Source organism: Paramormyrops kingsleyae, chromosome 5 (genome assembly GCF_048594095.1).
Source record: "Paramormyrops kingsleyae isolate MSU_618 chromosome 5, PKINGS_0.4, whole genome shotgun sequence".
Taxonomy (NCBI): domain Eukaryota; kingdom Metazoa; phylum Chordata; class Actinopteri; order Osteoglossiformes; family Mormyridae; genus Paramormyrops; species Paramormyrops kingsleyae.
This window is the reverse complement of record NC_132801.1, coordinates 25,007,221-25,143,790: the sequence shown is the minus strand read 5'-3', so window position 1 is coordinate 25,143,790 and position 136,570 is coordinate 25,007,221. Positions and strand designations below refer to the sequence as shown.

The 136,570-nt window shown below is 37.8% G+C and overlaps 9 protein-coding genes and 3 long non-coding RNA genes across 32 annotated transcripts; 3 read left to right on the top strand and 9 right to left on the bottom strand.

The window, feature by feature from the left end:
• Positions 1-18,515: 18,515 nt before the first annotated feature.
• On the bottom strand, positions 18,516-106,030 carry hoxb3a (homeobox B3a). 20 transcript variants are annotated; one of them, XR_011991791.1, is made up of 7 exons: positions 105,153-105,843; positions 79,040-79,239; positions 67,305-67,371; positions 61,976-62,549; positions 60,563-61,329; positions 22,168-22,288; positions 18,516-18,608 (listed from the first exon to the last, which is right to left on the bottom strand). XR_011991791.1 is itself a non-coding variant. In XM_072712459.1 (6 exons), exons 4-5 carry the CDS (start codon positions 62,439-62,441, stop codon positions 60,566-60,568), a joined length of 1,230 nt encoding a protein of 409 aa, XP_072568560.1. In that variant the 5' UTR covers positions 62,442-62,549; positions 67,305-67,371; positions 79,040-79,239; positions 105,153-105,843; the 3' UTR covers positions 56,781-56,911; positions 60,563-60,565. The 20 variants fall into 20 exon arrangements, 19 of the variants coding, with proteins under 19 accessions (XP_072568560.1, XP_023670098.1, XP_023670095.1 ...); XM_072712459.1 differs by lacking the exons at positions 18,516-18,608; positions 22,168-22,288 and adding an exon at positions 56,781-56,911; XM_023814330.2 differs by lacking the exons at positions 18,516-18,608; positions 22,168-22,288; positions 105,153-105,843 and adding an exon at positions 106,015-106,030 and having other exon boundaries at positions 59,083-61,329.
• On the bottom strand, positions 35,071-41,227 carry hoxb1a (homeobox B1a). Its single transcript, XM_023814300.2, has 2 exons — positions 37,172-41,227; positions 35,071-36,538 (listed from the first exon to the last, which is right to left on the bottom strand). Exons 1-2 carry the CDS (start codon positions 37,791-37,793, stop codon positions 36,222-36,224), a joined length of 939 nt encoding a protein of 312 aa, XP_023670068.1. The 5' UTR covers positions 37,794-41,227; the 3' UTR covers positions 35,071-36,221.
• hoxb2a (homeobox B2a) lies at positions 54,348-56,696 on the bottom strand. The gene is made up of 2 exons (XM_023814347.2): positions 56,285-56,696; positions 54,348-55,545 (listed from the first exon to the last, which is right to left on the bottom strand). The coding sequence occupies exons 1-2, from the start codon at positions 56,694-56,696 to the stop codon at positions 54,833-54,835; spliced, it is 1,125 nt and encodes a 374-aa protein (XP_023670115.1). The 3' UTR covers positions 54,348-54,832.
• LOC140590895 (uncharacterized) lies at positions 65,841-67,393 on the top strand. Its single transcript, XR_011991792.1, has 3 exons — positions 65,841-65,946; positions 66,144-66,295; positions 66,415-67,393. It is a non-coding gene; the product is annotated as an uncharacterized lncRNA (long non-coding RNA).
• On the bottom strand, positions 80,296-85,064 carry hoxb4a (homeobox B4a). Its single transcript, XM_023814349.2, has 2 exons — positions 82,872-85,064; positions 80,296-82,078 (listed from the first exon to the last, which is right to left on the bottom strand). Exons 1-2 carry the CDS (start codon positions 83,293-83,295, stop codon positions 81,759-81,761), a joined length of 744 nt encoding a protein of 247 aa, XP_023670117.1. The 5' UTR covers positions 83,296-85,064; the 3' UTR covers positions 80,296-81,758.
• LOC111845158 (uncharacterized) lies at positions 93,590-102,289 on the top strand. Its single transcript, XR_002838560.2, has 2 exons — positions 93,590-93,708; positions 101,744-102,289. It is a non-coding gene; the product is annotated as an uncharacterized lncRNA (long non-coding RNA).
• On the bottom strand, positions 94,324-96,840 carry hoxb5a (homeobox B5a). Its single transcript, XM_023814348.2, has 2 exons — positions 96,014-96,840; positions 94,324-95,384 (listed from the first exon to the last, which is right to left on the bottom strand). The coding sequence occupies exons 1-2, from the start codon at positions 96,585-96,587 to the stop codon at positions 95,137-95,139; spliced, it is 822 nt and encodes a 273-aa protein (XP_023670116.1). The 5' UTR covers positions 96,588-96,840; the 3' UTR covers positions 94,324-95,136.
• On the bottom strand, positions 98,587-100,845 carry hoxb6a (homeobox B6a). Its single transcript, XM_023814350.2, has 2 exons — positions 99,970-100,845; positions 98,587-99,134 (listed from the first exon to the last, which is right to left on the bottom strand). The coding sequence occupies exons 1-2, from the start codon at positions 100,394-100,396 to the stop codon at positions 98,878-98,880; spliced, it is 684 nt and encodes a 227-aa protein (XP_023670118.1). The 5' UTR covers positions 100,397-100,845; the 3' UTR covers positions 98,587-98,877.
• An 874-nt stretch (positions 106,031-106,904) lies between the features above and the next one.
• On the bottom strand, positions 106,905-110,798 carry hoxb7a (homeobox B7a). The gene is made up of 2 exons (XM_023814280.2): positions 110,268-110,798; positions 106,905-107,709 (listed from the first exon to the last, which is right to left on the bottom strand). The coding sequence occupies exons 1-2, from the start codon at positions 110,671-110,673 to the stop codon at positions 107,447-107,449; spliced, it is 669 nt and encodes a 222-aa protein (XP_023670048.1). The 5' UTR covers positions 110,674-110,798; the 3' UTR covers positions 106,905-107,446.
• Positions 110,799-111,663: 865 nt separating this feature from the next.
• Positions 111,664-114,036, bottom strand: hoxb8a (homeobox B8a). 2 transcript variants are annotated; one of them, XM_023814284.2, is made up of 2 exons: positions 113,160-114,036; positions 111,664-112,670 (listed from the first exon to the last, which is right to left on the bottom strand). In XM_023814284.2, exons 1-2 carry the CDS (start codon positions 113,584-113,586, stop codon positions 112,351-112,353), a joined length of 747 nt encoding a protein of 248 aa, XP_023670052.1. In that variant the 5' UTR covers positions 113,587-114,036; the 3' UTR covers positions 111,664-112,350. The 2 variants fall into 2 exon arrangements, with proteins under 2 accessions (XP_023670052.1, XP_023670053.1); XM_023814285.2 differs by having other exon boundaries at positions 111,664-112,667; positions 113,160-114,033.
• A 4,618-nt stretch (positions 114,037-118,654) lies between these two features.
• Positions 118,655-122,095, bottom strand: hoxb9a (homeobox B9a). The gene is made up of 2 exons (XM_023814279.2): positions 121,436-122,095; positions 118,655-119,586 (listed from the first exon to the last, which is right to left on the bottom strand). Exons 1-2 carry the CDS (start codon positions 121,947-121,949, stop codon positions 119,351-119,353), a joined length of 750 nt encoding a protein of 249 aa, XP_023670047.1. The 5' UTR covers positions 121,950-122,095; the 3' UTR covers positions 118,655-119,350.
• Positions 120,479-129,518, top strand: LOC111845132 (uncharacterized). The gene is made up of 4 exons (XR_002838557.2): positions 120,479-120,524; positions 121,499-121,664; positions 124,246-124,372; positions 128,242-129,518. It is a non-coding gene; the product is annotated as an uncharacterized lncRNA (long non-coding RNA).
• Positions 129,519-136,570: the final 7,052 nt, after the last annotated feature.

Below are 136,570 nucleotides of genomic sequence, written 5' to 3'. Positions count from 1 at the left end.
AGTCAGTGGGGTGCTACACAACTACGGGTGTAGTCAGGAATTAGGGCCTGAGCATATTTATTGATGGGGGGGGAGGGGACAATGAAATATACAGCTTCCTATCACTGTCCAAAAATATTCGGGTTAGGCCAACTGCACCTGTAAGTTGGTCAGAGTTGGTAAGCGTATGTGGTTTGTGCACCAGTTTCACTGAGTTCCTGTGCTGATTAGGTGGTTAGTCATTAGTGGATATAAAATACATACACGCTGGGCCAACAAACATCAGGGTAGAAAAGTAAAGGAGAGAAAATATGCAGATACATGCCCCCCCCCCCCCCCAGGCTGCTCTGATAGTGCCCCCACCCCCACCACTCGCAGTCACCGCTTTTAGTTTTTGTGGTCCTTAACTACAAAGTGCAATATAGCTTTGCTGGATTTTGGGTGTTTTTTTTAAATTTTTTATTAACCAGTCAATTGATTAATTCATGCATCTTTCTATCAGTCTGTTTGTTTGCTTGTTTTAACTCTATTTTGTGGTATGAAATCTGCCATGGAAAAATATTAAAATTCACTAGGGAGAAAGATATGTCTTAAATGGAGACAAACTTTTTTCTTTAATCTTAAAAATAATCCAGGGGATAAACAAGAGAGACATTCCTGCATTTAACTCTTCATGCTTTGCACTAAATCTCACAGTCGTAACATTTTGGAAGCAGCAATACTGTCTCGCCCAATAATATGGAAAAAAATCATGTCTCTGTTTCTGATGTTATTTTCCCTCAGTCCCATTTTGATCTTCTGTTCTCTTGAAAAGAAACACTGTAATTAAGTGTCACCCGACAGAGGGAGGTTGCGATGGTACTTAGTGTGTGCATGCATGAGTGCGTGCATATATGCGTGTGTGCATGCATGAGTGCGTGCATGTACGCGTGTGTGCATGCATGAGTGTGTGCATGCATGAGTGCGTGCATGTATGCGTGTGTGCATGCATGAGTGTGTGCATGTATGCGTGTGTGCATGCATATGCGGCTTGCAGGTCTGCTTCAAGGGTGGACTGATAGCCTTTGACTTTCATCTGCTGCAAAGAGACTAGATCTACACCTTGGACTCAGAGGGCTTGGGCCCTTCAAAACAGAAGGCGGCGATGGGAAGCCTGTGAAAAGGAGCTGCTGATACAGGCCAGATATCATATCTTCATTATAAGAAGGCAGAGGAGCCCCGGGAGTGATAAAACCTGAGCTGCAGAGGCTGTAAACAGGCTGATAAGGCAGGAATGGCAAAGCCTATCGTAACCATAACCGCCTTTCTGACAGGAAGAACAAAGATATAGAGTTATTTAAGCCAGAAGTGGGCTCAATGCAGAATTAATATCTAACAAATGTTCAAATTATTATTGGTTGTTTTTATTATATTTTGTTCACATTTATGATGAATTTTACATTTTACTGCGTCTAACTTGAATTGACCTCTTAGTATAGCGGATATGGGATACAGGCAAAACTTAGAAGTTTTTACTTTTCAATCTCAATAGTTTTCAGTCCTAATTTCTAAATTCAACTGCAATAAAACTGCAATGGCGTCAAAGTTACCTCGCTCTATAACAATGCATCCATGTCCTTGTTCTTCCATTCGCTTGGGGTTAAAATCGCTTTCGGTCCCGAAAATTTGCAAGGTTGGAACTTTGCTTTCAAAATATGAATAAATCTACCACTAGGGGGCAATCGTCGCTGTCCGCGATCTGCGGCTTTTAATTTTACATAGACTGAATGAAATACGTTCTCAGAAAGTGCCGCTGCCTTTAACGGATTTAAAGGGAACACGACGTTAAAGCTATTGATTCTGTGTTTAATGCGGAATGGTTTATTATTATATTTAGTTCAGAACCTATAAAGTATACATACACGATTGTACAATATAATTAATGTCCCATGTAAAGCAGTTTAAAAACATTTATTTCAGCCCTGGAAATCCTGTGAAATCCGGCTAATATTAATATTGACAGCATAATGGGCACGCTCATATTGAGCCTAGTTCGTCTACTTACTCGTATTCGCGTCATTCAATGAAATAAACATCTATGTTATGATAGCCCCATGCGTTAATTAGGAAGGTATCGGTCATTTTTAACTTAATATGTCTTGATTTTGGAATCACCAATGCCTTTCCATATTCTCCTAAAGCAAAACCGTATCCAAAATATTTAGAAAGAGAAGTAGTCTTAAAATCCCAGATATACAAATAATCTATTTGGTATTATTACAGACAGTAAGACTATATAATAAAATAACATTTTATCAGTCCCTCAGTGCAATGGAAATAAAAGCCATAATGTGCTAGCATGTACTCAAAATAATGATCCCGCTGAGACAGTCAGGTAAGTCATTGTTAACCCATTACAGCAGTAATAGCCTATTCCTGGTAAGGCGCTGCGATTTTTTTTTGTTTTTGATTTTTTTTTTTCAGCAGGGCAATAACTTGTATTAAAGTACAAATTGTTGCGTTGTTCATTCGTGTAACTGATTCAATGGTGACTAAAATAGTTCAAATGTTTTTCATTGTAATTTTTCTTTTTTTTCCCCAGCCAAATAAGTATAAGAAGTTAGTATACATAAAGTCTCATTTGTTGAGATTTTTTAACATTCCTTATTTGTGAATGCTGATATTCAAATCATCATTTAAATGTTCTATTTGTAAAAGTCAAAATAAGGAGTTTGACAGTTATAATTACAACGAGAAATATCTCAGAATCAAGGGTGTCAACAGTATGAGGTCACTGCAGGGTCACTGCAGGTCAGGATTTATTCATTTCATTTTTTAATTTGGTGGGTAACACTTTATTTGGATAATCCGCCTACAGAGTATCTGTAGCATTTGAAGAACAAAGTTGATATTCAACAATTCAGCTGTTTTGCTGTTTCTGTAGATGTTTAACAGAATATAGAGTATATAGAGTATATGTAACGATTCATGAACATGCCTACATATTCTTTGAATAATTGAATTGAATTTGACTACTCACTCAACTGATGTTATATTACTTGTTGAATCTCAACTAGTAAGTTGTTGAAATGTTACAAATACTCTGTATATCCACTGTAGACAGACTATATAAATAAACTGTTACACTTGTAACACTTGTATGCTCATAACCTTGTGTATTATAATGATTCTTGTCGGAATTGCGGGGTAACTCAGCTTGGTGTTCGAAAATGAATTTTTACAGAATACCAATAAGTTCCAACACATTTCTGATTTTTCACCGTCATTTTTATTCAGACTTCCTAGCAGAGTATGGCATGATAGTTATCACCCTGGTGGGCCTCCTTACCTTTTCTTAACCTCCACAGCAAAAGAAAAAAGCAGGTATTTCTACTGTTCACTGCAGCAGTTAAATATTGGTTGATGCTAATGATATATGTGCATTTTCAAAATATTGGGGAATTGTGCCGAGCCGATAAATCAACTATGAAATATTCCAGTCTGTCAGCAATGCAGAGTTTAGTTTAGGGAAGTCCCCCCCAGAGGGGGAAGGGGCACAAGGGCAGGGAATGCAAAGCGAGTGGCCAGTCAGGAATCCACTGTGTTTGTGACGTGTCTGATCTATGCATGGCAATACAGTCAGGAGCAACATTCTCTTGATCTCCCCTCTCTCAACTGTTTCATCTCCACTGGAGCCTGATTGTCATCACAATCCCAGGGACAAGATTCAACACAGGACCTGTGGTGGGGGGGGGGAAGACCCCAGTTCTGTTTTCACAACAGCCCCCCTTTCTCCCACAGGCACTGAAACAGGAGGTGAAGGGTGGAGCTCTAATTTTCCTATATATATCTCCGCCGAAGCTATTTGGGGGGGGGGGCAAATCATACCAATGACCAGCAAAGGCCTACTGCCTACTGCTGAGGGAGACAGAAGGGGGATAGCAAGGGGGGGTCCAGGAGCGTCAGCAGTCCAGCTTGGCACATTCCTCGTGTGTTTGCCAAGCCAGACAGGAAATGCAAGGTTTGTTTCTTGCATTTCAAGGACGTGCAAGGTGGAGGTCCTGCACCTGCACGGCAACACAGGGAAAACAATAACTTTGTAGATGGAGTACCTAGGAAGCGAGGGAAACAATGCGGATTTGTTTGTGGGCAGGAGGGATGAGCGAGAAGTAAATATTTACGTTTGGAAGGAAAAGGCAGAGCAGGAAGGAATGCTCGTAATCGGTTAAAAGTCACCAAAAAACAATCCAATTGATAAAATAGAGAAAAAGTGGATAAAACTCACTTGCTGACATTTCTCTGATGTAGGGGACAAGATTGAAGTTTGCTTGGTTGTCTTGGCTGGCGTTGTAGAGACTCGCACTGTGGGACTCACATTCACCATGCGGCATCGTAAATCCCGTGCCCATCAGCTGACAGAAACATGTCTCTGCCCTTCATGGACCTTGGGCTGACGTGCAAAGTGAAAAGGAAACCCATCTAGCTGTAGTATAAATGGAAGAGATGTAAACACAACAAATATAATTTTAATAAGAAGCATCTTCCAAATGGGTGGCATAGAGACTCAGTAGGTAGCACTGTGGGCTTGGATCTCTATGGTGGTGGCTTTGGTCCCACCCACAGCTCTGGGTCTGCATGCTCTTTACTGTGTTTATGCAGGTGTCCTCCTGCAGTCCAAAAAATGTGGCTGGATTAATTTGTTTCTCTAAAGTGCCTTTCTGCTTGGGCATCCGGAGACCATCCCAGGATCCCCAGCTTAGTGCAACCCTGCACTGTATAAGCAGTTATGGGAGTTGGTGGATGATTATGTGTTACTTATTACTTATTGTCTAATTAATGACTCGAAGTAAAACAAGTTTTGTGTCTTGTTTAGCTTGACTGTGTATCATTTACTAAATGGAAGGCAAAGCCGTGTCTGGCTAAATGCCTTCCTCAAAAGAGTGGTGAAGATCTGAAGTAAGAAAGAAGTTGGCTCTCTGACCTTTGTCTCACCTGTGCCTCTGGCAATGTCCAGGTGAGGATCTACAGAATAGGGGGCCGAGGGCCTCAGCCCACCCGCTAGGGCACCCATATGAAAGACAGCAGCCTTGTGTAATCCGCTGGGGATTACACCACCCAACAATGCACACACCAAAGAGCAACAAAGGCCCAGTATCAAACACAGCCTTGGCCACTCAGTGGAACCTGCTAAGCCCCTCCAGCCCCGCAGCCTCTCATCTCCCCCAGAGAGCACTTTACAATTCACTCCCTCCATCTTTTCTTCTCTGGCGGTGCAGTTTCTCTTATCTCTGCATTTCTTTTGATTTGCATTATCTGCTGGGGAGGGGCACTGTTTAACTCTGATTTGATGTAGATTACGCCCCCCACCCCACGCACACACACACACATAACACACATACCCCTGTTCCCTGACTGGGAACTAAGGTCATTCAGAAACGGCTGGGCTAGAATGAACTGTATAGCAGGATGGGTAGAGGTTACGAGGAGGCCAGAGGAGGACTGTGACTGTAGTCATTTTCTGATGTTTTATTATACTTTAGCCTTCACCTCTACGGCCCATTTTCACATAACATAATGCAATTCGACTCAGTCACTCTCCTGCTCTTAGTCCAAAGCCTGGATTTTGCTCCACTGGCTATAATTTCTTTAAATTCTCCATTTATTACTGGACTGAACATCTAGTGGAACCTCCAAGCACAGGATGACAGAATGCCTGTGATTGCATGGTTAACGTTAAGGAGAATAAAAGAAATAACATTTGTGTTGGATTATCCAAGTGTCTCCACCCCAACTTCAAACAGAGAGCATATCTTTGTACTGGGGTTTGTGTGCTAGAGAGAGAGAGAGAGAGCGAGTGAGAAAAAGCAAGATATCAAAAGTTAGAATTATGCCACTCAAAAGTAGATAAAAGATGACAAAAGAAAGACAGAAGACAAAGACTGGAAACAAAGAAGTAATTTCTGTAAGAACACAGTACAAAAACAAGACCAATCCAGCAGTTTGGCTGCAGCTTCAGTGGGCTTCAGAGTATAGGCAGATTAGTTTTAAAGATCAAGTCAAAAATCTATTCGCAGTCCATTTGCAATTCCACTCCATTGTTTTTACATTCAGGTTTAGAAAAAGACAACTGCCTGTAAAATGGCATCTTCTGTACGTTGAAGCCTTACTATTTAACTTTAGCCATATTTTACTGCCCCCCCCCCCCCCCCCCCCCAAAAAAAGCAAATCAGCCCTAATGGCTGGGAGACACTTGGCAGGCAGATGGGTGGTTGTCGCCTAGCATGTAAACTCATTACAGCCCCTATAGGGATATGTGTATATTTTTATGTCTTTGGTTAGGATTGACCTCATTTCTATGAACTCTGGGAGAGTGTCCCAAAGAATGCTGGGATGGCACCAAGGATAAAATCCAAATCAAATAGCAAAACTGTCAATGTTGTGTTAAAATCTATTACCATCTGTTAAAATCCATTACTATCCCCGTCGCCACAAATGTGTTATTTCAGTATTGCAGTATACATTCAGCTCCAAAAACAGAACTGACTGAATAATGTATATGTAATCCTTAAACTCTGTGAGAAAAGCAAATCACTGCCCATGTATACCGGTCTCAGGACACTTACATTAAACATGTACCCATAAATAATTAATATCCATAAACTACCCAAATGTTCACAAACAGATCAACGGAGCTTGCTACTTTGAATGAAATTCTCACATAGGACACGTTTTGCTTATTCACTCTGCATGACGGAATCAAAAGATATGGACAAATCGCTCTGTCCGATCAACATCATGGTCACAGGGATGGTAATAGGTTGTTCTTTTCACTGCTGCCTGATACAGATTGATAACCTTTCTGGTCAGGATTGGCAGTAGCAGTTAAGGGATTCGGCGATCACAGAGACCACAAACATTACTGAGTCAAGAGATAACTGGGACACAGCAATGTGCCCCAATCCGTGGATCCCTGAGTCTTATCAGAATCTCAGTAAAAGGGCCAATGCTTGATATTCAGCTCTTTGACCCACATTCCAGCAATTTCACAGGGTAGGAAGGCGAAAGACAAGCACACGGTTTTCAGTTTACCACTTTAGTTGAAAAATGACGTGTGAAATGAAGGGGATTGCTCTCAAGAATAGAGAGAAAAATAGTAAAAGAAGCGAGGAGAGAGGATAGAAAATCAAATTTTCCCGTGGATGAGAACAAAATCACCAGGAAGAGATGGGGGAGAGAGGCTGGAATTGTACTCCTTAAACATTACAGGGGTTGTCATGGCAACCCCCATAGCAGTTCTAGCCCTGGCAGATGCTGCTTGCCAATTGGAAGGGGCCGTCCTCTCGAATGTTGTCATCTCTTGACAGGGACAGCAGTCACAAATAGGAATAAGAAGTGCTCTTCAGATGGCTGCTCCAGAGAAGGCCTAAAAGGGTGACTGTCACACAGCACAGAAGCCCACATCACAATCGCTGCTAATGGGATGCATGGATGTCAGATTCATGTAGGTAATGTGCACTGCGATGTTCTTCAAACAAAAATACACATATTAAGTCCCCAGTTCCCAGTGTTTCCTCTGCAGATGTCAGTTCTTTTTTTCTTTACCATACCAAACTGTTTAAATATACAGGGAGAGGTAGAAATGCATTGACACACCCATGCAACGAGGGAGATTATTTTCTTTGGCTGTAAATCAGCGATTCTCAACCCATGGGTCACGACCCAAATGTTCCCTTTACTTAAAGTAATGTTTACTAGCAGTCCTTTATGATTGGGCAGTGTGTGGCTCAGCAGGCTATGCCTCTGTGTCTGTGATTGGGCCTGGGCAGAACAGTCACATCTGTGGGCCCTTGAGCGAGGCCCTTAACCCCCAGCTCCATGGGCGCCACTGCAGGTGGCTGCCCTTCGCTGCCAAGCTTACGAGCTCCTACATATGTGTCTGTGTGTCATGGAGAGCAAGATGGGGTCGGCGAAGAGAGTGAAATGAGACTTGTGAACAGATTGGGATTGTGCCCAGAAACAGAGAGAGAAATAGTAAAAGAAGTAAAGAGAAAGAATCAAATATTTTTGTTGGAACAATGCAAAAATACCAGGAAGAGATGGGGGACAGAGACAATAAAGTGTTTTTATTATACACAGAGTCAGTCATGGAGGAGAATAGCAGAATTAGGCTTTAGCCAAACCAACGCAAAGGCTCACAGTCAGAGAACCGGCGACTTATGCTGTTAATAATAAAGTGAGGCAGCAGAGATATATATGTGAGAGATGGAGTTTCCCCTAGCAAATGTTTTTATATACTGCCATGAACCGTAGGAAAGATGAGGAAAAACTTTCTTTTTTGAATGTAGCATGTAATGATAACTGGCAGAGCTAAATGTGAGCTGAGATTCGAGCAGAAGGGTTAGGGTTAGGGGTGGTTAGGGTTAGGGTTAGGGGTGGTCAGGCATCTGAGTGATGGACAGCTCTGTTGGTAAAATTAAACTGATGTCATCTTTCTGATTACCGTGGGGGACCATCCTGGTGAATGGGGGGGGGGGGGGGGAGCAGGTCCAAATAACTGGCAAAAATAATAACAGCACAGATGGCACAGACGGGGCGGCATGACAGCTAAGCTGGCAGCCAGCACTGCCTTTTATTTTATACGCCATGCCATGTAGATCTCAGGCACCAAACACGTACCTGCAGTTACGTGTCCAACCTGGTAAAGGCACAATGCAGCAATCTCACTACATGGAGTATTTAGCACAATTAACAAAAATCCAGTGTGATTTCAGATATTGAGAAGAATGGCGTATTTTGCTAATGACTATATCTCAGTAGCAGAGCAGGATTGTACGTGTCATGTAAGTGCTCCAATCTATTTCTTTAACAGATGGTATCTGAAAATTCACCAGGCTGCTAGACTTATGCCTGGAACACTGCAAAACGGTTACTGCTGGAATGTTGACAGCATCACTGCGCTGCCTGCCTAAGGTGAATGTCCTTAAAATGTACCCAGAATGCAGCAGGGATAGCTTACTGCATATGTCTGTATGGAATTAGAAACGGCAATGAATGTAATGAATATGTGGCAGATATCAGCTCATTATAATGCATCTCCTTATAATACATGCCTAACCTTCTAAAAGTATGCTGAGTTTTATGGAAGCTATCAAACATTTACCAAGTATCAGTTTTGCTATGTTGTCTGGTCTCATAACTGTCCTACACGTCATTTGAAAACTGAGTGTGATATTTTATTTGTAAATGTCTTGCACTGCTAGATACTGGGTCTGAGTCTCTGCCCCGGCTCTATATGTGCGGCATTTCCCCTACATGTCCTTCTGGGGTCTCCAGTTTCTCTCCACATGCTGAGGTGAATTGCAGTTGCCACATAGGTGTGCATGTGCCCAGCCTGGGCCCATAGGCTCCGGACCTCCATGACCCCGCATAGGACAAGTGGGAGTGAGAAAGGGATGAATAGATAGAAGACACAAAGAAAATCAGATAAAAATATAGGTGCCTTTGCATAATATATCCCAATCTTTCTGTTTTCTTTCCACAGTATAAGCTTTTCTCTCTGTCTGAGGATGTAAACTAAATAACAGGTCCCCAGTATGCAGCTCCTTATGTCACATACATGCTGGGGAACCACCAGAGAAGCTAATTCATATCATCGTGCTTGATGATGTAATGTGATATGCTTCTAAAAGGACTACAGCTGTCTGCATGTGTTTGAGTACAAAGCTGCACACTTGAGTAAGTAATTGTAAGAGAGCTAGAACATTTTTTCTTGGCTGGTAACAAAAAAACAGAACTTTCTCCGGGTTGCAGGCATCGTTCGCCCTGTCTGAGCATCTCAGCACACATCCACTTCACATAATGTTTCATTCCGAGAGAACCTGAAATCTTTCCTTCCTAATGAATGTCTTGAGGATTCGATCACTTGTAGGGTCAGTATTTTTCATGGAATCATCATACTAAGACCTAATGAGTTCTCGGTAAAAGAAGACAGAAAGGTGATATAAAAGTTCTGAGTAAGGGGTTTGCATGTGTCTCGCAGTTATCTGGGGATGCCGTATGGGACACAAGCAAATATGAGTTTTGTGTTGTGTTGGTTTAAGACAAATGGATTTTCTGCAGTGATCTATACAAGCTGTATGGCAGGATCTATGAAGAGTACAACTATCAACATGCCACTGCAATTCCAGTGTAACACAACAGAAACCAATAAAGCCTAACCTTTTTGCTGCTACACAGCTCAACATATGTTAAATTCACGAGACATTCTATTTATCAACAAATGCAATGCAAGAATGTCTGTACCATTGTATTTGCCACAGCATATCCACACTGATGCCACTAGAGACTGGCTCATTTGAACATGAAGTTTAGCCGTGGCATTGTGCCTCCCCCCCCCCCCTCTCATTGTTGACAGAATGTCCTCCTGCATGACATCTTCCCAGGCACAGCTGATTCCTTCTGTGAGCACCAGGAAACCAGACACTAGAGACCAACCCTAGAGATTGCAAAAGAGGCGCATATGAATAGACAGTGGTATTAATTAGTATAGAAAGGTGGTACCGGTAAAAGAGAAGGGGATTGTTGACTGCTTTGGCTCCCCTTCAGGCGTTTGTTGCTGCCTCAATCTGAAACAGCACATTGCTGTCTCCCCATCCCGCTGTTTGGAATACAAAGTGGGGAAGAGGAGGGGGGACTCAACCTTCACCGCGTCGGTGGAATTGACTGGGAAGCCAGTGAGCGAGACCGACAAACTGTCACCGGCAAAATGAACTGTCACCTCGCATTTTTCATCGCTCTGGCGGTGCTGAATTGCCGCTTTGAACCATGTGACCCAGCACTGATTGAGTTCTGCCGTCTCCAAGCCCTGGTGAACAAGCCAGTTCATTTCAAACTGATGTACCACTGCTTATCAATTTAGGTAGAGGAGTTTGGGGGTGGGGCTTGTTGGAGGTGGGGGCCATTCTGGAGTTAACCCGTTCGGGTTCCATCATCCATCTTCTTCTCTTATGCCCAACTGCGGCATGCGGATCTGCCATCATGCCTGTCTGACAGATAGGCCATAGCAAACAAGATCGTCTTTGACCAGATATGGTGACTCTCCGGGCTATGTGACTTCTGTGCTAACGCAAATTTGTGATAGCTCTTACTCAGTGTCACTGCAATGCATTCGGAAGCTCCCCCCCCCCAAGCCGCTCAGCGAGCTCCCAGTGAGCGGCTGGATGAGGCCCAAATCATCCCTCCGTGCTGCTGTGTGCTGGGCCCTCATTTGCATGTTGATTGCACGTAGCATGGAAGTAGTACATCGCAGCAGATGAAGGAGTCGCTGTCATGCGTGCAGGAGGAAATCGCATTACTTGTTGTGAGGCTTGTAATATGAGGGTTGTTTGTTAATGATACAGCTCAGTTAATATGCATTTTCCATATCCATAAAGATACTTAGCAAAAGATTTGATTGAAGTCATCAAATGCACATCTTTTCTCACCTGGACGTAATGTGTTCTTAACTTACCTTAACACTGCAGCTTCTGCTATCATATGTGGAAAATTAGTATTTTTTTGTGTCTTGTTTTGTTTTTGCAGTGCTGCTTTTTTAATTGCCTTGGTCCTTTGCGACAGCAGTATGGCTGCTGCATACAGAGTTCTTTTGGCTTCCTGTCCCTCCATGAGGAAAAAGCCTGAAAGTTATGACACGGTATACCTGTTCACTCTGGCCAGCACAGTTTTTAAGGTTTTTATTAAATCTATTATCAGGGAAAGTTGAGATATAAATACAGGTAAAGTTTCTCTGTGTATATTTTTATAATTGACTTGAGGCAGCACAAATGTGCTGACGTTAACAAAATAAAAGTCATCGTAGGATTGTTTTGAATGCATGTGAAAAGCCAAATAGAATACTGAGTCATCACAATTCTCATTCTCTTACAACTGGTCTGACCATTACAATCAAAACATCTCTGGATTCACAAAGGTGATCACAAATATATGCAGTGCTTTTCAGTATCAGTGCAGGAATAGAGAAAAAGAGCCCCGTGGATTTTCAGACACAAAATACACTTTAAGTCCTGCCTTCGTGTAAAGCAGAGACCCAATCGCAGTGCTTCCTGTCCGATTTCATAAACACTCTACACTCCCTCAACTGGGCTTCACCATCCTTTCTTGGAAGCAATCCCAGGGATTGAATTAAGTTGTTAACCCTGGCCATTCCCTTGTCCCTCTTCGTTACCCTGCTAATGGAAATGGGGATCAATGCAGATGGTAGAGCTGTCAACTGGGCAAGAAGCCTTGTGGGATGACAGAGCCATACAGGAAAGCAGAAAGTTCTGGTGGGGGCCAGTGCTGGTCAGGTACATACCTGGGCAGCCGAGCAGAAACCAGCAGTCATGTGACAGGAAGGCATCAAAAACTGAATAAATTTAAGTTTACATTGTAAAATCACCACCCTGACTGTATGTGTGAGGGATCGGCGTGTTCTCCCTGTGTCGTCGTGTGGTTTCCTTTGGCTTCTCTGGTTTCTCCCCACGGTCCGAAAACATGCTGGTGAATACAAGTTGTCAAATTGTCCATAGGTGTAAATGTGTGTGTGAATGATGTCTATGCCCTGCGATGGGTTGGCACCCCACCCGGGTTTATTCCCTGCCTTGTGCCTCTAGCTTCCGGGATCGGCTCCCTGTGAACCTCCACAGGACAAGCGGGTATAAAAAATTGATGAATGGGCTGTGAAATCGCTTTCACTAACCACAGGTGGTTTAATGGGTCTTTACCATTAAACATAAAACAAAATATTTCAACTGGTCCATTTGCTTTTTGAGGTCTTCTCAGTTGCATACTTGCTAAACATGTGCCAGAGGGCTGACAGTTTGGGGACAGGGATGGAAAATTGGATAAGTTTTGGATTAATAAGCCAACAGGAAAAAAAAAACACTCCATGGCAAATTTTCGCCACCTGCCCTCCGAACAATTTTCCAAAGAATAGGGGGAGGGATAATGGCAAGTTTGTGTTAGTAGGGATGAATACAGAACTATTTTATTTTCAAGGACAGTACAGCTGAAAAAGTGCAGGTATTGGTGCAGCAGCAAAGTATGCAGCATGTTCCTAAGCAGACATGCAAAAACTGACGGTGTTTATGTTTTGTCAAAAGAGAGGTTATATTCAGTTAATCACCTACTAGTGGGAAGGGATCCAGAAATGTGGTTACAGAGGTGTGGGCCCCATGTTTAATGAAGGCATTTTTTTTTCAAGACGGCTGAAGAATGTAACCTGACACTGTGTATTGAGTGTGTATTACTGTGCCTAACCTGATGGGCTAATTGTAGGTGAGAAGCAGCCCAAGCTGGAGAGCTACGGCATAGGAATCTGGGAAGAAGGAGACTAACAGCTGCGTCATGGAGAGCGAGCTGCAGAAGTTGGCATGAGCTCATTTGGGAGTGGCCTGCATGTACAATGACCCAGACCATGTGAGTGCGAGTGAAATCACCACTGAACTCAAAGGGAACCTGTGGGAATAAAGAGGCCTTCTCTGGATTGCACCACTTCTGGGCTAAAGTTTCTCACAAGGAACAAGGTAGACTTGGTGCAGTTGGAGAATCTGGTATGTTCTGATGTGTTGGTTATAAGATAGAATGACATACAGCTGCACCCACTGGAGGTGCATGGACCCATGTCCAGTATGCAGAAGCTAACCATATATCTACAGTACATCTATATCTATCTAAAATGTAATTTAAGCACCACATTACATGCCACATATTGCAATAATTGTGCATTTTTTATATTGTACTGATGGATGTCTTGGTAGTCAACTAGCTTGGTGATGATATGTTCTTCCTGTAGAAGGGCTCTCCATAAAACAGATCTTGTAGGGACAGTAAAAAATGCACTCTTCTGGCAAATTAGTGACTCTCTCCGCTAGTGAATGCTTCCTGGTGTAAAGAAGAATGTCCAATATCAGCCCTGGGTTAAAACTTCGGCCTTACCATAGAATGAATATTTGAATGTGGAATTTTTTTCGATGTATATCTATTTTTATTATTTTTGTCATCTTGTGGCCTGTAAACACAGCTCTGTGTGTTAATGGAGGTGCTGTAGCCACAGGGAGACCCACATGCCGCGTGATAATATCGAATCTCACGTTATTGTTGGGGAGGTGGGCGGGCATGGTGGCTCATTGCATTGCAGTGTAGCCTCACACCCCCAGGGTGAGGAGGTCGGTTCCTTCTGTAGTCTGGAAACATGTGGTTAAGTGAAGTGGTGAGTATGAATTGGCCATAGTGGGTGTGTGTCCCTGGTAATGGACTAGCGTTCCATCCAGGATGCCCCCTGCCTGGTGACCTCTGATTCCAGGGATAGACTCCAGATCTGTAGTGATGCTGTATTGGGTACGTGGGTATGGATAGATGCTGGGAAGGTCATGTTTACCACCAGCAATCGTCACACTGCACTTAGTCAAAAGTTACTAACTAAATTGCCAAATTTACCTGAACAGTTTGTTTTTGCATTTGTCTGGATGGACCATATCAAAGAGCATGAGTAAGGAGCTACCGTAGCACTTAAATGTGTGCCTGGATTTGAATCCTTATCTCTAGAGTTGTGGAAAAATTGTTAACCTCTGCCCTGGAGTTCTTAAGCAAAAGTTGAATGAATTTAGGATTCTGAAAAATACAACGCAGAAAACCAATGGATGCCTTCAATGCCTGACAGGGGGGATCCGTATGATGTTCCATATCCTGAGATGCCAACGCCGCTACATGCTGCTAACCAAATTTAAGGGAGGTTTTATGAACATTACAATGAAGCTAAATGCCTTCTAGGGCCTCCCCAGTCACCAAATCTAAACATCATTCAACTTATTTTTGGAAGTTCTGGAGCACAGAATGAAAAACACATTTTTTTCTGCTTGACGACTGGTCCAATATCCCTCAGCATTCCAAGAAAGATGTTCTGAAGCTTTCCTTAAGGCGAAGGGTTGGCTCATATTATTATAGGGTCTGTGAAATGAATGTATTGTTAGAAAATTCCATTATATCGCCCTATAATGCTATGTATGACTTATGTTCAAAAAAACATAGACTAGTTGCCTTTTATAAACTACAACTTGTGTATTTGATGATCATTCAATAAAGGAAAGTTTAAATTTTAAATTAAACTTTAAACTTTGAAACAATTTGAAACTTTAAATTAAGTTTCCAATATGCATCCGACTGTTACATATTCAAAAGAATGTCTCATAAAGTGCAATCGTAAGCTGTATGGAGAGTGAGCCTTTAGGGCACATGTTTAATGCTAGAAAAAAATCCAGGACCCATGTTTTTTAAAATGTTATTGGCTCTTTCAAGACATGACAAGTTTTGCATTGTTGGGGATTTGTTGATGGAAAGCACTTTTACAATTTCCACTCAATTCAGCAACATGTGTGTTTCTATATGTGTATCTTGGACAGAATTCCGCTGCATAAAGGAATGTCTGAGGAGAGTCCCCAGTTCTCCCCCATTCTATAAATACTGTATCTGAAGGCCCTTTGAAGCTTAGTCTTCCTGTGGAGTAACAATCTGCTGTAGTGGAACCTGTTAAAGGCCCAGGAAGTGAAGCCTGGGACTTGATTTGTAAAAAAAGCCCAGGACAACGGGGCTCAGCAGGGGGTACACTGTGTCTGCAGGGTTTCTCAGATCTTTCTGTTTTTTAAACCTGCTTGTTGGAAAGATAAAATGTCGTGTTTTTAACATGTTGTTAAGCTAACAAAATACAGAAGCAACGGATCACGGAACACTGCGTTTTTTGTAAACAACTGTCTTATTTTATTTAAGAAAAAAACAAATTATTAAGCAATCAATGAGTAATAGACTAAAAACAAAGGTCATCCTAACTAATGCTAATTAAATATCATTAGACACACAGTTGCTAAAACTTGTGATGACTTAAAATTCAATGTAAGGAAGCCTGTTTTCTCTCTTCTATGGAAAAATGAAACATTTCCAAATCCTTTCAAAAAACAGAAAGAAACGATGCTGGCTTGTTTTATTAAATATTAAATAAATCTGGTTTTATTAACCCGTCTCAAGTGGAATTTAAGCTTTTCAAGCCAAAGATTGCGAAATTATTTATTGCAGCCAATAGCTAGGTCATAAATAACAGACAATTACAATTCTCCTGTACTGCACTACTTTTACAGTCATGTCTGCTTTCCTCTTCACCTCTCCTAAATTATTACCACACATTTGTCTTAATCCTGCATCGTTTTACTTCGGAGCGGTAATAAATGATCTCCTGAAAGATTAATTGCAGAGAAACATAAAACACATTGATTGAGAAGACAAAACGTACACAGAAAATTCATGTAGGGCAACACACTCGCAAATATGTGCACAGAAATGTCAGCGACTAGCTTTAATTCTGTTATTTGCAAGTATAGATTTTTCTATGAGGAGGGCGGCATAAGGATTAAATAATCCTTTTTTCCATTTCAGTCTGTTTCCTATTTCATTTGTGGCCTTTGTGAGAAGCGTTCCAATTAGATCCATGATAATTATAAAAATACTGCTTATTGATCCCAGGAATTTATATGCACCTCTGAACTCCACATGTTGCCATACGGTCAAGGGTGACAGCCTTTGCATCTCTGATAGCTGCACAAATGCCTGTAGCATCTCCTGACAGCTGCAACTGAAGCCCACGTCAATGCAGAAATAACCCTACAGTTACACACTCTGTCACATTTATTTCTATGTGTTTTACATTGAGATGTAAAGGGAAAACGTCTTTTAATGCACACATGCCCATTGCAATGACGCATTGAATAAAAAGATGACACCCATATTAACCCCATTTTGGGAACCGATTTCCAGCTTAATGTCGCCCCATTTATATACCATAAATGCACTGATGAAGGCTTGCATCTCAGTTGTCATGTAATGGTTTTGGAACACCTGCCATTCTGCTGTGAAAGTAAATAATGTTAATTACGCATTTTCTTATAGGATAATAAAAATATTTTGGTTGTGATTTAAAATTTTTAGACTGTACTAGAATAAGCTAGTACATAGTACTAGAATGCGTACATGTTAATTCCAGTGTCTGTTTAAAGTACCTCCAAACTAAAAAGAATACAATTTCCTCCCGTGAAGCTCCTATGAATTAAGGATGAGTAATGCAAAGAAAAGTACTTGTAAATTCATCATATAAATTCAAACATAATATATTTCAGTTTTTAGATTGTGAATGCAGAGAATTAGTGTATTTGTTCCTTTATATTGCACAGGAAATTCTAAACCTTTATATTTTCTCTCATTTATTCAGGAAAGATTCGAACAGGAGTTGTACAGAAAGTCAAGCCAGAAAAATCTGAAGACTGGGCCAAGTAATATGGTGACTATCAATGAAACCAGATGTTCAACAGCTCACTTTGCACACACTGAAGTTGACTAATAATTTTTCATTGTCAGCCACAATGATAAGGTGAAACGGGGAAAATAAAGGCACATGCAGAGACTTTGATCAAGAAAATGCTGGCCTGGTTTTCAGGCCAGAAGGAGTGAGCTCAAAGTAGAAGTTTTTAAAGATCTGCATCATTCAGACGCCTAACACCTGTGCTACATCAGCTTCATCACGCAACTATCCAGTGGGGGCTGGAAGGAGGACACAGGTCAGAGCGCCTGATTCTGGAGACAGTGATGATCATACAGCAAATACAAGTGAAAGGTACAAATTATAGCAGCATATGGAAAAACCTGCTTATCCAGCTTGAAAGTAAAATGTCACCAGCGTTTCACTGAAATGTGGTGGGTCCACTGTGTAATAATTTTGGGGTTGTTTATTGATGATGAAAAATTAAATCAAATGCAAATATAAAATGAAAGAAACATGAATTCGTTCATCGTTTTATTCATAACATATATGATTAATATTTCCTTTGTCTTTACATTTGAAGCATCTGTTACTATTCTTGGTTTTGTTGTCTTTCTTTAGTACTAACACCCTGTCTTACGACAATCAGTCTGTTGCATTTAAATATAGCAGAAAGGACCATCTCTACCACCCATCTCCCCTGCAAACCCGACCCATGCTCTTTCTTATGCAATTGGGAAGGTTCACGAACTGTTCTCTGACTGTTGCCTTGAAGGAGGGAGGGGTGTGGAAACGGGGAAGGGCAGTCATGCTGTCCAGGCTACTATTGCCTACCTCTCCCATCAATAACGCGCACGGTGACAGCGCTGAAGGGTGCACAAAATGGCCCTAGCCTCATGCCTGTCATCAGGATCAGGCAACAATGCCCACAGCTTGCATCCCACATAGCTGAGGGACAGGCGTCCCGAACACCAGCCTCCTTTATCCGCCAGCTACTAAACCCCCTTTGCTTGGACACCAAAGCACTCTGCTTTCAGGGTGTGCAGCTGTTTTTAGACCAAAACATAATTACGTCGTCTTCTTTCTCTCTCTTCCCCTCTATGCCTTCATGCTGGCCTGTGTTCCTCTGCCCTTATGAAGAAAAGAAAAGGAGGGAGGGTGAAGCATCTGTCCTGGGCTCTGCAGGCTTCCCCCACCTGGAAGAGCTCACTCTGTACCATGTGCAGCTCCTGCTCTGCTGCTCCTCTTAGCCCTTCCAAAGCATTTGCTGCACACGGCCAGCAAAACATCTTCAATCTCCTATTAGGTAACACTAAAGCAAACAAAAAGCAGAATGTGTATTAATATGATGGAATTAAGAGAGTCACCACCGAAGAATGCCAAGTAGGCCAAGGAGACATGCATGAGCATCACGGTTATTTATATGGCCTGCAAAGTGACAGGAACACACCACCTTCCCTGTTTTTGCTGAGTAACGGGTTGAGCACTGCTAAGAAGAGACTGGTCAAAGAGGCTTTGTGGATTTGTTTAGTTTTCCTAGTATATGCATTTAAGTATATTTCATTCAGAGATATGCACTTTATATGCCACCCTCTCCAAAACATATTAGTGATGCTATGCATCACATGCAGCCAAGTCATGATCATCACGCAAGGTCTCTAGTAGTAGCACTGATTTTATGTGGTTGTGAATGTCAGGCACTGTTTAAATAGGATAAAAAGATACATAAATCTAAGGGCAGTTGGGTGGTATTTTAAATAGCCTGGGGAAGGTAAAGTAAGGCATCTGATGGTAATTAAGCTGGAAAACTACACTCTCTTTCTATTACAAGGTGATTATGTAGCTGTCTTTAATTCATTAATCGAGATATTTGAAATATAATAATATACTACAAAACATGCCCTGCATAGGACTGCCATCCTGTCAGGATGTACCACGCCTCCTGCTCTATGCTGCCTACTTCACGTTCCAGTATGATCCTATACTGAATAAGCATCATAGATAAGTATATGGATGATAGGAGAAACTAAAGATCTGCTTCATTGTGTACAATATAAGTCATTGAAATGTGTTGCTGAGACAATAGCAAACCTTCATGCATGTCCCTCAATAATCACTGAAGACCTTGGACAGGCAAAGTTTTACACCCTTGTGAAAATTAAGTGAAACAACTTGTCACGATACGCAGACGAACTGACGACAGTTAAATGGCCATCACAGTCATATTAATTCATACTTATCACCTTGGGTAATAAGTGTTTATATTTAGGACCTGGATTGATAATGAAATTGTATGGGAATAACCTAGGATGGGGCACCAATCCATCACTGGACACACACACCATTCATGCCTATGGGGAATGTGGCAACTCCAATTGACCTTAGCATGTTTTTGGACTGTGGGGGAAAAGCAGAGAACCTGGAGGAAACACGGGGAGTCTTCCGACCCTTAAAGCATTTACTTGAAATATACATGGATGGCTGAAGCATGGTTATACCACTCAGCTGTAACCCCACCCGAGTAGGCCTGCCAGTCTATGAGCACAGTGCCTCCTCTCTCCATCCATTTAGCTCTAACCCCACCCGAGCAGGCCTGCCAGTCTGTGGGCACAGTGCCTCCTCTCTCCATCCATTCAGCTCTAACCCCACCCGAGCAGGCCTGCCAGTGTGTGGGCACAGTGCCTCCTCTGTCCATCCACCCAGCCCTAACCCCACCTGAGTAGGCCTGCCAATCTGTGGGCACAGTGCTTCCTCTATCCATCCACTCAGCTCTAACCCCACCCGAGCAGGCCTGCCAGTCTGTGGGCACAGTGCCTCCTCTGTCCATCCACCCAGCCCTAACCCCACCTGAGCAGGCCTGCCAATCTGTGGGCACAGTGCCTCCTCTCTCCATCCACTCAGCTCTAACCCCACCCGAGTAGGCCTGACAGTCTGTGGCCACAGTGCCTCTTCTGTCTATCCACTCAGCTGTAACCCCACCCGAGTAGGCCTGCCAGTGTGTGGGCACAGTGCCTCCTCTGTCCATCCACTCATCTCTAATCCCACCTGAGCAGGCCTGCCAGTCTGTGGGCACAGTTCCTACTCTCTCCATCAACTCAGCTCTAACCCTACCGGACCAGGCCTGTCAGTCTGTGAGCACAGTCCTCTTCTGTCCATCCACTCAGCTGTAACCCCACCCGAGTAGGCCTGACAGTCTGTGGCCACAGTGCCTCTTCTGTCCATCCACTCAGCTCTAACCCCACCCGAGTAGGCCTGCCAGTGTGTGGGCACAGTGCCTCCTCTGTCCATCCACTCAGCTCTAACCCCACCCGAGCAGGCCTGCCAGTGTGTGGGCACAGTGCCTCCTCTGTCCATCCACCCAGCCCTAACCCCACCTGAGTAGGCCTGCCAATCTGTGGGCACAGTGCTTCATCTATCCATCCACTCAGCTCTATCCCCACCTGAGCAGGCCTGCCAGTGTGTGGGCACAGTGCCTCCTCTGTCCATCCACTCAGCTCTAACCCCACCCGAGCAGGCCTGCCAGTCTGTGGGCACAGTGCCTCCTCTGTCCATCCACCCAGCCCTAACCCCACCTGAGCAGGCCTGCCAATCTGTGGGCACAGTGCCTCCTCTCTCCATCCACTCAGCTCTAACCCCACCCGAGCAGGCTTGCCAGTCTGTGGGCACAGTCCTCTTCTGTCCATCCACTCAGCTGTAACCCCACCTGAGCAGGCCTGCCAGTGTGTGAGCACAGTCCTCTTCTGTCCATCCACTCAGCTGTAACCCCACCCGAGTAAGCCTGCCAGTGTGTGGGCACAGTGCCTCCTCTGTCCATCCACTCATCTCTAATCCCACCTGAGCAGGCCTGCCAGTCTGTGGGCACAGTGCCTACTCTCTCCATCAACTCAGCTCTAACCCTACCGGACCAGGCCTGTCAGTCTGTGAGCACAGTCCTCTTCTGTCCATCCACTCAGCTGTAACCCCACCCGAGTAGGCCTGACAGTCTGTGGCCACAGTGCCTCTTCTGTCTATCCACTCAGCTGTAACCCCACCCGAGTAAGCCTGCCAGTGTGTGGGCACAGTGCCTCCTCTGTCCATCCACTCATCTCTAATCCCACCTGAGCAGGCCTGCCAGTCTGTGGGCACAGTGCCTACTCTCTCCATCAACTCAGCTCTAACCCTACCGGACCAGGCCTGTCAGTCTGTGAGCACAGTCCTCTTCTGTCCATCCACTCAGCTGTAACCCCACCCGAGTAGGCCTGACAGTCTGTGGCCACATTGCCTCTTCTGTCCATCCACTCAGCTCTAACCCCACCCGAGTAGGCCTGCCAGTGTGTGGGCACAGTGCCTCCTCTGTCCATCCACTCAGCTCTAACCCCACCCGAGCAGGCCTGCCAGTCTGTGGGCACAGTGCCTCCTCTCTCCATCCACTCAGCTCTATCCCCACCTGAGCAGGCCTGCCAGTCTGTGGACACAGTGACTCCTCTCTCCATCCACTCAGCGTACTCTCTGCCCTGTTGGCTGTGCAAACCAGCAAGTCCCAGGCCACTGCATGCATGTCTGTGTGGCAACTTGTTTCAAATCATTTGGACAAGGGTGTAGTACAAATGCCTTGCAAATATTTTAGCACAATCACTGCGAAGTAAAACTTGTTCTTTGGTGTTTTTAAAATAGAATTTGTGTCGGGAAAGTCATATATTCTTGATTGTACATTTTTATTTAAAATATGTTGGTTTAATTGTGAATTTAGTTTCTCAGTAAGTCTGAAGTCTGCCTTCATTCAAGTGGCTCAAATTGTCCCTCACAGGCAAATGAGTGGAATGTGTCACGCCGGTGATTAATGGTAAGAAACCTGCTAACAGGACGTTAGCAGGGGGCTCCACAAAGCTCACCTGGTCAGCTTGCGTGGGTTGCATACAGCTAGGATAGAAACTGCAGGGCAGCCCCAAGGGTATTCTGGGGTGAGGTTACAGTCTGGTCAAGATGTGGAGATCTGCAGAGGCTTCTGAACTCCTGGGGGGAAGGGCTATCAAGAGGTGAGTTTGTCTGTAGCAGAGCTGTCAAGTATTAAAGAACATCAGGATACACTCCGGAGCATGAGTCATTGCTTGGCTTCATTAGGGGCCTTGTGAGACTGGGAAATCTCTACATACAACCACTGTTTGTTTAGCACCTACCTCAGATAGCAGCTATTTGCCAATGCGACAGTAATAGAAAAATTATTTTCTGACCAATGTGCTTTTTTTACTATCCAACTTTCAAACGCCTAACAATGCATGTGGGACTGAGAGAGATCTTTGAAGCAGAATGCATAAAATGCTAAAAACATCCACTTTATGAAGGATAAAAGAAATTGAGCATGGAAGGCTATAGTAAAGTCGTAAGCACAGTTGTGGTCACGCCTAGGCTACCGTGATTTTCATTCAGCGACCATTTCGCTTGACAACCGTGTCGCTGGAACAGAACTCGGTCGCTAAATGAGGAGTGGTAGTAAATTCTTTATTGTGCACTTTTCAAAACCATAAATATAAATGCCAGCCATAAATTATTATAATTATTTGGATTTATTTTAGATTTATTGCATTCTATGCTTTACAAAATAACCACAAACGAAACAACAAAACCAATACCTTCATATATCATTGCCCAGTCTGTTCTCTTACTAGGTTATAAAGAAAAATGACTGAATTGTTGTGAATTAGAATTTTTTTTAAGTATATCATTGTCATCCTGACCAACAAGAGCAGCTTTCGAGACATCCAGCAGGAATTAATTTTCCATTGGCGGGAACCAGTGGTGAGTCTTCTTCAATACTGTTAAAATATGCTAAATATAGACATGCTGCTTATGTGACATTCAGGACATTCCAAGCTTTTAGGGCTAAAGTGACGAGCTCAGTGTGCTACGGTCAGAGGCTATCTAAGACGCTGTAATAGCAGAAAAGAATAAAGTATCTATTTATAGTCACATATAGTTCACATATACAGACGCTCCTCTACTTACAAACTTTCAACTTACGAAGTTTCAGGCATACGAACTAAAAGGACTGTAAGTCCAAATTGTGTTCCTCTGGGCTCCCGTTTTCTGTCTGCAACACCAATTTTTTTTTCTGCATGCCAATTCCGCCTAGTACGACTCCTGGCCGCTACTCCCGCCGCGCCGCAGCGTAGTGTGCGTACTCCCAGCATCCTAGTTCTTTGTACTTGCGTATACCCTTAAAACGATGTTGAATATCGATTTACGAACATTTCAAGTTACAAACGGCCGTTCGGAATGTATCTTGTTCGCAAGTAGAGGAGCGTCTGTAGCTTGAAACTGAACAGGATTGCAGATGCAGTGGTCTGTTGTATTGCAGTGCCTAATGTATTCTGGAGTACTGCAGTGTGAATGGCTAGGAGAGAGCAAAATAATGGGGATTATATAAAGAACTAAAAATGCAACTGGTAGAATTCTGTATAGGGGTAAGACAAAACAACCTTTTCAGTAAAACTGCACTTTCAGCAAAGTAGAATTATCAGTTGAAGAATTCGCTCTTTCTCCTCTTCAGTTTTGCTTTTTTCATCTATGACTACTGTCTTCTCTTCTTTCTCAATCTGACTCACTTCCTCTGTCATTCTGTCACAGTCACCCAAACCCCACTGTTTCCAGCTGCTGGCTGGCCCCTGAGGCTCTCACGACCCCCGCTGGACCGCCTCCCATAGAGAGAGGGCCAGACCTAGTGTGGGGTCGGCCGACTTTGGGAACAGTGACGGTTTGGGGCGGATATGCTGGCTTGATTCTGCATGCCCGCCATCCTCAGTAATTTATTACCCTAGTTGTGCTGTCGTTGTGCTCCTGCCCTGCTATTGTTAATAAACAAGCAGAGAGGGTTGCATGGACTGTATTAATCAATTTGATGAGCAATCCTAAGATCATCTTTACACCTAATTATTCCCTTGATTTATAGAAACTGGCCATTGCTCTCTATATACACCTTGCTCACATTTGTGAGATTTACTCTGTCCCAGGAATAGATTCCACCACCTTCTGCTTCCTCAGGCACCCACCACTTTTACTTTCTCCTTCCTTTTCATCTTTATCTTTCACTACTTCTTTTCATATCTCCCTTTCATGTAAGTTGTTTATTTGTCTTTCCTCTGTGTGCAATCTTCATTTTTCCCGTAAGAGCTATAACACACTGGCAGGCTGATGAAACATCCTCCCCCTTCCGCAGTGCAACATCTGTCTCCACAGTAAGGGTTCTGTCACCAACGCTGACACGTCCAGAAGGAGCGGCCTGCATGGGATCTGCTACCCTGCTACCACGGGCACCAGGAATACTGCACTGAGACAAATCAAGTGTCTCTACATATATTGCTCTCCTGGTTTGGCTTAGGTTTTTTTTTTCCATACTGGCACAGATTTCCCTGGGTAATAAGTGGGGGAGCATTCTGATTGATTCAATTACATCTGCTCCACCCAGTCATTTTGATGGTATCTGAATGCTGTTGTTGTTCACATTCCAATTATATTTAAGCAATTTATCATAATTAGAGCAAAGCTCCTCCGTTACTGTTATTTTGCATGACGGAAGTGTTGAAGGCACTTCCCAAGAAACCGCATAATGTGCTATTTTTGTTCCAGTACTCCGTAATTGGGCTGGTGTTTTGGTACCTCTCCTAAAAACTAATTCAAAACTCTTCTGCTGCACCCCAGTCTTGTGTCCTACACTACCTTGGCTAGGCTCCAGCCCCGCCCCCCTAATCACCCTCACTACAACAAGAAGTTACATGATAAATAGTTGTAAAACTTGCCTACACTCTTCTACATTACTTTTTACAATTAACTTTCTATATTAAGTTGCTGGAAAACAGTGATCCTCGTTCAGTTATGAAAACTCTCATCCTCAGCATGTTTCTTCTGCCTGTTATTGCTTTTTAAACGACAGACTTTATAAATCATTCAAAAATAAAGAACAAGGCTAATTTACATGAGCACTTTACAATCTGCTAATCATGAGTTCAGTTTGCTTCACTACCTTATACAAGTAGTCTTAGAGTCCCGAGAGCAACTGTGGGTTAAGGGCCTTGCTCATGGGCCCAATACTTAGGCTATTATTCCAGATTTGGGACAGCATCCTACCCTGCTGAGCCACACAGCACAAAAAGCATTTTAGGTCCCAGTTTTAGTTAAAGAGTCTTAGCCGTCATTCTTGAGCAAGAACCTTTACTCATCCTGTAACAGGATGTATCACCACAAATTGCAGCTTCTGTTGTTGCCTGGAGGACACATGGTTAAATACATGCACTGCTGATATTTTAATTAAACTGCATGTGTGTTCATTTGCATAATTACTCTTAGGGAATAGCATTAAAAACCTGAAACAGTTGCGACTACAAATGATTACGAGCCTGTCTTACGGTGTTTGTTCGGAAGTATCTCACGTTCCCTAATGCCGACTCTGTCTGTGCTGCCACATTGCTGATCTCCCTGTCATGCACAACGGTTCCTTTTCCAAAAGGACACTCCCAAGTTTTTCATGTTCCGTGCCTAGAGAGAAAGGGAGGGGAACTTGAAGGGAGAGATGATCTGCTAGTAATGCAGATCTGCCCAGTAGCATCCAAGGGAAGCAGATGTGTGCTGATTAAACTGGTGGCAGTGATGAAAAGAAGAAAAGATTGGGCTGACACGTGGCCAGATCCAGTGGTCGAGTAACAGCTGGTGCACAGTTTCAGCAGAGACGCCGACTCCCCCTCCTAGGAAAATACCTTCCAAACTCACATCACAGAGGCATCACCTGTGCATGCGCCACAGAACTATCAGCTGCATAAGTAATCACTGAAACCAGGGTGTTAATTGGGCTGAGGTCAATAACACACAACAAATTCTGAAACCAGCATGGAGCACAGGCCTTGCCGAGACAATGTATTATAGGGGAGACAAAACTGTAGCAGTGTGGAGCCGCAAAATTACTGACAAAGTGTTGCTATTAAAATATGAGCACATGGAATATGTCATTCATTCATATTATTGGCAGTTATAACAATGACAGGTTCTATTCTCAATTCTTTGTAAAAGGCTTTCTTTATTTATATAATGACACAAGAAAACTATAAAACATCTCTTTATCATAGCAATTTATAAAATATCCATACTTGACTATTTGTGTATATTTCTATATTCATATACATGATTTATAATTACTGGTCCAGGATCACATAACTCATACTGTAAGTCCAAACTGTACCAATCCAAAATTTAGTCTAGCACAAACCCACTGTCAAAGAATTTTTGTTCATCTTGCAGTTGAATAGTGTGGTCATTCGGAAACATAATGGCTAACTGGTAATGAAAATTGTTCATATATACTATCATAAATAGACATTAACTGATTTTTAATTTCATTCATTAAATGTTTAACTTCTGCCGTGTTGTTTTGCAAGCGTGCTATGATTTACCAATCAGGATATAACGTTATAGATGCAGGAACAGCAGATTTTAAGCCAAACCAAAAATATTTTGAAATTTTGGTTAGTGTATATGTGCATGCCGCACTGGGGGTGTCAAGCTGAGGTTGAAAGGTAATAGTTCAAATGTTAAAAAAGCTGGCATTCTCCTTTTTAAAGTTCGTTACCTTCTGTTTCCAATAAGCCCCCTGCATTCTAGGGCTTGGTTTTACAGTACGGGGCATTAGTGTTGAAGCAGCCATGACAGATGCCACGATCAAACAGAGGGCAGCTTTTCATCATGCTTCAGCAAGGCTTTGCCACCTCACAGCACGACAAGGGAATTGACACCCTGCACAAACACAGGAGAAGAGGGAGAGGGGGGCAGGCGGAAGGATGACCTGATGGTGAACCCTGAAAAGCACCAGGTGCTGGGAGCCCAAGCAGACAGAGTGAAAAGATCACCTCTCTGGGGCAAATCATGTAACACATCATCATTGCTAATGTGTTCTCCTACACTCACCGAAAAAGCACCGTTGAGGGCCTCTATCTAAATCAAAACAAAACAGCTCACTAGAGGAAAGCACTGACAATGAACGAGAGGCTGGTTTGAGTCCAGTTTCCTGCCTTAGGTCAAAAACCACAAGCCAAAAATAAAGAAGCTTGCCCATTACATCCAACAGAATCACCAGCCGGTTCTACTAGGATAAGTTCGGTCTCCCTGTCTGTCTACAGCTGTGCAGGGTTAGGAAGGACACCGTATCTTTCTCATCCCAGCTTCTGGGCTGGCTGCCTTCTATAGTCTGCTCTTCGGTCCTCCCACGCTGGGCTCCTGACAAGCCCGATTTGTTACAGAAATCCCGAGCCGGGGGGCTGGGGAGTGGGGGGTCAGGGAGGTACGATCTTCCAGGGCTATTTGCAGAATTCTAAGATGTATGCCCTGTCATGGCAGGGGAAGAAACTGGGCCAGGAGGGACTGCCAGAGGATTAGAAGCTTGGTATTGCCTGACACTACTGGGGGGAGGGTGGAACTCTGCCTTGGCCGCCTCTTACACTCCTCAAGTGCACACTTGTACCGCTGCACAGTCCTTTAACCACTCCAGAGCTGTTTAAAGATGCACGGTTCATACATATACATGCTATGTGTTAATGCTGCTTCCTCTGGGCATTGTCTGGACACTTTGTATGGTATTAGAAAAACAAATTGAGGGAGGAAATTAAGCCAGACCATCGACGGCATTATTATCTGGAAAATAATACCTATCAAAGGAAGTGAGGAGGTGGGTGGCTGGTTGTGCCCATGCTGATCTGTGGCATGTGGCCGCTGACTGCAATCTGTCACTGTGACCTTTTATTATCTAATGCTGCAACCATGTCAGGCAGTGACAATTAAAGAAAAGGAGGACCTGCAAAGTCAGAGCTGCACATTCTCCAGAATGTTCCTGTAACACGACCCCTGTCCAGTCTTGTGAACCCTGGGTTTTACAGCAGGGAAATGGCCTGCAGAGTCTGACCTCCCTCCTTGTCTCTCTCCACTTCTGTCCAAGCTTTTAGCTCTGGCTGGTATCGAGTTTCAGCTGTAAGTATAATTGGGGAAGGTCATTGTTTATTGATACTGATAGCTATGAGAAATCTGACAGCTCATGCAGATAGATTTCAACACTCCATGCATCACTGGAGGCTGGCTGTGCCAGACAGGGTCTCTTGTTTATATATTCAGTACATTACAGATAGAGAATGAAGAGCAGGGACCGAATGGTACAGGGGGGCAAGAAAGTGGGTGTGGCTTCGAAATTTCAGGTAGCCCTATTTTTGGGAGAACAATTATGCCACACTGAAAAAGAATACCTGTATAGTCCAGTACAAACCAGATACTGCAATATTGTATTAGATATTATTGGATAATCATTGAATTGAATTGGAAGAATGCGGAAGTGTGTAATAAATATTTTTAAAATATCAGAACACTTATACCTTCCAAGTCATAGTTGTGCAGTGTTTAATATATTCTAACCATAAAATCCATAAATCTTTTAACTATTTATCCCGGTCAGTGTTGCAGGGTCATAAAGTCATAAAATATGAACTATATTTTAATGTTAAAGAAATATCTATGGTATAATTCTACACCTATCTCTCTATCCACTGAATGTATAAAGCATGGCTTTCATACATCTTTAGCTTATCTGTCAGTTTAATATCCTGACCCAAACCGCTGTAACTTTATTCATTAGTTTACCTTCCATCAAGATGGGCTACAGTGACGATGCTCTCAAATGCATATTGATGACCTCCCATCCATAATACTGCAAACTTGTCTGCAGGTTTTGTTAAGGGACCCGTTAGAAACTTTTTGCATTTGAACCCTTTCGATTGCAAAACCCTGTCTTTGCAGAGGTGGAGCCATTTATTGCAAGCAAGGTTATGAATAGAGAGTTATCCTTCACAAAATGAGGCCATTGTGGAATGTTTAATACTAAACAGGAATGTTACTTAATTTATTTATGCTTATTCGATATTTGAATATACTCCCTATTTCTGTGTGACAGACTAACAATCACTCACCTTATGTCTAAGTCTTCAAAAACAGAATCTTAGAAAATACAGGCTAAATAATTTTCTGGCTTTTTATTTTCTGATTTTATTCTGTGTTGTACTTGAATTTGCCCTATGATTACACTGCCATAACATGTTCAATTTTGCATAAGAGGGGGAGACGCTTTAAGGGTCTTGTACCAACTTGCTGTTTATGATTACTTAATAACATATGATTTATGATGACTTTATGTTTTATTAAAGGAACACAAACTATATAACCATAATGAAACTGAGAGCCAACTCAATAACACCTGTTGAATCAGCTAAGATCCTGCTGCTCCACACTGGATGGCATTTGTAACAAACGGCAGTGAAAATGATCGTCAGCTGACTGAACCTGAACCTGGCATGTCAGGACAAAATCTAGAGACTCTGACATTCGTTAAATAAAGGGTAATTGAGGACTTGCTTCTATTGAAGGTATTAGAAACAGCTTTTTGGTCTTGGCGCTTCAAGTCTATCCCTGATATCAGAAGAGCTGTCCAAAGATCCTTGTCATTCTTTTTTAACTGGCAATGGGAGACCTGCAGCCGACTGCACTGATATTCTCATTCAGAGACTCAGTGAATCATGTATCACTTGAGTACTGTAACAGAGAGAAAGGCAGGGATTTCTGACTTATTCTTCTTACATAAGCAGCTAAATCAGTATAAAATTATCTGTTGACGAGGAGTAAATGCAGCCTTTGTCCCTTGTACATTCCTAGGGGGTTAGAGAAGATGGGCTCACCTTACGCAGGTAAACATTAGCAATGGGCTCAGAGACAGAGCAACTGCAGGGCACTGATGATAATTACTGGTGATGCCACATCCAGACCCTGCCCCACCAATTTCATGTTTATACAGACCCCATGGTAATGAAACACATCCTATAGGCGTATGAGTAAAACACTATGCAAGGTGATGGCAGTTGCATAATTGAGGACCACATGCCCATAAAATACATTGTAAGGCACAGAATTAAAACAATGTGATGTGTTGCATCAAAAAGTCATACATAAAGCAATATTCCTGAGGCTTCACTGTTACATTTTTTAAATCTTGCACTGTTGTGTGTACTTCAACATCGCACAGTACCACACAGTAAGTTTTTCACTTTAGTGTGAACTGGCAGGACTGGTTAATATCATATTCAAATCTGTTGATTTTACACATAGAATAGTAATTTAATCTTAACTGAAAATGCATCCATCAGTATAAATGTTGAGAATATGTGTTCTATAAAATCAAGGCATAATTTAAATAGATAATGCAGGAGTCAAGGTATATAAGAGTTTTACCACATTCCATCAGAGATTTGATGTTGAATTAACTCATGCTATTCAAGTTCTTCTTATATATTAAATGCAAAAAAAATGCCTTTTACAGCTCTTCTTGATAGCCCTTTGGTGCGATTTAAACCAAAAATGTAATATAAGTTGGAGTTATGGAGTTATTATGTATTCTGATAATAATGAAAATTCTATTCATAACCAAACACATTATTAATGTTTGTTAAAATGTATGTTTTCAATAACAATTTCAAGTAAATTAAAACATTTCTGTTGCAATGTTAAAGTCTAAGGTTACAAGTTTTCAAAATATGTTGTAAAGTATATGTACTGTTGGAATAAAGTCGGGATTTTGCTTATTAATTATGTTTCAAAAACTTATTACATTGTTTTTTTAATATAGTTGCAATTTATTTCCACCCCAGGACCCACTGAAAGCTATCGGATTAGCTCTTCAATATGAAGTATTATTAGAAAGAATTATTATTGAATAATAGCTATAGTTATATATGCATGTATGTATACGTATGTGTGTGTGTGTGTGTGTGTGTATGTGTGTGTGTGTGTGTGTGTGTGTACAGACACAGGCACACACACAGGCACACACACACACAGCCTGTAATACTTTTTAGGCTCAAAAATTAAATAACTTGTCAAAATGCAGACAAATGACCTTTAAGGGGAAAATAATTAAATAAAAATTATCAAAGAAACTACTGTATAAACGAAATAATGAATGTATTTTTGAATATACCAGTACGAACAACGCTATAACAAATAAAGCGTGATAAACATTGTTTCACCATGTATATCTAACTCATATTTAAAAGTTTCTCTAATTATATTTTACATATAAATAGTTTAAAATATAATTTTTAAGTTGTCAATGTATTTGAGATATTTAAAAATATCTTGTAGTATCTTACACGATAATAAAATATTTCTGAAAGTATAATTTAAATTTAAAACAGCACGATGTGTAGAGTTCTGATTTTTAAATTGATGAATAGATATTTATAACGAAATGTAAGCATTCATTATCCAATACACCCCAAACTGCTATGTATCAGGGTTCGATCAATAAGTCCTGCTTGAAGTCGTACATTCTTAAAGATAACACATAAGTTCCGTTATTGAGGACAACTTTCCCACCACACTTTCCGAATGTCCGATTTCAAAATACGTATTACAACACAGTAAAAGAAAGATTATTTAAAAATTTACGTCACAACATTAAACAAAATACACCTTTATGTGACCACTCCGGTTTCGATGGAAATTCGATGCAATTCGATTCAGTAAAATTGAAGCACATTACACTTTACAAATTCTGATACTGTATCCGTCTTAAGCCTATTCAAATACATATATATGCAAATAAATCCATATATATAATGCATTTCGCAAGACGCAATAACGTAAATGTTACCGCAAATATAACAATTGCTTTAAATATCATCGTATATATAATTCTTTAATATATTTCAGCATTTACTCGTGTTTTTGACATCAGTATGAAACTGGAGATAAATGGGAAAATGTATTTGGCTACAGAAGTTAACCTAGAAATTTCAGCAAGAATCCTCGCACTTTTCATTGGGCTGCTAAAATGCGTAACAAGACTGTAAAAATCCTTGAAGTCAGTCTGATATAGCAGTATGTTAAATAATGTTTTATGATTCCTCGGGTAAACGAATTTGATTCGTGTAGTGTGACATTTTGATATATCTATCTATCTATCTATCTATCTATCTATCTATCTATCTATCTATCTATCTGTCTGTCTGTCTATCTGTCTGTCTGTCTGCATGTCTGTCTGTTTGTGAAAACCTTTTTCCTATTTTCTTATTCAATGCGTATTGAAGACGTTTACAATTTACACTGTATTTGCAAAAAAACAAAAAAAAATCCGGGTAATGCGGAAAACACCTATAGTTTAAGTTGTAAATGACGACCTAAAAGGAGAACATCGGGGAGACTTTGAAATTTAACACGACAAAGCAAACTGGAGGGTGAGAAGGACGGAGACCCGCGGTTGACCCCTGTGAGATGGAAGCATACCCCGGCTCCTGACAGCCTGACCCATGCTTTTCGTGAATTAATTTGGGCCTGAACTCTGCATGAACCTGGGGTTTCGGGAGTGTGGGCTGGTAGTGCAGAGCTGTTTGAGGCAAGCCCTGGGCAAACCTATCAGCCTGTGTAAATATTGAAGCAGTCCATCTGAGGACCAGGGGATGAAATGGGGCTGTCAGGTCCACGTAAACTTTTAAGAAGAGGTGAGGCCCCGAGAGAATGCATGTTTCCTCAAATGAGACCACCTCGTTTCGCCATCCCCCTGGTTCTTAAAACTAACCGCCTGTTAAACTTGTGCAACTTCACCTTCCAATTCAGCGACATTTAACAAACATTCATATAAAAATTTGGCACACTCAGCATAATACCGGAGCAAAAAAGCAAGCCAGAAAAACGCAGAACTATTCTCCAAAGTGGCATTTTCTTATTGCGAAAGGGTCTGAAATTTTGTAATCGGATTTGGAATTAGAATGACACCCTAAATTTTTACAAACCATCGGTTTTAATCTGTAATATTGTCTTAATTTTTTTTTTTACAATTATTTTCTTTAGAATTAATGCCATTGTAGTATAAATGTAGCTAACTTTGTTTTATTGTACCTGTTAAATTTTAATTTTAAGTTAAATGCAATAAGTATTTTGTGTTCTATGCTATGGTATGTTATGTATGTAAATCATCATTAGTAATGAGATACATATTTACAAATATTTAATGTCACTGAAGACTTCAAATACTATGTTAACATTAAAGTGCATTAAAATTGACTTTAAATAAAGGAATTTTATCGAAACGTTTATCATCTGAATTCAAAATCCTAGGAATGTGAGGAGTGAAATAGTTCCTTTGTTATAATTACCGATAACAAAATTTCAGAAGGATCTGTTCTGAAATTAAGAATGAATAGCTACCAAATTTAAATCTATTACTTGGATTATATTTGTTCATTACGTTTCGGGTTGTTCAACAAAAAGCGCGATTTACTCTAAATTAGGAATTTAAGACGGACAGTTTATGTTTTAGATCATAAGACTAAATATGCAGATGCTATTTTCCAGTAATTCAATAACAATTGCGTTTGTATTGTATCTCAATACTGTATAATGCATTCTTATTACCCGTAGGCAGTTTTTTGAAATGCAGAAGACACGTGATTAACGACTGAGAGAATCTGAAAAAAATGGCACGCATACAAAAGGCTTCTGCGTGTAGATCAAAGTGAAGCACGGGGAGAGGACAAACGTTACATCGGCGGGATTGTCACCCACTGCTGTGGCAGATGGCAACAGAAGTTCATACTCACTACAACAGTCGGCATTCCACTTCAACCACTGATTTTCTCAATGTGTTATACGATATGTGTATTAGTTTTTAGGTTTTTCCCTATTATTTTTATTGTTATTATTATTATTATTATTAGTATTATTATTGTTGTTGTTGTTGTTATTAATGATGATGATGATGTTGCTGCTGCTGCTGTTGTTGTTGCTGCAGTTAACCTATAGGTGACACACCCAAAGAAAAAATGTATTGCTCTATTCAGGAAAAATACATATAGTGCGGTAATTTCTGTACTTCTGACCCTGATTAGGATAAGCGGTTAGAAGATTATCAAATGTATTCTAAACTATTTCATCAGCATTGCATCTAATATTAGAATACGGCTATGGCAATAACCCATCAACATAATAAAGCTTCAACTCAGCATCGTCACTCTGACCATTTGAGTCTTCGAAAAGCCTTTGGGTACTATATTTATTGTCGCAATAGCATATAGGCACTATATGGTGCTTTTTCAACACTTGCTATTGTGATACGGATAATATCTTTTTCAGTGTTGTTCAAATATCCTACGCAGACAGAAAGTCATTTATGTAACTTTGTAATCGGGTCCTCATAAATGAAACATCACCGTGTTGACACCCGTTTACAGAAATTATCATATAAATACTAAACTGTAGATACGGTATTGTACATTTGCAAGGGGTTAAACCAACTTCTAAAGGTACAACTATAGAATATTTTGCCATTCTTGAAAGATGAGTTCTGAATAAACCCAAACTGTTTTACTTCTCTCTCTCTCTCTCTCTCTCTCTCTCTCTCACTCTCTCTCTCTGTCTGTCTATCGTATCGGCATACTTTTCTCTCGGTAGATGTTGCACTCAGCACCTAGCAGTCCATCTTATTCTCTCGACGTTCCAAATTAATGGGGGGGGGGGTGTAAGAGACTAGCAGAGTCAGTAATTCAGTGTAAAAAAGAAAAAATCGTAATATATGATTGTGCTGGATTAATTTGTTCAAATTTAGACATTTCATGAACCAACCCTGGCTGACCAGTTTTAGGTCAACTTAATCAACCTTCAGTTAAGAACTAAATGAGAAATGGCGAATATATGAAACATAGAAAATAAAACGCTTTTCATGAAACAAGTCAGGATAATGTTCGGTTTATTTTTAGATATTTACAGACATGTAATTGGGAATCACAGACCCTTGGGGAAGCAAAAGTTCAGACATAAACTAATAAAACTCAGTCTGCCTGTAAACCCATCATCACGTATTCCAACATCATTCAGTCTTTGTAAATGTATGTCATAAAACACGCTTGACATAAAAACTGTTGCTCTACAACAATTTCCAGGTTGCTGTCATATGGCGCTGTTCAGACACGCTAGATCCATTTATTTTACTGATTGATGTGAACAACAACGTAACGTTTGGCGCAGTATTTTTATTCACATGACACCTTCACATTAAATAAAATAAATACTCATTCAAGCTGTCATTTGTCAGTCAAATTATGTCTGTAATCACATATCACTTCTATTTCAAAAATTAATCGATAACTTTATATCGCATTTACTGATTCATTCTACCGGAAAGTCAGCTTACAGGTTGTTAACTAACTCTATAAAGTTTACTAAACAAAAAAAATGAAAATATTGAATTTGTTCTGAGATACATTCGCTCCTTGTATGGTAAGAAATACCCTGTTAACCATATAGTGCAAAAAGTCAATATCCCAGTACCATTCTGTCCTACTGGACATTTAAGGCGCTATATCCTGTAGAATACACGCAGCAACGATTTCTTTAAAAAAATATAGTTATAGAGGGAAAAATCACTTAAAATGAGACATTATATTTCAAGGTATTGAATAAAAGTTTTGTAACCAGTGTACTAGAAATGTTTAAATCAGTAACAGTAATACCAAATATTATTACTGTTATCAGGTTTGTAAACATGCGAAAGTGCGTCCCAATATGGGTGTGAAAAGCAGTTCTCCTGAGGTAATCCTGAGAGTGTCATAAAATACAACCAGTATCTTCGGCTTCAGATCATTCAAAAGGCAAAAAAGCCAAGGAACTGGCTGAACTTTAGAAAACAGTGGGTGTGCTTCCTATCTTTTTTCATTTAGAGTCTCTTTGATTTTCTTAAGAATAATCTGAATTTAATTACAGACGTTAAATTCGCAGTTTTTTAAGTCCTGCCTTGCACCGTTTATGGAACACTGCAACTACCTTAACGGAATGTTTAAAAGCTTAGTTTATAATCAGCAGTGCAGTGATGGTAATGAAATATTTAGTTCTCGGAGCTGGGAGATCCATCCGGAGAAGAGGAGATGGAGTGGTCCGAGTTGTCTGCGAGATCTTTTGACGAACTAACGGCTGGGATCAGTCTTTCTTTCTCTCGTTTCTTCTGTTTCATTCTACGGTTCTGAAACCAAATTTTCACTTGGGTTTCGTTCAACTCGAGAGTTGCAGCGATCTCCACACGTCGGGCCCTGGTCAGGTACTTGCTGAAGTGAAACTCCTTCTCCAGCTCGGTGAGCTGCTTGGTGGTAAAATTGGTTCGGATCGAATTCTGGGGACCGTGGATGCCAAAATCTGTGAGTTTAGCTGTAATGACAAAATGCGAAAAATCAATGCACGTCATTGGATGTCCGATTCATAAACACAGCACAAATACTAAAACATTTACAAATATTTAAAACATTGTGTGGGCAGCAGTATTTGAGATAATATATTCAAAATTAATGGGAAAGCAATGAATACAGCTAAACACTTCTAGGTATGCAGTGCGGTTTTAGCAGTAGTGTAAGATCGAAGGAATACCAAGGAATAGTTCGCCGATGGGATTTCTTTGACGGAAAATGACAGATATGGCCAATAGTTTCCTGGTGTGGAAAATAACACGTCCGATAAACGTAATAGCACAGTAAAGCGTTAAATAAAGAGGTAAAAGTAAGACCTTGGACTGGCAAGATCGATTAACTACTGGGACAAATCCGGGATAGAGAAGTACTATTAAAATGAAACCGATTTAGGTTGAGAATCTCAGAGTACAGACAATATAAATAACCTTCCACTACGACGAGAACAGACTGGGACAAACAATTTCAGCAAAAAGAGCGTATTTTTCTATAAACACGACTTTAAAACGTTCGTATGTGTTTTATACGTCTTATACGAAACTTATTGGTTTCTGAATTTTTCGATTACTTGTTTTAAAACGGCCAAATTATAACTAACCTGTTTTAGGGGGGTTCCTCTTAACTTTCATCCAGTCGAACGTCTTTCCAGATGGAAGTGACTCTGGGTGGCAACTTAGATCTTTCTCTCCACTCTGAGAAGACGACACGTTTGGGTAGGTGCCCTGCAAGTAACTTTGTTGGTGTTCCTGGCTACCACATCCGTGTTGATAGCCACTGGAAGGCATAGACCCAGGCTGTCCGCAGTACCCAAGGGGAGCAAGGTTGGGTGCAACGTTCGGAGCAGAAAAGCCAGAGCTTTGGAAATACATTCCCTCCTGCTCTTGGTTGATGAAATATTGATGATGTCCATAGTCCGAATTCGAGCACATCTGCGACCCATACGTGCCCCCTCCTGAACCAGCATACGATAGGCCCGCGCTGCTAAGATGCAGCTGTTGGTGATGAGTATAGGCCGTGTTCTGGTGCTGATGTTGAGTAGCAGCAGCCGGCGGACTACTGCCCACAAAAAAACGCCCATCAGCATTATAGTTGTCACTTGTTGTACCTGCACTGTGAGAGAACGTTGCTCCATTTCCTTGCTCCAAATGATGGTATCCTGGTTTGGGTGAGTAGGCGTTCGTCCCACGGTTACAAATTGTATACTCTAGGAAAGAGTTCATTTTGGTATTGTCCAGACGCAAGTGATGAAGGAGGATCAGACTACGTTTTACGGTATATGCCCTGCCCTACAACCTTTAGATAGTATGTCAAAGCTGTAAAACTCCTTCCACCATGAGTTGGCCTGGGCTTCCTAAAACACATATCTTCTCGGTGGCAAATCATGTGACTCGGAATGCGCCAATGGGAAGGAACGAGAAACAGTTTGTCAGCGCGCGGCGATCATCCATCAAACGCTTGACATTTGCATGACAAAGACACTTCAATCAAACCCAGCCCATCAATCTGATAACAACACGCACACGTCAAACCTTCCTTCAAAGGCTTCTATTACCGCGAGTGTGAGAAAGAAAGTACCTAATGTCTATTTTTTCCCTTTTCCCCACATTTGAAAACTTTTCCTTGTTATTTTGGGACATTTATATAAAAATGATATTTGAGATACAGTTTTCAGTATCAGTATATGCTTTTTAGAGCACGTGTAGTCACACTTAGCGGACTCTCGCATGATCAGTGAACTATATCACTGAATCATGGTTACTTTTTATTAAGCAGAGTAATGCTGTATATGGGGTTGAGGTTTATAACAAAAATTATATGTTGTTGGAAATTGCACACAATTGCCGTCTGGCTTTTCTGAGTCGGGTCTGGATTATTCTAATTAAATCAATAAACTGATCTGTTACAGAAATGAAGTTAGGCGGACAGCTTGCCTTCTGGTATCCACCGCGAAAAAAATGCATACGTAAATAATGGCCTTGCATAAGACAATGATTCTAGTTTTTAGCATCGAAACTAAGTTTTAAAAAAAATGGAACAAAAACACAACTCTTTAGCGAAACGAATATGCATGTTTCTGTGCAATAGCATTCACATGGATAACTCTATAATAGTTCGTTTCGTTATACTGTTACAGAAAAGTTACTGCATTTCGCTTAGCAAATTCTAAAAGGGTAATTATTAGATGTCAGCACAAGACTAGGAAGGCGTGCTTTCAATGGAAGGCCACAAGTATCTAGCATTTATTTACTTGTTGGTACATGGAGGACAAGAGACGCTAACAATATGACGCCCACAGTAATTTGTTACTTGTCAGGATATTTACTGCTGGCTCCCATCCCTGGGAAAATAATGGCTGTTGGGCCAAAAGTTCACAGTAAGACAGAGAAGGCCTGCTTCATGTTTTTCCCCTAGTTTATTCTTGTCTTCCTTCGGAGGTACTTAAATTATATTAAGTACTTTTGCCCAAATGGCATTATTATGGGTTGTAAACGCAGAGGAGCATTGGCAACATTAATATACGTTTGAAATCCTCTTAGATCATTCTTATTTCCCAGTTAGAATGAATTAAATTATTTTCATTAATAAAGGTAAACAATAAATTATGATACCTTATTAAGGTTTATTGGGAAATTACGCTACCAGCATTGTGAATACAGATATTCATGCTACTGGCAATCAATAAGCTCAATGGAGCTGTTAAAACACAACCGACTCTGGACTTTTGAATTTTTTTTGAAGTTTTTTAAAATTATTGACCTTAATAGTTCTACGTTATTTTTGGCAACGGGCCTTATTTTGTAAACATTCTGAAAAGCTTAACTTAATGACTTAGGCTTTGTTTGGTGTTTGAAACGTTTACCTACTGAAATTTAGCCACAACAAAGTTACATTTTCTTTAGCAAATTGTTTCATTTTATGATTCATCTGTTACAGCCTGCAAAAGCAGTGAACCATTCAAAGACTTGCTTTATTTGTAATTTTTACATGAATCCTTTGTAATAGTTTCATAATTACATGCCCAAAAATGTTGAAGTGTTCATTTATTGTTGTTTGTTAATTATTTAGAGATTTAGGAAAACTATATTTGAGTTATCCTGTGATTGCTACATATCATATAATTACAATTTAGAGCCAAAAGGCCAAAAAGTGCAGATAAAATTTTAACGTAGCCTCGTTTAGAATAACAATCGATATGTTATGAATGAATAGTATCATCAGTTTTTCTTTCAAGGAACTTTGCAAATGGTAGTTAAGGATGTCATTGCAGATTCCTCTACAACACTGCCAAGATAACAGTAGGCTATACATATCATTGGTACGTCAGAAATAATTTGGAAACATGGCTAACAAAAAAAAAATAAACTGGCTACAATGGGCCTCACCATTTATGACAAAAGATCCTATTTCCTTTTAATTACTTCTTTGTTTTCTACTGTTATTGTACTTACTAGCAGTCTTCATGTATAAGAGCCATTAATTATATTGTAGATTAAGAGTTCAAAACTAATAAATTGCTGTAAATGTTGATAAAATAAAACATTATTGAAGCAAGTTGGAATTCAAGCAAGTAAAACATTATTGAAACCAATTGAAACTCAAGCAAGTATGGAATCTTCAGCTAAACTTCCTGAAGTTCTTAATGATCGGGTAAAAATGTTCACTTATACTGAAGACACCCATGCAGCCACGGCGCACTGGATGTTGATTAAAATTCACTGGGAACAGGGGCTTTGGAGCCAGGTGGGACGGGGGGGTTCATCAACCCCCCCCCCCCCCAAAAAAATGGTGTGCTTAAAATGTGTACTAGTGTGACAAATGATACAGGTTTTTGTTTTGCTGCAGTTCTGCTTGTGCTACATTAACAGCATGAGCTGCGGTGAGTGACTCATCCTATAAAAAATTCCTGTCATAATTTTGTGATTTAAAAATGACTCATATTCTTACCATGCTTTTTTTTTTTTTTTGCAAAAAATGATTATATAATTTAACAACAATGAAAATAAAGAGAAACCAGAAGATTATATCATTTGGTTTTTTAATGATACTACATCCATTATACTGTGCTTTATTCATTTTATTATGTCAAGCACATTGAAATTTTGTTTATGTTACAGCCTTATAATTTAAAGACTTGTGCTTTAAATACGGCCCCTAGTACCTACTAGACCTTATCCTAAGAGCATTAATGTAATTTAATGGTTTTCATAAACCATCATTTTTATGTTATGATGAATAAATTCAAAATGTTAAAACCTACCAATCCCATAAAACAATCTTTTAGTTCCAAAAACTCATTATTTTATCGCGAGTTGATCATTTTATTAATAACTGTACTGCCCTTTTGTGCCTGATTAATACTCCCTGTCCATGCTCCAAAAAGCATAGTGGAAATTGCCATTTAAATCCAAATTATGTGGTGCACCAGTGTTTTGGGATAACTCCTCCCAAGGCAGGCCTACGGATAACTCCTCCCAAGGCAGGCCTACGGATAACTCCTCCCAAGGCAGGCCTACGGAAATGTGACGTGCATGTATAAGTTGGCTGTCTGGATGAAGGCTATAGACCCTCCGAACATGTGCATTTAAGTTGTATTTATCATGCTTATGGATGAAGGAGTATGTTTTTTCAAATAAGATTATATTATAAAAAATGAAGCATATTTGCAGACACTAAGCTTAATTTTCAAAAGCAAAATTTACTTGAAACAGTCAGAAAACAGCTACATCCATATTTTCTGAAATGTACTTGAACAATTTTAGTATTTTTGCTTATGCTGTATTTAATCACATACACACTTAAATTTTCTCCTTGTAACTGAGGATGTACCATAAAGAAACTAACACAATTGTGTGAGTCACAATTTTACCTTGATTTAAGTTTGATTATTTATTCTTTGATGACTGTTGATGAGAGAAAAAACACCAACCAAGCCTTTTGGTGGTAAAAACTGTCATTGTCATGGTAATTACTGTCATTTTTCTGCATTGCAAACCAAGATCTAAGCGAGATCAAGGGAATTTAGAAAACGATGTTCAACATTAACCCGGCATAGTTTCAGAATTTGTATATGCATGATGCTGATCAAAGGTGTGATTATTGTTATCTAAATGAAAATTTAGTTTTTCCATTTATTTAGCCAAGGCTTTTGTTAAGCGTGACATACAAGGCAGGATCACCCAGCCCCTAACAACTGAGTATATGGGCCTTGCCCAAGGAAGCATCGGTAACATCATTCCACCAGTCACAGGATTTGAACTGGCAATCTTCCGAGCACAAACACAGAGTGCTAACCCACAGCGTCACAACGCCACCTAACCAGTGCGTGACTGACCCTGAAATCAAAGCCAAGAAGTTTGCAAAGCAGGATACATTCTGCCAGCGATTTGTAGTCCTCAGTCCCTATAGTCATTTACCATCGGACTGCTAATTAGGTCTAAGCTCTGAGAATAATGCCATTAATACAACCAGGACATTTTTAATTTAAAACATTGAATGCATTTCATTATGAAAGAATCAATGACACTTCAATACTGCATTTAACAATTGTTTAATTGCAATAACCAATGGGCCATTAATCATTTGGTTACCAGTTAATAATCAGGTTTTGGTTGGTTGGTACTTATTACACTAAACATAGACACTACAACGAATTCAGCGTCTACATAAGCATGAGCCATCTTTCAGTTTCTAACCACTTACCCTGGTCAAGGTCACGGGGATGGGGGGGAGGGGGGTGCTATCCAAGGTAGCCCAGGACGCATGGCTGGGGACAAGATGCAAGTCAGAGCACATATACACTACATGGTCAATTTTGGGGCACCTATTAGCCTGACTATATGTCTTCACGCAAATGCTACTCACAGAGACAGGACAGGGGACCATCAAGCATGCTTGGAGCCACATAGTAAAAAAAAGGGTTTGACCACACCCCCCGCATTTTCTTTACTACCGATGAAGCACGTAGCCAGGTAATAAAATTAATATTATATATTTGAACCCCCCCGCAGAATGTGCGCACCCCTACCACGGTCCTATCGGTAGACTTGCCGGACGTCCAGAAATATATTTCTGGCTATGGGCCAGGGACTTAGCATACCCAAGTGAAATGGAATAAACGAAATTATATCTGAAACTCTGCGAGCTTTCTGTTACGTTGGGGTTTTCGTGTACAACATCGCATTGTATGGAAAGGATATACTGGAGTGCTACATAGCGAACCCAAGTGGGCATGCTCCGAACAGCGGGAAAGCTGACTGACCTCAGACAAAGTCCATTGCTCTAGTTGTTAGCTGGTCTCGTTGCTACCTGATGTCGTACACAACGTGAACGTAAACTATCCCAAGACAGAGAACGAGAAGAGGAGAGCAGCTAAGAAAGGCTTTTTATTGGTTCACGATTTTCATTTTTTTTTTTTTTTGCCTGTGGGGACAATACCTCTGCCGACCACACGTGGCGCAGTGCAGCAGTGAAGACATGTAGCCTTTATTATCGGAAATCCTTTTCTCACTAAATCAGATTGATGCAGAAATAATGACAGCAGTATAGCTGAATAAACTTTTGAAGCCGTCTTGTTACTTAATTAATGCGGAAAATATTAATTATAAGTTAGTATGCTATTCATCAGTGATACGTTTAACTGTTTATTAGACATACACAATGTAAACAGTGAATACACAATGTAGTATATAAACAGTACAAAATACTGTTTGTTTTTTTAAAATGATACATTTTAATTATTCAAAGTTATATTTTACATTTGCCTGTAAGTATGAATAATCCAAGCGTACAATAATAATGAAAGTGTTCCTATGCCTAAATATGCAAGTGGAAAAACAAAAATTAAAGCAAAAACGAACCAACCAAAAACCTGAGAGAGTTGGATTCTGATATTGGGGGTCTTAATGGTCTATTTTTTATTTTTTTGGGGGGGGGGAGTGAATGAAGCCAAATTAAATATTGAGAGGTACCCATCTCCCTGCCCCCCTGGTTCCTATGCCCCTGCTAGTCATTACAAGTTTTATAATGTTTTTTAATCTATATTGTGCCAAACAAGAACAAAAACTAAACTAGACCAAACCAGCCTGTGAACCAAAGACTCCCATATAGAACTTCTACTTCCAGAACATACATTTGGATGTGGTCCAGAGCTTAAACAAGCCCAACCAGCTCCTCCGTCAGCCATCCTCTTCCAAGACAGAGGGTTTATGATGTGCATGAATGGCATGTGAGTGTCCCCTGCGATGGGTTGGCAGCCCATCCTGGGATATGTCCTTCCTTGTGCCGGTAGCTTCCTGGATAGACTCCTGTGTAGGACAGCTGCCTCCGTGTAGCTTCTCATTTGAGGGATCTAATCAGACCAAAGACTGGAGTTTGCATGTTCTCTGTGTGTCACGTGGGTTTCTTCCCTTAGATAGGCCAGTCATTGTCTCTGACTTGCCCTGTGATGGACTGGCATCCTGTCCAAGGTGTCTTGGGATATCTATGCTGCTTGGGATTGGCTCCCTGTCACCCTGTTACCCTGACTGAGATAAGCCAATGGGAGGAGGCTTATGTAGACTATTAAGGACTGAAAGCTGAAAAACAAATACTACGTTCTCCTGACAAAATATAGGAGGTATACATTTATAAACATCTACAATGCTCCATTCAACTGTTCTGTATACAAAAAAGGGAAAAAAAGATTACAGAGCAATGTGAAAAATATTCTTCTGTAAGGCTCCCGAGAAATATGATGACACAACAGTTAATCAGCAGTACAGAAAGAAGTCTTCTTGGTTTCCATTATAATGACAAAAACTTTAATTGATTGTGATGTTTTTCAATTCAAAAGAGAATTGAAAAACAAACACTAATGGAATATATTGGAACACCGCAGTCATCTAAAAACAAGATACTTTGTACATAAACCTTTTCTTTAGTTGGCTAGGTCAAGTACAGACATACTACATCTTCATTTAAGTTTGCTGGTCAAATCCTGTACTAGTTGTTTTAAAAAATATCATTACTGGTGTAGCATGATTGCAATACAGTCTCTCAATGTTGCATTCAGGTCAATTTGAAATAGGTTACTTGGGCTGTTTTAAAGGGAGTTTTGGATAGTAGGGGCTATACATATCCTGAGGGCGGAATATATATATATATAGACACACACACACACACACACACACACACACACATATAATGTTAATGTCAAAATATCAACATTTCACACAGAACTGACCTTACTAAGAGTTCCATTTAAGGTCAAATCTAAAAGTCTAACACTCACTATGCATTCAGAGGGGCTTAAATGCCTAACCCCCATCTCATACCTCCCATGTGTGTAATATAGCTCTTCCTGAAAAGCTCCTTGTAAGGCTGCCCAGTGCTGATGATAATGAAGAACAGCTCCAGTGTCAGTCACAAAACTCATGTTTATAGTAACAATACTCATACGCGTATTACCCTCACTGGCCCCAGGTAACAGACAATTCATCCATTCCCTTTTCCATCTATCTATCCTGGTTGTGGACTTGGGGGAGAGGCAGGGGAGGAGGGGATGTACAAGCCAGAATTCCAGCCCACTGCAGGGTACACACACATACCACCCCCCCTCCCATAAACTGAAACTTTTTATAAGGCATCATCTTATAAGGTATAACAATCAGTGTATCTTCACACTGAACTAATTTTTCTTCATCTGAAATCCAGGTTTAATTAAGTATTCTTGGTGGAAGCAGGATTCTATCTTTTAAACATGACAGGGCCATGACATTACATACAATACTGAAGCCCTCCCCTCAATAACGCCAATTAAACATATAACCGGGGACCAATAAATTAAAGTTTGGTGAGGGGTTGTGCTCTTTGATTTCAATGCAAACAAAAAAATTATTTACTTTGTTTGTTAAGCTGTAGCTAGTAATAAACTGTTACATCCCCGGCGATTCCTTTTTTAAAATAAACAGGCTAAATAATTGTTCGACAAACCATTCATGTTTGACTCTATATTTTATTTATATTTAGAACCTACTGTCTTTAACATTTAAGTAAAATATTGTTCCAGGAGAAATAAGTAATTTATAAAACATCAAACCGAAAATCTTTCGTATTGCAACTTTCAAAACATGAAAACCATCAGTTAAATAGTATTCTTTGACCAGTATTTCTGACTTAAATATTTTCCTATGAGACTACGTTGCAACTAGTGACAAAATAACAAAGTATAGTCACAATTCATCATGTTAAGAAAATTACAACTGGGATACTTGCACATACTTGCAATTAACAAAGCAATGTATACCTTGGTTTCCGCCCATTACATAGCCCCCCCCCCCCCCCCCATTATACAGCTCAGATTATTATTCATTCCCTAGTAGTTTGACAAAACATTCCAGTAAAATATCCTTGGCATTAAATTCCATTAGCGACATAATGTTTCACTGAGCTGTTGTTGGCTCATTGGCTTACTCTGACATCTGCACGAAGACCTAAAAGTGATTTCTGAAAAAGGTTTTAGAAAGGTTAGAGAGCCTTACATTTCTGAAGCAATAATTCATTGCTTATTTTATAATAATCAAAATTAAATTAACATTGTAGCAGACACTAAAGCTTTTAAAGTCACATGACATGGTTTTCCCATTACTGAAATAGTATGCTGGACACCAGTGGAACTTTTTAACCCTTAAAACCATTCTGTCTACATTGTAAAATATTGCTAAATACACTGGTATTTAACATTGTTGTTGTTATCCTCATGATCCTATGCTATATTCATAAATATAGTAATGAAAAATTGAATAATTTTCTACCATTATCAACCTGCTGAATGGGATCTGTATATACATATACATATACATATACATACACACACACACACACACACACACACACATAAACACAGAGCAATCCTTGACTGCATATACTGTATACTGTTTCATTCATAAGTCATTGGTCTGAATGGTGGTTTCCTGCTTCCACTATAGCTGTCTGTGCTTTGAATTTCTCATTAAATCAACGATTTAACAGTCAACTTAGAACTAGTTAAAGAGTTAATAACAAAATAAAACTAGAACATTACTGTGACAAATATTAGTTCTAGCTGTTGTACCAAAAGCTTTAATAATAATGGAGGAAGCAAGCTATCCAGGTGTTGACATATCCAGTAAGTACTTTAACTGTTGATAATTTATTCCCTAGTAATATCCAACAGGCTAAAATATTGTTGTACCCAAATTGTATCTCTTATGTGTGTTTCGTATGTGTATATCTTAAGTGCTATTTACAATCAGGGCTGGTTAATTCTATGGATGACACCAGCTTTTGAGGGAGTGGCGACTTGCCAGCCAATTTCACTTTCCCTCGGACTGGAGGCGCCGGTGGTGATGCTCACATCAGCTAGGACCAGGACTGCTTACAGTGATGTTATTTGTTGCCTCGGACTGGAATCGCCGGTGGTCATGCTCACATCAGCTATGACCAGGACTGTCTACAGTGATGGTTTTTGTTGCCTTGGGCTGGAGGCGCCGGTGGTGATGCTCACATCAGCTAGGACCAGGACTGCTTACAGTGATGTTATTTGTTGCCTCGGACTGAAGGCGCTGGTGATGATGCTCACATCAACTAGGACCAGGACTGTCTACAGTGATGTTATTTGTTGCCTCAGAATGGAGGCACTGGTGGTGATGCTCACATCGGTTAGGACCATGATTGTTTACAGTGATGTTATTTGTTGCCTTGGACTGGAATCGCTGGTGGTGATGCTCACATCAACTATGACCAGGACTGTTTACAGTGATGTTATTTGTTGCCTCAGAATGGAGGCGCCGGTGGTGATGCTCATATCAGCTAAAACCATGATTGTTTACAGTGTTGTTATTTGATGCCTCGGACTGGAGGTGCCGGTGGTGATGCTCACAGTAGCTAGGGCCAGGACTGTTTACAGTGATGATATTTGTTGCCTCGGACTGGAGGTGCTGGTGGTGATGCTCACAGTAGCTAGGACCAGGACTGTTTACAGTGATGTTATTTGTTGCTATTTGTTAATTACTTACTGATATTTATTATTGCTTTTATTGTCTGGTATTTATTGCCAGCATAGTCTGATGGATGCACACAAATAAGAATTTCACTGTTCTATGTACACAAGACTTTCGAGTCTAATATGCAATGAGCTCTTTTAATTATTTGCTTCTCTTACATTCTACATTACAGCTTTGATCTACTTAAAATTCAAAATCATTATATTTCTTTATCATGGTGAATCTTTTCTATAATATATTGCAGATCTAGTCAGGTTGGGGAGCATGCATTGGTACATTGCCGCACCCACCATACAACAAAACAGCTCTAGACCCTGGCGGGTGACCCCCTCCGACCGGCATGTATTCTAGTACTACCCTCCGGGAATGGCCATGTTTCTGGTGCAGCCAGGCGTCCCCTTGGCCTGGTCCAGCCACTCAGGTTCTCGGCAATGAGGATCCTGCGAGCCGGATCACCCTCAGGGAATCGCACCACATGGACGCAATGCCATACGAACTCCCACACAATGCAGGCAATGTGGCTGTATTGGACCTCCCTGAGCAACTACTCGTCCAGCACAAAGTCAAACCAGCAGTACCCAAGGATTCTCCAAAGAGACACAGTACCAAAGCAATTCAGTCTTCGTCTTAGGACACTGGATAGCATCCAGGTCTTGCAGCCATACAGCAATACAGGGAGCACAAGGACGCTAAAGGTTTTCACCTTCATCCTCTTGCAAAGATATCAGGAGTGCCGCACACTCCTTTCCAGCGACCTCATGACCCCCCATGCTCTCCCAATCCATCTGCTGACTTCATAGGAAGAGTCACCAGAGACATGGATGTAGCTGCCGAGGTACGTGAACCTCTCAACGCGGTCGACATTCTCTCCACAGACAGACACACTGCTGATAGTTGTGCCCAAGAGGTCATTAAAGGCCTGGATCTTGTTTTTCATCCAGGACACTCACAAGCATAGACACTCCTCATTCAGTCTCTCGGGAGCCCCGATCACAGTATCATCAGCAAAGTCAAGATCAGCGAATCTTTCTTCACCAACAGATGCCCCACTGCCTCTGGACCCCACAACCCTGCCCAGGACCCAGTCCATGCAAGCACTGAACAGAGTAGGAACAAGAACACACCCCTGATGAACCCCAGAATCAACTGGGAAGAACTCAGAGGTTCAGTCTCCCCTCTGCACAGCACCCACAGTACCAGCGTACAGATGGATCATGATATCCAGCAACTTTGGGGGATCCCACAATCTCAGAATGTCTCATAAGGTGACTCGATCAACTGAGTCAAACACTTTACATAAATCGACAAAAACTGCAAAGAAACTCTGTTGATATTCATGTTTTCACCTGATGAGAACCGTCAGTGTCAGGACGATGATAGACTTCTTAGGCATAATACCAGACTGCTCTGGTTGCTGGTAAGTAAGCAAGTGGTCACAGATACTGTTGAGTATGACCCTAGCAAGGACCATACCTGGCTCTGAGAGTAGTGTTATCCCCTTGTAGTTGTTGCAATCGAGATGGTCACCCTTCCCTTTCCAGATAGATACAACAAGTTCCGTTTACACAGCCTCAAGAACTGTAGACCCAGAGATGTCCAACATTCTAGCCAGAGGATCAGCTTTAAACAACTGCTCAAAGTAGCCAGCCCAGTGGGTCACAACTGCAGTATCATCCGTAAGGACCGTTCCATCACCCACCCTGATTGCGATTCTCCCAGGAAAAGATTTGGATGTGTGTAATGCTTCGATTCCTCTGAAAACAGGACATGGGTTGCTAGACCATAGATGATCTGTCACTTTCTCGCAGATTCCCCTAACAAATACCTCCTTATCTGCCCTCAGAGCCCTCACAGCCGTCCTTCTCAATTCCCGGTAAAGACTGGAGTTGCCATCAAGCAGTGCACTATGACTCCTCTCCATAATATCCAGGGTGCAAAATGAAGCACCTCCTTCTGAAAACACTGGCCACACCAACACAACCCTCAGCAACCTTCAGGGTCTTGTCACAGAAGGTCTCCCACATCACATTTGAATCAGCAGTAGCCCCAAGTCTGCAAGTTCCTCATACAAACTGTGTGGAAACTCATTATAAACAGCCTGATCTTGGAATCTGATCTTGAAAGTCCAGCCTCATCCTCCTAGTAGGTGGTAGCCCACTGGACCTCAGCTGAATCTTCAGAGTAGCAACAACTCTATGATCAGAAAGTACTGCAAGTGACAGAAATTACTGCAAGTGACAGAAAGTACTGCAAGTGACAGAAAGTACTGCCATGACATTATATACATTACAGTAGCCCTCAGTGCAATAACTCCAACTGCACCTATAACTAGAAAAAAGTTTTTAAAATGTTTTGCAGGGATCAACCATGTTAATAATATATTGCAAAAATGGAAAAACCACTATAAAGCATCAATGATATGATATTAATCAATTTCTTATAGGGAGAGACTGATTTGTTTGATTTTTCATTATAAGAAAGACTGTAGAAAATAGATTTTTGCAACACTTTCACAAAGCAGAAATATGTCAATAAGAAGATAGGATGACCACTGATAACTTGACATAAAATTAACCTTCTGAGGGCTGATGACAGAGTTTCAGCAGAACTAGGGTAGCACTGTCCTACTATTAGTAAAAGGCAACGGGACCATGACCTCAGCTATCTCAAATGCAATAATACTCCACACATATAACAGGAATAGCACTGGCAACATTACAATGTTATATTCTAACACAGTAGGTATATAACAGAATGTTTAACTGTCATTTACTGCCATTTTATGTACCACTCTGGACATATTTCATGTAGGATCGGAGCACAAACTGCAGGTTTAGGGCCATGATATTATATACAATACAGAAGCACTCTATTCAATAACTCCAACTGCACCTATAAGTAGGGGCTGGTAGGGGGTTGTGTTCTTTAATTTCAATGCAAAAAAAACACATTCAGTTTACATTCTTTGTTCTTTGTTAAGTTGTATCTAGAAATGAACTGTTACATCCCCAACAATTACATTTTTTTAAATAGTTTGAAAAGGCTAAATAATTATTTCTGCAAACCTTTCATGTTTGCCTCTAAGAACATTTAATGTCATCTACGGATTCTTCACAGCCCACTGCTTGTTTCAGTGATCAACTATTGTTGTAAAAATATTGTATTTGCTTTATGGAATTTTATTATTATGAAAATTGAAATGTTTACAGATGTACTATTCTGAAATTCCTTCTTTCTGCATCTTGCCTTTCTTTCACAATTATTCTTCAGTAATATTGAACATTTTCTGAATTTGTTATTCTAAAAGGGCTATATATGAGAGTATTTTATTAAAAATAAATGTTTGTTCCAAATATCAAATCACATTTAAATGTCCTGTCACTGTACTGCTTCATTAGACATATTTCAAGAGTTTGCCTGCAGTCCCAAAGCCCTCTTCTGGTTCCAGTGCTTAGTAAGCTTTCTATTCTGGATTGCTGCTCACACATCTCATCTTTTTCACCAGAGGCTCTTTACTCTGACACCTTCTCATTTCTCATGACACAGTAGCATCCACAGAAATAAAGTGCAGGTGAGTGCCCTGAAGCCCAAACACAACCATAGCCACCTGACCAAAATACAGTGACTAAAGTGACAGGATTATTTCAGTCCTATCACTAATTTCCAGGTATAGATGATGTTCAGGACTGAATCTAGGAGAGTGGGGGCCCCTGAGTTAAAGTCATTGTTGGGCCCCTACCTGCAGCATAAAATGCTACTGTAACAACCAGAAAAACATGAGGCCACCTACAATCTGGGGTACTGGGCTACAGCCCAGCTCAATAGCCCAGCTACAGCCCAGCTACAGTCCAGCTGAATAGCCTAGCTACAGCCCAGCTCAATAGCCCAGCTACAGCTCAGCTCAATAGCCCAGCTCAATAGCCCAGCTCAATAGCCCAGCTCAATAGCCCAGCTACAGTCCAGCTCAATAGCCCAGCTACAGCCCAGCTCAATAGCCCAGCTACAGTCCAGCTCAATAGCCCAGCTACAGCCCAGCTCAATAGCCCAGCTACAGCCCAGCTCAATAGTTCAGCTACAGTCCAGCTCAATAGCCCAGCTACAGCCTAGCTCAATAGCCCAACTACAGCCCACATCAATAGCACAGTTACAGTGCAGATTAGCCTATGCATAAGCCCAACTTTGATGATGATTTCCTTAATAGGAAGCTGATACCCTTGTATTTCTTGCCTTCTGGGCACAGAGGCAGGTAAGGTTTCCAGTGAACAAAAATGTCTGCCCTACATCTATGCCACCTGTGTCACCAACATAAAACAGACACAGAGCAATTGTCAAAAACAAACATATATTCATGAATTGACCATTCATATTTACAGAGCCACTAAACTGAATCAACATTTCTCAAATTAGTTTTTTTCTGTATCCTGATACTTAAGATATATAATTTAATTGTTCACACAGATACCATGAGATTTTGTTGGTACTATTTTGCATATTGGTACATTTTTTTGTAAATGCTATTATGCCCTAATGAGAAAACACTTAAACTCCTCATATTGTATGTTAAGAATTGTTATTGAGCTGTCATTTTTAACTGTAAAATTACTTCCCAGAATATCTGTGTTCTGTGGAAGTAATGTTGTTTTTGTTCAAATGGCTGTTTTACTTTAGTGTTTACGGTTTCAAATATCTTCATTCCCAGTGGATGAACAAGTCTTTAGCTTTAGCCAGAGTAACATGGCATTTCATATGTTTACAGTAAAATATTTTGTGAAAATGATATGAATGTCTCAAGCATAATATTACTTACATACATACATATATACATACAGCGAATGTAGAAATTTAAACAAATATGTTAATTTGTCCAAAATCTTAAAATCATTTCATGGAAAAAGCATTTCACATGTACAGTGGATGCTTGTGTATGTGACATACAAAACAGAGCATAGTTCCATACATACTTTTAACATAATCTTGCAAATATAGAAAAATAATCATGGATCTTGTGCTTTTTCTACTTTTTGCATCAGTTCAAAGAAAAGATAAGCAATGTTGTATATAAGAAGTCTACATTTTTAATCTGAAATCTCTGGCAGATGTGGGTGGTCTATGTCATAAAAATAAACTTAATTTTTAGACTTCTTTTACACTATGATGTTGAACAATCTAACAGAAATTGAGTTAATCAAATTCTTTGGTCACTTCATTTGGGTTCATTGGACTTGTATTGATTTGTATCTGTCACTGACAATAGGAAAGGCCTAGAATGTTTCTATTGATAACATGTCAGTGGTTTTGTGGGACTGAACTTAGCCGATTCACCCATCATTAATTAGTCTTCCTCCAATGTTTGAAGGCATCTGCTCCCAAATGCACATCACTTCTCCATTCTTTTACTTTCTCTCGATTTCTTTCACTAATGCAAAACACCTAAACTGTATCTTGTGTTTGGTAAGACAAGAATATCCAGAATCAATTAATTTGCCCAGCACATTCCTTTGAAGAATAATATATTTATGCAGCACAGCAATTGTCTTATGCTGTATCATTGTACCTCATTAATATCATCTTCCTATAGCACAAGTCATAATGTTAATCAATGCTTCCTATTCAATAGCTGTGTATTATTGTTGTTGTCTTACATAAAAATATATATATATAAATTACTGTTAATTATGTTATTTTCAAACATCATATGGTAGAGACTAGTTATTCAGTAATCAAAATATGATTATGCAACTGTATAAATATGATCTATGGACAAAATCGTATTAAGACATTGCATTAATCTACCACCATATTTAATTAATCGACTGTATTGTCATTCAGCATTGCAACATATATTGCACCATAAAGAGTTTCAAATTCTGGTCATTCTGGGCCCAACAAGGTCTACTACTTAAATTATATTGCTTCGAAACCCCTTTCTCTACACATTGTAGCATAATGGCTGCCCACTTTTTGTTCATATCGCCCATCGTGGTCCCAGCGCCATTTTAAATAAAGACGACAGCAACCATAACATCTGTTAGACAACACGCTTTCCGTGACCGCTTTAATATTAACTCAGCTGAACGTCGTCTGAATTTGTTTCATTCCAAATAGACACTAGTAACAAAGACGCTCCGTGATTTATTTCTGTGTTACGGCAGTTGCGTCCTCGACTGACCCTTTCCATTTGTAAAGGAATTTGATATATGAATTGTGCACTCCTGACGAAAACGCTTTTGTTATGACACTTAAAACTTCGCACGTAAGAACATATTCGCAAGGCATCGCGCAACATAATTATTTTATATAGAACGGGCAACCTGTATTTTATACTATTAATACTGAATCCGGAATTGAACATGGTATTCAAATTACTTCAAAATATGTATTTAGAAATATGGACAGTATTAGTATTTAAAATTAAACTTTAAATGAAAGATTTTAAAACCGATATACTCAAATTCAAAGGTGCGTTTTATGATTTGAAAATAATAACAGCAAATATCATAATGTAACGAATACAAATCCCACTACATTGTGTACATTTTTGAATAACGTTATTGCATTAATATTCTAAGGAATTCATATACACCATTTCATCGATCAGTTTACTTTAACCAATAAGTTGTATAACCATTCTTAAGTAGACCCTTCGGGTTTTTATTACAAATCAATAGCGGTGGCTGAGTTTAAAAATAATTGCAATGAAACGACGGAAAATCTACTGTTCATTTAAATATTTTTGAGAATTAAAACACACACTTAATCTTATAAATTCTTTATTTCACCTATGAAAATAATGTACAATAAATAATTTCCATTTACTATTAAAGAATCTCAATAAATAAACTAATTCTAAAACTTAAGAGGGAGGAAACCCTCCTCGTAAGAATTTCTAAGAATAATCTATCCAGCAATTCCTGAGATTTAGACGATTGAGTTTAGGCTATACTGACCATTTTCCGCACATTGTCTATCATAATCCTAAATTACCTTTAACTTGACGATAAAATTAAATCAATTAAATACCTCATATTTGGACAGGTAGGTCCTGGCTGGAATACAATAAAATGGTACATGTGGATGAACAATCGCTTCGATCATCGAATGCGAGTAAGTTGTTAAAATATTTAAACAGTCTGGCTATTCTTTCCAGAAATACATGTACAAAACAACTCCAAAGAAATAACGTGATATAATTATCAATTCTGGGAAATGACTATCCTCTTTTGCACCTTACATTTACGTTAGAACTGTAGATGCTGCAAATCTATTGTACAGAGAGTGCTCGTGAACAAGTCAAAGTCCTCTTCAGAAAAATCTACCGGGCTGTCGAGTGAGCTCTGCAAGCTAGGCGATAGCGCATCCGAAATTTGAAGACAGGAATCGGAAGAATAGAAATTCAAATCGGAGAGCTGGGCGGCATCACGAGACTCTGAAAATGAATTATCTGGCCCAGATGGAGATCTATCACCCATTGTTGGAAGGCTAACTGCAGTGGGCGTCGGGTAGAGTGGAGATCTTGCGGTTTTGTCGGGGGAAGATGGAGCCTTCCGGCTGGTTGACTCTGTCTTCTCGGGAGTGGGCTGGTTATTGTCATTGCTGTTAGGGTACGAAGAAGGCTCTTTTTCCAAGCTTGCAGACACTGATGCATCTATAAACTGATTTGAGAAGGGGGACGCGGCATCCGCACCCTCCAAAGATTCGAAACCACCGTTTTCGCTTTCTTGGCCGTCCTTGTAATGTGTTGTTTGCCGCTTGTGCTTCATCCTCCGGTTCTGGAACCAAACTTTAACTTGTCTTTCAGTAAGATCCAGTAAAGCGGCAATCTCCACCCTTCGAGGACGGCATAGATATTTGTTGAAGTGAAATTCCTTCTCCAGCTCCAAAAGCTGCGTGTTTGTGTAGGCTGTCCTTAGTCGTCTTGAGTTATTTCCGTTGTCCTGTCCGCTTGCAGACTCTGCAATTGAAGCAATACCAAAGAGAATATAATGCGTAAGAAATAAATACAATAATAAATGTTCACAGTAAATGTCCTTGGGAAAAAATGCTGGAATTGTGGCTGTGCTAATTTACACACATTTCTTTTTTCTTTTATGCGACCAGATTATCATTCCAGCAATGTTTATTGCGTTTTTCAAGGCTTACTGAGTAAGACACTGTGAAATTTAATACCTCTAATATGACCACTTCATGCCTTAGAGTGGTAATAATAATAAATACCTCATAAAGACCGAACCCGCATTTTAGAAGCCTATGTACATTACGCGTTTGCTTGTCAGTTATACGACGTGGCTATGTTTGCCATTTATAGAAATGTCTGGATTCACAGAATAATGTTCACGTTCTTAAACTAGTCGTTTTGTAGAGTACAAGCACATAGGCTACTGTGCGAAAATGACATTAATAAAATACACTTTACTCTAAAACGAAGCCGAATTTAATAGACATCTGCCTTGATGGGTAAACAATTAGACTGTAATCCATTTTCGGCTATGATTTATAACCGGATAATATTTAAAATACTACTGCTTTATAAATTAAAACGCAAACAATTATTATTGCTTACGAATTCAATGCACAGTCTGTGTTAGATTCAGAATAGGAAAAGACGGGAAGCGTGCAACGTTGCCGCGAAATGTCATAAAACACAAAAATCCACAGGCAAACCATGTCTGCAACAAAACTCATGTACTAACCTGTCGGAGATTCCAGCCCCGAGACTACAAAGCCGGAGGAGGCTGAAGGTGGGGAGGAGGCGGCAATGGCTTGTCCCTGTTGCTGGCTCTTTTTCGAGGATTTCTTCTCCTTCATCCATGGAAACTCGGGTGCCAGCGAGCCGTTGCTCGCCGGCGGTGCCTGGCCTTGCGGTGGCGGTGTCCGGAGGAGGAGGCCATTTGAAATTCTTTTTTGGCTTCTCGGTCGTGCCTGGCTGCTAGAGCAAGGATTCAGGCTCGGGATGGTGTGCTCAAAAGGAGGAGGAATTAATGTCGAGTCCTTGATTGATGAAGTTTGAAATGACTCCAGTACAGCGGGAAAAGACGTCAGGCACTCTGCTAGGGAAGGCTGGCTGTTTATGAACCCAATTTCCCTCTCAAATTCAAAATTCATAGCTTCTTCTGATGAAAACACTAGTGAGGTATTCAAATAAACCTATTTTAAAGCTGCAATTGTCCCGATTACGGTTTATTAGTAGGCTTCAATAATTGTGTTTAATAGTGATATTACAGGCGTATGGGGACCTTGGTCTTCTAAACTGGAGACAAGGGCGAAATTACAGCCAATTCCTGGTCACATGGTCAAAACAACCAATGGTAATTCAGGGCCTGGTGGAAAAAGAAAGCATTATTTTCTCAAATTCTCAAAAACACAGAATATTAAATGTGTACCTATGGGGAAGAAAGGAGGTAAACGTCAGTAAAATATTTGGTTTTGTCTGTCTCTAAACGTAATGTGAAAATTTACTGATGCTCAATTAAAAATGGATAGATCTCTCTCTTCTTCTGTAATTCATTACCAAAAATGATCGCAGAAATTACAGACACTGCACAGCAAAAGCTGCTGGTGTTTTTGTCGTCTTAAATTCTTGAAAGATCAACAGCCATTTATCTGAAAACAGTATATAGCATTATAATATTGTAACATTTTGCAAAGAGCCCTTGTGGCAGGGGTTTTTAATTAATTATCTTCAAACGATTATCAGAGGCACATGACGTTGTCTTCTAGTTTGCAGTATATTGATGTTGGTTAAATGTGTCCGATTGTATAATTCATTAGGTTGCTCAAATAAATAGTACAGTTATTCGGAAAATTATTTTAATTGAAAACAATTTATTTACATTCGGTACGAATAGTGGTCTATGCACTGATCTAATTTCGAATGTTTGCCACCCAGAAATAAGCAGGTATCTTTATTTAGATCAACTATTGGAAAGGAAAACAGTGAATTTTATGTAAATACGGAATATGAGAGTAGCTGTTAGAAATTTTCAGAAGTAGTTAGAGAGATATTTTTAGAAACGAAATGGTATAATGGCAGTGATCAATCTTTTCCTCGGCAAAGCGCTTGACAGCTAACGCGGCAACCACCCTCAAGAATTTATCTCTGTACCTCCTGTTCAAAACAAAGAAAACCCTCTCTCCTGCCTCACGGAGCGAGATCTTTGTTTCTGCAAAGTAAATGTTACCCAAGAGGTGTAACAACGCATATTTATACATCACGAGGTATGTATGTGGCGTATTTGTAGGAAACTGGAATTGGCTGATCCGTGTATTTAATCGCCTTTAGAAACTGTGCAATTGCGCAATTTCTCGTAAAGGAGATCAGAAAATGTGTGTGGGTGTTAGAAGCATTCAAAAGGAGCACAAAGCAAGTGCCGGCTACATTCAAGGGAACCGTGAAACAAGATGAAGCAAACGAATATGATTCTGGGAGTCTTCTCCTGACATGTTTGGCAATTATTATTATTATTATTATTATTATTATTAGTAGTAGTAGTAGTAGTAGTAGTAGTAGTAGTAGTAGCAGTAGTAGAAGTAGTAGTAGTGGGAGCTGTAGCAGTAGTGTGTTAAAATCAGCATAACTTGGAAATTAGTTTTGTCTGTCCAGTTGCACTGATGTTTAGGTGTATAACGGTATAAAAGATCTTGATTTTACATAATGATATAAACGTACTTGTATAAGTGAGCTGAACACTTAAATGAAACGACTTCGACAGAATATGTGGCAAAATATACAGATCCGTTGTCATTGTTATAATTTGTTAATTTGGCTTTAATTGTGCCACCACTCCAAATCATCATTTTTGGCGGTTCCCTTATTATTGTTTTCCTAGAGATACACGTTGGCACAACTGTAAAGGACATAAAAGCAACACTTAAAGGGTTCATCTTAAAACCAAGGAAATATACTACTGTGTATCTACAATATGAGATGCAACGTGCATAAACCATTAGTATAAAATGTCCAATGAACACAGAGATGCAAATACCCAGTTTGATTTTAACTAAAACAGCCAAAATGTTCTATTGATGCATTAATTATATATAATGTAACCACCATTAGCATACTTCGTTGTATAGCTGTTTTTCATTTATAATACAAACTTAGTTTAGAACATAACCACCCTTGAATTAATAAAATATAGGAATTCCCAGAATTGAACTTTAAGATTCATAAACGGGGAGGTCTGAATGTATATTCTTTGTATATATTCCAGATAAACCCGTGAGCCTACAATGGCATGATACCACGTGACCTGCAGACGACAGCGAAGAGGCACTCGATGCTTACTGGGACTGGCCTCACTGAAAGCACTAGCAAGAGGATTTAAAGAGCGCATGCTCCGATGGAAGACTTAGATTGAGAAACAACGAGTATATGCCCTTTATAGTACTTTGTGCGTAATTCAGTGGGTCTCCGTGTACAAAGAGGACAGTGGTGTTGTGGAAAATGATTACGTATTCTCACTTGTGGCGCTTAAAAGACCAACGGAACTGCATAACAGAAATTTTTATTTAAGAATTGTTCCACAGACAACTCTTAGCAAGGAAATAAATGTATCTACCAAGAACAAAGGCTCTCAAACAGAGTTTTAGCTAATTCTCGACTATGCAGTAACAGTCAGTCTGATCCCGTCCTCATGCCTCCAGCAAACCCCAATACATTATTTTTTATGTACAAGAATAACATAAACTACTAATTTCTAAAATACAATAACTAAAATAAATGTGCTTACAATGACAATAACACATCTTTTATAACAGGTAAATACTAAAAAAGTACATTTTCTTGTTATAAATACATAATATTGAGGGGATAAATAATAAAAAAGAAATATTGGCTATAACAAATAAATATATATTTATGAATGCTCACTCTAACACATAAGAAGACACCCACGATTGAGCTGCTTGGGCTCTTCCATTTCAAAATATTTTTATCTACCCTTTAAAATGTAAACTCTAAGTGCAACAATGATGCCCAGACAAGAAAGCTTCAGTGAACGTTTGGAAGCCGTCACAAGCTTAATATCTCGGTCATACATTTTGTTCAAATATACCCTGTTTTCACGTTAGGTCAAGAAAGGAAAGGAGATGGCCTTTTATAAGTGAACTTTAGAGAAGAATGGCCTAATGTATGAAAACTTGAGAGAATATGCTTCAGATAAAGGGAGAAATGAAGGTAGTACATATTTGGAGTCTAACGCAAATACTGTGCTTAAGACAAGGCAAATATTTCCAGAATTTATCGACATTTTCTGGATGCTAACATTTACAGATAGCAACCCCACAGTATGAACAAGAAGTGATGGGCATTCAGTAATGTTAGAGAACACATGACCTTTCCCCCCTTGTATTGGCACAGAAGAGTTAATGCGTTTACTGTAGGTTGGTCAGTTAAGGTGATAGGTTTAGGTAAAGAGGTAATATGAAAGGGAAAGTAAACTAAAACAATCCAGTGGTTTTCTGCAATAAGCAGAATAGCTTTGTGTGTGTGTGTGTGTGTGTGTGCGTGTGTGTGTGTGTGTATATATATATGCATATATGTATATAAACATATATACACATATATACATACATATATGTGTATATATATATATATAAAACATTTTTAAATCAAATTTAAAAAACTCTAGACTATTACACATTTTCATACGTGCTTGTAAGTTGTGCAGAGTAATAAACCAGATTCATTTATCAAAATGGCCCAATGCAAGTAAGTTATGTCAAAAGAAAAAGAAAAAAAAACTGTGGGATACTTCACCACTTTCGACTTTTGTCATAATTCTAAGAGGGGCCTTAATAGGTGTTGGCAGCAAAAATTTTAAATGCAATTAAATTTACGATTAATATCATTTAGAACAAAAACATGGCAACATCAACAGGGACATATTTAGACACTATACGAAACCACTGGATCATTTGATAAATCCCGTTGCAGCGCCCCATGTATTAATATAATTTCTTTTCCAAACCTGCTACAGATGCGTTAGCTTGGGAGCCTCCTGGATTCTACCCTGAGAAGGATGGTGCGCTGAAAGGTCTGTGTATGTTGGGTGGGAGTCACATGGTCCATGATGCTGGTTACTTGGCATCTGTGCTGCACCATTGTAGTCAATATTATTAGACTGGTGATGTGGCAGGTGATTGAGACCATATAGAGATGGCCCTGATGTGGGAATTGAATCCATATAGTTTCCTCCAACATACACAGGGCTACCCTGAATATTCGGAGTCCCATAATTACCACCGTTACCCTGTAGACCATGAGGGTCATATTCTGGTGCTGTATTGCCATACTTCTGTTGAGAAGGACATGGTTTCATAGGGGTTTGGTAGGCTGTTGACATGGCATAAGAATTCTGATGAGGCTTATTGAATGATGGTGGAGAGGTGTCCTCAAAGGTACCACTCATTGAATGCATGGGGTTCATAAAACCAGCAGATGATTGCATGGGGAGGGGGGGGCTTCCAGTCGGAGACGCACCACCAGAGGAGGAGCCCATTCCCTTCAATTTTTGATCCTTTTTGTACTTCATTCTTCGGTTTTGGAACCATATTTTTATCTGTCGCTCACTGAGATTGAGTAAGTTGGCCATCTCCACGCGCCGCGGCCGGCACAGGTACCGATTGAAGTGGAACTCCTTCTCCAGCTCCACCAGCTGCGCGCTCGTGTAGGCTGTGCGCGCTCTTTTGGAAGCCGCCGAACCCGGAGGGCTTTTCTCACCACTGCAGCTCTCCACTGGGTGGAAATGAAATGAAACATAATTACTAACTTCAAAAATTGAATGCACCATTTACTAATAAACCATGGAAACTTAACCCCTTTATATTAGTCCTTTCTGTTTCCTAACTGGCATTTATTAAGAGCACTGAGCTCAACACTGACCTGGTATATTTAAATTGCATCAGCCGCCGTAGTACTGAGAATAGACACACTTAGGATCAGCAGCTTAATTAGTTTTAATAGGTAAAGCCTATTAAAACTGTCCGAACATTTTTAAATCATAATGCGACAGTTACGTTTAAGAATTTTACCGGCTTTGACACATTTCAGCGAAAACTACAAAATGTTAAAACAGATAACAGCAGCTCTTTAGTAGAACGTACTAGTTCTGACGATTTACAAATATTGACCCAGCACTACAACCAAAATGTAACGGCTATTTAAAAAAAAAAAATTCGGTGAATTTATATCTTTAATGACTTCATCTAATTGTTCCTTACGCCTTTTCGGGAGCAAGGCATTCTGTGCAATGTGCAAAATCTCCTTGCATTGTTCTGTGTCTAAAATAAGTATGGTCAATATCAGTGTTTCTGTTTGAAAATGACATTCTGTGGTGTACACCTATAAACACAGCACATGAACGAAGCAGTCGGAGACACACCGTTGGCTGTACTTGCGCATGGGGAGCTGTTTTTCTGTTTAGAGTTCTGCCTTGACTCTTTCATCCAAGGAAAGATCTGTTTGGCGAGGGTGGCGTTGGGAGGGAGCGTGGGGGACTTGGTGGGGGCTGCTTTTGCGTTGCTGCTGCTGCTGCTAGCCGGCTGTTGCGTTGTACTGCTGTTGGTACTGTTGGATGGATTCTGGGGAGGGGAGACTGGGGGTGCTTGATGATGTTCAGGTGGTAGACTGTGGCGCATGCAGCTCCCATTGATTTCTTTCGTCTTCGTGTGCTGCTGTGGGGTGCTGTTGCCAAGGGACTGGAGGGAACAGGCGGATCTCTGGTAGTCGCTCTCCAAGTGCCCTGAGGACTGGTATACTGGTTGCGCGGCATCATAACCAAACCCGTTGGCTTGGTACGAGTAGCCTCCGAAAAGTGTAGAGTTGTCGTAATAAGACGTTTTCTGCATTTCCGAAAATATTTTCACCAGCTACCAAGGTCTTGACGACCTTCTGGAAGAACATTGGCACCAGAGGTCACGTGACAGTCTCTTTCCAATTGCCTCTTGGAAGCTGACCTGAAGGGTTATAAGAATCAAATAAGAGAAGCTCAGGCATAAATCCATCTTCACCACTGAAAAGCGTCATGACATGAATAGCGAGTCTCCAAATGCGGCTTACATTGTTAGATGGAGCTAGATTTATTTTCTGCTCCTTCCCCAAAACCGCTTACAAAATTGAAGAGCAAAGTGTACTAACCATCACGAACAAATAAACGTGATTTATCTGAAAGTGCAATTTCCACATATTTAATTTGTATAATTTGATTTGATTATTTCGTTACCTATTTACATGCATTCTGGTTTTACTTTCTTTTTTCATTCGTATATTTTTTTCATATAAAGTATAAATTATTGCGCTGTAATTTTAGTATGAGAATACGTTGTTTCCCAGAATTAAATCGCATTACATGTAATGGCAAAATTAAGTAATTTTGGTATTGTACCATATATTGATTCAAGTTTTGTTCATTTTATGTAATATTTTCTAAACAAAAAAATCATTAACTCGAGAAATAATCATCATTGGTGTGTAATGTCCTTATAAAATAGTATAAAATACTAATAGATTTTATAATAGTAATTCATGCAAATGCTACACACAATGACACAGCATTAAGAACGATATATATAAACATATAAAATGTTACTTGCCAAAATGTTATGGTAGTTAATCGTTTTACTGTGAGTGAATCTTTGTGTTTATTCGACTGTTTAGTCACAAAAATAATTTTCGGTTATATTAAACACCAGGAAACTGCAGTTGTGCCTCTTCTCATTTATATTTAAGGATTTTTAATCGCCAGTGAAAATTGAATACTGGGAGACGTATCATCCATGGATTCTGACGCACGAGGGTCATTTGGCCAAAACAGAAAGCACTGAAAAACTAGGTGTGGTTCCGATAGCTTACTGATCAGGTGTGATGCGTCTTCCCTGCACCTACATTTCATTTTGGACCACAGAGAGGTCACATTTCATGGTTTTATTTGAAACTCTCTGCCTTTGAAAGTTAAATCTCAAGATTTATAATGACATTCACTTTGTCTGACAATACAATCGATTTGTACAGAAAATGTAAAGTTATGGTTGTATTTAACAAAATCTTTCTTCTTTAAGTTACCATAATGTCTCAAAAATCTAAATGTTCTGGCAAACTTCACGGTCTACATTAAATCATTATTAATTAAACAGACAAAACACAACTGCATTGATTTCATTTAATGTTTTTGGAAATAATGCCATTTAACATAAAATCCATATTACATTTATTCGAGTTTCGCTTAGGTTCTGTTTAAAATATCAGATAGGTAATCAAGACAGCATACAAATAAATTATAAAGCAAATTTGTTTTCAATAAATCAACAAAATGTCAACATGGCTACGTAAATTCCAAAATAAGCTGTTCAAAACAAGAAAACTCCAAATTAAATAAATTTCAGAACAAAAGAAACTCTTAAACAGCATTGTGTCCGACTGGCGTGATGTAGCTAAGATTAATTTTACAGTGCACATGACATTGAAACATAATGTACGTCATAGTTGATTTTTGTTAATAAAATAAAAAAGTAGAGCAAAAAATCATTGTATCAATGTAAATGAAATAAAGCGAGTCATATCTCTGCTTGTCGGGGAACCTAGAGCTTTTGTATATCAACTCCCATCACGTCACAAATGTCGGTCATTTATCTTTCCTGTAGACGGCTGGAATCCTAATTATTTACTCCAAGGATTTGTAGAAAAATCACAGCAGGAATAATAAATGTTAAATTATATCGTGTTGCAATTAACCTGAAAACAGACCCCTTCGGCCTGCTTGTTACCGTAACGCTATCAAAGTTTCCAGTACATTTCTTTAACACAATTACGACGTGAAACACAATCCGTATACCGTACAACTACACCGTCAGCAGCGATGAAGACATGAAAACGGAATTTAGCTATGGCATTGTCAAAACTACACACACGCACACTCATACGTGTGTGTGTGGAATTAACATACTGTTTTCAAAGGTTTCAATACGATGCGAAATCATAGCAATCCTATTCGTATTTCTGACCCAAAATCATGAGGTCTTCAGCAAATCGAACGTCATAAAGCCCAGAGTCATCTGTAAATTATTTAAATTCAAATTTAACCACATTCCAGAATGATACACAAACAGGCACAAACTGAAAGAAGATCGTAGTTGTAAAATGATCTAATTTATAATGAAACCTATGTCCGGGACCTCAGCACACGGTTAGCGATTTAAAAAATCTGCTAAAAACATTTGTCCTCGTTCTTTGCAGCTAAAAGCTAGGATTCAAATAAGTTCGTTTTATAGAGATGAGAAGAAAAAGAAAAGGAGTAGCTGTGAGGAAGGAAGCTTAAAGCATTGTGAACTCTTCTTGAACCGCGATTGGAGTCATATGGTCATAAATCACTGGGACATACACTCCGCCATTCACAAACTGATAGCCTATTTCAGTCCAGCTTACCTTAGCCTCTGACGAGGAAAGCACGGGTAGGCATAATATATTTTCACATCCAGCTTCACAGCAATCAATAAGCAGGAGTTATGTTCTTTGAAATCGTGACGAATATTAAAAAAAATGTATCTGTGTAGCGGCTGCCCACTCCCAAACTCGCAGTTATTCTCGTACAGATTACCTCCGTTAGGAAAGGCGAGACGGTTTAGCATCAAAGATCTGAGGAAAGCTCGGGGCTGCAAATGGACAGGCTGTGAGATCCTGGCTGCCCCGTCGACTGGTACGCCCTGCTCGCTGATAACAATGGCCTCAGATTTCCCCCCTTCTTTCACAGCACAAAGCTTAACAACATAATCCAAATAGAGTCTCGTTTCGTAGTGAAAATTTCCTCTTACAGATAATTTTATGGAGATGGCTAACGGTCGTATTGTCAACACAAGGCCTTTGTGCAATTTTAAAATACCGGGGCTGTATGGAGTACCGGGCAGGAGTGTTAATCCCCATCAAACACAGCGTCACTAGTGAAAAATTATGCTAATTGCAGACGTGGTGGACAGAGGCCTCCGATGGCAAGCCAGTGATTTTTGATTCACGTGTTTCACAGTTCAGTGTCAATCTATGCTAATGTTATTTAGTATGGAGGCAAAGCTTCAGGTTTCCCCTCTCAAGTGCATATCACGTTACTTGCTCTGGCCCGCTATTGACTAGCGGTAGAAACATTGTACTATCTGTGTTGTTTATGTTTCAAGACCCCCCCCCCCACACACACACACAGGGCTCCTATCATAATTAATGCGTGGCATAGCATGAAAAAAAAAGTTTTGGTGAACAGACAACAGGCGGACCACAGAGGCGAGGGAGGGGTGTATAAACAAGAGACAGAAGTATTCTGTGATATTTAACAGATATGGATATGTGAACCACAAAGACGTTTATAAAACGGTATAAAAAAAACTTCGAAAAATTGGTTTTTACCTGTAGGGCAAAGACAGTAAATCTTCATTTCAAAGACAGAAAAGGAAATGAAGGAGCGAAAGCTGAAACGAATGGAAATGCGGGGAATAGCATGAAGGTGTTTCTCGTCCTCCCATTAACTTTGCTTATCTCTCTCACCCGTCTTTCTCCATTTTGTTATTCAGGACACTACCCCTGTCGTTCATAGCCGCACAAGATTTATGACTTCGACCACACGTAGCAGCTGTAAACTGCAACTTTAAAAAGATGCATTTCGTGTAGGTACTCCAATAGAAAGGCTCTTACCCGACGTAGGAGGAGAACAGGGGAGAAAAATGTAGGTGTTTGCAACTTTTTTCTTTAGTATTGTTAGTGACTTTGCAGCTAAAACTAAAGATCGGAAAAGGAAAGGAAAACCTACTACTGACAACATCAAAATTGTGTTTTGCTTTTCAGAGTCAAAGAAACTGGACTACTCGGCATGAACTGCGAAAAATCTGCCTACTAATTTTACGGAAACAGTCGTTAGCCCACATTCTGGATTACTATCTTACTACCGTTTCTTGATGATAGACTGAGTATTTCAATCCATTATTCAAATAATAAAAGCTTCATTCGAAATGTTTTGGAACCGGATATTTCAAGATATTCATTTTTAAAGCTGAAAAAGCGTTAACAGATTTAAGGATGGGTCATCGCAATCCATTGTGGGGATGTAAGATCTATATAAAAGTGCAGCATGTTCGTTTTGATGTAGTTTAACGTGAAATTTTGAAGTTTTTTTTTCGTATCGTTAAAAAAGTGGAATTATAGTTACGTTTAAATAGCATAATGCTGGTAGACGTTTTAATTGCCGGTGAGTGCTTGCGTTACACTTAAGTTCAGATTTATGAGGAATTGATACTTATAATGGTCTGTGCTCCAGGTATAATCTATGTATTGCATAAGTAATGTATGTAATATAGCAGTTCTGTAATATTTAGATAGACGATAATCTATTGACATTGATAAAATGTCAAATCTACTACTTATTCAATATGTTATGAAATTTTATGGGAATGGATGCTGCAAAGATAGAATTCTTAGTCAAGGAAATAAAATGATTAGGTGCCATTTAAGGTAGGGCTGGTATTTACTTTTAGATGACTGCATACAATTATATAAAACAATTCGTTGAGCCATTCCTGTTAGGAAATCTGTCATATAAACAACTATACGAAATGATGCAAATACTCCTGTGCATAAACAATGGGCATATGTGTATTAGACACTTAAAAGCCAACTAAAAATAAAATTTAAGTTTGTATGCAGCTGTATTTTAAAGGAATTTACGTAAAATCACTCACCGCTTATGCGTCCTTTATCACGACAAGAGATTATACAATCAGAAAGCTTCTTGATAAGTTGTATCGTCTAGGGAGAAAAAGGCCAAAACATTAAATTGAATGAGAAAACAGAAAAATCTAATAAATGCAAGAAAACCTACCATGTCAATCGAAGTACATATTTATTAATGTTTTTCACTCATCAGAAATTACAGGTAAATTGCTATTTGATTCATTTGAATGAATATATTTCCCAATATATATCTTTCCTTCAAAACGTGTCTTATAATTTACGTGTATGGCCTTTTTATTTCACGTGGGCCATATGCACTCGTACTACGTTAAAAAGTATTTAACGTTACATTGTAATTCATTCGTAATAAGAAAATTCATATATATGCATTTAGTTATTCAAAGACACAGAGAAACATTATAAGGTAACTAAAATATAACGAACTCATATTTCTCGCTAAATATGTGCTACATGATTAATAACGAATAGTTATATACTGAGTATTTAGCATCCATTTGTGTTTTAAAGGCAGAGGATTGTGATTTATTCATGCAAAATACAGAAAATCAGACCCATTATCATGGAGGGGCGTATATCCATAGTCTATATCCACTGTAGTTATAGCTGTAATAATCTATAGATTAAAATACTAAATAAATTGTAATAGTCTCCTTCATATCGTAGTTTGTGATGTAGTGTTTACAATAATAGCATTAATAGAATTATTAGTAACAAATAGACTATAATTATTATTATAGATTTGCATTTTGGATGGAAGAAAGACAACAATCACTAGTTAGAAAATGAGTAGTGTTTTGCTAAAAAAAATTATATAGTACATATTGAAAGTGGTTTCAGAATGATGTTAAACGAAATGTTTCTCTGCATACTATTCATTTCTGTCTATATTATACTTTCATGTATACAATTGAAAACACAAAAGCACACCCATAAACAGACATGCATAGACTTTTCAAATAAATAGACTACATGCAAAAAATCGAAGATTTAAATGTTAAGATGCGGTAGGACGAAATGTCTACCATACTTTGCATACAGGCCTCTTATTAAAGTAAAATAAAACGTCCGGCGCACTTGTGCGCTCAAGTCCTGACAGATACCCAAACACATAAATCAAACAGAGGATTCCCTGACCTCCTCAGCTGTGCGGCCTATAGTGCTATAAAGTTATTTATTGCCTCCACACACTCACAACCCGATTTGGCTTGCCTAGATCCAGCGCGACTATGCTTTACTGCAGGCATAATTCGTTATGAAGTCCGCTCAGCTGATTTTCCGCGCCGATACCACGCAAATGAGTTGAAGCTGCGCTCAGAGAAATAAGTAACTTATAAAATACAGCCTACAACCGCCCAAAGCTGACATTAGGTAGAACAAAAGGAAGGGAAACCTTGTAAAGAATAAGTGATCAGTCAGGTTTTTTTTCTTCAAAAAAGGGCATGGAGCGATTTTAGACCTTCTTAGTCAATGGTTACCATCAAACCTAGCACATAAATTAAACGTCGTCTGTAAATGTTACCAGATGAATGAAGGTTCGATTATTTATGCAATATATAATGATAAAATTCATTGCGTAATCATTCTTACACAAACACATACGCTACTTATACTACACAATCTATGGACATTTTTTTGTTTTAAACTTCCTTTTAATACAACAATGCACAAATATCCGAGAAGATTTGTTATAAAACGACAGCTCAAACTTTATTATAAAGTTCTGTTATTATTACCCCATGCGCATATTTGTTCCAATGTCTGTAGCTACACACAACCTAAAAGCATAATATACCCCCATCTGTGAAACATGCAACGCGAAAGAGGTCTATGTTATTAAACTGTGAAATAAACAGGGGAGGTATGCGGAATGACGGTCTTCATTTGACAGATTTTCGGTTTTTCGAGTGACCATTGCGTTGGATAATAGTAACTCACCAGATTAATGGTCAATCAAATGAAGCACTTTTGAATTGCCTCCACACATATTATAAGTGTTTGAATAAATCCCAGCCTGTTTTCTTAAGCTTTTAAAGAACCCGCATTATGTCTTCTTTTAAAATCAGCGGTTTGCGAAACCCCGATCTCATCCCATTTGGTATGTTATTATGAAGCAGTTGTTAATAGCTCAGTTAGTGACTGGGTGAAACACCGCCGCGAGACGACAAGGCCCTTTCCATCCAAATGCCAAAATAATGCATTGAGTTATGCACTCACGTGACTTCATACGTCAACTCTGGCTCATTTTAAAGGCAGTTCTGAAATGAAGCGCTTTACATGCAGTTGCACCGCAAAATAACGCTTAGAGGCCCATATATATATATATATATATATATATACACACACACACACCAACTGGAACATATATATATATATATATATATATATATATATATATATATATATATATAGATATATGTATACCTAAATGCATTACAATTATATATTACATTTACTAGAATATATGGTTATTGTCAGATAATGGGATAATCTATCATTTTTATTGGTAACAGTGTGCAGAGCAACATTACTCTCGATGCACCTTTTCCTCTAAACTACATTTCATAATTTGAGGTAATTGCATGTATACAAAAGACAACTGCAACATAGCCACGCGAGTTCTGTGGCTATACCACGCTGGCTATCTTCGAGGGGTGACCGACCATCTGCTCCCTGACCGTCCACTGATGATATTTATAATAGATTATAGCAGTTTAATAGGAGAAAGTGGAGGAATGCCAGTCTCTCAGATTGCCTTTCAAAGATCAATTACCCACCAGAACTGTGCATATAGCTTTGATCTTCCACGCACGTCCCTCCGAAAAAGAGTACAATCCGTTCATCAGGCCCTTCTTTGGTAGGCAGCTTAATTTTTAATTAAACCATTTAGGTAATCTTTAACCGCGTTCACTGCGTAAGGAGCTATATCGCAGCCAACCCTGAACAGGCGACTCTCAGACTGACCTCCAGTTCCACTTAAGAATCACCAAATTAACTAAATATTAAAATACAATAAAAATGAAGTATATCACACGTAAAATTACAAATTAAATAGCCTATTTAAGGCACGTATATTAGATCTTATGCAAATCGTGATATATATATATATATATACGCAAGCAATTGGAAGATATTGTTGTATATTTACATAAAATTGAATATGCAGTTTTCATATCGGAAACATATTAACCTATAATACACATATAAAACTGAGAGTGACCATTTAGCACGGAAATAGACACGCTCAAAACATTCACACACATCAGCACTTACCTTGTTCTTTACATCTTATTTTGTCGTATAGTACTTTTTTGTTTCTGTCTAAATTGATTCTGTGTTTAGCTCTGTATATAAGCTCTTTTGATATTAAATTTCCTATCCAGAATTTTATCCTATACACTGAATATTATAAGAAACGGAGTTTAACAAGTTATCAATAAGTTATCGATAAATTCCACATACTGAAACAATGGCACGGTCACATCAATAATAATAATAATAATAATAATAATAATAATAATAACAATAATAATAATAAACGTGTAGAAATAATTTCTCGTCATTAAACTGAAAGCGCTGTAACTTACCAGACATATATGTAAACAAAAAACTTATCAGACTTACGGGAAGCACAATACCGCTATGTATTTATGCAACTGTATCTTGTATATCCAGTGACATAACTGATAAATGAGTCTGTTTAAGCCCTATTTGCTCCATATTAAAGACGAAAAAATGTGATATTAAGAATTCCCTCTCTGGTATTTTAATTTATTCAATTTAATTGTTTTTCCAAAAAATAGGATTTATAAAGACACGGAATCTCTGATTTCTAAGGGACCACACAATCACACACACATTCAGGCACACTCGTTACCCGTTCGTAACATTTACGTAGTGTTTATATAGTGTTTTGTCTTAAACATTATGCGTTTGCGAACTGAGTTAGCAGCAAGCGAAACAGAGTAAAAAGAACATGAAATAATAGCAAGGAAGAGAGAGGAGCTGGTTGTTCTTTAACCTCGCAGTTACCTATTTGAATGGAAATTACTTGATGTGCTAGAATTTTTGCTTAGTCTTGTAGGTCATCAGATGGGTCCTGCATAGGTCATACAATGGTTGACTAATTATAGCTCTTTCTTCTGAAACTCATACAGCTCAAGTCAGTCCTAGCTAGCAAGCCTTACCTGTCTGTGTAGTAGTCGAGTACATTTAACAGATAAGGGAGGGCAAATTCTTAAGGCGCCTCTTAAAGCCATGCTGCTTTTATATTACTTATGCATCTTCATTTAAACGTAACAATATTTCAATATCCGGATATTTATAATGGTCGCAGCATGGATTGGGGAGTTGGTGCATCTTTTAAGGGCTAAATGATCATTGATGGTTTCAGGCACAATTTATCCACAAGGCGTATGAGAAACAAACCGCGGCGCATACTGGCACTGAAACACGCGCAAGGACGTCTGCACCAAAAAAAGCGGACATTTAGGAGCGACCGGAGGGGCTTTTTTCTAACCGATTACTTCCGCCAAAGTTTCTGCAAGTTCCAAATTCAAACCGGATTACTGGACTATATTTCAGCTCATCGTCTTGAGCGAACGTTGGCAAGATGGACTTGATGCACAAAAAAGACAATAAAAAGAAAGAGGAATTGTACGGCGGCTAGGTCGATATCGAGGATACATGGTAGCTAAAACCTATATGAACTTCTGTAGGATTACAAGTAGTCATGTTCATCTGATTCTTAAAACAGACTTTTTCCCCGAATTGGATACCTGGGCATACATTTCTGTCAAAAGCTAAGAAGCGTCACCTGCTTAGCACATATGCTGAAGTGCTGAAGACATTAAAATCTATAAACTGATAAGAAAAATATGAATTTTCAATCGGATCTTCAACATTAATATCCGGTTAAATCCAAATCAACCTGCTTAAAATATAGACCTAGTTGCAATAATATATTATAATCACTGAAAAAAAAACACGTTTATCTCTTCCTCGTGACTGGCGCACTTGGCTTTGATTTGGCTTGGTATGAGACTATTGTGTGTTATGAATGTGCTTCCCACACAAACACACACATACACACACAAGCGCCCACGTATGTGCACGCCATTGCTTACTGAATTCTTCCACTGAAAAAATGGCGAAGGCATACATGAGTTAATATTCGCTTTGGAACTCTTCTAATCCTGATTTATGATTTGGCATTTGAATAGTTCTGCTAAATTTTTAAGAATAAAGGTTTTGTATGGCTGTTTGGTGCACCAATTCATTTCCTGGGTTTTGAATGATGTTATTTATCTCCACATCCCGCAAATTATTATTATTATTATTATTATTATTATTATTATTATTGTTATACTTGCTCGAGATAATAAGTGGATCTTTGGTGTCTTGAATATGAGTGAAATTTTATTAACGATTTTGATATATAGAACGCCACTTTAAGTGCGAATCAAGACTGTTTTATTGTCCATGTTTATTTTTTATTTGCGTTAATATTTATGAGACAAAATATAGAATATACATATGAACGAAGCCTTTACTAAAATGATAAGAAAAATGAAACTTTTCATGGTTAAAATGAACGAGTGAATTTTGTCTAACCTTTATGTTTATGGCACCGTTATATTTGACCATTTATAGTTTATTTATACCACAAATTAGAGGATGATTTATAGCAATACCTGAATTTGACCGAAGATAAATTTATTCTCTTTCTGCGAGGAATCTAGCTTATTTTGAAAATACAGTTTGGGAAGTAATTGGTAAACTATTTTTATTACTTACCTATTGCTTATCATTTTGTCAGTAACAGCATAGCGTGACGGATATGCTTCATTCATTCGTAAGAAAATAAACATGACTTATACTCCGTAGCCGACATAAATAAATAAATTAATAGCAAAGGTAATAAATAGATTAAGCATCGTACTTACGACGCAGAGCTCGGCCTCGATCAATTGTTGCATCATATTTTTTCGCACAGAATGAACTAAACGTTTAACAATAACTCAAATATCCATAATAATGTAGAAGATTATCATAATAATATAAAAATAATATTAACAACAACACAACTATCTTTATTCATTTATTATTATTATTATCATTATTATTATTATTCCTACGGCTACTACTATACTCACAACGACACACAGTATGACAAATGTTTTGCTGAAAATTATTGACTGAATAATGTAGCATTTTCAAGATATGATCAAATGTGATGCAAATGTTATAGTATTAAATACAATTCTGTTTCCACAATGAGTCCCAAACTACAAAATTAGTTCAGAGATAGTTTTAGACAAAGCCCTCCTCCACACGCGTATCTTTATTGTTACACCGTACTGCTGCGCCCAGTAATACTTGATAGACGTCCGGGACATATATTTGTTTGTACATGAAGGTTTGAAGCACAAAGGTAATGAGAAAAGGCTTCCTACTATTGAAAAGCTACAGTGGTATCATTTTAATTTTCATACAGTCCTGTTAAAATACAATAGATCAGTTTTAAATATAGTTGATTACTGAAATATACTATCCAGAAAGTCAATATGATCATTTATTTGTTGTTCTCTTTGGACTTACTACTTATAATAAAATGAATCCTCTAGCGACCATCACACCTAATCCGTGTAGAAGCATTGCACACAATGTAAACAGTACTGGCCTATCCATTCTACAAAGCTTCAATTCTCAGCTTAAATATACAGCCTTCTACATTGCTCTTTAGGAAATCATTATATATACAGCATTGCTATTGTTAACGAAATCTGTAGCCACGCGCACTCACACAATAAAACGAATGGCATGCAATAAAACCGCGATATTTTTTTCTACATAGTTAGAATCTGAAGAGGTTCCTCTGATAAATCTCTTGATCCAAGCCCATAGCTTCTCTAGTTTGCAAAAACGCTTTTAACCATTTTCTGTTTTGTGAATAAATAATTAAATAAAATTCTAAATAAAACATACATGGACTCTGGTCCGAGATTCCATTGGCTAGAAATGAAGGATATTCGTTCCTGATCTGTCGTCGGTACCTTACAACCTAGATTCCTTACAAAGCAAACTACACTTTTGGAGTCCTCTTAAGTTTATTGTCCACGATCGTTGTATTGCGGATAAAAGTCAATCAGTCTCCGCTCGAATAATATGGAATGCCTCGTCTAGAACTCGTGAACTTTTTCATTGGATCCTGCTCTTTTACGAGATTTATATGGCGACGAGGCGTTCCCGTTCTCCCAAATTTAAACAAATCTTCCCTTAATTGGTAATCGCATATGCTGTAACTCAAGACACAAAGCTGTAGAGCCTTCATATTAATAGCTGATCCATTACTGTAAATCGTCCACAATAATCAAACTGAGAAGCACAGTAGACGACAACGGGGAAGCCAGTGAAGAGCGAGGATCATGGAATCTCTTCCTCATTCCAAAGTATCATCGTTTGTGCATCATTTTCTCAGAAAAAATGATTTATCGTGGACGCTGCCATAAACAACACAACTCTCTCACAAACATACAATGGCAGCCGCGCTACCGCTGACACACGTATCACTATAAATCAAGCCAAGTGCTGGTGAAGAAAAGAGAGAGAGTGGAAGAGAGTGCGAAATATGAGTAGTGAGGGGTGGAACAGTTAGGAAAATGTAATGGCAAATTACAGCATAAGCAGAATACATGCATACACACATACAGCATATATATATATATATATATATATATATATATATATATATATATATATATATATATATATATATATATATATAGCCAAAGAATAAGGACATAAAATGCCATTCACGCGGAATATACTAGAAAATAGCAATAATTTGATTATTTTCACATATTTACCACAATATCACTGCAAATAATGCCTATACTTGGAAACACCGCACAGCAAGCACTTGAAAAGAGGTAGTATCTCTTCTTTCCGTTATACTTACAATATCCACACGGCGAGACTCTCTCCCCTCCAAATTTGTTTTATTGCAGCCTCTCTGTGTCTCTCCCTCTCTTTTTTCCTCTCCTATAGGCTTGTTTTTAAAAGGACAGTTGAATTTCACGTCAGACACAGGGAGACCATGTCTGCGATTATCCTGACGAATACATATCTATTCTGCAACCTCTGCATTAATTATTTAATGAATCACGTGACCGCGAGGGGGATGGGGGTCTTCACCGCTCTCGCTCGCGGGACCACTCTGACCTAACAGTGGGCTCAAAGCGTTAAAAAACTAGATTCTTCATTTTAAAGATATGGTAAAGGACTTTTGCATCTTTAGAATTATTATGAATGAAAGTTATGAAAACTGACAGGTGTCGACAGAACTAAACATACTGCTAAAATCTTTCACCTAGTCATTTCCTTTAAATTATTTTCAAAGTAAGCATGACTATTGCCGTCATATCCATATATGCCGAATCCTGTGTCATTTGGGTTACTAACCATGATAAGGTATGATATGAATTTTCACCCAAAATCAAGCACCGCGCTTTTATTTTGCTTCTCCAAACAGTGTATATATATATATGTGTGTGTGTGTGTGTGTGTGATATAATAGAAGAGATTAAACAATGCAATGCAAGTGAACAGTAATAATATGACATCATCATCATCATCATCATTATTATTATTATTATTATTATTATTATTATTATAGAAGGAGGTTTAATATTGATAAGCATCTAATCGTTTACTTTATGGAAAGTATGCAGTATTAAGTCAGTCATCTTGAATTATGAAGTAAAGTTAAGAATTTTTAAATCTTGTATTGTCATACAGTGTGTCGTTATACGTGTAGTCCATGGAATAGCAGTAGCAGTAATAATGATGATGATAATGATAATAATAACAGACAATACCAACAATTTGCTTCACATGACAAAAGCGCTACAAAGAATACTAAGAAACAATGGACAATACTGTATCACTCCCGTAGTGTATGTAGTGAAGCCTTAGCATTCTCGAACAATAGACTTCAGACCGTATCGAAGTACAAGCGTATTTATGGTTGGATGCTGAAGGTCAAAAAAAAAAAGATCGAAGTGTTCTTGCTTTTATTAATATAAAAAATACACATCTCACTTTATAATTGTCATTATCATAAACTTAAAAACAACTGAAAGGTGACATATAGAGGCAGAGTGACCACTTTCCGACAAAGTCTGCTACACAACAAAGTGTTCCAAGTGCAATCAAATAAATCATTACAGTAAGATTCATGTTATGTCATTGATTTAAAGAAATCGTCTGGCAATATCTTGCTTACATTCGAGCAATTAAATAAATTATATCAGGTATTAAAACTGCCAAATGATATAATGGTTCAGTTATACCTTGTGTTATATATGTTTCAGATTTTAAAAATAATGAAGAATGTAGAAAATGTATGGCACAATCATGCACGGACATACACCAAATAAAAAGAAGATAGTTAAAAATGCCCCTGTCCCCCTGTCAAGACTCATTAATTTGCATTTTTTTTCCTAGTTATTTGTTCATAATATTGCAATACTTCGAATTCTGTTTGTACAACATTTTTTTTAACAAATATACAAATGAAAGCATTTTTAAATCGATTCAAATGTTAAATTTTGGGACCATGAATATATCAGCTTAGGTAGCAGTAAGCTTATACAAACATTGAATTTACTACAGTGTAAGTTTATATTGGAGGATATGGGATTGATTTACGGAGCCGAACATTACCGCTTTTATTGAGGATCATAAATCTGTCAAAGCGAGTACTGGGCGCAGAATCTATTTAAAGTAATGGCGTCGCCTCTGCGTTTCGCGTGGATTTCGACCTACAGACAAGCAGCCTGCCTCATCCGCTTGTCTTTTCATCTCAGCCATGCTCACCATTTTGGCAAAAATTGTTCTGTTCTTTCAAGTACTATTACTCTAACGATAGTTGCTCTAACCTTAACTAATTGAGAATAAGTGACGTATTAAATGCGTAAAAGCCGTTTGCTAGTTGTGAATACTGATTCTTCAACGGTGTTTTTCCTTTTGTAACTATCTATATTGGATGTATAGCCCGAGACTAAAATCGTGCTTTTACTTAAAAATTAAAATGTATTTGTTTTTTGTATTATAAGGATGGACATTTTTGATTGACAAATTTTAGAATTTAATATGTGGGAAGATTTTTAGTAAAACCAGAAACAGCAGTGCATCTTAGCACTGGGTAAAGGGACAAAATTGCATCGTATCCCTGCACCGTCTATTAAAATACACCAACGAAATGTCAAATTTATCAATTCGAAGATGCCCTCGTTCTCTTTAAAAGTCCACAAGGACCACAACTTGTTCATCTTCTGCACAGCGAGGGCATCCACTCCACCGCTTTTGGAAGCTATACTTTTACACCAAAGACCAGACTTATTTGTTTCGCAATTAGCGGTGTGATCGAAAACAGGCAGCAGACCACAGTAGACCGCAACTATATGGGTAAGTCAGTCAAGGCTCTAAACATAGCCTGTCTTGGCAAAGGAGGAGTTTCCCACCACAGAAGACCTAATTCAATGTGTTGGCAACTCACACAGCCACCCACCTTCCACGCTGAAAAACCTATTATGCAAATCGCCGACGGAATAAATCATATTTCTGTGAGAAATCCTGTATCGTGCCAATAGCAAGTGTACAACTTTATGTGGATAAAACACCAGAGGGATATGGGAGACGATATCAAAGCCTAGAAGGCATGACACATTATCAACATCGTTCTTAAGGGTACACCACTACCAGAGGAATATCCACAGAAGGGACAGGTTCTCGGTATGTGCATTTGCTGTAAAAATGGAAGGGGTCCTGTTTCTTAAACACGGATGAGACTACCTACGTCTTAGTTTGTGTCCACCAAGTTTACACAAAATGTCACCGGCAGGCCCTGCCCTCGAGGTTGCAGGGCTCCCACCGCGCTGTTATGAGTAACCGGCTCCTGGTTTATGTTGAGAATGTAACACGGAGCGGTGTCCAGTCCAAAGGAGGTCAAGGGTTCCAGGGGTCAGTCTGTGACTTCACAACGGACCTAATCGCTTAGAAAACGTGTCCCCTTGTTGAACCCAGCTTGACGATTTTTACTGTTGAATCCTCGCATCGATTTTCTTCTCTCCCTCACTTCTCTTCATCTGTACAATCTGGAATATTTTTGCTATTTATCTATTAGACTATACTTTATCATAAAGCAGAGCGCATTGTACCAAATACACAGAAAAGAATCCCCTGGTTTACTAACCTTTGTAGAAGATCAAAGACAATATGATCTATAGAATTTAAATGTGCATAAAATAGCTTCAAATAAATAATTATCAACGAGGAAATGTTTTGCTTGGTGTAGGCTGACTAACATGAAACGTATCGCTTCTTTACGTATACTGTTTAATATTCTAAAAAAAATCCCACCTTTTAAATATATTCAACCACTGTGTTTCAGTTTAAAGATAATTATTTGTACAATATCACATACATTTAAACTAAAATTGGAGTTTAAATAATTTATACTTAAAAACTTATTTCACCAAAATACGAAGATAAAAGAATAAAACTAAAAAACATACAAAACAGCTCGGCTATAAAAGTCTTTGAACAAAGCGGCCATAAACCTTTCAGTTATCAGCATCAGCAAATGCATTTCTGATACCGACTGTGAGGATAGGGCAATAAAACAATAAAACTTAACAATCAAAGAACATTTAGCCGTTACCTGTTTAGATCCCATCTTCTACGCTCCAAAGTGTCTCACGTCAGTGTGAAACTGGGATGTTCTTTAAAAAAAAGAAAAGAAAAAAAAAGTTTCTTATGGTATTGCTTGAAAAGAGGGGATAGGAGGTAAAAAAGGAAGAATCTTCAAGTGTCCTCCAAGAACTCTCCCCCTCCCGGCAGAAGGTCCGTACAGATTTGCTGCTGAATAACAATAGAAGAGAATGAGTATTTAAAGAAAAGAAGTGATTAATGATTTTCTGTATAATTCTCGCATTTTTCTTAGCGTCTGTCTCCAAATAATGGCTGTGAACTTTAAGCTCTTTTGAAATCTGTCTTACTCTTATTCACACGACTAGGGAAGAAACTCAGATACGGAGAATAGGAAAAGAATTCCTATGTGCATATATTCTGCACACAAATTCATTTTTTCCACAAGCTGCAATACAGGGATCACAATGCCATAAAGCACGTGAATAAACTCCTGCAGCTGTAAACCCATATTTACGGTGGCCTGTTTTAATAACCTAAAATTAACGTTTATTTGCAGAGTATATTAGATGATGCAAAATTTACAAATACGAGCTACACAAGGTTAAAGAGTTTTGTACTTTCCAAATGCAGTAAGAGTCTCTCCACCATATAACCAGTTGGGATTATTTTAAGAAAATGACGTCAGAGCATGTAAAGTGTTATTTTTTCGTTTAACAACCATCATTCAGATTATTTAAATGGTTTATACCAGGAGTAGCAGGTGAGATGCGAAGTAAATGACAATATCAGGATCTAATTTCTAATGCCTAATCATCATTGGAGTAAAGAGAAAATCTGTTCTGAGCCATGAAATTTTCACTTAGCAGTAAAAGGGTATATTTGTCGTGTAACTTCCAAATTGGGAAAAGAAAAGGCTATTTTCATGTGTGCTATTCTTCCAATACTTCTGCACAGAAAGAAAATGAAAATTAATACAGAGGCTGCGCCTCGCAAAAGAAACCATTTATCTTTTTGATTATCTTTTTGTTTGACAGGGTTTGAGATATGACACAGATCCGTTCCATTAAAAAAGACAAAATCTACAAACACGAAGAAACGTTCGTATAAAAATTACAATCATTAATGCAATAAACGTTTTTTGAACAAGGCAACTTATAAGACGTACTCGGTTGGGATTCTCGTTTCACTTATATTTTTCCCATCAGCAAACTGCAACAGCAAATACGGATAAAATGAGAGGAACGGGGGGGTGGGGGGGGGGGGGGGTTGATTAAAGACAAGAAATAAGACACAATTTAGCAGGACTACTCGTCCATGAGGCATACAGAATTACCAAAAAGAAAACCGTTGTTTAAGATACGTATGCACGAACAGAAATCTGTCTTTAAAAATGGAAAAATGTTTGTATAATAAAATGTTTGTTGTTAGGAATAGTGTAATTCAGATTACAGATATTACTGTGTATGCTTATATATGCTTATTACGAAGAAGGAGAGATAAAAGGACACAAAGGTGATAATAACATTTCGTATTTTGTTTTATTCATTCTATCACTATTTACAAATATTAAGGTATAGATACACGAAGTATGAGAAAGAAACGACCGAAATACAAATATGGAAGACCACATTTCTGTCATAACAAGGGAGGACCGGAATGCAAAGAAGAGATGAAACGAATTACCTATAATACCTAGAAAGAAGCAAGTGTGTAATCGTGTGCAGAGAACAAATTAACAAAAAAGAAATGAAGAAACGTTAATCATGCATATACCCACCTTTGTTCTTCGCTAGTTTTTACTTTACATTTGGTTTACAAGAAATGAATGAACATTATGTCGAAAATTTGCAGGGCAAATTATGTGAAAAGGGTCACAACGTAGTTAACGCATAAAGACAAAATTAAACAACAAAATAACATCGAAAGTAATTAAACTTTTAAATCTACCATTTAGTGCTTTTTCCAGAATGAAATGGTCTTTGGGGCCTTTGGTTCGTATCTGCTTAAGGTATTTATATGTTCAATATTATAATGTCATTGCTTTTAGACTTCAGATTGAACGATATACCTCATTCGATTAATAGTTCATTATAAATCCGGTAAAGTGATAAACATTTATTTCTGAAAACTAACTACTAATGGCATACACAATCGTTTTCCGTCTTGTTCATTAATGTTTTAGTCACCTAGCATTGTATGGTAAGTGACACTAAAAATTCGGGTGTTCAAGATATTAAATAAGGTACAAAAAAAAAAACAACTTTAAAAACGTCGCTTCTTGAAGAAACCGTTGATCATTTATTAAGCACAATGTTGGATGTCGAGGTAACTGCAGGCCCACGGTCATCCTTTGTACTGCAGAGTAAACATGACAAATGGGACTGGGTTTGGCATGATTAAAGACGAAACAACGGATCCATCTTCACAAAATCTGAAAACTGCTATCTGCAACCATTGGCATTAATGGAGGGGGAGCTAGAATGAAATGGGAACAAAGAATTAGAATGGCACAAAAAGAAGCATCTGTGCTTTATTTCAGTCTTCATCTTTTCATAAATAACGGCAATTTCTAGTGTTTTCTTCATTTCCCACATCGCGCCATTCTCTTCATTTACAAAATAATAATAATAATAATAATTAAAAAAATACGAATAAAAAACAAAAAAAATCACAACGAATATGCGCCATACGGTGAGGTCTAAAGTGTGCATGGATAGGTGTGCATAAAGCTATAGACTTGATGGTTGTCCACTGGATCGGTTCTGAGAGTTCCCCAGCACTTGGCTGCTGTTTGAGTTTGTGCTTGAGGAGGCAGCTGATCTGATCTTGGTGTTAGGGAGCTTGTGGTCTTTTTTCCATTTCATCCGTCTGTTCTGAAACCATATTTTGATTTGACGCTCGGAAAGGCACAGGGTATGAGCAATCTCCACTCTACGTCTCCGGGTCAAATAGCGGTTGTAGTGGAACTCCTTTTCTAACTCCAAAACCTGCTGTCTTGTGTAGGCTGTCCGTGACCGCTTTGGTTCCCCTCCTGTGTAATTTGGGTTCACTGTTTGGAGGATACAAGAGCGATATATTTAAACTCAAGTCATTTTACACTGCAGAATAAATTAAATATGTCAATTCTGTAAAAAAATACACGGAACACGGTGTTAATTCATCCACGTGCTTGGGTCTGATGGCTAAGAGCGTGTATAAGATTATAAAATTATTTTAAACGAGCACAACTTCACCAAACTCAAAGAGTATCATACTGTACAACTAGTTAAGATGTATAAGATAAAATCTATTCTGTTCATATAGAATTTATTTAAGAGTCGTATTCAAGCGGCAGAGATTTTACATTATAGGGTGATGCCACAAAAAGTTAGGTTTTTCCTTTTTAGAGGTACGTTTTAATAACCTCGTTCAAAAATATCTAGTTCTAATGGCACTAACATTTTATATACACTTCAATATTATTTAATTATTTATAGTGTTTAGCTGTTATTGAAATCTACAAACTTTATCTAACTACGCACAAAACATGGGATCTCCCATGCGCAGCACATCTCTACTGAGAAACATGTTACGAAAGCATTCAACTTAGGAATCCTTTCTAAAAACACTTCCCCTAGAGAAATAGTAAGGGTAAGGTTGCAAAGACTTCAAAGTGCTTGTACAAGTGAGCGCAATAAAAATTTATTGAGGATGTAATTATACTGCCCTGAAAACAACCGATCGTAAATCTCCTGGGCTACTTCACAGTGCACCAAAAGATTTAACACCGATCAGTCAATTCTACACACGGGTTCGAATAATCACGTTGAACAACCAGAGAAATATAACTTAGAAACACTTACCAATGTTTACATGGACTTTCTTCATCCAAGGGTAAACCACTGGCTCTTTGCATGAACTGGAAGAAGAATTGGTTTGCCTGACGGAGTTCTGGACACACACGGATGGAGGGCTCGGTGTTACAGAATCGCAATGGTTTTTTTGCTCAGGGAGCGGAGTAGGGAGTCCAGGCGGGGGTAAGACGTGACCCCTCGGAGACATAACCGCTGTAGGTTCCCCGGAACCATGGCACGATGAGTACGGAGGTTCGGTACAGCCCGACCGCTGATGGTACATCGCCTCATGCTGGAAGGCAGCCTCTCGCCTCTGGGCGCCGTAATAGTCTGGCGAATGGCTAGGCAGGTAATCATTCTGCGAATATTCTTCGCAGGGTGGAAACTTCGGATCCACATAGTTGGAGTTTATCAAAAAGGAACTCATGGCCATTAATTTCTTTGAATTGCACACAAAACACAAGAAAATTTATTTCTATCCCTTTACTCGTTTTCCTGTTTGATAAAACCCTCCTACTTTCTGTCAAGTGAACAAAGTTAAAAATCCATGTGACACCAAGAACCAATGGCGTGGTTCCCAGCGATTCCCGGATAAGGAAATGGGATTAGATTTAGCAGATCTGAAACATCATCTGTGCATAGTTTGAGTTTCTCTAATGTTATCTGCATACATTTCATCCACCGGCATGCGCATTATAAACAGCAGAGTGAATCGCACCAGTTACATGAATAAAAATGCCAAGTGAAAGGCATCCTTGGTTCAACAATAGGAAGTCCTCTCCGGCGAGGACGGCCTCCCGTTTACCTTCATTTTTTAAACTAATCAAGGGCAGGCAATGTTGCTTTCGGCTATCAGTCACATTTTAACTTGGGACATATTTCGGCTAGCATTCGTGAAAATAAATGGAAGACGGTGCAATCTTCTTCAGACTTTGAATGTAGTTACTAATAGAACTGAAAGAACGCTCTTAAGCGTGGGGCCAAACCTTGTCAGAGATAAATCTAGGCTTGTTTTGGATCAATAGAAAATTCATCAACTAATTCGGGTTACTGGGCCTTCTAAATCACAGTTAGACCCTTGCATTAAAACGAAGCCAGCTAAACCTTTACAATGACCGAGTTAATGGTGCACGCAAATTCGCACACCTTGCATACAAATTGTAAATATTAATAACCCCAATGTTGTCAACATTTCGAGTATTCTGAAGGTTACATTGAAGCAAATGTCTTATTTTCTTAGAATTCTTCTAATAAAACAATAATATATTACTGAATACCGTCAATTCTGTATTGACTTTGTGTTTTTTGAAGTTATTCTTTTTACACAGCATTCAGAACTATATAATGGGAAGACACTTAAATGAAAGATGAATTTTCATATTAAGCGTAGTATAAAAAAATAATGCACTAGGATAAATATTAAATTATGTTCGCCCATGTTCATAATTCTGCAGTGGCGAAGTGTTTATGTCAACTACATACTCCCCTAGGTACGAATTTGTGACCGAGTTTCTATTCACACAAATTCGGATCTACAGGGTATATATAGATGACAGGTGTTCTCTGCTACCTGGATGACCCTGTCCCGACCCCAGCCCGCTAACTGCCCTCCAAAATTGACCGTTAACTTTATGGTCGTTTTAGCTGTACATAAAGTATCCCGAAAAAGAAAGCTATCATATAAATACATCTTTTTTTCATGCCAGCAAAATATTTACAATTCATACATTTTAAAGATTAACAAAATGCAGAGAAATTACAAACAATCTCACATTTTGTAACACAAAATATTTGCCCGTGTCCTAAAATACTGGAATTCACTGATATCGCGTGGAAAACTTCGTCAACAGTACATGCTGAGGCAAAAGGGGAGAAAATTATAAAAGCAGGCGTCGAAACAGATTAACATTTGTTTTTTATGGTAGGCTGTAACTGCTTGTAAACCAACTCGGACTACCCGATATCCGGGATGAGGACGTATAATAAAACAATAAAATATGCAGACCGGAAGAAATTCGAAACTCTTCACATCCTCAAAGCATTGCAATGCAATTTACGACATTTACACATTCACTCTCGCATAAAACATTGTCTTTCAACACCCAGGAAAGCGTTACTGCTTTATTCTATTTCAGAAACACAGATCTCAACCTCTGGAGACGCAGTAAGAAAAAGTAAAACCCGGACTGTCGACTTTCTACAAATGTCGTGAGTCAAGGTAAGACCTTTTTCAACAATGAATTTAAAGTATTACTGCCAAGTACCAGGGTGTCAGGTATTAGGAGTTTAAAACAATCTTAACGGAAAGTATAGAGAAAGAGGGAAAATGAGACGTTGAAGCTATTCTACAGAAGAACAGCGAATTAATATAATGTAGACGAATGCCTTTTTGAATATATAGTAAACATAAAATGAACATTATATTTATTTGATTTGGCAATAAAATATGCGTATTTGTAAGGTGAAATGTAAAATGCATTTCTAAGAATTTTAAATTTATATCACCCTCGATACAGTTGAAAACAGAAGTCCGTGCTGTTAATGCATTTGCTTCCATTGTTTTTTCTTTGATAATCCAGCGCCCATTTTGAATAACTGCAAATTGAAAGTGCTTTTTGTTAGTAGGATAAATATGTAAGAAACATCATTGCAATCATTATATGGCTAAAACAATTTCCAGTTTATAAAGTTATTGTATCACCTCTTGTTTATAAAATAAATTATACGTATTTGTCAAAATAGAAAATAAAATGCTAGTTTGTAACTTCGTTTTTGGTGGAGAAATATTCAGAAATGCTTGCACCCGAAACAACAATTTTGTAATTATAATATTTTTCATTATAAATAGATGCTTTACTAATTGCTTTCCAAAACAAGGACACATTATAAAATTCAAGAGCACCCCTAGCGTTTAAACAAAAAAAAAACTTAGTATGGGCCTTGAAGAAATTGTTTTTCAGTGGCAATTTCCAGCGTTCTCATTTGGTCATTTGTCCTATTTTTACATTTTAGTTCCACAAAATGGGTATTGCTTATATTTATTTGATAACATTTTTAAATGTATATCTTTCTGTAAGCTGACTGTATTGCTAAGATGGAGAGAATATAAGAAAACTCGAGGATTTTACCATAAATATAAAGTCTAAAGTACATCATGCTAAAGTTCATCATACGTAATACATCTACTAAGATATTACTAATCTATGAATTTCTGACTTTCGATGACTTTCTAACATGGAGGTGAACGCATATACTCATTGTGGAATGAAAGGTAAATTGGCCAAAATAAGTAACGAAATTAAAATAAACCATTACAAAATAAACATATTACAAAAACATGACGAACAACCACCACCAATTAATTTTAACTCTTCAGTCGATTACAATAAAAGAATTGACCTGCTGCCGTTCTAAGCACGTGGTCTGCAGAAGCGAGCACCTGCTAGAGACTTTCGCGATAGCAACAAAACAATATTGCGTGTTAATTAAGCTGCTACTTACTCTTATTTTCAGCGTTGTTACCAGCTTCGCACAATTCACCTGATTTCGAACTCCATTTCCTCCTTCACTCACTATGCGGTCCTTCTTCGGTTATTATCTCTTTCCATCCTTAGCTCCCCATCCCGTGAGTCTAACCCCTTTCCTTTCTCTTGCGCCACAGGTTGAGCCCGTGACCTTTCCATGATACCTTCCTCACATCATCCACCCTTACGGCGTCGTAAAGCGTCAGCTCCGGTTTTTAATAGTTTTACTAAGCGAGTGAATGTTAAACAGTCCTAGGCATCAGACAGTGGACAAGGCATATAGAGTCATAATATCATGGAAATTTAAGGTAAAACACAGCTAGGGATCAATGTCTTCTGCCAAGCGACCGCAGTCGCGCAATTGTCGCTTTAACCTTGTATCAACGACAATGAGTGCTCTCTCTCATACTACACCACCATCTCCCCCAAGACATCTAAAACATACAAAGCACTACTACTATTATAAATGTGACTAACCACTAGGTGCTCCAAAGCATTTTGTTGAGAACTCGCAAGTTTTCGTATTAATCTCATAGTTTGGCATTCTTTGTTAAACAGCTAGGCGTGTCGTAAGCTCGGTACATTTTAATATTTGTTAGACGCTTTGACCTGCGTTTCACCCCGTCTTCGAGTCTCTCCCACTTGCCACTTCTATGGTAATATATGCATAGCTTGCTTGGTTATATTGAATTGCGCCTAGGTCATTACTTCGAAGAGAAATGAAGGCGGGTTCATTCGATACAGACACCAAGGCTACAAAACAGCTCAACTGTGACACGCTTCTTGAGTTTCGTTTATTATATAAATATTTACAAATTAACCGAATTCAGTTTAATTTAGAAATAATTCCTCGTGATATGTATTTTTTTTCATTTTGATTGAACGCATTTTTATATAAAACGCAATGTTCACAAAATAATGTAACCATGCCTGTCATTGAGGTACGAAGTTTGACACATTGACAAGGGTTTCCGTAAATATCCTTCTCTGTTTGCATTTTAAAAAATAAAAATAGTTATACAATTCAGATTTTAAAAGCAGGGTAAAATTCCAAAGTAACTGTACAAAACAATTGCCTAATATTTCCAACAGTTCTACAATAAATTTCCCATTTTTCTTTCTTAAAAAAATAATACATGGCCAGTAAGTTAACAATAAATCGAGATAAGTATCAAAGACTTTTATAAAATAAATTGTGGGTATTCAGCAATATTTATGAAAGTGTTAAATTGTTCTATTGAAATCGATAAATAAATGCAGTTGCTTTAATATGTTTAAAATTGCTGGCGTTTATAGATATTAAAACGAACAGCAAGGCTTTGCCAGGCAAAGGCGCAGGTTCAGTGGAACAGAAATTAATTCAGTGACCTCTGCATGAACCCCACGCGAAAAGTATTATTTAACCACTTTTATAACCATAATAAAATGACATTGAATTATACCTTTCCCTAACTTTATATGATGATTCTGTTCAAATATTTCCAGGATAATGCATACATTTGCTAAATGCATTTTTGTTCCCTGCTACTGCAAATCTCCACCAGACAAAAAGCTCATGGTTATGTACAAACTGAGTCATTCTAAACATGTTTTATAATATCCACCGCGTTTCATTCAAGTCGATTCCAGGTGTAAAATGCAATTTAACATTATAGTGGTGAAATTATTATTAAACGTATCTTTAATGCTGATAGTTCGACTTTTTGACGTATATGTTACACGAGAACACAATATAATATTATCAAAGTGCATTAGCAGTGTACGGAATTCGCAGAGGGTGTGCAATACATATGCTTTAGCAGCGTTATCCGCCTATAAATTCGTTATATTTTTTCCACTTTCTTTGGTTCAGTTATTCTTTTTTCAATGTGAAAATATTCCTTTTGTACTATTAGGCCCATATATATATATATATATATATATATATATATATATATATATATATATATATATATATATGTAAGTTGGCATAAGATGACCAAAATAAATAAAAAAATTAAAACGTAAACTCGAATACCATGATTCAGTAAGTTTTAACATTCGAATAACTTGAAGCATCTATAGCCGTAGTCAAAAAATCTTGACAGCTGTAAATTGTCATATTTTGAACGAACTACATAATTCAGTCGGAAGAAAATGCGTTCTTTTTTATATTTTCTTGTAGTTTTGTAAAGAAAATAAGGAATCGAAATACAATGAATTTATCCGTGATACTTGCTGTAATCTTCTCTAAAGTTATTATGATGTTTACTTAAATAACTTCATCAATATTCCACTTACATGTCTCATGTAATTCAGTAGTCAAACTATCGCTAGTTACAAAACAATCGTGATATCTTGTGGGTTGCATCATTTGGAACTAACAAAGTCTGGTTTGCAGTGATTTATTGCTGGAAATTCTGTATCTCTAAATTATGCATAATGACAACTTTTTTTAAAATATATATTTTTAGATGGACATTAAGTGGACATTATAAAACCCGCTTCGTGAACTTCGTGAACGAGAAAAGATAGCATTATGCCCCTGCCAACCGCTCCCCCCCTCCCGCCCATCGAATATCTTTCCATCACTACATCGTCTATCCATTTTTCACTTGTGCCCTGCTTCAGTTGGGACACTATGAAGGTCGACACTTCAATCCCCTTACTTGCTTTTAAATAATTTCTCTTCGCGCATCCTGCACCCCCTCTCCATTTCTTCCCATTTTTTCCTCTTCTTTTTGTCATTGACATCCAGCAATTGGTCTAGAATTCAGAGTCAACTGCTGACAGAGTCACGCACGACGTAAACTTTTGACCCTCAACTTTTTGACCCCTCTGGCTATACAGCTGCGCTAACAAGCCGGCTTCACCTTCACTTCATGCGAATGGAGGGAAATGCTTAAGGGGCCCATTTGATATTTTGTCGCTTGTGTATGTAATGCAGAATTCTATAAACGTAAGGGGAGGTAAAACGAAATACACGGAGGCATTATTAACATATTTCACGGATTATTTTCAAAAGATCTGGAAGGGTCGAACACTATTCGTGTACAGCTTTACTATTTACCCGATGTTTAATAAGATATGCAGAGTAAGGCAACACATTTTAAATTTAAACTAGATATTTGGTTGCTCTGGTAAAACGAAAGGAGTGGATGAAAAAGAACGACGCTCCATCGTAAAAAACAGAAAGGTGTATGAGAGCGTTCAAAGAATGCTGGTGAACTTGGTCTAAAGCGGGCTCTGCTGGCGATAACGAGGCGTTACAGCGCTTAAAATGAAATAAATTCAAGTCTTAACAATAAAAGCGTGCATGCTTATGTGTCACACAAGATATGTGAAAATCAAAAATCCGTACACAGAATTATCTTATTTTTATTTATCTTAGAGCGTGATGTTGAAATGGGCAAAGTATTTGGTTTAGTTGCTGGAATATATATATCTCTCTCTGTGCCGGTTACTTTAATCCTAAAAAATCGGAAAGCGCCCGAATTAACAATAATTTTCTAATTATGTTTGCATTTTTCGTTCATGACAGGTATTTTCATAGATTTATTCGTCACACAAGCAAACAAAAAACTTGGTTACAACACAAAAAATAAATATTTTAACAAAACATATTAAATAATATAAACATTATTATTATTGTTGTCGGTTTAATTATTGCTATTCAAAGGTAGCTAGAATACTAAAACATTTAGACCGAAGTAAATAAACATATCAGTCAATGTAACTGATATGTTCTGATGTTTTGTTCACAATTCAATATTGTACCAAAAACTTTCCAACATTCTGATAACAGATAGTAATGTCAGGTCAGTTGCTGAGGCTTATAAAACAAAAAGTGAGGTGGGGATTAGTAGCATTAAAGTTTTTTACTGTAGCAAATATGCTTGAAATAATAATTTAATTAATAAAATATTAGTATGGTAATACCGCGTTAGCTTCCACCAGCATCGCATTCCATGTCGCCTTATGATATTGAATCTATAGAGATTATAAACTGATGCATAAGACATAAAAATTCGGAAAACCAACTGCTAGGCAATACGCCCTCTAAATTCGGTTTCATATGCGCCACATAATCAATAATTACTCTAACCTTCCTGGAACAGTGACCACTTCATACTACTGAATGGATGGCGTACTCTGGGCTTTTCAGACTTATTCCTTAACATAGTACTGTTCACTAAATATCATTCATTGCTTTTTTATCATTTTAAAATTAAATACGGTAAAAGTAAAATACTTAGCACAAACTCATTAGTACTATTTTTAAGTAACGTAAGAAACTGAGGTCGAAAGACGAAAATCAAGGATGGAAATTACACACAAATACGCGTACACACACACACACACACACACACATACACACTTTACTAACACAATTCAAAAACTATTGAAATTCAAAATTTAAGATTTGCAAAAAGTTTCAGGTAAGTACCTGACATCGAGAAATTAAATAAGAAGCAAACAAAACTGAAGCTCTAGTTTTTCCAATTGTTGTGTTGATATCCCAGGGAAAGCATAATTGTGTCAGATGAACTCATTGTATTGTAGGGAGCCTTCGCTTCGAAATAGAGTCTTTTTGCACAGCTCGTCTGCTGACCTCGCGATGATCCCATCCCTATGAATTATTGATGAGATCTGCTCACAGATTACCCCTATCAATATGCAAAACACATTACACTGTTAAAATGGCAATTTAATACGTTAAAATTGCTTTGTTGAAAAGGTTTAGAACCTGTGCCACTAGAGCCTGCTTGTTTATTTATTTGTTTATTTACTTATTTATTTATTTGTCAGTTTATTTATTTGCTTATTAATTTATTATATATAACTTCATTTTTCAAGATAAAAGGAAAAGTATACTTTGTATTCTGATAATACTGAATATCAAAGTTAATGCTAGGTTCTGACTATAAATAGACACCTGGGACGATGTTTTCGAAAACAATTCCAGTGCCTTAGGTTCGTATATAATGACATCTTTCTAGTAAAGTAATGAGAATGTCTTTAGTATGAACAAATCTTCTAAACTATGCCACTGACTACACAGGTGCTTGTTACCAGTATCTGTGATGCCAAAGCCAGGGGCAAGGGCTCTTCATCAATGTTTGTTTTCACTCTAATATACAGGAGAAAAACCCACGTCAAGGCTGGAAAAATCTCTGAAAACTGCACTAGAAACACTGCAACATGGGTTGCCAGTTCTGATATCTCAGTCTGTTGCATTGCAGAGATTTTGTGCGTAAGTGTAGGCCGAAGGGCTGAACCTCCTGACCATATAATTAAAGAAAGGAAACTGATGAAAAATGGAATGGAAGTCCTGGCCTTTCTTCACAGTTAGAGCTTTGATTTCCTGTTTACTCCCTTAAACTTCCTTAGTTTATTAAAGGGGAAGAAAATGGATGACCTCCCAAGACTATACTGTAATATATACCAGAGGGTGGCATTAAGTCTACAATGCAAAATACAGGCAAGTGCCGATTGTAGTAAACAAAAATGCTAAAGCTTTTTATATTATAAGCTTATATTACAATAAGTCTGAAAATTACCTTCATAAATGCACTTTAAAGGTTAAAAATGAAGGTGTAAAGGTGACACTATTTTTAAGAACTATTTTAATCACCTAAAAACACCCTTCAACGAAGGAAACTACAATAAAATCCAATGTAGGATAATAGTATGAATGCAAAACATGTGCAACCATGTACTTTTTATTGTCAGCACTTTAGTGTTAAGCATACAAAACCGGTATAGAGTGATGAAACCGATTGAGCTTGGTTGCTTGGAAGCTATTTCGGTATTTTCAGAAACGTTGTTTTATAACTTCCGACAAAAAAATAGAAAACAACTACTAAAGAGCTTTTGATATCCCGTGACTTGCCTATGAAGCTTTGCGCTATATCACGACTACTGAAGAGACACAGCAATAAGAATCAAATTTTTAAATACCAAAGCTGAAGTAGCCAGGCATGTGGAGAGAAACTTGGAACCCCCCCCCCCCCACCCCCCCTTTTCCCCTTTATCAATTAAAAGTAGTCTAATGCTTTGTATCAGGTGGCTTTTAGTGGTTCTCTCGATATTTTTTGCATCGTTTTCTACTTTTTATTACACTTATACGCCCGTTTAAGAATGTAAAAATTGCAATGAAAAATCAATTATCTCTAATTTTGCTTCGAAAACACCGTACACTTCTACATCTTAATTCACTGACGCGCTAAATAAATTCTGATAGAATTTTTTTAAATTTCAGAGGAATTTGTTTTTTTTTTTTTTTTGGTTTGCAATACTTTAAGCCTTGTATCTAAAATCTACACACATGCATCATGTAACTCGTTAAGAGAAACATCTTTAAACGTATGCCCCAAATGTACATTTTATTTAATTGTTTGTTGTTGCATTAAGAACTAAACTTATACAGGAATACAACAACTCATTTAAACATGATTATACTGAACAAAAAACGCTTTTGAACATTCGAATGTACCAGAATATTGAGTATTCTTCTGCATATATACCAGGCAAAATACAACACAATATTAATAGAAAATAGGATAGTACAGCTACGGATTAATATAAATTTTCAGGACAGGCATCCAGGGATAGGCTACATGCATGTATACACAAATACACACATCTAAAATTCTTAAGGAGTTAATGTATAATGTTTTATAACTGAGTAAACGTACAGAATTCCAAAGACTCACCAACACTGCAATCAACTGGGAAGGAAAGTCAAACGGGCTATTAGTAATGACACCACGATTGGATAGGTTCATCCCGCCTTCCTTCCTAGCCCAAGATACGGTCATCAGCAAATTTAGGTTGTGAAGAATCTGCTCTTACTTTAAAGTGAAACAATCCTTTATCATTCGATTTCCTCCTCAAAATATAACCCAATGACGAAATCGGATGGCAATCAAGGCATGTACGGAGAACAGGGCAAGTCTAGGACTGGTTCTGCAATGTCCCTGGTTGTTACTGACCCTTTGGAATCTCTTCGAAGCAGTTAAACCGTCACTTACATTCTAGAATGTGAAATATATAGTACATTGTCAACTCCCCAAAACCATAAAACTAACTTTATGGATCCCACGTGACTTTTGAGAGCCAGTGAGGGGTATCTGTCTATGGCCTGGGTAATTTTTACGATCTAACTTGAAGATAAAACCCTCATCCATTTGACATGTAAATGTCATAGCTACTTTTGGTATAGTTTGGCAAAGCAAAATTTCTAAAGACAGGCAATGGCAAACGGCTACAGTTTTCTTGGCAGAACTGCTGATCATCCCTCAAAAATAGCGTATGAAGTATCATAAGTGGTGGAGTAATTGGTAAGTTTGAAAGTTCGAAGTTTGCTTATTGTGAACGAAGCCTAATCTTGATTAGCGGGGGAGGCATTTTTTACTGCGAAAATCATTCAAACTGAAAACAAAATTCTCATAGGACGGACACTTTCAAAATCCAAGCTGTGTAAGTGAATTGCGTGAAAACATTATGTATGCTGTTACATTATTTTTCAGTTAAGTCATTAATGGCTTGCTCTGCCTTGCCATTGAAAGTGGCTTATATTGTTGTGGGAAAATCTTGTATCATAAGTGACAAGATTTTAAAGATTACAAATGAGGATGGAATGATGTTTATCGCTATGCTGAATAACCATTTTCAAAAGCTGCCTGCGAATTAGATCATGATTTTTCAAGACTCCTCAAAATCTACGGAGTTCTACATGTCAGCATTATTTAATTTGCTTTTGCTCTGACGCGCTCACACGCAGGAATAATCGTACAAATACGTACAAGCGTAGACATATGTTGATTAAAGATTCTGTTACTGCAGTCTAATGGATGATTTATGGTTTAAACCAAGTAAATAGTATAATAACATAGAGATAACTAGCAGATGGATTAGAATGAGTAAGACATTTGATCTACGTAAGAGAAACTTTATTGTCTTGTTGGTTTTTACTTCAAGTTAAGCTACAAACAAATACAAAAAGCTTATTGGCAAAATGCTTACAGGCAGTCCGACGTGACAGTTGCCATTTTCCACAGAACGTTTGTTATTCACTCTGCCCACTACAAATAATCTATTGGTCACAATAAAAATGTGTAATATTTACATCTGGTTTGGGACATAGAGGTGATCCAGCAATATACAACTGCAATTTTAACAGAATTATACACACGTATGTACGGAGACAAGAGGCTAGTCCTTACAATAATTTTCTTTTTTTCCAGAAATAAATCAACGATCTAATAACCCGATAAGAATAAAAGAAGTTAACACGAATGTAACATTAAAGAGAATATGGAACACACAATGTGGCTTCTGAAAAAGCACTGCAACTGCAACTAGTCTATACTGATTCATTTCATATTATTGTAAACTTAGAACTATACACTTGTTATAGATCGTAAATAAGTTATAACATTTAAGAGTTCACGTGAAACATGCTAACCTTCAAGAAAGCATCACCATAGCACTTAACACATAAACTATACGTGTAACAATAGCAACAGGCATTGGAGAGCATTCTTCTTTTTTAAAATAATTACCATAGCAATAAAAACAGCAACAGTTAAACACAAGTTATCATGTTTATGTTAGCAGTACCATATTGGAATTTTAAGATGTCTAAAACATCAACAACATACCGAAGGTGCTGCGCTGTACAGTACTCAGAGGAATAGTATTTTTATCTATCTATTTATTTATTTATTTCCCCATTTTCCTTCTCATTTCATTTGTATGGGTAATATTCAGGGCTGGAAGGCGCTACCTGCAGTTGCAAGACTCATACTTTTCAGTTTATTGTCTTTCTTCCATTTCATCCTCCGATTCTGGAACCATATCTTAATTTGTCGTTCCGACAGGCATAGCGCGTGGGCTATCTCTATTCTCCTTCTTCTAGTTAAATATCTATTGAAATGAAATTCTTTCTCCAGCTCTAGCGTCTGGTAGCGGGTGTACGCAGTTCGGGCCCTTTTCCCATCTGGTCCAGTCATATCTGAATAGCATGGACAAAACGTAAGAATAACCATTACTGAAAATATATCATTTTATCAGACAATAATGCTGAACATTATATAATCAACTTTTATAATAGCACACATGTACATGGCAATAACCAATATTTAAGTAGATCTGCACGTTCGTGGTGGTGTGTGAGAAAGAAATGTTATACATTGCTGAATACACTGACGATTTTTCTTCGAATCTGTTCTTGCCCTGACTTAAACATTCAATTCTAACTGTAATTCAAAGGGTCGAATATCTTTTTTAACGTGTTATTTCTTGGTCCACAATAGCTACATAACACAACTTTTCGGTTTCGTGTTTTTTCTCGTTCCTTCAAATTTATTTTTGATATTCTTCCCCAAATATAAACAACTCACCACACGCAATAAAGACAAGTTTACAGTTAAATGAAAACTTAACGGTGCTTCCTGTTTATGTCCTCGTTCTCGGTCTCCATTCTCTTTGAGTTTGCTAGCCTACATTTAAGAGATTTGTGGCGCTTTTTGGAGTTAGTGCTAAAGAAAAGCTCAACCCGACTACAAATATTACATGAACAAAAAGCATTACAACAATTGTATCGATACTAAAGGCAAGTTTGCAATGCGTCGGCATATATACCATGGTTAATATGTAGCTTCCGCATCCAAGGGAATATTTGTGGCGCTTGCCCATCGGTCGATGCTGTGGTGGAGGTTGCGGTAGATTCCTGTTGCTGTGTCCGGGTAGTGGGATTGCTGCTTCTGTGGGTACCTTCTTCGGTCTCAGAAGAAGCGCTAGTTTCGTCTAATTCTGTGAAATGTGTGCTGTTGTTGAGGTTATTGCTGGCGGTGGTGTTGCTCTGGTCGGAAGGGGGAGAGGAGCTTTTGGGTCCCAGAGTTTCGGTGTTGGCGCAAGAAAGGGAGTCGGGAGACGAAAGCGAGCAGCTAGACGGCTGTCTGAACCGAGACTCCGGGGCTGGAGACTGGAAACCCCGGGAGTTATCCCCAACAGCCCCAAAGTGGTTGTTGGTGGTTGAACGATTGACGCTTAAGTCCATCCCATTGTAGCTGTAGCCATAAGAGCCCGAATGCATCGTGCCGGAGTCCCTGTACGAACCGTTCATAGCGCTGCTGCTAGTTCCATAATTTAGTAACTGGTAGTCGGGGCCATTTGGGTAGCGCCCTGAGAACGAGTTTACAAAGTAAGAGCTCATTTAGGTTATTGTAGAGGGCTTGATTTGTAGATCTTGGTCGTTATAACGCTGTGCTTCACGATTTATGATGTATTAATGAATTATAGCAATGCACTGTACTTCGTTTTTGCTATGTATGCAGCCAAATATGGGGGTGGGGGTGCGTTTAGGAATCACGTGCTTTTGTTGACCAGTCGTAAATTCTCACTGATGACTTCAAGAGGTAATTCATGCTCTGTGGTTACAAATGATGACGAGATGAGAATCGTTAAGCTCAACGCAATGTGTGCTTCTCAATAGCAAGGTTGTGCTCCATGTTGGCAGAGAGCGTCACCTACTGGGAACATAATTTATTGCAGCGCAAAATAATCTCTTTCCAATTTTATTTCGTTTTTATCTATTATTTCTTCAACGTTGAACATATATTCTTTGTTTTATTTAATACTTCTACTAATATTAAAATGGTGATTGAGTATGTACCAAATACCTAGTTTACAGAGTCACAAACAGGGTGATTTCTATCGTTTATAAAATGAAACACAGCAATATAAAACGGCCAGACTAACATCGGCTACCGTAAAAGTTAAAGTAAGCAAGTATTTTCCAGAGTGACAAGATGTTAACCGTTGTTTTTAATATTTGAAATTGTTTTACCAGTAGTCCATTAGTACTGGTGTTATTTAAGATACTTAGGTTGGCATCGAACTGTATGGGGCTTTTGGAAAAATTGTCAGAATATGTAAAGAATTTTTTTCTAAATAACCTTTGATACAATTTTTAACGTCGTGAAGTATAAGTGGCTAGTTAATTGTTACTTGTTACATCGATTAGATATAAAGGGAATCAATGTAATCTTCAGGTTAACATTTGCCATAGTAGCAGCTTTAGTAAAAAATCTCTCTTCAGATCTTGAAACTAAATCAAACACACTTCACGAAAAAATAAAATCAAGCTTTTATGCGATTTTGTGGGTTATTTGCCCCGATTTCTTATGACTACGCCAATATGCATGTTCAGTGCGCAAAAATATCCGTCATATATAGTACAGAAACACACGCACATACACGCAATTGTTCGCGGTGGCTGCAGGTGGTGCGCGGTGTGTGGTGCAATGATAGTGATGGGAAAGGAGGATGAATCTTCTAGTTTGTGTAAAAAATAATTATAGTAATTTTCTGGTTTTGATGTAAATCATTTACATTAGTTATGAGGTGACGTTAGTAGCATCTAGTATCTATTGAGATTTTCAACATTTAGTTGTAATAACCCTTAAGAGCCTAACTCTTCAAAGAGGAATGGATAAACACACACACACACACACACACACACGCTCGCATTCTATATTCCTTTAGGTGTGAATTATTGTGACAAATTCGACTTGGATATTGTTAGGTTTTTGCATTCGGAAGTTGAGGTCTTGCTTCAAATTGAAATGATCTGGACCCTTAACATATCTGAATGATGCACTGTACGGATCGTTTCTGAAACCCATTAAAAGATGTTGAACCTAACAACGTGTCAGAGCATACCTGGATTTGAGTTAAACATTTATTTTTTTTCATTCCCCCGCTCAGTTTTTGTCTCCCAATCGTCACTGCACGTATGTTATCTGTGGTATAGATAAGGTTATGCACATGTCTGCAGTAAATAAAAACAATATGTTAGTGTTCACCTGAAGCGGAAGGTTTGATTTAATATGGCAGCACAACTGAAACCGTCAGAAAATCTTTAAACTACTTTTCACTGGAGTTTATTAGACAGGCTGTTGTCCCAAATGTATCCTTATTACACCTACAACAAGTTTTTTAGATTTTAAAATTACCAAAACATACTGACTGATTAGATACCTTAGAGCACAAATGTACAAACACATTTACATATAAAATTAATAAAACATAAATACTGTAGTCAATTTTTGTAATCTGCTTTGCACTCTGTAATAAATTCGCTTATTATTCTTTCGCAGACTTTGCACGTCGGTAATATTCAAAGAGAAATTCAAAGGAAATACACTATATCAATGTGTTAGGAGCAGTTTCCTTTTAATTACATACTGCGTAAATATCATAATGAGAATGACACGTATTTCAATTAGTTTTGACACGGTACTTAGTCATAAGAGAAGACGAGGCACAAACATATAGTTTTCCCGAAATAGTAAAAAATCACAAATGGAAATGCGATAAACGTTTGGAATGCTACACCAAGATATCTTAGCATGACTAAACTGCTGCACATTTTTAAAAAGAGGCAACTCCATTTTATTCAATTGCACACTAGTCATTTGCATTTTTTTCCTTTTCCTTGTCCATTATTCCGTCCTCTTTTCTTCTTCCTCGTCAGCTGTGTTTTGTGAAGAGTTTATCAGTTTGTTTTCTTTTTTCCACTTCATCCGGCGGTTCTGGAACCAAATCTTTATCTGGCGTTCAGTCAGGCACAGTGCGTGCGCAATCTCAATTCGACGCCGCCTGGTCAGATACCTGTTAAAATGAAACTCTTTCTCTAACTCCAGCGTCTGGTATCGGGTGTAGGTTTGACGACCTCTGCGGCCAGTGTTCCCAAAAGTCCCTATAAAAAATCAGTCAGAAAAGACATAGTTATGACAATGACAAGCATGTACATGTGTAGCAGTTATAACAACAACAGGAATGCAATTATACAATAGTCGTACAAAAATACATCTAGTGTCACAGCTGCAATGACAATGACAGCTATCACGACTGTTAATGTTACTGCAGGCAACAACAGTAAATGATGTTTTAAGTACTTTCCGCCCTTACTGTAAAAAATCAGTTTCCCTATTATGTTACTAATTATAACGAGAGCTTTATTACTGTTTCTAATAATACGCAACAAAAGCTTTTCTTTTTAAAAATACGACTGTTTTAGCTCCATAGAGAATGTGATACACGAAGTCAATTTATTGCTATATTTAGATAAATAAAACTGCCTACAGATTATTTACGGTATAAATGACAATTTGGGCGGTTTATTCGAATCGTTAAATGATAAATAGACAGTCCCACCTCAAAAACGAACATAAATGCATTTATTTAGCATATTTGCAGCTATGCATCAATACTTAATGCATTAATACTACGTGTTAAACTGAATATAAGCACGCACCGGTGCATTAATTTAATAGAATGGTATATATGATGTAAGCAAATGGTCCAATGTTACTGTATAAAGATGTAATTTGATAATATCACATCAGCACACCAAAACTTTGCAATGGTTAAGCTCCCTCTAGCTTCAGCCTGAGATAGTATTCTCTGACTGCCACAGCGATGTTGTTTTTCCACTGTAAAGTCTGCTCCGTGTACTGTACATTAGGATGGAAGCCACACTCTTCAAATTATCGAGAACAACAACACGAAAATGACAGAAGGTACTGACTCACCATTGCACGAATTCATCCTTTGCATCCACGGATAGACTGGTGCAGACGACTTCAGTTCATCGTTATCAGCGAATATATTTTTACTTTGCCCTGTAGAGTCTGATTTCCGCTGGTCTGGGCTTAGAACAAGCGAATGTTCTTCTAGGCTGGCGAACGCGCAGGCGGGGTCCTTTTCTCTGTAAAAACTGGCTGCTGCATAATCGCACGCACTACCAGCGGTATTTGTCCGGCCATAGCCACTGTTAGTTTGGTGATAATAAGATGGGTAAGACTTGTCCTGGACACTGGTAGCTCCATATGCAGCTCCGGGATAGTGTCTTAAAGGATCCGTGTATCCAGAGGAGTATAACGGTATCTGTCCCAAGAAAGACTCTTGTCCTCCGGGCAGAGTAACAGGGAAAGTTGAATTTACAAAATAGGAACTCATTGGGAGGGTACCGTTCTTTTCCTGGGTTTATGATTTGTTGTGTTATATATTCCAAGTGGTTTAGCTATTAGTAGTTTATCGGAGATTGGGTTTTAGCTGAAAGGGGGTGGCGAGGTGCCAGTGTGGGACAGAGGGGAACTATACCATCTGATCAGTAGTTGACCAATCACGAGCTTCTGTGATAGCAAAATAGCACCCATGAGGGGGTTCTGATTGCATGCGCCGGGGACCCCAGCGCAAACCAGAAAGCTTAGATGTCTCCTTTCTCCTTCCAATGAAATCACGCAATCTGAATCATTCAAGGACTGAAAACTCAAAACTAAACACACGTACATACACACACATTCATATTACCACGCGGACACGCACGCACACACACATTCTTACATGGTGCGTTAAAACTTACAGTTCAGCCCATTGTGGCCAAATCCTCGTCTTCAAAACCAGATTTATTCAGATTTACCTGTGCATGTTGTTTTTTATCCAAATTTTACTATATATATAATGTATTTAATAATATTTGAATATATATGCATATCATATCATTCCGCCTGGGTGCAATACGCAAATATTATAGTTAATAGGTTTCGGTTTTACTTTTTGCACGAATTCTTAACGTTTTAGTTATAGATAATGAAATCCTATTAATTATTTTTTTGCGAATTATAAAAACAATACACATATGCATAAATGATAACTTCAAGACTAAACCTACAACTAATTTTCAGTGCAGAGATCTCTTTGGAAATCGTCTCATTCGTCTTCCGTATACTAAACAGTGCAAGGACAATATCATCCGTTCAATGTACTAAAGTAATTTATCGATTTACTCAATTCGACTTCTCTGTAGCATGTGGTAGACAATAATAAAGCATTTTACTGTTTGCGTGCTATTTTGGTGTAGAAAAGACATCTATTTTGCCTCACATAAAAAAATCAGGGAAAAATAACGCGAAAAAAGTTAAAGCTAACAATAATACAAACCTCTTCCGTTTAGAGTAAAAATTTAAAAGTGACAAAATATTAGATATCTTTATCAACTTAATATTTGCATCATTAAAAATACTATTAACAAAAAATTATAAACAAAACTTTTATTTTTCGAACGTTATAATATTTCATTAATTATAAAGTGGCCTGGTGCAGAAAATGTGGATGTTTTATATGCACTTCCCATCTGCATTTACACAATTAAATGCACATAAAATTTGATTTTCAAAGTGTTCTATTAAAAGTAATATCCAAGTGTTCACGTGGAATACGCACGGTAAAGTTCTAAACAGCTATGCTGAAGGAAACTACTTCCCAGCTGTCATTTTAATAACGTACATTTTCTTCGCTTTGCAGAACTTTAATTTGTGGAGCGTTTGGATTCAAAGATAGAAACGTTTCTGTGGAGGCGGAAATAAGTGGAAAATGGAAGGACGAGGATGGAAAAGAGACGGAAACTCCTGCCAGCATGTATATCTATGAGGACAATTGAAGTTCAACTTGCAAAATAAAAGGAACCGATTCTGTCTTGACAAAGTTATAATGAAAAGCTCCCAATTTGAGTGTCGGACAACGTGTAAGTATAAGATATTACATAATTGCCTACTTATATGGTGTTCGGAAATATATTTGTTTACTTTTTAGTCATTTGATCATAATTCTGTTCACGTGACCGTTGAGGTATATACTGTATTATATAATGTGAATGTTGTGCTATGGCGTTATATTATAGAGTGTAGAGTACAAATATGGTTTTACCATGAAGTGCGTGGTGTGAGGTACTTAAACATTGATACACTTATCTGAAATCCGCCTCTTCTTTGTATTATATATGCATTTGCATTTTCAATATAAAATGTGCAATGTGTTTTTGTTATATGCTTATTAAAAAGATTAACTATAAGTGTGTTTTCATTATTTTATTTATTTCATTTTTTTAAATTAACTTAGCTCATCAGGAAAGGACATAGAATAGCTGACCTTATAATGGAATATTGTGATTGAACTGGCCATATAGAACCCGAGTTTCCTATATCCACCAATGATTCGATCGTATTCAATCAATAGGACATTATTCCCACCTGACAGTCAAAAACTAACAAACGATAAAATCACATGTAGATGTTTTTTTGTGCTCGCTAAAGAACGTGGGTTTTTAAAAGGGAATATATTCAAATGTTTTGCTTTTTAAAACTGCAAGTAAATGCACATGCCGCAAAAATAAATAAATAAATAAATAGCTATAAACTTCCCGCAGGAAACTGTGTCGTATGTGCTTATCGCAAAACAATACATACATTGTTTTGAATCGCTCAGACGAAAGAGAAATGAAAAAGTAAAAAATGAGTTTAACAGAGTACTGCAGGCTTATGTAATGCCACACATACAGGGCAAACTGTTTGGAAGTTAAATTTTTGTTGATTTTACACCAGATTTCTACTGGATGAGTGAATTAAAATCACCAGACAAAGCACAGGTCTAAATCACAAATGAACATGTTTGTATTTCAGAACTCTTGTTTTAAATAGCTGTATATAGCTGTACTATAAGAATACATCAAGTCATGTAATACAGACCGCAGATTACATTCTCCTTTTTGCAGTCTATTTGTGTTTCCTTGACAGACTTTGCGTTCTAAGTTTGCTACATCGTTAAGTTATATAATTGCTGTTTCATTCGCACAGACAAATCTATGAATATTTTATTGCCCACTATTCAGTTTAATCTGCTTCACTTCCATTTTAACGAGCAAATTTAGTTGTTATCTGGAATCAACTAATGCAAGCAACAGTAGGTCTTATAATAATAATAATAATTATTATTATTATTATCAAATAATTATTTAATATATATATATTATTATTATTATTATTATTATTGTTATTATTATTATTAGTAGTAGTAGTAGTAATAGTAGTAGTATTTTTAATAATAAAACAATCATAATAATAATAACAAGAATAATAACCATTCTGTTGCTCTTTGCTTGCACTTTTTTAAAAATCGTTTAATAATTGTAATATTTTCACCAGATCTTTTGCTTTAAGGGAACAAATGACTAAAATGAAAAATCTAGTCTGACAGTCAGTAGTGAAAGTTTAGCAGAGGCCACGGGTCGCAGTTTTGCAACACATGATAAAAGTAACCTTTAAACCCAGGACGTCCACGGGCGAAGTCAAAAGCTATGGAAGGGCGAAAGAAACGGAAGGACACATTTCTCACTTCCAGTGGTTTTAAGCCTGGGACAGGGGACGATGGATGTGTGCAACTTAAGCATGTCAAATACTACTAAGAGCTTGGTTTAGAGAAGTACGCAACAGCGAAAATCTACGCTCAACGCCATCTTTCCTATTGTTCTATACCCTTCTCCCCCCACCAGCATTCAGCCAATCCCGACTTCTTTTTTATTGCCCTTAGTTTCGTTGCGAAAAACGAGGCAACACTTTTCATACACAAGATCACTTCCTATGGTTCCCATTTGCCACAGCATCTGAAGATTTTTTTTGGAATCATTTTGCCAAATGAACACTAGATGGCCTCAAAGAGCAGAGAATCGCTGAAGGTTGACGCAGAACGACTGCAGATTTGGAATGGATTAAATTGAGAAACCCTAGACAGTCTCATTTCACCACGACCCCCAAGAATCATATATATATATATAAACATTAAAGTTTTATTATTATTATTATTGGTTTTGTTCTTGTTAGTGGAAGAAGAAATCTATACGTAGACCTTATAACCAAAGTAAATAGTCATATATAATACATAATTATATAATTATATAAACACACAATTATCACTTATATATAATATATAATAAAACCATCTTTTTCAGAATTATGATATTTTTATTAATGTGAGGTCGTCCAAATACACGAATAACATGAAACACGTTTCAATTTGTCTTATTTGGGTGACCAGGCACTACTGAAAAATAGTAAATATATGCCATACACGCAATTGCCGAAATTATGGCCGCTAGGAATATCGTCATATCTGGCAAAAACCGCAGTGGTAGAATTCAAATGTAGGCCAAATGTCGTAGCACACGTAATGGTAAAACACGTAACAGCAATATAAACAATAGTTTTTTTCGTAAGGCATATAGCACTTATCAAAGCAAGTTCAACACTATTTAAGGTATGTAACAAATGGTATTGCCGATTCTCATTCATATTATTTTATTGGGAAGCAATTCATCACATGTAAAATGAAACGATACGTTTTCTGGCTTGGTTTTTCATAACAATATGTTTTAATAATTGTTGAATGAAATGGTTATGATAGCTGTGGTTTGCTTTATTGATTTTTCGTACTGCGCAAAGCCGAGCACGGACAGGACAGAATGTCGCATAGCAGTTTGCCTCCAGGTGAGACATTCCAAGAAAGAACCGAACCAAGACGTTTCAGCAAAATTCAGGACACACAACTATTAAACCCAGTCTGTGCTACACCCGGAAATTACTAGCATTCTGAAGCGAAGTAGCAGACAGAATGCATAAACCAATTCTAAGTAGGCACTGATTACACTGAAAGTTGTTCTAAGCACACAAATAGATGCAAGTTGTGGATGCGGAACAACTTGTGTGATATGTCACAATTCATCTGAACGCCAGAAGTTCACATATCCGGTAGAATATATGTAGTACACATAATCCCGCATTTCTAAAGAAATACTTTGTTAACGCATATGTGTTTAGGATTCAAAGGCTATGTTTAGGATTCAAAGCATGAAAAACGAATGGTGAAGGAGACCAAATCCTACCTTTGTTTATAATCCTTCATTACGCCTCTTGATGGCCCAGAGGAAATCGTTAGCTTCTTGCTTTTAGTCTGACCTTATAGTTGCTCCAATCTGTTCCGCCATTAGCGCAAGTCTCAGTCTCCTCCATTCCTATCATTTATACTAGCAAAGTGAGAAAGATCCCTATATGAAAAATGAGATGATCTCCATCGAGCCCAGATTTCTTATTCACCCTTCATTGTAGCGGAAATCCCAATCAGACCAGGGCGCATTAGCATAGCAGCACGGAGTAGGCTGTTCGCGTACTCTGTTCATCGACATCATGAACTATGACACTAAGCAAATTGATATTTTTCATTTATAAAAAAATGAAGAAGAGCCAAGAACCTTTAAGGAGGGCAGTGTTGCTACTGAAGGCGCGGTGACCAAAAGAATGCTCCAATATAACCACTTGGGAAATCATAAAAAGTTCATGTTCACGGTTAACTATCCACATGACCGTCCTCGGCCAATCCTAGAACTCAGCCACTCATAAAGTTCTATCACAAAGTTGTAAATTTTCATAAAACAACAAGGAATTTATTGCATTTCTTCGCGAGTGGTTTAGAAGCAGTCATCTTACCGTCGCCATCTTTTTTTCTACAAACCCTAAAGAGCTGTCCGTGTGCGTTTTCATGCTAAAACCTATGTTTATGATTAAAATGTTTAGGCTCACACACAAAATCTTCAACTTTTTAAAATTAATAAACTCCAGCGAAATTGCTTTGCCGGAGATGTACTGAGAATATTTAGATTGTTTAAATACATAATATGTAGGATAGTCAGAAAATAATTTTCGATAGACCGAAAAGAATGCAAATGAAAACATTATTAGTTGACTCACCTGATTAAGACATGAAAACACTTGATTTGAAAACAAAGCACAACAGACCGAACATGCTAAGAAGGTTAGCTCAGATCTAAGCGAAATAAAAGAAAACGTGTTTTCAATAACCGGTTAAGTAACTTTTAAATCTACAACCACACACACGTGTGTATTCAGACTGCACATAACGATGCGACGACTAATGCGGCATTATATGTAAGCTGAATAAATTCAGGTTGTTGTTCCTTTAGCCATGCTTACATATTAGAATTAGTAGCGTAATACCCCGTTCCCGCTTTTGTAGACAGTTTTAGGTGTACGGCTCAAAGAAATATTTTGAGGTAGGCCAATCTGACACATATACTCATCCTGGGTCCAATAATAATGTACTTGCCTTCATATTTTCTGTATCCACATTTGATAAATAAATTGCATATTTATTGCGATAAATTTAACCAAGAGTCTAGTGAAACAGTGAAAACTTCAAACGACCCATTTCATAACAATAGCTGTAAAATTAATAGTAGAAACAATAACTGATGGCAATGTAGGGAAACTTTACAAAGGACGTAATTAAATAATGGTGTTTATATTGCTTCTAAAATAATAGCTTTAAGTACTTTAATCTTACGGAGGTTTTCATTTTACGAAAAAGGAAACGTCAAAAGTAGTATCATATTTTACACCAGCCTCAATACAACCATAAAACGAATCAACGACACCACCACAATAAAACTATGTTGACTTGATGGAGTTGTACTACGACAGTTGTGAATTGATAATATAAACTATTATTATTATTATTATTATTATTATTATTATTATTATTAAGAAGAAGAAGACGAAGAAGAAGAAAAGAATAAGGTAGATTGTAGATTATAATAATTAAAATAGCATTCAAATGCATATAAATAAAATTCCTTTTATTTATTGTCACTAAAGATTACACATGCAAAAATTCAACATTTCACAGTGTTATCCTTCAGACAAAAATATTAATACCTACTGCTTGTGGTCCGCTGTTTGGGAAAGGTAATCTACAAAACAGGAATAACCATACGCATCAAGTTAAAATGCAGCGATGTAAATGTTTATTGTATGTACAATATAGATATTCTACGATATACGTTATCCCTTTTTGGATGCTTTATGATTTCTTTTCAAACGTAACTTACAACACAAATACGCGCAAACTGTATCGTACTGGATTCTGCTAACTAGGACACAAGCATCTTAAAACGTAAAACCTAAGATTGAAATACTTAAAATATAAACAAAAATAAATGAATGTGATTTCATAAGTAGACATATAAATTCCTACTATTTCAAAATACAAATAGGTAGTGCGGTTCTTTACTTTCATTGTCCTAAAATGGGAAAATTAAAGCCAATATCGGATTGAATGTCATTCTAGTATACTATTACTCGACTGACTTGTATAAACTCTTCGCTACTCTTCTTCTGGTTCCTCCTCCTCCTCGCAGCCCGGCCTGTCCTCGGTGCAGGAACTTAAATCAGTAACCTTATTCTCTTTCTTCCATTTCATACGTCGGTTCTGGAACCAAATTTTGATCTGGCGCTCAGAGAGACAGAGAGCGTGGGCTATTTCACTGCGTCTTCGCCTTGTCAGGTAGCGGTTGAAGTGGAATTCCTTTTCAAGCTCCAGTGTCTGGTATCGTGTGTAGGTCTGCCGGCCTCGCTTTCTGTCCACACCTTAGAATAGCGACAGTATATTAAGACATGCATTGAATTGAACCGTATGCATTGAATTGAACATTAATACAAAAGATAATACTTTGTACATTGAACAGACATTCTGGAGGTTTGCGTCATCTTATTATATATATATATATATATATATATATATATATGAAATATGGATATACCATATCGATTACGAAAATATTAATATCAATATACATAATTTGAACAAAATGAATACTAGTATACTACTACAATCAATACTTCTAAATAACTTGCTGTTGGGGCAATTATGTTTTTTTTTGTTGCTAACAATCGTTGATATTAATTTAACTAGTAATATGTCGCAACATTAGCTAACTTTTACTAATACATCTCACAAATACTTCTTAGATTTTTGGATTATTACCAAAGGCAGAAACACTGAAGCTTAGTTTGTAGTATTAATGGTACTGCACACATAAACACAAGCTCGGGCACACACACACACTCGGGCACACACACACACGAATCAAACCTAAGTTTGGGAATCCTAACAAATCACCAGGCTCCTATTTAAATTTGTCATCTGTATTTAATAGTTAATAGTATTTAATAGTTCCAAATAATATATATTCTTAGTTTTCATTAAAAAAAAAAGTTACGCCGTTTTTTCCCCAATCGCACGTAAAATGTAGGCCTACAGCCTATTTCAAAACACACCAATAGTCATTGTTTGATGAAGATGGAAACTTTTTTATTTACGAAAGTTAAAGTTTAAAAGTATGTCCAAGGAAATGGCTTATATAAGTTATACAGTTAACAGAATGACGTAATTGTATTCATACAGTAGAAAGCATGTCAATACTTTATGATAATTGTTTTTACTTGATTTAATTTGAAGTGGCCAAAAATAATATTAAATCAACTTCATATGCATTTGAGCACGTTTAGCAAACACGGGTTATAACCATATGTTTATGCTGGGAATGTACTTCTTACAGCTCCCGTAGTATAACATTACGAAAATCCGCACCGCAACACTTACTACAGATCTAAAATTTGTTGTGAAAAAAATAATTCTGCCTTGAAAATCTGAAGGTACTACAGGTTTACTGTTAAAAAGTTATTACTTTGATTTCCTACGAACTTTTAAGTTACTAATTTTTTACTTAGCCCTAAACGTATCTGAATGAAATCGTCTCTATAACAAACTTTTGGAAATTACTCTCTCGACTAAAACGTGTAGCATATTTAATATATTTTCCAGCATGTCTATTCTCCCTGGTTACATGCAAGCTCAGTGTTTAAAATAAACCACGTCGACTTGATGGAGTTGTACTACGATAGTTATGTGAGCAAAAGCAGTCGGGTTTATAGCAAAGACCTATACCTATACCGCCACATTAAAATTTTGCTGGATATTTCGGGAGCTCATCCTGTTTTGTCGTTGACTATAACAAATGTGCGTACTATACCTTTTGAGTGTCAATATTGCATGGTGATGCATCTGGTACACGATGTAAAATCAGGATTAAAAAAATGCAACTGCTAGACTGGAGGATATAGAATGATAGTCCGTAACAGACGCCCGCGTTAAGTACGAATGTAAAATCATGTGCGTTTCCTGTTAAAAACATGGGCTATGCTTCCTAAAATAATGACTGACTCCCACTTTCTTCTTTAAGTGGAATTAAAATCAGTGAACATGAGACAAACAAAATGTAAAACTGCACATTTGTTCAAACTTTTAAAGATAAATATTTACAGATATTATTGAAATATGATTATGTACTGCTATTAATGTCAGCTCTGTGAACTTATAAAAAAGTCATTTAAAGTGATGCATCTATATACGTAGAGCAATATTTGTTGAAAGCTGTTTCGACAGTGAAGACGGTGAATACAGGATATAAAGCAGGATGCGAACACCCTCGCGCACGTTAATGCACGTAACACATCAAACCCCATCAATCTTGTGTTTGAAAACAACGCTGACGAGCAATGTACCTAAAATATGGCAAAGTTTCTGTAAAATGTACGGATGCATAGCTACAATCAGCAGGCGGTATCGACGCGTCGAAAGCCGTGTTTCTAGCTAAATATGTACACATCCGTGCAGTCTCACAGGCCGCCATAACACGCCCATGCGCGGTGTTGCATAAATACAGTCTGTCAGTTGTTTTAAAACAAAAATCATGCCGAGCAATTAACACATTTAGGACAAATGCCTATGCTTTTTACAAACGCATTTGGAAGTCAACTATAAACGATCACATGAAATCTGTTTTGGAAGGTTACTCACACAAAATACCAGATGCCAGTGCTCCAGATCTTTTCTTGTTTTGACGAGACCGATGGACACCAAATCCAAGGCTGAAGCAGGCCGACTATTAGTTATACAATACCAACTAATGAATATTTAAGTGACAAATATTACGGCATTCTGGGGTCGTATAGTCATAAAAGTTTTGCTTAGATAACTGGCGTCTGGATTATGGCTCTCACACTGGAAAACGATCTGCTCTCAGAGATGTTTTACCTAACGTGATGCCCTCACTTTTCTTTCACACCTATCTAATTTAACGTACCTGAGATTCTCATCCAAGGATAGATCCGAAAGGTGCTTTCACTTTGTTGATCACTGTCCCGCTCCTCCGTTTTACCACTGTCGGACTGCTTCGATACATCTCCAGAACGCATGGACACATTTTGTTCATAGGTGGGACTGTGAATGTTGAAGGAGCTGGCGTTAATATCATACCTGCCGGAATACATGATCTGGTTCTGAGGATGAATGCTCCCGCTGTTCCTGTAGAGACCCGACAGTGAGGGGGGAAAGGCAGCGGAACGAGATCCCGAGACATAGCTGCTGGCTCGCTGAGAGCTGGAAGCAAATGCGCAAGAACTTTGCTCGGGAATAATCCCGGGTGGAAAAGCCGAACTTGCAGCCTGATATTTGGAAAACAGAGTATTCGCATAATACAGTGAACTCATATTTTGACCAGGTGATTTGTAGGCCGGGAGGTTTTACTGTCGGTTTTACGAGGTACTGTGATATATTACAGAATAGCAATCCAGATTTACACCAAAAAAGCACCTCTTTTTCCTCAGGGGCCACGTGATAACAGGCACGTGATTTAGTATCATCCAATGGTAAATGGACTTCACACTGTACAACTAACATGGAAATATGCAGTAGTCTTGATTTAAAAAAAATGTTATTGGTAAGTTTACCTTCAATGATTATACAAAAATCAGAATTGAACATTGAGATAAATTGATGAGGTGTTAACAGTCCTGCAATCTGTAAAAAATATATATTAGGTTAACACCAAAAAATATACACTACTTTTAAAGACGCCTTCCTGGTTTACATGTTGCATACACATTATGAAAACCTGTTATCCATCCATTTATCCATCCATTTCCTATACACACTTTTCCCTTCAAGTCGCCCGAGATTCTGAGTTGTCTAAGATTGTGGTTGGTCTCTGTCTGCAAGCCATATATCAACTCGACGGTTTTGTCTCTCAGAAGTTATGATGCTTTTGGTTTAGACAATCGTAATTTTTGCAGTTCAATGGAAAGGAGCACATTTAAGTAGCCAAAATAATACACAGATTTCTAGAGTCAATAGTTTTGAGGAAAAAAATAAACCCTCGTAAAGCGCATTAACTATCGAGCATTTGCTAATTAAATCTATACTAAATATGTGTGGGGTCTGTAAGTAATTCTCTAAAATAAAATAGCTGAAGTGTTCAGCATTTTCGCAAACTTATACTTTACTGTTCACCATCGATGATAATGTCACAACCTAAACCCATACGAGGTCAATGAAATACATTCATAGACTACTATAAAATACTATTAGACAATATAAACTCCCAATATACGACATATATTTCTGAAGGTTTAATTCGCGTGTTAGTGATCATAGTCTCTAAGACTGACGCATTAGGTAAAAAGTAGCAGAAGACAGTAAAATTGTTATGGATTCTTTCTTGTAAACTTTATTGTGCCCTCCTTTTTCCGCCGTTTCCAGGTTTAGACAAAAGACAAAGAGGTGAAGAACAACAAAGCATGACAACAAGTGCCCATAAAGTAATTCACGAGTACAGTATACATTATGTGTCACAGTCACCGAAGCCTTTTATTTAATTATTTTGCCCTGTGCGCATGCCTATCCAAGAATAGAAAATACAATACCGATAACAACTAAACGGACTATCAAAGGATTAACGTAAAAAGAGAGAGCACCTACATCATAAATAGGCAGTTTCATGTTGTTGGATTTCATAGTTTGCTACGTTAATTACCATAAGATTAACGGGAACAGTAAAAAGTGCACCAATTAATAAACCTACACAGCTGCCAAAGTATATTTTAGAGTAATATTCTAACATCAAAAATGTTTCACATTAATTATTCCACAAATAAAGGTAGCTACTTTATGTCACTACAATATTTCCCAGCATTAGGTAGAAATGCAGTATCTCTCTGTCAGATCATTTTAACTTCTTTACACTGGATACGATATTTATTTTCATTTCCTGTTTTGACATCACTCTAAACAATGAGCAATAACCATAAGAATTTAATGGTTCTTAAGCAAAAGTTCAGATTTGTAAGTTCTCCAGCGACGTTAGAATGTTGAACTCCGTGCTTGTAGTCCTATATTTGTTTAGCTTTTTCGCTGTCTTCTTCTCGAGCCACTCGTGCCTGTTCATCTTGGTCATTTTCTTTTTTTCGTTTCTCTATTTCCTCCTGCTCTGATTTGCTACTGGGAAATTTGTCTTTGTTGTTCTCTTTTTTCCATTTCATCCTTCTGTTCTGAAACCAGATTTTGACCTGCCTTTCAGTCAGTCCCAGAGCGTGTGATACCTCGATTCGCCGCTTGCGGGTCAGGTATGGGTTGAACAAGAACTCCTTCTCTAGCTCCAGCGTTTGGTAGCGGCTGTAGGTTTGCCGGCCTCGCCTTCGTCCGGCAGCTACTGGCGAAACAAACGAACGCAATTTTAAGACTATTATAAATAATACATAAAACATTAGTGAGCATTTCCATAGAAAATAAAAATAATTTAGGTTAATTTAAACCTCAGTTGTCATTTTGCATGTAAAAGCATATTTCTTGCCAAACAAAAACATAATATTGTGCCCAATTGTAAACAGGTTTGCATGCATCACTACCGACACACATTTAAGCAAGATCCTAAAGATATATGTCCTAGGTTACTACATTTAACTTACACCAAGAAATAACTCCAAGATAACAGTATGTCATAAAATGTGCAATAAAACTCAGAGTGGAGAAAGAATTTCACTTATCCCTGGTTCTCACAGGGTAATTAAACAATAAAGTAATTCACAAGTTAGAGCTCATAAAACAGTAAAAGGACGTTTTTCGGCATTTACACAGGAAATGTACCTCCGTACCCTACCCTTGCCTAACAAACAGTAGTTCGTGTTTTGCATTGTCTCACCTTGAGGTCTCATCCATGGGAAGAGTTGTGTAGGAGAAGGACTTAGCTCTGTGTTCTCTGCTTCCTCTCCGATGCTGTTCGAGGTCAGCTTGCAGTCGCCGTACTGGACCAGATCCGTTTCTTGGGTTCCGAAAAGGGTTTGCCTTTGCAGCGCGTCGTACCCGTAGAAGTTGCCAGGTTCTCCGTGGCAAGTTACGGCGCAAGGATTTTGTTGGTATGGGGTACTGGAGAGCGTGGATGCGCCGTGATGGTAAAACTCCTGAATCTGACTTGGATGTTGGAAAGTTCCTCCAGTACTGGGTCCGTAAACTACTGTGGGTCTACTTCCCAGGTCCTGTGCGAAACTTGCACATTCATAATAATTTGGGCGCAATGTATCACCACTTTTGTATTTTGAGAACAGAGAATTTACGAAATAGGAACTCATCTTTTGTTGTTCTGGTTGTTGTTGTTGTTCTTGTTTCAGCTCTTATTGTTGTTTGTATATTAAATTTCTGTCCGCTGAAGGAAATAAACACTTCCGAAGATACCCGCAGGTTCAGTGATTCCCAGTATATAGATATATGCTGTATTTCGAGAATCCCTGTCAATGTTCACGCCACAATTATATCGATTCCATACAATCGCATCTTCTGTTATATTCCTGCATTACAATTCCAGACCAAAATGCCAGATCGTAAACAGTTTTCTGTGATTTACTCCGCCGAAAATGAGTTTTTTTCATATTTTGCAGTGTCTTTTCACGACAATTTGCATCTATTATGGAATCCTTATCCCATTGGCTTTGGCATTTCCGCACGGGCACTGAACGGCGCGCTTGTGGTATGGAGAGAGTGAGAGAATGAAAAAGGGAAAAAAGAAAAGGGTGAGAGGGAGAGGGAGTGAGAGAGAAAGGGGTGAGAGAGGAGGGGAGAATATGCGCATTAATATATTCAACCGGATACTTAATGAGATATCTGCCGCTTTACGTTAGATCAAATGTACACCTACCCCTTTAAAAAGATTACTTTTTATGTTGTAGCTAATAGGTAGCCTGAAATAAAGCAATCCTAGCTCTTAATTCGTAATTCTAACGAGGTGAATTCATTTTTAAATGTCAGGGTTGCATTAATAAATTGTGAGTGTACACGACTTAATTAGGTCCTATAAATGTAATTGCCAGTTTTAAACAACTTGTGAAAACATCTAACTCACTGGTGTAAGCCCATTCAGTGCAACCGAAATACTCATATCCTAACGTTTTAATGATCATACGTTCAGATATGTCCTGAAAGATTAAAAAGCTTAAGAAGGGAAAGAGTAGTGTTTATAATACGATAACCGATTGCAAACCATGTAACAAACTGCAAAATGTAAGAAACGCCACGGATATTTGTTACAAATGTCATTTTCAGAAAAGCTGCAATGGTAACATTAGTTCTGCTGCTATTGTATGGTTGTATATTCTTCAGGCATTTTTTTCTGTATTCTCTCTAAGACCTGTTTACTATGTTGGTATAATTTAATTATTGCTGGTTCTTAGACTAATGTAACAGAAACCACAAGTAAAGATCCATATACAATTAAAATACAAATTAATAAAATAGTAAGTAGAGCAGCAAAAGGTAAACAAAAAGAAAATAAGAAAGTGCAGATATTAGTCAATGACAATTAAAGAGTAAGGACTTCGTAAAATAATCTAATTATGTTTTTGTTTAAATCAGCGAAATCGCATGTAATTGTCATAAAATATAATGCTACTGCATAAGATTCACATATTTAAAATTACTAGGGTTTTTCCAAGTGGAAATTGGTGTCTTAGTACTGAATTATTATAACTAGGCCGATAGAATATAAATATAAGACGTTTGGACAGACATTTGTTTTAGATTTCGAATAGTTTTGTAATATATGTATGTACGTTCACATACAACTTCTGTGTGCAAGATTGCAATGGCGTGTTTTCAAATTAGTGACGCATAAGTGAGAAGAATATCATTATAATTAAATTGCATTACAAACTTGTTTATTTATAAATGTTATGATAGTCACATATATTTAAATAGCATTTTAATGTTTCATCCAGTGTAATCTAACAAAATATATTTTTATTACAAAAATGTTTATTATTACGTTAAGAAAATGAAATAAAATTGTTTATATAACAAAGACTCTAGTGTACATTTTTATGTAGAATTTTATGATTGCTGTATGCAGACAGTAAACAATCACCGCACTGTTTCGCTGGTCTGTGATTTCTTATACGGACCTATACTAAAATCATTCCTCCAAAAAGGAATTTCCAAATATTTAAATTACTTCTGAGCATAATGTAAAATAAGTTAAGCCGTGTAATGCAATCTTTATGGTCCTGAAATCTTGATAAGGGAAAACAAAGGAATCACAGTGTTTTGTAGAGCAATACCGCCATCTTTTGGCCAATATTAAACATTACGTCTTGGATCCATTTGGAAGCACGATAAGCACAAGCTAAACACACAACAATGCAAAAATGCGCGCGCGCACGCACACACACACACACACACGAATTTACCATTTGTCGAGGCACAGATTCTGGATTGTTTTAATTGTGTATGTATATATATGCATATGTATTTTTTAATTGAGCGTAAAGCGAGTAAAGCACGTGAAGGAAAGTATTACATTTATCCCACCCAAAACTAAACTGACAAATGTTAAATCTAAAATAAAAGTTAACTGTTAACATTACTATTGTTGAAAGATTAACATTAAACATAGAGTGTATATTTCATTACAGATTTTTCAGTTTGGAGTTGAATGAGAGGGTTACAAATGTATAATTTCTAATGCAAATTGTATTATTATTATTATTATTATTATTATTATTATTGTTGTTGTTGTTGTTGTTGTTGTTCAGATGATGAAGAAGAAGATGAAAGAAGGAAACAAGCTAGGATTTTCTGTTCAGGACAACAATCAGCATTGTGTTACAAAGAGATTAATTGAACATTGGCACTAAGATGTAAAGAGATTAAGGTTGGCAGATTAACCCAGACGTCTCGCCAGAACATTTTTGTTCGGTTTTATTGCCCCTTATCGGGCAGACTGGGAGACCTCGGAAATGGAACAAAGGAAGACGTTCCAAACATTTGAATAAGACAGGCATATGGAGGTCCAGGCCCTGCCGCGCAGTCCCCCACTCCACAAAGAATCTTCACACGACAAATGCTGGACAAACGAAATAAATAAATAACGCTGCCAAGGATCGCTTATGGCTCTGCAACAGTTATTTAGGTCTTGAAACTTTTCCTTTTCCCGTGTTTGCTTTACAGCCGTTTAGTTCTTAACCTTCAGAAATTTATACCCTATAAACTTTTATTGCAGTCATATTCTTTTATTGCGGCACACTGCATTGAATTTACTTTCTCGCGTTTATGACAGCCCACTTCCCATCCCTTTTTTTCAGATCATGCTTGAACCCCTTTTTGTTGTTTCCCGTCGGGAGAAACAAAACAAAACACCTTCGGATAAAAGAGATAAGCAAAATATATACAACAATCGCTGCACACTGACCTTTTGAAACATTTTCTCCTAAATATTCCATATATAACACAAACCGGATTACAAAGGTTTAATAAAAGTATTTCACAGGAATTAACTACTGTCAGTACCCTTGTTGACGCAAGGCAAAATTCTTATTAAAATGTAATTGTTTTTTTAAAAGCATTATTTGTTTGTTTCGAGTAAAACTGTATTGCAAGTTGTACTGCATAAGGCATGTATGCCACTGTCTGTTCTTTTGTCTCCTCGACAAGCATATACTGTTTGCAAAAAATGTGAATATGGGAATTCAGCTGAATTGTCCTACATTAAAGGTGATTATCAATCGCATAGAACTGAACCGGAATTATGACAGTAAGTAAATGCTGAGTGTATTTTTTAAAAATGTGATTTAAATGACAAACATGACGAAAGTAGTGTTGTAATAGTGTAGTGTAAGGTATTACATTTCAATTCAGACTAATTCCTGTTTACAGACGAAATTAAATTTAAATAAAAATATTTCTGATGAAAACTTACCTCGTGATTCTAAACACCCTTGATCGATATTCGCCTCAACAGTAAATATTCCAGTAACTCGCATAATATGTATTATATATATTACAAAAGTATCATGCGTATAATTTCAAGTACGCCATCAATGCCCTGGATAACATTAAAATTGTAATCTTCAGAAGAGTCATCAGTTTGTAGCCGTTTCCTTTATCCACAATTGGAGACAAATGTTTGAGTGCATCGATGATATTTTAAGCACATGTCCTTCATTAAGATTAAAAAACAGTAGAACAGCAAAGTCTGGGACTATTCGATGTGGCGAACACAAGCGAAACTAAGAATATGGTGCATTTTAAACACCTAACTTCTAAAGCTCATTCTCTGTTTTAATCCTGTAACAAGGAATGAAAATAAAATACATTTATACATCCGCATAAGTACAATTATTTACACAACGTAATTAATTCAATGAAATTAATTCAGCTGTAGATCCGCGTACCTACAGGCCAACAGACAGCGAGAACTACAAAGGAATACACGAAATGAAACGTAATTCTACAGTGTCTGCTTTCCTTAAAAGAATGACATTAGATAGTGCTTCTCTAGGAAGCTGAAAAGAATTCACATGGATTAATGCAGATATCTTTTACTCTTTGCTGTAGGGATACCGAAATAATCTCATCTCCAAACACGCGACAGTTACACCAATTACCCTCTTGGCAGCAATTCAATGTTTCCCTAATATCGAGTACAACAGTATAAAAAGTAAAAGTACATTTGTACAGATGAAGAATGCACTTGTTTAATTAAGGAGAAAGAATCTAAGGTTTGCAAGACATTTAGATATTTATCACACTACCATAAATATAACAGTCGGCAACAGTGAATGCCTTGTCCTCTCTCCCATGAATACATTGATTCTTTAGGAAATAATTTCTAATTAACGATAAAATTATGAATATCTTAAAAGTAACAAATGTGCATTTTTATGTTATGGGCATATGCCATTCACTGAAAAAACAGAAGAATGATATGACGCCAACAAATCATTAAAAATAATCCAAAAATACATTCCTCTACCATTTCGAAAACCTAGTGAGCGGTTGTCAAAAAGGTTCCTATCGTCAAATATGTGGTCCTTTCCCTCGATCATCCTACGTACAGCAATACATATAACGTCCATTATTTCACCTATCTAAGGTGTAGTACAATAGATTGATCTTAGTTTCAGTGCTTTGCGATCTCTGATATTTCATTAACAGTGTTAAAACTGACACCGGTTTATGTTGTCAGTCGTCGAGAAAAACAACTATAAGTTTTACCTAAACAGATGTAGTTGCCAAAATGATGCAAAGACGTGGTTGCTGTAGATGTATATGTGTACATATGATGTATACACTTTTGAAAAATCATGCTATATCTCCCGTGACTGTCCTGGTTGGAAATTGTATTATAAACCAATTAAAAAGACATGGATAAATGATTACTATGTGCATTTATTTTTATTCTAGAATCAAAAGGTTCACATGACACACAAGATATCTTGAACAATATAAATAATTTGAATGACAATAATACACTCAGCATTAATAACTTTGACTAACTAATGAGACATCACCAGCCCTTAGATTTAATACAACACTGAAAAAATACAAGGAAAAACCTCCAAATTGGTTACAAAGAAAGTTTAAACAAAAACAATACATCATCATCATCAGCATCATCATCATTAACAACAACAATAATAGTAATAACAGCAGTAATAATAATAATAATAATAATAATAATAATAGCTAGAGCTACAATTAGACTGGAAGCCGCAAAAAAGAAGTAACAAGAATACCAATATCTTTAGTAACCACAATAACAAAACAATAATTTGTTCATATCCTTGTCATGAACATATCAAGCTTTTAGAACATATGAACATTCTAAACAAACCGAATTACATATCGACGATTTTCTAATAATGACAGCATTATTATCGTTGTTGTTGTTATTATTATTATTATTATTATTATGACTGATAATAAGAGATTATCTTTAAACAAAGGAATGTTTTATTGAAACAAAATATTATTCAAAGTCGTATCAAAACAACTATTTGAGGCAAACCTGACACAAAGATACAGTCATACAACTGGAAGGATTGCTGAAGCTTTCTTGTGAGCTTTCTAATCCTTGAGTTGGTCCTTATTCATTTTCTTCATTTTCATCCGTCGATTCTGGAACCATATTTTAACTTGTCGCTCTGTCAAGTTCAGCTGACGTGCAACCTCATGTCTCCTGTCCCGTGTGAGGTACATGTTAAAGAGGAATTCCTTTTCCAGTTCCAGGGTTTGGAATTTGGTATATGGACAACGTTTCTTCCGAGAGGAACGGGCATGCAACCAGTTGGACGATGGGTCGTCTGAAAATAGAATTGAATAAAGGTTTGAGCATGTGCTCGCCACTCAAAACAAGCAACTAGTACACTCACAATACGTAGATGACAATCACGTCACATTGTAATTCAACAGATATAAACATCGCTAGCTTAATACATTTCAACAAGTGTTGCAACCATCACTCCTTTCGTATACAATTAGCAATTACTTGTAAATTTGTGCAAGTGAACATTATAATGATAAAGTATAGCGCATGTATACACATTTTTATTCTTAGCAAACAGTCTTTCTCTCAAATGATTTGCTATTACATAACTTACTGCTTAACTATTACGTAAATTTAAACAAACCTCAAACACCTGAGGCAGAATGCAAAACATTAAGTATAAGTCTGCATTTGATAAAGCATTTTCATAGAATCGGCCAGCATTTGGGTCGTGGGGTCGCAAAATAGGCCCGTTTGGGTCCTGGTTTGCCAATACTGGCTATATAAGTATACATTAAACAAAAGCGGCAAATGATGATAGATATGCGTGTTCTACTTCAAGAAGAGGTATAATTGTGTTGCTTTGCATTGACTGGAATACGCCAGAGGACTTTGTTACATTGTATCTTTATAATTTCAATGAAAATTGAAATTATAAATGGAACATTGATGGGTTTAAACTCGTATTTGTAAAAATGCATGAAATCCCCCATTTTTATGGTGTTGTGAATATGAAGCAATATTTTCTTTGCTAATTTAATAATAATTATTATTTTTATACAGGACGCCGTCAATATAAGTCTCATATATTCAACCTACATATATGATCAAAGTACAAATCGCAGGTTTAATGTTCTCTTGAAAATCAATGACCACTGAAAAAGCAGAAGAACGTCGAGTCCCAAATTCCGTTGCTTGTACTCCGCACTCTGTACTGGAAGCTTGCATTGTGCAATACAGCACATTTCTGAACCGGTAAGACAAACGTTGCAAAACGAGCACATTTCTAGAATTCAAAAATTTTAGTTAGTCCAATGCAAAAGCCAAATAGCCAGTTTACCGTAACTGGCATCTATCTATCTATCTATCTATCTATCTATCTATCTATCTATCTATCTATCTATCTATCTATCTATCATTTAACTTGTTCTTTTTACTTGAAACTTTATCCCAATTAGCATTTTTTAACTCTGTCCCCATTCATTTCTGTAATTACTTTATGAGAGATAAACCACAATATGCACTGTCGTGAATTGCTGCATTACTGAGTCGTGATATTATCGATGTATTATATATTGATCTGTCAGGAAAACAGGATTGTTACTTTTTCTTAGCTTTTACTGTGGAGAGAGTTAAATATATGTGCAACCTGTTTGTATGGGCCAAATATCGAGAACTATGCATCTGCAAATCGTCTTGTTGTTATATTTTCTTAATATGTCAGTCTAAATAAATCCGATCTCATTCCAAAAAATACCGCAACGTTCCGTTTCAGTTAATCAAATATCACTTAGACTAGAATAAAACGAATAAAACGAAAATATCCGAGGCTCCACTTTGACCCAATATAAACAAAGAAAAAATGTAAAATTATAACAACTCGCCTTCTGCAGCCTTTATACGGGTAAATAATCCTGTTATCGCAGTAGTTCGTTCTGCATCCACCGGAAAACATAAGTCTCGTAGAATGAGATGCATATAATCCCTTTACAAACGTACGTATTCAGTAACTAACACGCCATTATTATACAAAATAAAGGAGTTTGCCGTACTCTTCCACTAGATTCGCCAGCATGCGTTCTTGTGGTTTCTCTTTTCTTTGTTCCTGTTTTATGACAGCCTTTAAACGCTTTACAGACTGTTTACTTCCTCTTTTTATAACTTACTTTGATCTGGCCCCTCTTTGTCTTCGCTGCTTTCGCAAATATCCTTATTGTCCTCGAAACCAGATACACGACTGGAATTAACCTCTCTAGCAGAAGACGACTCCACGGTATACTCGGGTCCTCCAGTTTTAGGCGGCTCTCCGAGATGTCCAAGCAGCGGCTCTAGCTTCACCTGCCCCTGTCCAGTTATGGATTCCGGTCTCGAGGCAGGATCCAGCCAAGTGCTAAGGTACCTAGCATCCGGTGAAGGAACAGGGTGAGCTGGGACATAAGAATGGTAAACCGATGGTAAACTGTTGGACGGGTAAGAATTGAAAGGACTCCAGGGAGCGCTGAAAACCGGAGGTTTTGGTTGGAAGCTGCAGGACGGAAACTCGGGATGATCACCCTGTCCTCCTGGCTGCCTGGAACTCTGATATTGTGCATTATAGAACTTGGCTGAAGTCGGGTCTTCGTTTTCATGACTTATTAAAGAATCGACATAGTAGTTGCTAAGAGTTCCAGAAATTGACATTCTCAGACATTATACAACTCACGATTCATTGAAGGAAAAATATATAGGAGACAGGAAGATTTGCATGCTACTCTTCTCGACTTCTCAGCCAACAAAGTAGAGTAGGCTGTTGTGCTGCGCGCTCCCAGTGAAGTGATTGGTCAGCCTTTTTCCCTGAGCCTGATAAAGCTTCAATGAGGCATAAATCAGTCCAGCAAAGGGGCAACCAACATCGCTCCTATGCTGGCGCCTACCTTGTTTTAAAGTAGTAACAGTATGTTTTTTAATGTACTAAATGGGAAAATGGGAATAAACCTCCACATAGTAGCACAAAGGAATAACCAATAGAACCAACAAGAATAACAACAATAATGAATCCATTCAATCATCCATCTGCTTATGCAGAACAAGGTCTAGATACTAGTAGTAGTAGCAGCAATAATAATAATAATAATAATAATAATAATAATAATAATGCTTAGTATATTTCGGCCTTTTATGAATGGTGGAACTTATTAGAAAGTTGTTATGTTAAGCTAATATAGATTTCTCTATGAAAAGAATGTTAAATATTTGTGCTAATCATAAATGTAAAGCACACCCTCAGAATTTATGGACGAAAGTGCTTACAAGTTTTTGCTAGTTAAATGGTGTAATAAAAGCTACATCAGGAAGCTCTGATTTTATGGACTTGATATACAGCCGAAGTCAAACACCATAAACCGAAATCTTGAACCATAATTTCCCAATTCTACACAACATTCACACGAACAAAGTATTGTAATTAATACAAAATCAGCATAAGACAGAAGTTAAAGCTTTGAATTTTATATAGAGAAATTTGGTGAAATCTGCATCAAATTTGGTGGCAGATTAAAAGCCGTTGCATACTTTTCTGGTTATTTTTTGTCCTTAAATGTTAAACGTTTGTTTCGTCATCTCTGAATGTAGCAGCCGCAGCATTATAATTGCAACCAAACAAAAAGTGACAGCAACTGTAATATGTGTGTTTGAACATATTGTTTTATATCATACAAAATGTAATTTTATTATATATGCGGAGCATGTAAAACCATTGCATTATGTGACTGCACTGGAAATATTTGTTTTCCAATGATAGACTGGGAAATATTAAACTAATAAGATGAACTGCTTTTGAAAAGGCGGATAAAGAACCCGTAACTTAATGTCAGTGATGTATATTCCATTATAACATTAGAGGAACAGAAAAGCGCAGTAATCATTTATTACACTATAACGTCACAGTATTTCTCACATTTGCACTTCTTGATATGGTTTGATATATTTGTAGAGATACTGATGAAATAGAAGTGAATGATGGCTTTGCATGTTTCAGACACAAATTTGCATCGTTCATAATATACACTAATACGAGAATTATTTTGCAGTTTTGACGTCGCATGAAATTCTGTGGTAGCCCAGTGAACGAGAAACATACATACGTATATACACGTGTTATCTACCCCAGATATTCAGACAATACAAAGCCTATACATCAACATATTATTATTCTCATAAATGAATACATTTGTGAATGATTCGTTGTAAGAGTCTTTTGCAATAAATTGCCCGTTAAAGAGGTATTGCTAGGTCTTTAACTAACACTTTTTCCTACAGTATTGCAAAAATTGTATATATTTAATTACGGCTATATTTATGTTATGAATTGCTCAGAAATCTGTTAATGAACATATACAAAGGACAGTGAATAAATTTCCCGAATCTGCTGACATTTTCAGTGGGATCTCGTTCAAATAGGAAACACCAGACATTTGAATATACCACTAAATACAATACAATTGTTCAAATCGCACCACATGGACTTGATCATTTTATTATAATGCGTTACGCCGTACAGTCAAACCTGTTCATCACACGTTTTCTGTGTGCACGGAATTCCAAAATTCGAAATGTCAGAAAAAGTTACTTCATCTATAAACTACATCTAGCAAATATTGTGCATATATATTTTTTTTATCACAGATGTATGGTCAAGGATGGAAAAAACTATTTTAGCTTGTTATGGTGCTAATGGATATGACTGACACCTATCCGACAAACACATGTGTCAAACATATCACATGTAGGCCTATATAATTGATTTTCAGGGCTTTAAAAAGCGCAGTCTTTTAGTAATAACGTTACCGATTTAAAAAAATCATTATTATGACAGATATTGTACTGTTTTAAGGCCACGTGGTACCCATTATTGTAGAAATTCATAAAGTTTTCAGTCATTGTAACAATAAACGTACAGCCAAACAATACCACCGACCTAAATCGTACGGTATTTCAGCTCTTCCAGGTTCAGCGCTATCTCAGCAATGACATCATCGACCCAAGCACTGTTAGAGAATTCATTGCCAAGAAACACCAACGCCGGGAATGAGCACGACCAGCAACATCTACAAGACGATCTCTAGGTAAGAAAATAAAAGCGTTCTTTTAAAAAGAATGTAACAAAAACCAAACTACCGAATATAAAGTAAGTCCAACTGTATATATATTATACGATTTATGCAATTGTTTAAAGAATTGTACAACATGAATAATATTCCTAAAAGGCAGAGTTCAGATACACCACATACTATTAAATTTGCATATCATTCACGCCACAAAAACCTGGATATAATATAGCAGGTCGCTAATACATAAAATGGAGCGTTCTCAACATGGCGGCTTTAGTGTTATAACTTACGCGATCCATTTAGTACACGAAGAAGCATAATAGACGGAGAATCCATTCAAAGGATGTAAGCTTTACATGCACTGTCCGCAAATCACAAGTTTTACTACAAAACATAGGTTAGGTTAGAACTAAGTTTTCATTATGAGAATAAACGATAAATTCATTTAACAATCTATTTCAATGGTAAATATCCATCAAGAAAACAATAGCTATATTGGGTTGGATAACACTCAACAGGACCACATTGCCGAAGCAAACAACGATGTTTCGAGTTTCATGTGATTCTATTGAAAATGGAATAACAGTAAAGTCTTGCAGTGTATTTCATGTTAATGAAATTTCTGAGAAATTAAAATTGTCTGCTATGAAATTCCATAACTCAACTGCGTAAACCGTATAGTTTAAAGAAACAGTCTATGGTTTTTGTTGCTGGATAATCTGAATAAACAATATATTCTGTAGTAGCCTATACTGGGAAACTTCTGTAGGCTGTACGAGGTCCAGTGTAGTGGAAATTCTGGAAAATGCCAATTTGGTTAAAAAATCAAAGCGTTGTTGCACCGCAAACAGTTACATCTGCGTAAATAACACAAGTACTTGGTTATTCACACACACACACACATAGATAGATAGATAGATAGATAGATAGATAGATAGATAGATAGATAGATAGATAGATAGATAGATAGATAGATAAGTGAATAAAATAAGTAGTGTGGCTTTTGTTGGATCTATAACTTATTGCAATATGAAATGATGCTTCAAATTTAAAGGAAATTACAAGTATTGCGTTTTAAAAAAGTTTAAAAGAGTGAATGATATTGCACTGATAAAGACTCATAAAAAACTACACATCTATAAGAAAAATACATAAAGTACATCTGCAATATCGCAACTTGGTAGGCCAATATGGCATGCGCTTAGCATTTTATTCATATCTAGGCCTAATTAATTACACTTAAATTAAAATAGAAACGTTAACATACATATAAGCGTGATGAAAGACCGATTAACAATGTATTTTGCTCTACACATTTTTGTAGATTCGGATTCCTGTCCGAATCTGAAACAAAATACTACTTCCGGTGTTCTTAGGGTTATTGCCGCGATCTCACGAGAAAAAAAGGGGGAAAAACCGTACACACACTGGTCCGACTCTGAAAAGATGTTTCTTGTCACAGGGTGACTTACACTGCAACCGATCTGAAGGCGGCGCTCTGGACTAGAAATACTTCTATAACCGTTTTACTTCAGAATATAATGTTTGTCGCTTGCACTCGCCGTTATCGATTCACGTTCACGTTACAATCTGCATGTTAAAATCCAGCTCTCGGGTTTTTATAAATTGTAATATTCTGTCTTGTGACGAAATCTGTCCGCAAGTGTTTACTTCGGTCAATAGAAGTACTAGAACAACAGTTTTATAAGTTATTCTTCGTCTTCTTGTTACATACAATACTATACTACTAAAATAAAAATACTACACTTTTTAATACATAGGCGCCTATTTCGCAAATCAAGAACAGAAAGAAATCTGTTGGCCGTTACTGGGATGAACTTTTGCAGTTAGAAAACGATGCAACCCAATACTGTTAGTTTTTTGTGTTCTGAAATATTTAGCAACTTTTAAATGTGAACTTTTTGTCTAGAAATGGTCTTATAACACATATATTTTCTTCATTTTTCAAAAACATTACTGGATTTTTAAGAAAGAACTGACGGTTTCAGACATTCTTTAAAAAATAAATTACATTCCAAGAGCAGCTTTTCTAGTAGGCTATACGTCGAACCTATTATTAATATTGTTTTTTAAAAAATGTTTCAAGTGTCTTTGTCATCATATCTATAGATTCAGAACTGCTCTGTGGTCACTGTAGTATAAAATATTTAGGTTAATCACGCAGTCAATAAATTAATGTATGATTACACTGTAATATAGGCTGTATTTGAATTCTTAATATACAAAAGGTATATAACAATAACCAAAAATTCAATTACATCTAAGAAAAATCATTTATTGATTTAATTCATCAATAGAATCACAATCAACACATTCAATTAATTAAAAAAAAACTAATTTTATTTAAAATACATTTTGTAAAGGGTTGTGAATTATCAAATGTCAATTTTAAATACATATATGTAACAAATATAAGACATGTATAGATTTCAGCTTCGCTGAAATATCTCAGCATCTGTAGATTCAAAAATAAATTGGCCACCAATAAAAAACGCTTTTGTAAAAATCCTTATATTTCCTTATAATCCACTGTCGCCGTTGCTGTAAAAACAACACTTTCCATTAGAATAATTGTTTGTCACGTAAAAGCATTATACAGTGAACGATGATTGCTAATAATTTTGCAGTATCCCAATGTTTATTATTTTTTCCGAAGAAAGTGAAAACGGTAATGGAAATGCTTCTCATAAATCCATACTCAAGCCAATTTCACACCACGGTTTTCCCGAGAATACGGAAGGGATAGTTCATGCAGACCTAGGTGGAAATTGAGGGTGGAAATTGAGGGTTATAAAATCAATTTGAGCCCAGTCGTCTCGAATCTGACAGTCTCCGCTTTGTAACGTTTGTAACAACCTGCAGTATTTAAGCATAGAGGAACTCTCCCCTAGACGGCTTATTCTATTCGAAGTTTAAACACCTACCTACCTTTCCATACTGCCTATCGGTCATTTTACTTACTTGCCGCCTGTTTATATCTTGTTTTATGTTATTTCTTGCATGGCGGATAGGAATGATGTTAGCTTAATGGTCACAGGTCCACTGTTTTGAACGGGCATAATTGCAAATCATTATTGGATTTCCAGGTTGATTTGTCGCTGGGCAGTGGGGTGGAATAGGTAGAGAAAGTGCAGTGGAAGCAAGTCGGGGAATCTGCTATCGATAAGTTTTGGTGTTATGAAATAATTGGGATGATTCCCGGTCACGTTTTGTATCGCGTGGTCGATGGCCCCTTAAAGCAAAACCGCCGGCTAGCACTCTCGACTTCTCTTCTAAGTACAACATAAACTTTTATCAAGCCTTCATTCTGTTTAAAACGTAACATAAGGAATCGATCCAGAAGCGGATCGAGTATGTGACGTTACTCTTTCCAGATTTGTTTCCAAAGTGGTTGCTGTCACTACAGGCAAATTTAAACACTTTAAAATGTGTTGGAAGGAAGCCTTGTAGTGTTGATAGTTTGCCGAGGTGCGGTTTGACGAAGACTTAAATCTATATTGTGTACGGTTCACAGAGTGATGTTGACAGAGGTTCCGATTATAATCAGACATTAGCGGTGATTCCATTTAAACTAAAGCGTACTATAGCCTACTGACCGTATACTACTAATCATGCTAAAGAATTCTACTACTATTACAACTGCTACTCCTCCTCCTCCTACTACTACTACTACTAGTACTAATACTACTAAAGCATAACAAAACAAAACCCAAGTTAAGAAAATATTTTATGATAGTTAAATTTGTGCAAATAATAGTAATTTGGTACAGTTCGATAATTTACCTATATTTTAACATATCGGTTAATATGATTTAGTGTGCTTAATGCTTGCATCGTTGCCTATTTTTACTATCTATATATAGGCTGTCGCATATGATCCAGCTCGCCGTTCTGCCTGTGTCATCTTCCATGTATGACCCGCTGCCTGCCTTCTGGTTGCCTGGCGATTGGAGGGAGCGGTGGCACCGGCTTGTCATCTCCCCCCTGCTCCCCGTTTGTGTCTCAAATTTTACTGTATTTGACTCTCCCTGCCGGCCCCTGGAGGATGGGCTCCCCCTTTGAGTCTGGTCCCTCCCAAGGTTTCTTCCTTCTTGGGAGTTTTTCCTTGCCACTGTCGCCTATGGCTTACTCACTGGGGGCTTTGGGTGGGGATGCTGTAAAGCGCTTTCAGACGATGTAATGTTGTGATAATACGCTATACAAAAATACATTTGTTTGTTTGTTTGTATTCTTACTGTTCTCACTGTTAATTCAGAGATACTTTAATGTTATTGAGTTTGAAAACTAACCATCGTACAAAGTAATGTAACCTCGGTCAACGATTTAAATATGCCTGATTGTCATTTTGGTCTAGGAATGTGAATTATAATTGTTCTCAGTTGGTTGCCCTTTAGAATGGATTGATCACGAAGTACCTCCAGTTTTCCAAAACCCAGATCAAACGGTTGAAACTACTCTCAACTCATGCTTATTTAATAATTCCTAATTGCGTTATATTTGTTGATGAGCGTTTTTCCTCTCGCCTGCAAAATTAAGGTAGCCCTACTTATATATTTTTGCTAAAACCTTACCACTATCTGGAATGTTATTTGTATTAGGCGTTTATGTCCTCTGAAAGAAACAGAAAATTCTGTTGTTTTCTTTCTGTTTTGCTTCTCGCATTCAAAAACTATTTTCTACAATTCCCCTGTATTTATTTCATTTAATTAGCTATATGAAAAGTAATTCAAATCTTTTTAGCATTTTAGAAACAGGACATCATAAGTAAATCTGAATACGAGTGCAGACTAACCCAGACATGTCTTTAACTAAATATTTTACAGTCAGGTACTCAGCAACAGATATGTTAACACTGCAAAAAATTGCAAAAAAAAATCACTAACGATATGAATGGATTAACAATGTATTTTTTTGGCCACCGTAGAAATATTTCTCGTAAAATATGATTGAATCAATTTTTGCGTCTGTTTTAATATAATCAAACAAAGACTGATATTTTTTGATTTTTCATCATCATTGCACAACTGCGCCAAATTAAAAATCCGTACATGAAGCAAGTCAAGTATGTATTTGTCGTTTCTGTGCTTTTGTCTATTTCTCTTTTGCATCGGCATGATTTCGGGCTTTTATTATAATTCTATTCTGTGTTGTAGTAGAACGTGGCGGGAATTTCGAATTATTTCTAAAAAATAGTTAGAAAAGTACAGTTGAATTTGTTAATCTAAAAATGTTAAATATAAATTTAAGTCGACATAGCAGTATATACCTTAAAATTGATATTTTATCAAATGATCAGTTCTAAATAATAATCAACCGTCATTTTTTTCTGCAGCACTAAAAGAAGTGATGGTTTTAAAAGTCTTATACTATACAAAGGTCATTATAATGCTGAAGCTGGACTTCAGCTACTTCATCAAAAGCAAGGGCGTAGGTTTGGTTTCAGCATTGGTAAGGGCCAATCCAGCCCACGACTCCCTTTCCCCCTCAACACACATAGTACTCTCACAATATTCGAGGGACACATCCTTACTGTCCATACTCAAATCTACACCCTTGTTTAAAAGCAACAACATAAACAACAAGAATGAGAATGACAACAATACTACTATATTACTACTACTACTGCTACTACTACTACTACTACTAATAATAATAATAATAATGTAGAGTGTGTGCCCTATTTCCGTTTTCATCCTTACCAGCCATCTGTCCTGGGCAGCACAGGGCACAAGGCTGAGGTTCATCCAGGATGGGATGCCAGTCTTTCAAATGGACATACACATATATTATGGGCAATTTTGAGACTATTTGGATTTTATGATCTTCTTATTCTAGACAAGTATAATGTAAAATGCAGAATTTGTTCGCAGAATTCTAGTGCAGAATGCAGATACAATATTATTTCTATTTTCAACACAATTCTATTGTGTAATTGCTGTAATTCATAAAATAAATATGAATTTGGGTCACCTGTGCAAGTAGATTTATATTTTAAATTATTACTGGAAAGTCATACATAAAACCCATCAATATTGAGGAAAAACATTAAAACATATAGAAGGAGATTCTAAGTAGATTGCATGTTTTCGAAATCAAATGCCCTCTTGTATTGAAACACCAGGGGGCAGTCTTACACAATTCGAGCTAAAACATCTTCCATCTCTTGTCTTGACTGGAGCCTATTCGAGAAAACATACGGAATAAGACAAGGATACACACTGGGTAGGATTCCACTCTATTGCACGGCACCAATATAAACACAAGTACGGTCTAATTTTGATACAACATTTCGAATAACTACATGGGAAATAACTGAAGGATGAAACAAACATGACATAGGAAGTACTCAGTCTACCCTATTAATGGTAAACCAGTTTAAGTACACAAATCAGAGTGAATGATGGGGAATGATTTAATAATTATTATTTACAGAACTGCTTTGGCAGTGGTGGCTTAATGGGTAGGGATGCGCACTTGTAATTGAAAGATTGCAGATTTGAATCCCCGACCAGCAAGACACCACTGAGGTACCCTGAGCAAGGTACTGTCCCCAAACACTGCGCCCCGGGCACTGAATTAGCTGTCCCCTGCTATGCCATATATGGGTTAAATGCAGAAAACACATTTCATTGTTGTGTGCTGTGGGGTGTCAACAATGACAATTAATCACTAAAATTATTGTAACTGCAAATGATTATTATTGTGAATTATTTTATATTGAGACTGTGAGATTACTGTGATTGTACAGTGTGCTTTAGTGTCTTGACAGGGGCTATAAATAAAATGTGTTGTTATTATTATTATTATTATTATTATTATTATTATTATTATTATTTAATTCAGACCAATTTGTGAATAGACAACATATTAATATGCACCAATATTAAAGTGTTTCAATAATTATTTTGAAAATTATTCAGCTAGCAGAAAACATGTCTTCTCAGAGACGTTCAAGATAATGTCACCATTGTACTGAAGTCATAAGAACATCATCATAACGGTTGTTTTTAATTGATAGTCATCATCATAGAAATATAGGCTACTATTTACATATGTGCATACAGTAGTGATCAAAATTACAGAACAATAGACATTTTTGTAATCTACAAAGTCACAGCATGCCAGATTTCGAAGTCATTCTAACATAATAGAAGAAATATATTTCAATCAGAATTCATCAGTGAAAACTATCGCACATCACAAAATAAAAGGTTTAAACAAGAAATTCGAAAAAAGGTCTGCAATCAAAATTAGAGAACAGTTTGTTATACTTGACAGTTTTTGATTCTGATCTTAAATATCTTGAAATTTTTGGCAACCCCAATCTATCTGGCAACATTGGTAGGCATAACCCTTTGAGGTCAGATTGTTCAGATGAAGGCTGATGGGTTGACTTTCTTAGACTCTGGCTAGAGAAGTGAGATATTATAAGATCTTTGTTTCTCGAATATTGAAGCTGTACAAAGAAACTAATTATTCAAGTCCCACAAAACGCCAGTTGCCCATGTAAGACAAGCACACAAGGGAGTAATAGAGAGACTCATTGGGGGATCAGTTTAACACCGCAGTCGCACTTGCATTAATCAGAACAGTGGGGAACCTGAAAATAAAATTGGGAATTAACAAACTGAATCACTGTAAACATGATATTCCCTGATTGGGTGGACAAGCTCGCCTCCCTAGATTGTAGTATCACACCATTTAATTTTTATTTATTCTATAAGCCTAAAACACCTGTGTGCACCAATATTTGTGTATGTCATTGATACTGGGACGAGCAATGGCACAATAGCCAAAAGAAAAGTTGCGTCGCTGTTGTCAGGGGTGCCGTAAGGGGGAGGAAAGCTAGGACGATTCCAAGGGCCCCTGAGTGACAGGGGCCCTAAAAAATTAGGAAAATAACTGGATTGGTTTGGACTGGGGGGCCTAATATGATATGCTTTCATGGGGCCCAAAATCTCTAGCAACGCCCCTGGCTGTCGTAACATAAGGGAATGTCCAGTGTGCTTCATTGACTACTAAGGACAATTCCAGGGTACTTTTTTGGTGGGAGAATATATTAGATTTATACGTAAATGAACCTGCAGTGTCGACTCTAAACCAAAGTTTATATGCACTGTGACTGTGACTTTGTCACATTACAAAAGTGTGTGCATTCCAAGGGCGTTGGAAATGGAGGGAAGCCTCCCTCCAATATACCTCCCCTCTGTCCTTCCAAATAAATAAACAAAACAACATATAGCAAATAGATAGATAGATAGATAGATAGATAGATAGATAGATAGATAGATGTTTTATTGTCATTGTAAGTACAATGAGATTTAGTTTGGAACACGCCAGCAGATGCACAGTATATTTGGTAGATAGATAGATCACATTTCTTATCCTTTATTATAAATCCATGCATCACTCAGGTCAATTCGCTACGCATTCAGAGCCCGGGGATGAAACTAATACTTAACGAAGATTGTAGTCATGTATCAGACAAAATGATTTTATTATATGGATCAGTTATTTTTAGTTAAGTGATGTTTAGTATTGAAACTGTACCCCTGACGATGTTCGTCTTATTTTAAATGAGCAGTATGAGCCGACAACAGCAATAAGAGAAAGCTGAGAGGCTCAGACCAACTTTATGAAAGTATTTCATACAGAAGGTATACTTAACTAAGGATGATTTAGGAACCATGTTGGAATGTTAAGGTACAACTTAAGGCAGAACTTCTGAATGACGTTAAGACGGCTTCTGGGAACCTGGCCACCTTGAAACATTATGGTACAACTTGAGGTAGGAATTACAAATGACATAGTGTTAAAAAGGTTTCGGAGAACTCATCCCTAGTCAAAAGTGGATTTCAGTAACAACTTTAATTTAGTTGGTTCAGATGGGAAACCGTATATGCGGTGCTGAATTGGGGAAAAACTCCAACAAAAGTGTGCGAAGAAGTCAGTAAAGTTCAGGGGTGCATTCTCCAATAATAGTACCTTAACGTGTTATGAAGACTTGAAAGGTATACCTTACTTAAGATGTTGCTAAAAGTTAGCTTATTAAGTGTGACGTATCTGTCCATCATGATGGTGCCGGTGTTATGGGAGATTCTGCCCCCCCATATTCCCCCCGTAATGAGCTGATTTGAATTAAGATGTCAACCAGTTGATGTTGTTAGCTGGCTGCGACCTATGGGAAGGCGGGTTTAGACATCCAACCCCCTTCCACATTTTAGAGCGTACTCTTTTCACTTAATAAAAAGTTTGCTGTAAAACAATATGCCGGGACAGTCATAGTGTATAAGTACAACTCCATAGTTCAAATGACAGGGGAACTAAGGGGAGCTTGGCTAACCCTAACCCCTAACCTAACCCCTAACCCTAACTCATACCCAACCCTAACCTTAACCATAAGTAAATAAAAAATATATAATACCGGCTCATGAGGTGATGTACCGTAGGTCAGGCTGGATATTTTTAAGCCTAGCCACAAGTATTTTCGCACTGAAAAAGGGAGAAAGGCCTGTCTGGAGAATGAGAAAGGAGGTGTTGTAGCAGATCAACACAGAGACTGTGTAATAATGCAGAACTTGACTCGCAATGTCTGCAGGGCAGGGGAGCAATCAAGCGCTGCACAGTGCAGAAAAAGTTTGAAGTTGCGCCCTGTTTTAAAAACCTATCTAGCCTTCTTGGCAATTTCACAATGAAAAGTCCGGGAAATCGCTGAATGTGGTTATTCAAATCAGTTGAAATAGGCGTGCTGTAGTAGGCACTTTCACATCGAAGTTCTGGAACCGGGTTGCTGGTTACAAGTTCCTGGGCTGTCTGGACCGGGAACTTTTGTAGCTCCTAACCAGTGTCGTGTGATGCTTTTACACCACGTAGCAGGACCTGGAACCTTTATCCTAAATAACTGTGGGAGATGTAAAAATCTCATAGGTTAAACTTCACACATAATTCTCAACTACACCGGCACCCGAAAACAATGGAGGATGTATAAGTTGTCTTAAGTTATTAGTTAGTTACTGAAGAGGTGATCGTGATCAAAATGGGGCACAGCCTTTTATCCATATTATTATTATCATATTCATTGTCATATGACTCACAACATATTTATACAGACACTCCTCACTTAACGACCTACCTGTTTAATCACCAACCGGACTTATAACCAGCTCTCTGACCAGTCAGACCCTTTCTCAGTCTCAGTTTCATTCCTGCAGTCAGTCAGTATTCACTAGACATTTGCAATCTCCTAGACTACACAAAAAGCCATGAATGGTTTCAATAGTTTTGTCGGAGATTCAAACTTGAGGTTTCAGCGGTGAGGTGGCAAGCATGGACGTAGAAGCAGTGGAAAATTATGCTGACCAATTTGATGAAATCACCGAGAAAGGTGGCTACTGTCCGGAACCATCCATTTATTTGTATTGGTAGTATGCAAACCTAAGTAATGTATATTAGAGCTGGTTTCCACTATTCTGTTCCACTATTTTGTATACTAAAAATGTTAGAAATCATGCAAAGGTGACATTAAAATAATATCTAAAGATGCTTAACACAAACCAGCAATATTGGTGAAGGGCGGCTCCTCTCTTATCGACCAATTCGCTTAACGACCTAGTCGTAGGAATGGAACTTGGTCGTTAAGTGAGCAGTGTCTGCATTTCATTATTAAATCTCACTGGCAGATCGATCTTACAGTTTCACAGAATGAAAAACGATTTAAATGTTATTCCACTAATAAGCGCTGGCAAGTTTCACCGCCACACCAGTGTTATTAGAAAAAAGTATGTAATTTTCAATCGAATTGTAATTGAGGTAGCTCACAAAAATTATTCCATGTGCTTAATTTTTGCTCTGATAATTTAATCTATTCCCCTGCACTCTCGCGTAATTTCCAAGTTTTACCGATGGTGCTTGTGCTCAACCAACCAGCAAACTATCACTGTACGCACCTCCCCAGTAGTTTGTGTTTGAACTAAAAGTACCTGGTCTGGAGCAGGTGCTAAAAAGGGTTCTGGAACCGCCTCCAGGAGGAATTACAATCGGGCAGAATTGCCGTGGTGTGAACGCGCCCATTTACATGAGCATAAGAAACATTATCGCCAAAGAATACACTTGGGAAACAAAACAAATAGGCCTACATACAGGCTATATAGGGACAAGAAAGAAAAAAAATGTTTTTGTCATGGATGTAACCTTAATATCTACATAGATTTGTGTTGTTCAGAGACTACAAACAACACAGCCAGTGCAGGCAGTGATGATTATGATGAGCTGCTGCAGCCAGCTGAGCCAGGATCCACTGGAGAAAATGGTGTGTGCGTGTGTGTATGTGTGTGTGTGTGTGTGTGTGTGTGTTTGTGCGAGCGGGTTTCCTGGTCCCCATAAGGGAAAACTCTATTTTATAAAAATCGGTGACTGCTATGAAAAAACTAAAAATGCAAAAAGTCTTGTATTTTGTTTGGTTACTTAAGGTTATGGTTAGGGCAGGGTGGGGGTTAAGGTTGTCATAGTTAGCGTTAGCATTTTTCCCATTGAAATGAATGAGCGGTCCCCATAAGGATATGTTTACCCTACATGTGCGTTCTTGTGTGTGCGTGTGTGTGTGTATGTGTGTGAGAGAGAGAGATAGAGACAACCTTGAAAGCTGTTTTTATATATTGACTTAGCCCCTGATCTATTAGATAACTAGAAACACCCCTGTGTCAATAACTACTTTAGAACTGGATGGTTTCTCTGTTGTTTTAATGATTTTCTACAACCATGTTGAGTTAAATAAACCAGGGTTGGCAACTTTGGTCAGCTGTTTGGCGTGTGACTTTCAGTTAAAGAAAAGTCTGCAGACTCATCTACATGTATGTAGCGGTTCTATTGCAAGCAAAAATTAAATGGGTTTATAGAACAAATAAAGATACAAAAATACAATCTGGGAAGGCGGGTTCATGCACCCAATCGGTGAAAGTCATTTTTACGGTTAGATGATTCAGTTTGTTAATTTTATATTTCATTTTTAGGTTCTCCCCTGTTCTGATTAATACAATATTTTTAGGATTCCTGTAGTATTATATTTAAAAAGAACGCTTTCTCTCATACAGCTGTCATCAGTTGCTACATGGAGGGAATAATCAATTCTTGAGCTATCAATGTCAACCAATTAGATGTCTTGGCGCCTACTAACATCGCAATTAAGAAGCTCTA

Bases quoted from the DNA above. Each gene is read 5' to 3' on its own strand.
- hoxb3a (XM_023814330.2), bottom strand. From the start codon at position 62,441: ATGCAGAAAACGTCTTATTACGACAACTCTACACTTTTCGGAGGCTAC. The intron at 61,330-61,975 runs GTGTGTCTCCGA...ATTTCCACCCAG, and splicing joins ATGCGCAAGTACAGCCAACG to TGGAGAGCTGCAGTGGTGAG.
- hoxb8a (XM_023814284.2), bottom strand. From the start codon at position 113,586: ATGAGTTCCTATTTCGTAAATTCTCTGTTCTCAAAATACAAAAGTGGT. The intron at 112,671-113,159 runs GTGAGACAATGC...TTGTTTCGCCAG, and splicing joins CCCATGGATGAGACCTCAAG to TAGCTGCCGGACGAAGGCGA.
- hoxb5a (XM_023814348.2), bottom strand. From the start codon at position 96,587: ATGAGCTCTTACTTTGTAAACTCGTTCTCAGGGCGCTACCCAAATGGC. The intron at 95,385-96,013 runs GTATATATGCCG...CATGCTATTCAG, and splicing joins GAAGCTACATATTAACCATG to ATATGACTGGACCAGATGGG.
- hoxb7a (XM_023814280.2), bottom strand. From the start codon at position 110,673: ATGAGTTCACTGTATTATGCGAATACTCTGTTTTCCAAATATCAGGCT. The intron at 107,710-110,267 runs GTACGTTAAATT...CGCTATTCTAAG, and splicing joins TCCTTGGATGAGAATCTCAG to GTGTGGACAGAAAGCGAGGC.
- hoxb9a (XM_023814279.2), bottom strand. From the start codon at position 121,949: ATGTCAATTTCTGGAACTCTTAGCAACTACTATGTCGATTCTTTAATA. The intron at 119,587-121,435 runs GTAAGTTATAAA...TTCTATTTTCAG, and splicing joins CAAAGAGGGGCCAGATCAAA to ACGACCCATCGTCCAACTGG.
- hoxb2a (XM_023814347.2), bottom strand. From the start codon at position 56,696: ATGAATTTTGAATTTGAGAGGGAAATTGGGTTCATAAACAGCCAGCCT. The intron at 55,546-56,284 runs GTTAGTACATGA...CTTCAATTGCAG, and splicing joins GGGGCTGGAATCTCCGACAG to AGTCTGCAAGCGGACAGGAC.
- hoxb6a (XM_023814350.2), bottom strand. From the start codon at position 100,396: ATGAGTTCCTATTTTGTAAATTCAACTTTCCCTGTTACTCTGCCCGGA. The intron at 99,135-99,969 runs GTGAGTCAGTAC...GATTTTTTATAG, and splicing joins AAGGATGAATTCGTGCAATG to GGACTTTTGGGAACACTGGC.
- hoxb4a (XM_023814349.2), bottom strand. From the start codon at position 83,295: ATGGCCATGAGTTCCTTTTTGATAAACTCCAACTATGTGGATCCGAAG. The intron at 82,079-82,871 runs GTAAGTGTTTCT...TCCTCCAAACAG, and splicing joins GAAAGTCCATGTAAACATTG to TGAACCCAAATTACACAGGA.
- hoxb1a (XM_023814300.2), bottom strand. From the start codon at position 37,793: ATGAACTCTTTCCTAGAGTATACAATTTGTAACCGTGGGACGAACGCC. The intron at 36,539-37,171 runs GTTAGTTATAAT...TTGTCATTACAG, and splicing joins GAGGAACCCCCCTAAAACAG to CTAAACTCACAGATTTTGGC.